General features: G+C 42.2%; 4 protein-coding genes and 1 long non-coding RNA gene across 28 annotated transcripts; 3 read left to right on the forward strand and 2 right to left on the reverse strand.

Annotated features, from left to right (window-relative positions):
• Positions 1–5,927: 5,927 nt before the first annotated feature.
• On the forward strand, positions 5,928–12,348 carry prss35 (serine protease 35). Its single transcript, XM_037072918.1, has 2 exons — positions 5,928–6,110; positions 9,768–12,348. Exon 2 carries the CDS (start codon positions 9,787–9,789, stop codon positions 11,059–11,061), a length of 1,275 nt encoding a protein of 424 aa, XP_036928813.1. The 5' UTR covers positions 5,928–6,110; positions 9,768–9,786; the 3' UTR covers positions 11,062–12,348.
• Positions 12,349–13,446: 1,098 nt separating this feature from the next.
• Positions 13,447–67,089, reverse strand: snap91a (synaptosome associated protein 91a). Of its 21 annotated transcripts, none has more exons than XM_037075135.1 (29): positions 65,433–67,089; positions 44,074–44,216; positions 42,013–42,088; positions 40,325–40,427; positions 39,719–39,812; positions 38,489–38,600; positions 37,884–37,990; positions 37,745–37,786; positions 33,190–33,251; positions 32,865–32,873; positions 31,770–31,782; positions 31,365–31,537; positions 31,143–31,237; positions 29,765–29,779; positions 29,296–29,511; positions 27,641–27,718; positions 25,501–25,749; positions 23,951–24,034; positions 23,589–23,657; positions 23,092–23,217; positions 21,314–21,388; positions 20,014–20,241; positions 17,669–17,866; positions 17,550–17,568; positions 17,257–17,347; positions 16,889–16,978; positions 16,585–16,719; positions 16,302–16,390; positions 13,447–15,574 (listed from the first exon to the last, which is right to left on the reverse strand). In XM_037075135.1, the coding sequence occupies exons 1-28, from the start codon at positions 65,560–65,562 to the stop codon at positions 16,310–16,312; spliced, it is 2,913 nt and encodes a 970-aa protein (XP_036931030.1). In that variant the 5' UTR covers positions 65,563–67,089; the 3' UTR covers positions 13,447–15,574; positions 16,302–16,309. The 21 variants fall into 21 exon arrangements, 18 of the variants coding, with proteins under 18 accessions (XP_036931030.1, XP_036931031.1, XP_036931035.1 ...); XM_037075136.1 differs by having other exon boundaries at positions 31,365–31,534; positions 65,433–65,562; XM_037075140.1 differs by having other exon boundaries at positions 27,641–27,697; positions 65,433–65,562.
• Positions 67,090–67,620: 531 nt separating this feature from the next.
• Positions 67,621–94,590, reverse strand: dop1a (DOP1 leucine zipper like protein A). 4 transcript variants are annotated; one of them, XM_037074074.1, is made up of 38 exons: positions 94,458–94,590; positions 92,737–92,934; positions 92,393–92,574; positions 92,136–92,306; positions 90,752–90,941; positions 89,954–90,052; positions 89,409–89,508; positions 88,318–88,427; positions 87,397–87,511; positions 87,196–87,316; positions 86,667–86,786; positions 86,168–86,285; positions 84,969–84,998; positions 82,577–82,843; positions 79,928–80,453; positions 79,501–79,784; positions 79,254–79,406; positions 79,046–79,146; positions 78,633–78,898; positions 76,375–78,496; positions 76,044–76,155; positions 75,086–75,268; positions 73,967–74,092; positions 73,582–73,716; positions 73,281–73,336; positions 73,035–73,139; positions 72,749–72,815; positions 72,352–72,496; positions 71,692–71,771; positions 70,991–71,100; positions 70,550–70,699; positions 70,181–70,242; positions 69,653–69,805; positions 69,292–69,428; positions 69,107–69,162; positions 68,847–69,011; positions 68,445–68,574; positions 67,940–68,248 (listed from the first exon to the last, which is right to left on the reverse strand). In XM_037074074.1, exons 2-38 carry the CDS (start codon positions 92,872–92,874, stop codon positions 67,940–67,942), a joined length of 7,494 nt encoding a protein of 2,497 aa, XP_036929969.1. In that variant the 5' UTR covers positions 92,875–92,934; positions 94,458–94,590. The 4 variants fall into 4 exon arrangements, with proteins under 4 accessions (XP_036929970.1, XP_036929969.1, XP_036929968.1 ...); XM_037074073.1 differs by having other exon boundaries at positions 94,229–94,478; XM_037074075.1 differs by lacking the exon at positions 94,458–94,590 and having other exon boundaries at positions 67,621–68,248; positions 92,737–92,874.
• LOC119005937 lies at positions 93,575–94,723 on the forward strand. Its single transcript, XR_005070622.1, has 2 exons — positions 93,575–93,971; positions 94,476–94,723. It is a non-coding gene; the product is annotated as an uncharacterized LOC119005937 (long non-coding RNA).
• A 711-nt stretch (positions 94,724–95,434) lies between these two features.
• Positions 95,435–119,992, forward strand: ube3d (ubiquitin protein ligase E3D). Its single transcript, XM_037075635.1, has 10 exons — positions 95,435–95,723; positions 99,116–99,327; positions 99,841–99,931; positions 101,841–102,060; positions 102,624–102,696; positions 102,779–102,857; positions 104,768–104,876; positions 105,829–105,995; positions 109,868–110,006; positions 119,489–119,992. The coding sequence occupies exons 1-10, from the start codon at positions 95,632–95,634 to the stop codon at positions 119,507–119,509; spliced, it is 1,203 nt and encodes a 400-aa protein (XP_036931530.1). The 5' UTR covers positions 95,435–95,631; the 3' UTR covers positions 119,510–119,992.
• Positions 119,993–144,179: the final 24,187 nt, after the last annotated feature.

The raw sequence follows: 144,179 nt of genomic DNA on the forward strand, positions 1-144,179 counted from the left end.
CAGTGAAACAAGATACAGAGGCGAGATCGAGCGGCTCGCACTCTACTGTCACGAATAACAACCTTATTACTGAGATGAAAGAGATGACGGAGCTTCAGTAAGGCCCACACAGCACCCTACCCTCCTCCTATCAACAGAGCCTGCATGGATCAAGCTGGGTGTGCAACCCCAGCTGGTCTAGCAACTGCACCAACACGACCAAGAAGACACAACAGCGTCTCTGATGCCTTCTGCCCCATCCATCCTGTCCACCCTTTGCAGAGGAACCATCTGGTCTAGGAATAACAATGACTCAGACAGACAAGTCCCTTTAGAGGAGAGTGAGTCCATTAATTGGACTTCTCTCCTGTAAATGGATGGCCATGACATTTTTTACAGTAAATACTGCACAAACAGGGCCTCCAGGATCATGAGACTCATCTCAGCCATCTCAAAGACTCTTCACCCTGCTGCTCTCTGGACAAAGATAGCGGAGCATCTGGGTAAGATCATCCAGAATCAACAACAGCTTCTTCCCTCAAGCTGTCAGACTCCTTAACTCATTGCGTAGCCAGGATTGGGTTGCAGTAGCAGCTAGTAAGGTAGCCCATTCATCGTTCTGACGCCAGCTTTTCCTCCGGGTTTGCGTCGAAGATACCATGCCATGCATATGCAGTCCTCTCAGGGAGTTTATGTCCCCATCATGGAGTCTGATACCCTCACAGGGGGTTTATAAGGCATCCAAATCAGAGGCAAGAACCAACTTATTCTAGTTAATGCAAATGTGGTTCATGCCAGATGTTTGAGGTCCTTGCCACTCGTATCATTGTTCTGCATCATTTCAGCACATTAGCCAAAGTTCAGGACCATAGTTGAGGGGTAGAACATAGATTGTGTGGTACACCCTCGAGTTCAGCCTCATCTTCACCATGACAGTCGGGTCCAACGTCCACATCACTGCTGATTCCGCACCAAGCTGCCTGTCACCCTCTTATCTCACCTTCACTCGTGAACCTTGAGATTCCTGAACTCCCTCACCTGGCACAGTGACTCACATCCACTGCACCGCAGCGTCATTTCAATTTCTTGTGCGTCAACAATTTAAAAAAGGGACGTTGTTTTCTAAGTTACGCTTCCTTTCTAATCTGATGGTGGTGCTGTGACATGCCTCCACAGGTCCGACGTTGCAGCGGCACTGCGGTTGCCTGTTCGTTTGCACATGGGATTCAAAAGCACACGTGTGACTTCAGCCAGCCTTTCATCACATACAGTCTGGTCTCTGAAGAAAGCTGGCATGCCGACCATTAACCCAAATATTTGCTGTTAGAAAGGTTATAAACTGTACGTGGATCTAAGCAAGATCTTTAACTAACTGTCCCTTTACTGTTTATATATATATTCACTATATATACTGTATTAATGTTTGTGTGTGTGAGAGAGAGAGAGGTAGTGAGGCAGAGAGCCCTATCATATCAATGGAGGTCTGTTTGGCGTGGAGCAGAGCTAAGAGGCCATTCAGTTGTCAAAATAAAGCCTGTGGAAGTGAGCTGTGGGTCACTGCAGCCCTCTGAGTTAGTTTATGAGTGTGGTCAGTGCAGAGGAGCAGGCAGCCTTTAATGTACAAACTGCTATATACAGCAGAAAGGCCACTGAGGTCCTCAGAGATAGTTTTGATAGGAAAAAAGATTTTTGCTGTCTTAAATTGTCCGGAACACAAATCAGGGAGCTCGGGGTTTCCTTTGAATAGTAAATCACATGAAAGAATTGAGAGTAAGAGCTAAGCAGTAGCATTTTGAGACTGTGACTCAGAGCAGAGGTTAGTCTCCTCAGCACCCGGTGTACTCCATTGAAGTCCGCACCCTTTTGCTGCTTTACCGCTGTGAAGGTGGTCAAGGTCTCATCCAGTACACCCAAACACAACTAATGAAATTCCTGAACCTTAGCCCCCACCAATAAGCATCCAGTCACCACGGCAGAGTGCAAAGGGAGCACTTCCCGTGCGGGTGTGACGCCCCGGCACAAAAGCGCCTCTATCCGCTCCTCAAGGCCCCGACCCCAACCAGAAATATCACTCACTGCTTTTCTATTTGGAAGCCGCGGGGCTGGGAGCAGAGGCGACTCTCTCTCACTCTTTCAATCTCTCGCTCTCTCTGCCGCCTCAAGTCCTCTTCTGTGACCTTTGACCTTGAACTTAACTGAAAACAGGAGCATTTAACTGCGTTTCTTTGTCCGCATCGGTGAGGGTTGTGATAACTGTGGTCACAGTTTGTTATGGTGTTGGGATGTTGAGTGGCCTCTGAGCGGACCGGAGCGAGTTGCCAAGGACGCAATAATAATACGCCGCGTTCTTCTGCTCATTAGTCGGCTCACTCATTTGGTCAGAAAAATGTGAGTCATTCCTGTGTCCGCAGCAGATCATTTGCACATGTCCCCACGGCCGACTCCAAGACGTGATTTGGATTCAGGGTCGTCATTCAAAAAGAAAGAAGGAAAGACTTACTGACTTGATATGAAACATGTAGTGATAATTAATGTAAAATGCGCCCATCTCCCTACACAAAACTGAGTGTGATTGCATAACAGTCAACCACCATGGCCAACTGATTAAGCTGAAACGCATAAAGCCAGACAGACACTGTACAGATTAGCCCTGATTCTTCTCAGAATTGGTCACCGCAGACTAATTTTAGAATTGGCTTGAATTTCTGACAGATTTGTTGTTCCTCCCTGGAGGATCAACAGTCTGGCTCTCAGGCCATCAGTTGAATGTCAGGCAGGTCTGAAGTTTTGGACAACTGCACTGTCTGCTCTCAAAAGAAATGTTATAAACTGCTGTTCGCTGGACAAAGATAGCTGATTGGTACTATTAATCCTCCGCAGATATATTGGTAGCGGTTTATAATGTTGCCCAACATGCGCTGATATGAAAGCTTTCTGTTTAGAGATTAGAATGCTGTAAAATATTCTTCTAACTCCCAGACACGTTTACTGTCACAGTGAACTGGTGTCGTTTTAGAAAATAAAGATTTAAGATGCCTGGTGTTCTTGCAAGTTCTCTTTATATTCTGTGTTCAGTGTCCGTCCCCATAACACATCTACAGTCGTCACTAACCAGCAGGATTGTTCTTCACTGGAGCTAAAGATGAAGGGTTCAGTGAGCTGAGAGGACTAGTTTATCTGCCAGTACTAAGTCGTATCTAAGGATTTCTGATTTACTGTTGTAGCTAACAACATTTTGATCAATCAAACCCCCAGATGTCGTCAGGGAAACTGAGTTACTGTTTTTTAAAAAACTTGGACCATGGTACAATGGGAGGCAACCGCTGGAAGATTCTGGCCTCCACAATGTCCATTAATCCTTAATAATGGCAGCTCATTTGGCATCATGCCTTACTTAGATCAGTGGAGTAGTGTGAAAGTATCAACAGGGATGTGGATCCTGTCACCTGTGTCCACATGTGTTACCCACTCATGTCAAACAGGCTCCACAGTTCAGTTTATTTTGTTCCACGACAGCTCAGGGTCTCAGAGGGGGCTTGTTTACTCAATGCAGAATTGTTTCATGCGATCACACGAGCTGTGGTGGCGTGTGTTCATCCGACCTCTGCCCCTCCCGGCTCACTGCCTAAATAATTTAGATACTGTGGCTTCAGTAATTTGACAAAGATGGCGGTGAGTGGTGAACCCAGCTTAAGCTTCAAAAAGTCTCTTCAGAGAGCCACGGCTGATGTCACATACACAATGTTTTTCCACAGTCTGTGTGGCCTTGTGCTTAACTTCATATGAGTGTGACTGTGCTAAAATCTCAGTCCTGTGCACCCGAGCTAATATTCTACCAGGGACCCGTGTGTGTTTACAGTCCCCACAGTATGTTTTCACTGACCAGTGGGTCAATGTCCCGTAATGTAAGTATGTTTCCATAACATGTTGGGCCTGAAGGAAGAGCCAGGACCACACCCAGAGAGAGGGTATGTGCGTGTGTGTGTGTGTGTGTGTCCTCTTCTAACTCATACTGCTCAGAAAACATGATGCTTTGTAGGTGTATGTGCTTGGTCCACACGCACACGTGTGTGATCACCACCCACATGGATGAGCATCCATCATGATCCTTAACACGGTGGTCAGGTGTGCAGGCCACCCAAGTCTTCTCTCTCTCTCTCTTTTACATACACAAACACACACACATGCACACACACACACACACACACACACACACACACACACACACACTCTCTCTGCTTGAGAAACAGGTGTCATTTACAATCCATTTATTGAAAAGCATACCGGTGAAGCCGGCTGCGAGTCAGAGTGACTGACAGATTACACAAAGATTAGTCTCTAATCTAACTGGCGTCCTGTACTCTTCATCTCCTCCTGAGCCAGATGTGTATAATCACACTCCCTCCCTCTGCCCCCCTTCTCTCTCTCTCTCTCTCTCTCTCTCTCTCTCTCTCTCTCTCTACCTCATTACACGCATATTTTCCGTGTCTTTTCTTGGCTCATTGAGACTTCCATTAGTTACCATGGCATTTTTCCTTTGTGGGCCGGAGGCCCTCACTTCTTCCTGTTGGTCCTGACCTTGCATAATACAAAAAGACTAAACACAGAAAATATTTGACTGGGTCTCACAGTCCATCACTTCTTGTTACTGTAAAGAAAAGAGGATGACGTGTGAGGCAACTTGCTGATGATGATATCTGCATGTTTGTCCTCTGGGCAGCTCTGTGATCATATGATACCTATATGACATCAGCTTGATTGGATTGAATGAACTACATCACATTTGGTAATTATATTAATGTGATATTGAGCCAGAAGTTGCTGAGTTTTTTCCTGCTACCCCTTAATAATGAAGCTGTGTCTTCATGATGCTGTATCACAGGCTGGGTATGTCTATGAGTTGTGCCAAAGCAGTGGTGGACAGTGCATTAATAAACCCACTGTAGCTAAATGCAATACAAATGTGAAACGCTATTACTCACTTTTGACTTGATACAGACTTGATACATCAAGTCTCAGGTAGTTTTCCTGCATGTCTGAAATAGTTGTATGAAGCTGCAGATGAAGCTGTGTGAAATCTGACAAATCAACTTATGTGATGTCACTTGAGTCAACGTCAGTTGGGTCTAAAGACTACAAGTTACAACAATTATGAGCATAATTTTGTGTTATGGATTTAAGGACTAAGCAGATTGCAACCAACTGAACACACCTCATCTTACCCCTCCCCCAATACGGCTGCTAAAAACATACAAAATAAACAAGGCAAAAGACCCTCTGAGGAACCAAGGTGTGGTTTGCTTATTCAGAGCTACTGTAGAAACCCTTGACAAATAAAAAGACTCATTCTAAGGTAACAAAAACACAACAGTTCTTGGTTTCAGGCAATTATAGACAAATGAAAACACAAGTTTGGATGATATATATATATGTAACTAAAAAAGTGAAGTTGTATGCGTGGTCATTGTTAGATGACATCAGATACATGTCAGGGAGCACAGGCTGAACTTGGGTGCATTCACTGCACACGGAGGTGCAGCTCAGTCCTCGGTGTTTACACTCCACTGGCCTGGAAAATCAAAGGGCTGCAGATGCTGAGACGGCAACGCCTAAGAACCCATTGTAGAGAGCAGTGGAACTAATTCCATCACAGTCAGCCCAGAGTCCCATTGACTGAGGCTGTCCTCCTCCTGCAGCCCGCCGTCCACCAGGCAGCACACCTCCTCCTCACCCAGTAGACCAATAGACCACTGACTTCACCCAATTCAGCCTTTAGTTAGGTCGCTCGGTCCGGTCCCACCCATATGTGAACAGCTTTTGTCACAAGTGAAAAAAAAAAGTCTTTGACTTTTTTTTTTCTCCCCTTCCTCCCTCCCTCTCCTCCCTCTCCTCCCTCCCTCCCTCCTCAGCATCAAGTGCAGCCTGAGCGCAGCGTCCCGGCTGCGACTTTTTCCTCTCAGCCTCTTTGAAGAAGCAATGAGGAGCAGGCAGCCGTCGCCCCGCTGACTCCAGGACTGGTCTGGGATGCAGTGACAGCCGTTTGTTTTCCGCTGGGATCATATTTGTATATTTCTCGGGAAAACAAACAATACGTTGCGGATTTGGCAGATCCATCAATCGGATGCAAGCAGGTAGGGGAGCCTTTGTCTCTGCGCACAGTAAGAACGATCTCCGATGGAGCCGCGGGGGGAACACTGCGCGTCTGCACTTGTTTTTATTTTAATGTTGCATCTAATATTTCTATATTTTTATTTTCCAAATCGATTTCTTTCAGTTTTGACTGTTGCTTCTTTTCTTTGAGGGGGAACTTTTTCTATGTTTTTAATTGAACTTTGCGTCCGAAGTTATGCAAAATATTCCACATTTATATCAACACTCTCGGAGCAGTTTGATCATTATTAATCGAATTATTCAATCAGTGCATCGTATTTTTTTTTCCTTAAGAGACAGTTTGCATTGCATTGGTTTCCTGGGTATTAACAGACGCTGGGTGCCTTCTCCTTTGCACACACAGTGGCTGTGCTTCTACAGATGTGCAATCACAGATGTTATAGTTCACATTTCTTTGGATAGCTATTTGAATTGGGCGTTTATTTTAGTTGCAGTGCTAATAGCCATGCTTTTATTTTGGAAAGACAAAGGACAGCTTGGACATCTACTTTTTTGAGAGAAGAAAATGTATCATAATTTTTTTTTTTTAATTACATTTTTTTTTTCTTTTTTTGTCTGTTTCCTTGGTTGCTCCATGTAACACAGGGAAATGTGGCTGAGTTGCAGAAGTTGTGATAAACTAGTCCAAATGAAATGAAATCACTCTTATTTTTTATTTTTTTTTAAACTTGGTGTTGAACTAGACAATAGGTGGTGACCCGTGCCTGCTGGGCTGCTGATGGACCCTTGCTCCATAGCGCCACCCTTTGGTCATCCTGTCTCCTGGGTGCCTCTAGCAGTTCCTGTGACTCCCTCTGCTGAGGGGCGCAGAGGGCACAGCCTCTCCGTTCGGCTGACTGCAGTGGAAAATAGTTCAAATGAGCCCCTTCTGCGACCGAGAGCCATCATGGCAGCATATCAGTTTCCACTCTATGCTGAATAATTGCAGGCTTTCTTCCGGATTTGTGTTATGTCTGAGTCTGGTGGTGGGAGTGTGAAGCTGAACAGAAACTGAGGGTCATTTTTGTATTCTCATTTATTGAGACTGTTTTACAGCTCTTGCGGGCGTGTATTTTATTACCGTCTGTTTCGGGGCTGGTTAGATGTTGGCCACTGGGTTTGTTTTATTGGACACTGTGCGGCAAGCTCAAGCCAAACAGTCCCTTTTTGCACTTTGACTCACGTCGATGACAGTGCACTCACTGGAACTTGGGAGTTTCGAGTCAAACGGGAGATGTGGCCGATGAAGCCTCGACATGGTCCACAGGTGATGCTGTACACTCTCCCTCTCAGCTGAGTCTCCCAAGAGTCACGCCACACTAACACCTAATTGAAATGGAATGTGTGTCTGTGGACCCCCTGGCCAATCTTGAGGGCTTGTCCTGATGTCAGCCTGTCTGTCACACATCATTTAGACCCCTCTCACAGCCAGAGTAGATGAAATCACTGTGGCTTTTCACCCTGGACTTCTGTTTGAGATTAAGTGTTGGATTCGCACTCCTGCAGCTATGCATCCAAACGATTTTCTCTCCCTGCGTGACTTCATCACCACAGCCATGCTGACGTAATAAAGCTCCCCACTCTGTAGTTAAGTGATGGTCTGCTGAATCTATTAAAACTAAATTGCTATTCCTTTATAGGGGTTATCAGGATTGTTGGCAACGCCACGCTCCTACAGTAGAGGTATGAACTAGCAGGCTGTCTGCAGCCTGCGTAGTCTCTGTGTTTGATGGCATTTGTGTGCATGGACAAGGACTGGAGTGGAGCTGGGGAAACCAGATATGGTCATTACTGAAGGAGAAGGTTAACCATTGTGGCAAACCTCCAAGCCACTGTCTCAGCCCATTCAGAGGATCAGGGTTCATCTTCTCCCTCCTCGCTGCCCGCAGCCTGCAGCAGGACTCAGAGGACATAAATCTCCTCTTAACCACACAGCTAATGTATCAACTCCAGAGACATGCTTTGAGATCTTGAGAAGATTTCATGCAGAGTGCTGTTTCGTTATGCAAACTTGAGCATTTTGAGGAATAGTGCTCCTTAAAAAAAAAAAAACTGGACTGTCTTGACTGTGTTGCGCTGCCCCAGTCTCAGCTCTGGGCCTGCTGGATGTCTCTGATGTTGTGGGCTGTACTGCCTCCTTGTGGCTTTTAATGGATCTTTGTTTATTTTTCATAGACTGAGAGGAGTCAACACTGGATAAAAGACCCTCTCAGTTCAGGGAGATCTGAGTTAAGATGTGCCCAAATCTGATTAAAGAGTCCAAACAAGATAATGTTTCTACAGTACAGCTCTGTATGTCCCCTCTGTTACATAGCAGTGGTGATTACTGAAGCAAATATCACAGATTAAGCCGAACCAAATCAGTAGAATTTTACACTTTGATGGTAATATAGTGGATAAGTGGTCGCTGATTCGATAATAAGGTCTTTTACAAAAACACAGGGAAACTCTTTAAGCTAGCAGCTGACTGAACTGAATTTAAAGGGCACAATGCAGTTTGGAGCCCAGAATCCAGCTGAGAAAGTTAGTATTAACAATAATAATGTAATAATACCAATTTAGAGATAGTTATTTGATTTATTTTCTATATAAGCCAGCAGCAGTCCACAAGAGGAATAAGGTCCTCAGGACACTGTTTGATGCTGGAAAGGTAGCTACTTAGAAGGATCCTGCTAACATTAGCAAAGTAAGAGACTTTTTTCTTCACTCAAAATTTCTCCCTCAAAACTACATAGTGCAGCTTTAAAAACTAAAGTGAAGACAGGAGCAGTAACATGATATTAAGGCAACATGAAAGTTGGGGCAATCACATTGCATTGCATCATTTATTTGAATGGTGCTGTTATTGCTTATCTTAAATAAACAGGGCTAAAGATCTGCTGCCATGCTGGCAGCTCTGTAACACTCCATTGTGGCACTGCAGCGCTTCGAGTTAAGTGCTAATGTCAGTATGCTAACACAATGACAACACTGACATGCTGATGTTTAGCAGGTATAGTGTTTCCCATGATCCTCTTAATTTAGCATGTTAGCATGCTGACAATTGATACTAAACACAGAGTAAAGGGAAAGTAAGTCATTTTTGCAGCTGTTGCAGCTAAGTACTGGACCAATTGAAATTTGTCCAGAAGATGGCACTAGATGTCAGGTCGGGGGAAGTTATTACATTTCATCCTGTGGAGGACATGAATGTGTTTACAAAATGTCACAGCAGTTCATTTATTAGACATGGAGACATTTGACTGGGCAAATGCAAACCTTGACCTGCTGGTGATGCTAGAGGAAAGGTCAGGAGTTTACTTAAGCAAATGTAATTCATCCTCTGGGGACCATGGTAATTGATATCAAATGTTTTGTTTCATAGTTGTCCAGATATCTCACTATAAAATGAAAGCGTAAACCTCATGTAGAAGTCAAAGGGAAAAGTCAAGGGATCATCATATATTAAAGGAGTCATCATCTGGAGAACATGAATGTTCAATACTTCATGGCAGCCATCATTTCATATTGGACCACAGCGGTCAACCACCTGACACTGCCATTCCTGGAGCCATTTGTAGCTATTAAGTCACACAGTCAATAACTATCAATCCTTGTAACGTTAAACCTCATATTCCTTTTTCCTTTTTAAATTTCAGAGCCAGGCCCAACTTCACAATGGGCCCATTACCCCTGTGTGTCCTGCTCCCGGTGACGGTGCTGGCTGTGGTGTTGGCTGTTACTGCCGAAGAGAACGCAGTCGAAGATGACTATACCTGGCCGCAGTGGAAGGTGCCTCTGGTAAGAAAAAGACGCACCGTGCCTCTCAGCAGCCCAAAATTCTCAGCCCGTCCTCAGACAGAGCTGAGTGGGACCTGTGGGATTAAGTGTCAGCTTCGCGTGCCTGCTTCGTCTCTGGAGGACCTGGAGCAATTCCTGTCCTACGAGACGGTTTATGAGAACGGTACACGCACGTATACCTCAGTTTCTGTGCAGGGCCTCAATGAGGTGACTGCCTGGTCCAGAAATGTCTCATCTAGCTCCCGCCACAAACGAGAGGTGTACGGCACAGACACCCGCTTCACCATCTCTGATAAGCAGTATTCCACCAAATATCCCTTCTCCACCTCGGTGAAGATCTCCACAGGATGCTCTGGGGTTCTTGTGTCACCTAAACATGTGCTGACCGCTGCCCACTGCATCCATGACGGCAAGGATTATCTCGACGGGGTGCAGAAGCTGCGTGTTGGTATTCTGAAGGAGAAGTCCAGACGAGGGAAAGGAGGCAAAGGGAGAGGAGGTCGAGGGAAGGGCAGGAGGAGAAAGGGAGACAAAGATAAAGAGGAAGTGCAGGAAAAGGAAGAGAATGATGGGAAAGTGGAGCGTAAAGGAAAAGGAAAAGGGAGGAAGAGCCGGAGTCGGAGAAGTGCGGAGCCAGACAAACCTTCATTCAGGTGGACAAGGGTCAAGCAGACCCAGGTGCCTAAGGGCTGGTTCAAAGGTGTGGGTGACAGGCTGGCTGCGGATTATGACTACGCTGTTCTGGAGCTGAAGAAAGCCCCAAAAGTCAAGCACATGGATCTGGGTGTTATCCCTTCACTCAAGAAGGTCCCTGCCGGGAGGATCCACTTCTCCGGCTTTGACGATGACCGGCCTGGCAACCTGGTGTACCGGTTCTGCTCCGTATCTGAGGAGTCCAATGATTTGTTGTACCAATACTGCGATGCCAAGCCCGGCTCCAGCGGCTCAGGGGTCTACATCCGCCTCAAAGAGCCTGGCAAGAAGAAGTGGAAGAGGAAGATTATCGGGATTTTCTCCGGTCACCAGTGGGTGGATGTAAATGGGGATGGGACGCAGCAGGATTACAACGTGGCAGTGAGGATAACGCCTCTCAAATATGCCCAGATCTGCTACTGGGTCCACGGGGACTCAAGCGAGTGCCACGTAGCCTAAGGCAGTACAGGATCCCCCCTTGACCACCTACCCTTGTCCTGTCCCTCCGACCCACCTCCATCCAATATGCGACACCCTACCTACTCTTACCAACAAGTGTCATGACCAACCAGGGGCCCGACGACTGCCTGTCATCTTGCCACCTCCCTGTTACCTCCTGTGCCTCCCAGTGACTCTCACTACACTGATCAATAAGCACACAGCCACACACACACCCACACACACACACACACACACAATCAACAAACAGCAATACAGACTCAGTGTTGACAACAAAAAGAACTCGTCAGCACATCAAGAGAACTGTTGCTCGTACGCTTTTCTAATTTATTTGCTTAAAAAAAAGAGAAAAAAAATGTGTTGTATGTATTAACAGATCATTCAGATCTACAGTTTTGCTTTCTAGTTTGACTTTTTTTTTTTTTTTTCAAAGAATTGACCTTTTCAAATACCATTTTGGAAAGCTTGTATATTCAAATATTTGGGAGCAAAGCCCTGGTACATTGATCTTACATCCCAGTCAGGCTTTGTATGGAGGAACCAGCATCTTCCCGAGTTCTCCACCACTGTAAAGAAGAGCGCGCGCATCGGCTTTGACAAAAGACCCAGGAGAGATTAATGTAACTTTTGTTTTACATATTATGATATTGAAGATAACTGTTTTTATAAACTTTTTAAGTGAGCGAACTGGTGTTTTGCATTGTGTATATCTAGAACTTCTTTGTTTGTTTGTTTGTTTTTGTTTGTTTTTTACAGCTTCCTTTCTAAAAGAAAAAAAAGAATATTTTCTGTCTAAATAGAGAAAGGGTCCTTATGGATCCTGGTTAGAAGACTTTTTCTGATTTGACTCTCACAATTTTTTCTCTGTTCTTGCAACACAGTGAATGTGGTTTCATTGTTGTGCACATAATTATATCGGTGCTTTTCCAGAAGACGTGGTGCTAATTTATGGAATTGTAAACTTTTTTTTTCTTTATATTCTTCTCAGAATATATTTTGATAGCCTAGTACTGTAACTATGTATTTAATGTGAGGCCACATATTTGGGGTGCGATAAGATGGGACCGAAACCATTTAACAATTTACTTGAGCTGTTGAGATTTCTCTAATTCTGTGGGTTAAATGAGATTACAAAAGCAATATTGTTATATAATAACAAACTGAAATCTGGGATGTGATATTTTCGTGTTGTTCACGTTGTTCCAAAAACTGTATACGAGAATCATTCTGAATACCAAATACCTGAAACTAATGATGCAGATTGAAGACTACCAACCATTAAACCAAGATCACTACTTGTGTGTGTGTGTTTGTGTTTGTGTGTGTGCACTGGTTTGCAGAAGATAATTAGACCCCTTCCAGCAACAGTCACTGCGCTATTAATTATTCTAAGTAACTTTTAACCTACTCACTGCACAGGAGATCTCCTTAGAGAATGAAGTGTTGTACCATCTGCTGGCTGTGCTCTGTAGCATCCGGACCTGAGGTATCGACTGGTGCATTTTTCTCTTCAACACACATTATCATGGTGGCTTTTGCCATTAAATCTGGTCTAGATTTTCTTGGTCACCAGATAATAATTTGGTATGACCTGGGCGAGAGCCCTGATTCTCTGCCGCCTTGTCATGAAGTTCTACCGTCATGCCTATAAAACTTGTATTATCAACCAATAATCTATTTTCCTAAATATTTCCTTTGTATTGTCATTTCTGAAGTTTCGAAAGTGTCCCTGTAACTTTTCCAGTGATGCCCCCATCAGATAAGAGATTTCATTTGTACACAGAGTGAAAAGATGAGGACCTGAAAATACACTCGAAACAGATTAGATAAAACCATATATACTTGTTGATGTTGCAGGAGTACAGTATTGGGAATTAATTGTTGACATTTTTAGAATTGTGAAACAAGACACTCAAATGTGAAGGTGGCTGGTTAGGAGCCACTTTCATGGTATGGCAGACAGGCAGTAACAGGGTCAGGTGACAAGATCACTGTCAGCAGCTGCTGGCCAGGTGAGCAGTGGTCGGCTGAAGTAGCTGCCAGCTCCTGGTGTTCCTCCAAGCAGCACATGCTGAGGAGATGCTACTCTCCTCCTCTTGGTCCAGGAACAGAAGGGGTTGTTATATAAGGTGCAGTAAAACGAAATTAAGCTATAATCCCTCACACCTTCAACCCTCAGGTTTGCTTTCACAGACTTTAATTAATCAAATGACCAAATACCAAATGGTGCTTTCTGGGCACCCAAGGGTCTGGGGCCTATACCATTTGTCCACTTTTAGTTGGTAATCTGGGTTTGTTTAACAGTGATGAACATACTGTTAGTGTGGTCGGACAAAAACCTTAAATACTCCACCAAAGTAAAGAAAGTAAAGAAAATCCATCGTGGGCAGTTCAATCCGTCATTGAATTTATTGCACCTCGGAGGGCTTACATGCACTGGGGAGGGTCATCGAAAAATAAAAGTAAATTTACAACTAAAGAAAAATACAATTCTCATGAAAAATGTTAATAATCTCCCATTGTTTTCTCCGAATCACATCAGATTCTCACAACCAAATTGCTTATTCAGTCCACTGACATGACAACACACAGAGTAAGCTTTACATTAGTCTGGTTTACAGCACAGGACAAGGACCTCTCGTACATACAGCTGTCCAGGTGTATATCAACATATGGATTCCATTGTAAGTCTGCGGGATCAGAGGAGCTTCATGTTAAGATGCTTCAGGGGAATGAGATCATGGCTGGACAGTCAGTGGCCTCTTGTGGACTTCCACACTGTACACATCCCTCCTATGTGGCCACTTACATTATGCATTGTTCAATTGACAATGTGCCAAGGTCAGCAGCAATCAAATGAACAACTTCCACAAAAATTATGTTCAGACAACAATCAAACGTGGACTTGTCGTCAGCATTTGTCTCTGCACCTTCAGGTTAACCGTCATTCATTTGCAGTAATTATAATATTGTAAAAGCAGCGGTGCAGAAACACACACTGTCACTTGAGCCAGCATCACTGGGTGCAACAGGTCGGTAACGTAAAGGTACCCTGTGGAGTTTTTGACTATGAAGCATTGTTGTGATGAGCTTTGCTTGTAAACAATATAGGTTTCAAAGTTTCCAATATAAATCTACTTTGAAAGCGATTTGGTAAATGCATTCGACACATCCGTTGACCTCAAGGGCACACACAGCGCCTGTCTGATGAGAGACAGTGAATGTAAACAGAACTTTTCAGAAAAAAACTCTACAGCGTACCCTTAATTAAAGAAAGCTTTTCTGCGGGATCACCACGTTGATGATCTGCTATTCCTCGAAATTTTGATCTCCATGTCAATCACATACCATCGTGACGAGATTTTTTTTGTTTTCATTTGATCCGTCTGAACATAGAGTTTGGTATGGCAAAAGGAATAAATGACTCTGAATACAAAAATAACCATACTGACCGTCATAGTTATAAAGAAAGCACAGGCAACATACGGGCAGTGTCGAGACTGCAGGTAGACACTGATCACTCACTGTAAGCATTTTTTTCTCTGGAAATAAGTTGTAAGATATGTACTTTAATAGCAATGCCAGCAAATATTAACACCGGTCTGGAGGATTATACGAAAAAAGAAAACAGAACATATAAATAACATTGGACAAAAAGACAACGAAAGAAACATAAGAATGAGCCATGAGTATAAAAAAAGAAAAAAAGAAATAAATAAACAGAAAGGGTCACTTCCTGCTCTGGTATGATTCAGAAACCCACAGAAGTTGTTCTATAATATACAGTATATTAATCATATAGCAGTATTCATATCGGTTTTCCAAATACTTTTCAAAAGATGACGGGAAATAGAAGGATACTCACACGACTTCTTACAATTTCATGTCAGATTCACATTTATATTTCTCTTCAACAGACATACAGAATAGAGACGGAATCCTCGCCAGAGAAATCTATGTACATCAAAGAGGACCTTTCTGTAAACAACACACAAAACGTTTCTCCGAAAAAATCTACTGGGGGGCTTCGTTTACCACTCCCATCTGATCAGAGAGGGACAAAGATGAGCTCCTCCCCCTTAACGAGGAGGCGGGGACACACACGGGGCTGTGGGTGGGGCTTAGGACACCAAAGCACATCCATCATTCAACTCAACACTAGAAAGAAATCTAAACACATACGCCCTCACTTTCTCTCACCTACTTTTGTGGACTTTTTTTGTCAGGGTTTTGAGTGATTTTGTTTAGACAAAAAGATTAGTACATCTACATAAGCACACGCTTGTATTTTTTTTTCTCATATGTATATATATATATATATATATAATCCGCTATGGTTCACTTTCACAGTTTGTGCTACGACATCACACAGGAGTAGGGCGGGGCGTTGATGGGCGGGGTGGAGAAAAGAGGGCTCTTATAAGGTTGAGTAGCTGAGCATCGCTGGCATCCTGAGATGTTTGACGGACACCAGGCAAAAGGTGAGAGGGCTCGGCTGCAGACGAAAAAGCAGCTGGAAGACAGGAAGCAGAAACAGGAAGCATTTCAACATGAGGGACGAGGTTCAAGTGAAAGTTCTCTTCTGAAAGCTGACAGACTGATTTCATTTTTGTCTTCTTTTTCCTGTAAACACAGATGTTTATTTTGTTTGAATTTGGTGATTTCAACAGTGATATGTAGTTAATGATCCATCCTTCTGAGACTATTCTTTCCAATATTCCTTTTCAGTTCAAATAGTTCATTAAGCCATCTTGATGCACCGGTTTCTTTATTTCACAACTAGGAATGGTTTGGAAAATGGACGTCACATTTTAAAAAAAAACTGGCACTTACACCATACAGATCAACAGTAGGAGAGCACTGTCAATGAAAACTGTTGGTAGATCAAACTCTTGCCAAAGCCAGTCGAGAGAAGGGAAAGAAGAAAAGCCTCACTGGGGGTCTTTGCTCCTCTTTCAAAGAAATATATTCTCCAGTATTCTAAAATATTTTGTGAGGAGCTTTGAATCCAATCAAGATTTATTTCTAAATGGGCATGTGGAAGTAGAGAGCTCATTCACTATTTGATGATATTTGAAAGAAGAACACAGATGGTAGATGGTCTCTGAGAGTAGAAAAAGCTGGAGACATGGATCACCAGCTCCATCTGCAGGTACTGTACTCCACTGCAGTTCCACAGCTGCACAACAGAAGATACATACTGAACTGTATATACTATGTGTGCTGTTGTGAGCTTCCACCTGGGGCGTTATAAGAAGTCCTTGAGGTCGAGATCTGCCAAAGGGTCCTTAGGCTTCTTGGGGCTCTGGCTTGCAGGTCCTGGAGAAAGCTGAGACAGCAGGAAACACAGGAGTCCATATGTTGACCAGACATGGAATGGTGGACATACATACTAAACACGCACGTTGTGTTTTAGGATACCATTAATCCTCTTGATATGGATCACATACAGGTTTGCTATATTTGTACACAAATTGGACTCATGTTGATTGCAGGCTCTACTATGTGTGTGTGGTTGGTTACCGGTGCTCCTGGTGCAGCGGCTCCGGGTGCAGCTCCAGCCACCCCAGTGAAGGGAGGTCTCATTAAGGGCTGTCCCATCATAGGCTGCCCCATCATGGGTTGCATCATGGGAGCTCCAGGCCCTCCTGCAGGAGGCTGGTAAGACAGCAAGGACAGGACAACAGATTGGGATTTCTAAAAGCTGTGCAGATTAATCATCACACACCTCCGAGATGATCTCATCATCTGTTACAACATGAGCTGTAGATCCAAAAAAGGCTCACAGCAAAAACAGGGAACTCACACTGAGTGATATTAAACTCACCATGCCAAAGCCAGGCTGCGCAGCCATCGGTGGCACCATGGCAGGCGGAGCTGCTCCTGGTGCTCCAGGTGCTCCAGGAGCTGCACCAGCCTAGAGAGACAGGAGGATCAGAGTTCACCAATGAAAACTGCATGTTCTTAAAATCACAGCTTGTGTGAACTGTACTTTTCAAATGTTTGGATTATGATTTTAATCATGAACAATCACACATTTAGGTTTTGCCATGTTTATGATGTCTGGAGAGAAAAAAAAATTCAGTTTGTGGCAAGAAGAACAGCTCTAAACTCAGTTTGCAGTAAAACTACTTTATGGATGAGGTGTGATCTCATGGTGGGGGGGGGGGGATGCAGTGTCCAAGCTGTTTTTACCATGGGGGCTCCTGGTGTACCCCAGCTTGTGGGTGCAACCTGTGGCATCCAGTTGGCACCTCCCGTCAGCTTCTTCTCACTCATTGGGTCCCTAATGTACATCAAACACAAGATACACCTCAGGTTTTCCTTTATCTCATATGATTAATTCTGTTGCAAAAGTCCAAATACATTTAAATTTTTGAAAGCAAGATGTTTAAACCTAAAGACCTTGATCAGCCTTGACAGTGTGGTGCAGTGCAGTGTTATATCATGCACATTTGTGAAATTCAGATCTTTAAACACACACTTACTTTTTCTTTACCCCAAGGTCTGAACAAAAGGAGGGAAAGAAGAACATGTTAGATTTCTATTGAAACATTTATTCTACACAGAAATGACTGATCTCCAGACAACAAATTCTGCAGTCTACCTCCAATCAGGTTGGCCAGCGAGGAGTCCAGGTCTCCTCCGATGGTTTTGGTCGGAGGTGGGGTGGCGGGGGGAGCGCCTGCGATGCCTCCTGCTGCGACAGGAGTCGCCATGCTTCCTCCTGTGCTTCCAGCAGTGCTGCCCCCTGTGCTCTGGGGCGTTACGGCGGGCATCAGCAAGTCGCCTAATCCATCAAACACTTGAGGAGAGGGTTGGGATGGTGGGACACCAGATAAACAACACGGATTACAAACCTGCAAATCCTTAATCTATCTTTAACATGGCCAGAAGGCAGAGTCAGAACAGACAGTACAGTGAAGGAGACAATCCAGTGGTTACAGCATCAGTAGTCAGCTGTGCATCGCATGCACAATGTAGGACAGTGCTGTGAATACATTTGAGCATTCAAAGGGGTGTTATTACACTTGGCTAGTAGCTCAACCAGTTCACATGACAACCCAGGAGCCTACAAACTGGTTGATTTTGGAATAAAGCACTGGTTTGGAACAAGGGGGTCATCAAGGCCAAAGAGTTTCCAGGTTTTCATTCCATTCTGAAAGTTGGCGATGGGTGTCCCCACAGTCCTGTCAGGTGAAATCAAGTAAGACTTTGTCCACCTTCCATGTTCTGATGAAGCTCAGCGTAAATTCCGTCAGGTAATGTTTATTCACTCAAAATCTTTTTGACCCTCCTCCACTCCCTTCTCCTCCACTTCATCATATCTAGTGGCCAGATCCAGCTCACCAGAGTCTTCCTCACTGCATCCAGATCTTCAGCCATCCTCTCCATCCCTTCACCACCACCAGTGTCTCGGCTCCATCAGGGGGGTTTCCAATACTGCTCACAGCTTCACCCTCTCACTTAGAATATAATGGAGGTCACAATGTGGGCCTAATCGCATTTCTCATCTGCTATGCACATTGCATTGCATATTGGTATATCCCAAAATTTTAATATGTCACAGGATACTTATTATAATGCTAGTGCAATGCCCCTGGGATTCTGCATTATTTTCAACTAACTACTTGAATTGCTCCACTTTAACTAACTTAACCAACATTATTTTAACCCCTTCTTTATTACTTTTAGCTTACCATTTTAATATGTCCCCAACTGTTAACTCCATATGTGAATTTTTCTTCTATTCAAACCTAATAAATGTATTTTTTGAAATAACTACTCTACAATAACTATCATCTGGAAAGTGCAAAATTCACCCTTGGATAGTACAAATGTTGGGAGCCATTGCGCTTAAAGATAATGTTCAAATTATCATATTTAAATGATTTGGGAGGTTTTTAGGCCTAATTAACAAGCTTTGACCATTACTACATTTTAAATAGACTGTAACTGTAGGCAGTGTAGCAGAATGTTCTGCCCTGCACAGTAAAGGGTTCATGAGCTATAACGACATTCAAATTGAATCTTTTATATTTCTAACCTCAAAGGTGAACAAAGAGTAAGTTCTTTCATTACAATGTGTTGCAGTTATTGAGCACCAATGAAGTGTGTTACAGTAGCACTCTTTTGTAAAGGTGTTACAAATAAGGTGTTGGAAATAAACCTGGAGACTCTACTACTCCGACCTTGATGACATGTTGTAAATAGGAGACACTGCTCCAAGAGTCCAAGGGCAAATATAGATTTACTGTACAAACATAAAAAAACAGTACAGTGACTCTTGTCTCATGCAGGAGACAATCCAGGGTTCTGTTGCAACATGCAAAGACGCAGAATGGGAGACTTATCCAAACTGCACATGCTGCAATGCACTGCGAGATTAAACTCACCAATTAAAGATTAGAAGAAGCAAGCAATGAGCCAGTGGAGTGGGAGGAGTGTGTGTCAGGAAAGAGGGAAATAAAGAGAGAAATTGTGTCGCAGAGAGAAAGAACCAAAGAAAAAAAAATAAGACAGGAAGAAGAACAGACAGATTGCAGAGAGGGGTGGGGTGAGCAGGAGGTGGAGAAAAGCACAGCATTTGTGAAAGTGTGGTAAGTACAAGAGAACTGACTGAGGAGAGCAAGAATCATTGCGAGAGAGGCAGCGGTGGTGAGGAGTTAAGCAGTCAGCAGAAATACAGAGAACAGTGAAAGCAGCAAATGTCAGTGTGTCATTCATGCAGAAGTCAAGCTCTCAGCAGGAAGCGATAACCAGGTTTCTATAGCTCAGTTTTAATGAACCGGAGCAGAATAATGTGCATCGAGCAGAACAACTGTGCAAATACAATCAAAATTCTTTTCGGAAGTCCTCTAACAACTCACAAGACATGACGAAGAGAAAGATTACTAGAATGAGACAAAGATGGAGAACAGATCTTTTTCCAACACGTCATGGTCCACTTACTTGAAGCGTCAAAGCCACCAGAGGGCGCCGGTGTGGTGGATACAGGTTCTAATGCAGCTGGTACTATTGGCGCTGCTGCCACTGCGGCAGGTACAGGCGGTGCCGGAGAGGAGAGGGAGCCCAGAGCATCGAAACCCGACTCCAGGAGGTCGCCCTGCACCGGAGCTGGAGCCAAGGCTGGGGCGAGAGCTGGGGCAGCGGTGGGAGCCAGGGTGGGGGACATCAGGCCTGAGGGGGTAACAGAAGGCACTGTAACTATGACGACATGCAGCACTGCCATCAGACCCACAGTAAAACCATGAGAAACACACACTGAATACGATCACTGTCACAACAGATGGCACATTAGACGTCTTAAAAAGCAGCATGGAATTTGAGTTACTTCGGTGGAGAAAGAGGATCATTGCAGCGGCAGTGCACCACACAGAGACACATGACTCAACTACTTACAACACAATACATGAATAATCTGTATGATATGCCAGATGTTCAATGGAATGCTAAGTATTGAAGAAATGAATGCTAACTGTTGTATATATTATAAAGATTATCTGAGTATAAAGGCTTTTATGAAGTAGCTGCGTGGGGGACAAACGATCCAACATTTAACGAAGGAGACAAGGTCAAAGAAAACAATGAATACTTTAGTGTGGGAGAGTGTTTTTGGGCCGCCTAAGGCTGGGGCATGACAAGGAGATGATAATCTTCGTCTTCAATTTACTATTGTCCATAAAACAGTGACAGAAATTAGATTAGTGAGAAATTGGCTATGACATCAGCAGGAAGTTGCAGTGGACAGACATTTTGCAGACATTTCCAAATGAGTCCAGAGCTACTTTGGAACTGCTGTGAATTAAGTGTGGCCAGTCCTGCCAAGTGTGTGTCATTATTAATTTGATAAATGCGTCTCCGTCATTACTGCGTAATTTCTTAATCAGCATGAAACATTTCTGTCAGTAATTTGCCAGCAAAAAACCTTTCAGCCAGACTGTAGAAAGATACATCAGACATTTGCTGGTCCTTTCTGTCTTTCTAATTTAACTGTAATTTATTTAAAAATACCTAAGTGCAGTGTTTGTAAATCCTCTTCCTGAGATGTTTCCCTGCCCAACACAACTGAATCACATGATGAGCTCGTCATCAAGCTCAGCTATAATCCTGATAGCGAGCAATTCATTTGAATCAGGTGTGCTGGGACAGGGAAACATCGATAAAATGCACGACGGGAGGGAGGGATAAGTGAAAAAAAACTGAAAAATGATTGAAAAACACTGCCTTCAGTGAGTCAGACAAGTCTCACCTCCCAGCAGGTCGTCTCCAGGCCCTCCAGGAGCAGAGATCTGCTGTGTCTCCTCCACAGCGCCGCCGAAGGAGTCTGCAGGACCGTCCAGTTATCCACAATGCAGCATGGAGGGCAGAAAGGGGTGAGAGGTCAGCCCTGGACCACACACTGGGACACAGTGGGGGGTAGGAGACAAGATCATCTTCATAAGGCAAAACTATGAGTGACAGAAAAATGTCTAGTGAAACTGAGGAAAAAAAGAAACTTTAGGGTGGACAGAAGAGGTTTCCAGGCATGACGAAGCTTCTATAGGAAGAATATTTATCTCAGAATATACTGCATGCTCAGTTCTATTTTCAAAACATAGAAAAATAACCTGAGACCATTTCATGTTTTTCTTGATGCTTTATTTATCCTGGAGTGGGAGTTGTTCAAAAATGTGCAGAAGTACACAGCAACAAGACTGAGAGTTTACAGTCTGGCTGCACGACCTCACAGAGCTGTACTTAAAGCTAAATGCTAATGTCAGCTTGCTAACATATTCACATGCTGATATTTTCGTGTTCGCCACATGAACAATCTTAGTTTAGCATGTCATCATGCTAATATTTTCTAATCAACACTAAACACAAAGTATGGCTCTGGCTGTCAGGGATAACATTATTCATCCAGGTATTTGATCATAAACCCAATTCCTACCTGATGTGATATCACATGGTGCAGTCATATTATGATTTACCGTGTTACAATGTTTGTCTGTAGCACAAACATGTATTTAAGTCTCACTGTAATCCAATGGTTTTATTGACTAAATTACAAATGTAAATCCGTTTAGCAAGAAAATCACATTGAAAAAGTTTTGCGAATCTACCATAGGGATCAGAACACAACAGGGGCAGCAACCTCTCACAAAATGGGAATGGCAAAGTTCATCCATCTGTCGCTGAAAATCCAACAATGTTGTTGAAATAAAATGAAAATAAATGGACTGTCCATGGAAGTCTGATGCCCATCTGATTATCAGGAATGATTGTGAAACCAATATGTCAACCTCATGAAGGACTCTTTCTCTGATAATCATGACAATTTGTTCCACCAATCCATCCAGCAGATGTTGAGATATTCAGATCTGGATCTGTAGTGGTCTGCTGGTGGGGTTGACAGACAGACCGACATTGCTGTGACAAACCACATCAACTTGGAAAGAACCCCACCATTCTAATCCAGAAGCTACAGGCGCTAGTTCCGCGGCACCAGCAGTCTGGAGCCCCACCCATTGGTTGGCCTACTACAGGTGTATCACAATCAGTGTATATGTTATCCAGTACTTGCCAGTATGAAAACTTTCTTTTGAGAGATTAGAATGCAGAAAAGGTGCTTGAGACAATTCAAAATGATTAAATTCTCAGTGCACTGGTGTGATCTTAGATAACAAAGTTTTTTGTTGAACTGTAAAATATCTGCGACATCCTCAAATAATAACCCAACACAGAGATCACTGCCAAAAAATGCACATTTCGGTCAATATATCAAAATCAGAATGTTGGCATTGGCTCCATAGAGTACTGGATCAGCTTCACTGCAGTCTATCGCCACATCTAGAAGAGATCAACCTCACTAGTGCGAACATTTACCCATGAACTTACTGCTGGGACAACTGAGGATGGCAACAAAACACCAAGAAGGCAGAAAAGTAGAATTATAGAATGCACAAACAGTTGTTAAAAGTCAAGAATTCACATGCAGCATATGCTGTTGTAATGAAAGTGTGCTTTTTGTGTTCTCAGGTACAGTACCCAGCAGGTCAATGACAGGTGCTGGCTCTGCTGCTTTGGGTGGAGAGGAGGCCTCTGGGATGGGAGCTGCAGCAGCAACAGTGACAGGAGCAGCCTCAGCGGCAGGGGCTGGAGATGCAAATGAGTCTAAACAGAGAGAAGGGCAGAGGCAGACGCAGAAGGCATTCAATTATTCTCAGATCTAAATGACTACGTTTATCAGTTGAAACTTCATGGCCAAGAGGAGAATGCACTTCACATGCAGTTATTCTGCTTGATCTAAAAGGCTCGCAGACATGCAGCGAAGGAGCAGGAGAAGAAAGCAGGCATCCCTGCATCTTAACTGTGTATCCGCATCCTTGAAGCGTGCACCCTTTGGTAGTGCAGCACTGGTGTGCATGTGCATGCAAACACCAGCATCATGCAAAGAAAATTCATAGTAAGTTGAGACTGGCTGCACTCTTCATGAAAGGAGGGGAAAAACAGTGATGCAGGAAAGATAAAGCAGCTTAACTCACCGGTCACGATGTCTCCAACCGGAGCCAGCTCGGGCAAAGGTGAGGGCCCGCGTGAAACAGCAGGAAGGTCTAATATACCAATGCAAGCGAGAGGCAGAGTACGAGAAAGAGGAAAACCGTGGAGGTTGGGGAGCAAAGAAAAGTATTAGCGTGGCAGGTAGAAAGACACGGCGGTAGACAGCAAGCAGCCACAAGGACAATCCAAGATTTGACGAGTGGGTACATGCACAGTTCTCATACCACTATGGGGGACAAACCAAGACGTGTGGGGAAAAAAAACAGTTGACAGAGGAGTGGAGGTATGGAAACCAGAAGAGATGAAGAGGTTCCACACACAGAGAAATGGATATCAACTCCTGTACCTGCACCAAAAAGGTCTACGCTAGGAGTGGTAGCAGCTTTGGATTCTGTGGTAGGGCTTTGCTCAGGCATAGAATCAAACATATCTAAGAACAAGGACACACAATCATATGACATTCAGATTTCAAGTCCAGTGCATACGGAATGATGAGTTAAGAAGAGAGATGAGGGAGAGCAGAGAGAGCAGACATTTTGATTATCAAATGGGTAAGCTGCTGTGTATCTGTTCAGTGCAATGCAAACAGTGCAAAAGTTAAAAAGGGTATATTACCAAACTTCAGCAGGAGGACTTTCATATTTGGATCAATCAATTTTGATTATAAGAAAAGAAATCACCAAAGTTTATCTGGTTTGTCCCAAATCAGTGAGGTGACATCACAGATGGGTCCACAGCAGTGCTATCAGCTCTGTGAGGCTGTACTCAGCCACAGTGGTGGTCTGAGCTAAATGTTAATCTTAATATTAGCATGCTAAAATGCTAAAATAAATATCCTGTCTAACGTTCTTATGTTTTGTTGGTAATATTTGCCAGATTCTTTCATGTTTAACCTGTTAGCATGCTAACATTTGCTAATTAGCACAAAGCAAAAGATATGTGCTCTAGTGAATGCCATTCCAGTTACAAAATATTTTGCCAATAATCCTTGTAGATGTCAGGTTATTTCACTGGTACCAGAGGAAAATTCAGCAGACCACTACAGTCGATAGGATTTCTCCTTTGGGACCACTAAAAAGTTCATGGCAATCAGTCTGATAGTTTTGGAGTGGTCGTTTAGTCTGGGACAAAGTGGTGGTCAAACATTTCTCGAGCCAAATCATGTCACAAGTTATGCAGAGTCAAAGGGGTCTGGATCCCATCCCAGCTCACATTTGGCTTTAAATGGGCAGTTTGGACCCAACAATTCGCCCAACCTTCATGTCGTTCTCACTGCGGGAGCAAACCAGAGCACTCTGCAGAAACCCACAGCATATACAAACTCTGACGTTGAGCAATATTCCCTTTTAACTCAAGTGCATAAGCTACAATACAGCATTCTCAGCTATCACTATCTAGGACATTGGTAACAAGCACAAGAAGAAAACAATTTTCTTCCCTCTATGTTTTGGCAGTCTGTTAGTATACGGTTAATAATCAAGACAAGTTGAGCCCCCTCTGTTAATAAGAAGAGATAGATTTTCATTTATGTCCCAGGAGATTAAATTTACACTGAGATTCTGGTCGCCAAACAATCTATAATGAATCCATTAACTATTAAAATAGCATGCACAAGTGGCTATTTCAGTCCTGCAGAGGAGGTCAAGCTGCTTGATTAACTTGATTAAATGATCTGTATCTGAGGGAAAGGCATTATGGAAAATAGAAAAACAAATCTGAGATGTAGGGACTGGGCAGGTTATCGTCATTGTCACTACTGTCATCATCATCATCATCATCATCATCACTAGCAAGAGCAACATAGTCATCATTATCACAGCCTACATCATCATCATCATCATCTTCGTCGTCATAATGCAGGGCAATGCAGTGTTAGGCAAAATGAGAGGACATTACCACCAAAGATATCTAGAGTCGGAGCAGCTGCAGACTCTGTGGTGGTGGTGTCGGTGGTGGTTGTGGTGGTAGTGGTAGTGGTGGAAGAAGGGGTGGGGGCAGCGGGGGCAGCGATGGGGGCGACGATGGTCGGCGCCTCACTAGAGGTGGGAGGGATGATGGCGGTGGGCGCCGTGTCGGTGGGCCTCATAGCGAACAGGTCCAGCTCAGGAGCAATGTCCCCACTCCCCTCCGTCGTAGCAAAGGGGTCTTCAGGAGAGGCAGCACGGGGATGGCGTTGAGAAGTTAGGGGGATTAATGATTAGAGAAGAAGGGAAGGGGTTGGTAGGTTGATGGGGAAGGGGAAGGGGGGATTGAGGGTTTGTTAAAGCAACAAACACTGTAAAAAGCATATATGTGAGGCAAGATACCTCTGAAGCTCCAAATCAGGGTTAGATATAAAGAAAAAAAGCCAAGCACATGTCACTCATTAACTTCAGAACTGCAACCACAAGCTACACTGACAAGAAGGACTAATTCTTTATTAGTTATTAATCACCTGACAAGAGTGTGAATAGTTTTTGATTAATTACTAATTAATAACTAATTAGCTGTGTGATAAAACCATGATGCTACAGTAATACATACCTAATATAGGTAATAAAAGAAACTGCTTAAGAGCTACTAGGCTCAACTAGCCAACCCACAGACCAATAGAAGTCTTAGATGAGACGAAAGATACTGCACAGCCCCCTCACTAATGTTAAGAGTGTTTATGTTACCCTCTCTTTATTTCAGTTATTCAAAGCACCACTCTCTCAGAGTGGCAGAGTGCACTCTGGAAACTCTGTAATATTCCTACAGTGGAACTATGGGTGAATTAATTTAATTCAACTGATAATTTCACACACATTCAGAGTGAAAAGTGAGCTTTCCGTGTATGCAACGCTAGCTAGTAGCCTGTGTTTCTACAACTTTCTTTCATAGGCATGTTGTTACAGTAGAGTCCCATCACCTCTTACATTGTCACACACTTAATTACCCAAGTTAAATTCACTGCCAAATATTTTTCATCCAAACAACGTGTTTTTGTCAAAAAAAAAAAACCAGACACAAGCAACTATTAATTATCTCTGAATAATTCATGTCAATAGAAAACAAGACCACTACTTGAGCTACAGCTAAAGTCAGCATGCTAACATGACCACAGTTACTTCTGGTTAAGCTAACATGCTGAAGTTTTCAGAATTCACCATCTTAGTTTGGCCTGTTAGCATTTTAGCCGAAACTGATGAATGTCTCATTGCAGGTACTTTCACAAAACTTCTAATTTTGACCTGATGTTGGGCCTACATGGAACATCAGGGGCACACCAACGCCTGTAGGATTCATCCTCTGGTGACCATGAATGTCTGTACATATGTGTTAGTCAGAGATTAGACAACAGTAATTTAAGAGACTATGCCTATTGTTATAACTGACGAGGTAAGCCAACCTATAGGAAGCATTTACAGATCCTGGTTTGTGCTTATTAAAGCACTGTGTATAGGAGGTCAAATGTGGGAGCAGAATAAAGTTAATGCCAAAACAAGTTAAATAAACTGCAACCATTTGCTTTGCTGCTATGGTTAGCATTCTGTGCACAAATTACATATACCAACAAGAAGTACTTTTTATTGACTTTAAAAAAAGTAAATTGGTAGTTATTTTTAGAAAAAGGAAAAAGGAAAATGCTCAACAATGATGAGTATAATCATCATCGTCATCATCATCACCACCAGGTAGTATCAGGGTTAGGGTATGAAAATAAATGGTATCCTTTCTCAACTGAAAGTATATTTAATAGCTCCGCTGCGCTTTTTACTGTAGTAACTGGGTGAATATTAGCGGGAGAAGAGTAGTCAAGATGAAGTAGGTGAGGGTCCATGACTGGGGCATTTAAGCAGGATTTGGGGTGAGACAGTAGGCCCTGGGGGCACACTTTGTTCTACTGTCTCCTATGGAAGCAGAAGCAGCTTTAATATAATAAAAGCAATCTCAGCTTCACATTCACACACACACACACACACACACACACACACACACACACACACACACACACACACACACACACACACACTTACAAACACTTGCAAAAACAAAAAGCTGTGTTGTCACCCACCAGATCCACCAAATGCATCAGCAGCGGGGCCCGCAGCCACGGCGGCAGGACCGTCTCCTGGGGAAGGTGCAAACGCATCTATGGTATTGCAGATGCAAACAGCCGGAACGCAAACACAAAACATAACACCCGGGGCCAACACACCGACAGACACATGACACATAACAAACAAAAGATGAGTTAACAAATGAAATGGACAGGAAAGAAAAATGAGAGGTCAGCATCAGGAAAAAGCAGAGAATACAAGAAGTATGCAGCCCAGTTACTGCTGATTGTACAATCAGGCCCTTTGGAGAGTTTTGATGGGCTGCATAATGCTGCATTCAGTGAGAGCACCACCTGTGCAGGCTCATGGAATGAGGCAAGTTGTCACAAGTTACTTGTACTCTGTGACAAGAGGGAAAATGTCAGGGATGGACGAGGCAGAGTCTTTCTTTGAACAAGGGAACTTGGTGCTCAACTGTTCTAGGACTTAGCTTAATGTTAAAAAGCCAAAATATATTCAAATAAAATCCAGTTACTCATCATCATGACATATTAATGAAACTGTTAGTAAGCCATTAGGGAGAGAATCATTAAGGATGATGAACAGAAACAGCAAAATCCCCAAAATACAAGTCAGAATAACTGAATAATTACACTGCAGTGGGTTTATTGAGGCAAACAAGATTATGAAAAAACACTTTGTTGAATGTCTGAAACATGTTAATGTCAAAACTCATTAGTGTTTTTGTTCCAGTTGTGGAGCTTTGAATAAACCCAGCGAAAAGCTAGTAATTCATTACACTGGCTTATATTTTTGGGATGTGCCACAAATGACAAATGCCAAACAGTGTGCTTGACATTATGTCAGCACGTTAGTGTACGAGCTGGATGTTAAAACATTAGAAAAAAGGTGACGATATAAAATCATCACATGTGACTCACACCACCAGGGATCAAATACAATATTCAAAATTAAATATCCAAAAAATCTTTGAAAAATCCAGAAGGTTTCTAACGCTTCTCAGTTCTGAATGGATTTCAAGAATCTTTTCAGCTTGCTCAACTGTTATAGGTATACTGTTATATACTGATGTGTTTCTTTTCTCCAGGGTTTAATATTGTCATACCAAATAATGTGCTATATATATATATATATATATATATATATATAAAAGCCATTATCAACTGTTTTTCATTCAGATTTTTCATCCTTTCAGATTTCTGTAAAATACTTTCAGAGCTGCAGTAAGTGTTGCTGAAAGACCCTCTGAGTTTTTCAAAGATTGCCGGGTGATTAATCTTCTGAAGAGTGAATGTGTGGCCCTGTGAATGTTAATACCTGAGAGGCACGAGGTGTCGTCGGCTTAATCAAGTGTCATAGTTTCTGGCAAGTTTATGAGTTTCTTTTAAATGTTGCTTACATCACATAATCGTGTCACCTGATGGTATTAAAGCATTAAGACTTGGATGGTTTTATGATCTGGCACTCTTTGTGAACATATCACTAGTTGCAACCAAAAGAGTGGTAATCAAATCCTAATCCCCTATATTGTAACTTTAAACTAAAGGGAAACTTATCAGTAAACGATGAAGGGGATTCGGTGGAGAGAAGCAGGTAGGCTGCCGTGTTGTGTTTCCTGGTCTACATCCTATCCTGGGACCAGACTGACCTCCGAAAAGGTCGATGTCTGTGGCTGAGGTGGCGGTGGGAGCTGAGACAGGCAGTGAGGTGGGTGCTGCAGCGGCCGCAGTGGCGGCGGGAGCGGCAACGACTGAGGGCGCAGAAGCTGCAGGGGCAGCAGCGGCCGCAGCATCAGCATCAGCTTCAGCAGAGTCTCCCTCAGCCAGGAGAGCTTCAGAGGCTTCCTCAGTGGCAGCCGGAGTTGCTATGCAGACAAACCCCGTAATCCAAATGCCACGACCCAGTCACAACCCCCCAAAAGAGTGAAATAGGAGAAAAGAGGAAAGAGGAGGAGGACAGAAGTGTCAAAGAGACAGAAAAATAAAAAAGACAGGTTTAGCAGAGGTGCTAAAGATAGAAAGACAATGAGAAATTTAGGTAGAAAGCCAAGTTGGGTAGTAAAAAGTGAAGTGCCTGCAGGCGTTTCTCATATTCAGTGCTGTCAACAGAGTACTCACCCTCAGCCAGGAGATCTACACAACAGACAGAGAGAGACACGGGTGAGAGGGATGAATGAGATCATGAACAGGAAAGCTGTGATTTTTCAGTGTTAAAATGATCTGATGAAATTTCGAAATCTTTCATTTTCAAGCTGCATTATGGAGGACAAGCCAGAGAAAAAATAGTCTTGGACTAGTGGTAAAGCAGAATAATGCTCAGAGCTCCTTGATGTGATTTAGGCTTCTCAAAGCCCACAGTTGGACTCGAGCCATCTTCAGGGTATCAGTGGAGATGTGGGGATAAACAAAGGGCATGCCACAGTGCAGCAGCCCATTTAACATGGAAATACCCTGTAATTCAAACTAGCATCCAATAAAAAAAAACATAAACCGGGGCCACATTGTTTTAACCTTCTTTAAGGAGTCCTCCAAAAGAAGACCACAGTTTGTTTCAGCTCACTGACTTCAACTCGTAGGCTATATACTTGCTATCACTGCTGACCATTTTCCAAAGCATATCATAGCTTTTTAAATTGATTTCCCTCTTCCTATCTCTTTCAAGCAGTAAGCGCTTTCCATTTATTTTACAGTGGTATTAAAAATCACTCTGCAAGGACCTCATCTCACTGTATGCTTTGGAAAATGGTTTGCAGTAATGCAAAGTTAAAGTGTTTGTAGTTAATGGGATGAAACATGCAAATATCAGCATGGTCCATTTGAAATGTATGTCATTTAAGTCTATTAAATATGCTCTGTCATTTACTGATATCGTTTGTCTAAACAAGTCTAATTTGAAATCTATCATTTATGTACGGGATGGTTGATTAACATCCCTTGGTTGTTCTGTTATGGCTTTGCAACTGTAGCTTTGGATTTCTACACATGCTAATGAGCTACAGCCTCCTAAGAGAGATACTGAACATCTAAGGAGTTTGGGATGGGTGACCCTCCTCAAAACCAAAAACACAAGAGAAAAAGTGTACACATTACACCTGGTTACAGTAGTAACAGCGGAATCAACTTATTGGGCTAATGTTAGCCTGACCTGGCCTGTGAGTTCCTGCTCAGCCCAAAGACTTTACAGTATGACAAACTGACCAGTTTCTTTAATCGCTTTTCTTACAAGAGGAAACTCTTACAAGAACAAAACAAGTAGTTTCCATGTGGAAATATCCTGTCCATAGTTTTACAGATGTGGTCTATGGGTAAAGTCCTTTTACGGCTGCAGAGGAAATTAACACTGCAATACCGCAAGTGACCACAAAGAAAAATTTGAAGTAAGGCTGAGTAGACCGGCCATATCCAGGGCTAAATAACACATTCTTTGTAGCAACAGTAGATAAATGAGGCCAACCTTTGCGAACAATCAACAACTAAAAGAGCAAAAAGTTCTCACCTCCCCATCCAGTCATGGAGGAAGCTGCAGCAGCGCCCCCTGCTGATGAGGAGGATATGGGGTCTAGATCCAACAAGAAGCCATCATCAAGAGCGCTAAACACAAAGAATGAAAGAGAGAGGGCGTGTTGACAGAGTTAATCCATTTCTGATGTCATTTCCTTCACTCGGAATGGATGTGGCTCAGTTCAAACACTTTTTAATATTGTTGAGTGACTCTTACTTGCTGGCAGCTTTAGCGGCGGCGGGGGCCAGTGCAGTTGGGGTGACCGAGGGGGGAGGAGGTTTGGCAGGCGGCCCAGGGCGAGCAGGGGGACCGCCAGCGGCAGCGGGAGGTGCAGGCTTGGCCGGTGGAGCAGCAGCAGCCGGTGAGCTGTTGTTGGCGGTAGCCTCCTGCTGCAGAGGACGTCAACATGGTGACCAACCCAGTTATGTAAAGTGATGTGAATCAACAGCTTTTGACACATGAATTCACAATGAATCACTACTTGTTGGCAGTGGAATGAAGAATTTGCGTTTTTTAGCTCATAGGCTGCTCACTAAAGATCTAAGTAACTGTGCTTATAATAAATAAACAAAGAGTACTTTTATTACCACCACATTATGACAATTAGCAAGCATAGCTTACCTTAGTAGGCGACCTGCAAAAACAACAATAGCACATAAGTTAAAGAGTTTATCGATGTACAAGCTGAAACACACGGCTGTTACTGGGAGGCAAAGTGACAGCTTAAGTATCACTTTGGTGTTTTCAAGCAGGCAGCATTTCAAGCCAATTCCATTTAGTAAACATCTGCAATTAATGGATCTACACTGAGCTGCTGAGTAATGGCATCTTGGCCTCAGCAACTCCTCAACAAAGCTTTTTCAACATCACAGACAAAAAGTAAGAGCTGAAGGTTTCTGACTGGCATGCTTCTAATGATGATTTGTAAAAGTCAGGCTGATGGACAGTAAGGTAAATATGTTAGTGATAACATCAGCTAAAAGGCAATACCTGTCATTGTACAGTATGTTAATTAGGGGTTGACCGATTATTTGTTTGGCTGATTATCAGGGCCTATAGTCACCTTTTTCATGATTACCTTTATCAGTATTTTCTGTGTCTGACTGCCATAAAAATAAAAAATAAGACAAATGCAGTACTTTGGCACTGATTCAGCACCCTTTCTCCGTTAGTGGTCACCACTCTGTGGTCTCAGTGTCCACAACACTACCTGATGTCAGACCAGTAATGAATAATCTGAATGTGCTTGCTAAAGTTATCAAATAAATGAAGTATGGTGAGAGTTTAAAGTAACAGGAAATGGATATACTAAAGCAAAGTACCTCCAAATAAGTACAGTACTTGAGTAAATTGTAGTTGGTTACATGACATCATTGGTAATTCTGTAAAAGGTTCCAGTTATATATACTTTTATGTTTCCTGGATTACTATTGATCCGTATGGGCCCTGAAAGAAACATATGAGTCAACCCCCAATGTCAATGACAGCAATTATGCAAATGATGTTAGTCACAAACATGAACGTAACACTCAGTGTGTGTTTTCTATAGAAATGCATCCTGAACAAAATAATAAGGACAACAACATTAATGACAGCTGCTTGTTCAGATGTTAGTTGTTTTTTTTTTCTATAGAATCACTGAAAGCAAATATATCAACACAAATGTTACATCTGGTGAGTGGTAAAATACTACTCCCATCGACAGAGAATACTTACTTATCCTCTCTGGGTTGAGGAAAGACAGAGGAAATGACACGTTAGAGAAGTAACAGAGAACAGTTGGGAGGTAGTGTTGATAGAGCAGTCACTGCTGTAGCACTCATCAAACAGACCAGAAAGAGCTGAGAGCACCAAGCAAACCCAGGTGCACGTTGGACTGCCAAGCTATCCTGATCCAAAATCACTACAAACTTCAATGGCTTTCGGCATGGCACGAAAACCATGAAACCGTATAATTACAGGATTATTGAAGCCTCAGCTCACTGTTGCTGCTGCTAATGATAAAAACCGAAACAGGTGGCAGATATATTGAACTACTCACGGCTTCTTCCCCTCCAGCGTGTTGAGGTGGGTCTCCAGGGACTCCAGAAGACTTTCTGGGGCCTGTGGAGTAATGAAGAGAGAGTGAACCAACGGAGACAAACGCATTATCAAGGGTTGGGTTTAGTCAGAGAGGCTGATAATGCTAATTATACTTATACTGACAGTAGAACACAGGGGACCACACAGTCAAACAAAAACACCGGGAAGTGGATTATTTTTATTATTTGAGTAGAGGGATTGTTTCTTTGCGTGTTCCGGTTGATGGTGGTAGGACATCTCCTTGGAAAAATATTGTAAGAAGTACCTGACATCCTTAAAGATGACGGATATCACCAAACTGAGGTAGGTGCCTTTACTTTGACTACCCTCACACTGTAGGCAGTGTGTGACACACACATTTTAAATGTTGCAGGTTGGCACACTTGAAAGGACACATATTTTGCTTTTTTACCTTTCCCTCAGTGTTTTATATATGTTCTTGTGCATGTAATAGGTCTTAAAAGTTAAAAAATACAAAGAAGCTCCTCTCTCCCACAGAAAACACTGCTCCTAAAACGCCTCCTCTGTGACATCACAGTATCCCACAGATTTACACATTAAGCATAGTGGCAGTGGGTCAGACCTGTGTGAGCTAACCAATTGGAGCAGACTTAGTTTTTGGGAGGGGCAGCCTTAAAGAGACAGGAGCCAAAACACTGCGTTTCAGACAGAGTGGGAATACAGTGCCGCGGCACTGGACAGTATGAGAAAACTGATGTGTCTTTTGAGCAATAAAGCATGTAAACCTATAGTAGTAATAACCTCAAATGAAATTATGAGCCAGAAAATGAACATAATATGTCTCCTTTAATGATATATCATAGGTCCCTCTCCTGGAGCACTCATAATCATCTTGCGTGTGCATTTTTTCAGAAGAAGCTTATCAACATCATGTTCCATTTCACTCTATCCTCAGATGTGTCAATCTCTGAACTTCAGTCTGTCACTGGGTTCAGGATGCATTGCTGTTTTTCAGTGAACTTGCTACCTCTTGGTCAGTCTATCTTTAATTATGATTTTGACTTCAACTGCTATCCAGATGGCATTCAAATTTACATCTAAATCGGCATCAACTGCTTGCAAATTTGATGCCCAATTGTCTTCAAAAGAAGAAAAATACTAGTGAATTGAATATTCAATACTAGCTTGGGACTCGTGAATTTCTCTCTTGAGCTGATTTGCATCACTTCACTGTAACTTTCTTGTCAAGCAATTTCTTGTATACTTCTGTGATGAATGGCAATTTAAATAAACCTTCAGAAGTCAGGACTAGGGCTGCTGAGCATCAATATTTTTTGAGTATCAACCAAAAAATGTGTGTGCAGCATCGAGTTTCCACAATTAACAAGGCCTGAAAGTTATTGTTTAAGTTTCATTTGCCAACAGCTTGGACAATGTCAATTCATTGTAGTTAGAAATAAAACACCAGATACAGTTATTATAAAACACTTGTCAACTATTTCATCATATAATTATATTCCATTGGATGTCTGGTTATACTTTGATCATTTGTAATCATTCGTATAATTCCATTTGGTACACAGGAAATGGATGACCAAGAGGTGGATAAAGCAGGATACAAAAAAAATAAATAAATCAGTTAACAATAAAACAGGAACAGAAGACAAAACAATATAAAGGTTTAATCAGCATGCTAACAGAGAAGAACAATGCTCCAGCCAGTCACGATGCAAAGCTGCATGCTCAAACGGGCTAAATGGGATATCATCACCTCCTGACATGCAGTGAAAAGGATAGTACAATATCCGGTGGGGATCATTATGTGAGGGCAAAGCTAATTCAGCCAGTGGAATAAGTCAATAATTCACTTTCCTTAATTCCCTGCTACATATCCTTGATCTAGCTGTTTAAAGCTGTCTGCTCTATTATCCCAAAAACTTTGAGAGACCAACAAGGCAGAGAGGCTGATCATTACTTTGTCTTTGCACTGTCAGGGATGAACAGACCATTAATCATCCAGAGACTTTAAAGTGTCTGTCCTCACCACTGAGGACAACGCCGGCTGTTCTGCAGACCATGGACAGACTTAACGGCTCTGTTGCTGAGATGCTCGAACAGCCAATATAAAAACGTCTGTACCATCTTCCTTTGGATGTGACAGCAGCAGGCCTCCGGGCATGAATATGATCTGCTCTGACTGCCATCATTCGCATTCGAGCGTTTCCTACATCCTGTCGCTGCTCAAAAAAATGGCACCCAAGCTTACATGAGTGATGACATAACAACTTGTCTATCCTGGAAGGGATGGGGACAGAAATTGGTGGCTGAGGGTGAGATGAATCTGTTATAGTTTCAGGGATCTGGGAGATTGATATAGTTCCTCTCCTGGACACATTAATCGAATTTTATCAGCCATACCGAATCTCATTTTAAGGACTGACACCTCTAGATTGGGCTGTGAGGATTAATCACGTTATCCTTCTAATTTATGGCCGAATGTGATACATTACACACACTTGTTGCACTACTTTCTATAAATTCTCCATGAAAACAACCCTTGAATGGTTGAGTCAGTTCATGTGTGAGATAAAGGACAATGCTGTGAACCCCAAACATCGTTTTAACCACGCTCAGCTTCATGCTAAAGTGCAGCCAGCATGTCAATAACATTCACATGCTTTCCTAGCTTGAGAGAACCTAATGGAACCATTTGCCCATCCACAGACAGTCAGAAACTGCTGCGAGACTGTGAGGGAAGAATACATTTTAGTATTTTGAACTGACATTTTTGGGGCTATAGTCTAAACTGAAATAAATTGATCACTAAGAATGCAGCGATAACAGTACTCTGCAGGCAGTGCATCAGAATGTACTGAACACTTTCGTTCAATGATGCTTTCAAGAACATTGCTGAAGAAGGGAATGATGTAGAAGTGGATTTACCACTCAAGCAAATTTCAAGACTCAAGTAGCTGTATAAAGCCACATAGGTTAATGGTTCAACATTTTGAAAAAAAAGGCCTTTTCACCTTTAGCTGAGAACTATACAAGAAGATCAACACCACTCTATCATCTGGACTGTAAACATCAAGCTACTGTAAGCAGGTGATTAGCTTAGCTTACCACTAAAGGGGCAGTTCACCCTAAAAATCAAAGCTACATATTTTTTCCTCTTGCATGTGGTGCTATTCATCCATCTACAGTTTTTTGGTGTGAGTTGCAGAGTTTTGAAGGTATTGGCCATCTACAATCCATTATATTAAAGGCGAGGCAGACATCTCTGGGGCAAATACGTCAAAACTCAGAGACTCATGGTAAGACACAGGTAAGAGAAAAAATATTAAATATGGAGTAAAGTTTATCTTAAGAACAGTTCAAACTAATGACATATAATGTGTTAATTAGTGAGCTTCAGACTGAGCTTCATATACAGCGAGTGGCCATGACAGCAGTATCAATCGTCTTATATAACTCTCACCAAAAGAGTAATTACAAATATTTCCTAAAATATCAAACAATACCTATTTTGGCCACAAATCCACCCCGCTAACATAATACAGGTGGCTAGCATTTAGTCAAGCTAATCTTGCTAGCATATCAGCAAAGCCTTGACAAGATCCAACACCCTCAAATATCCATACATATCACAATGTGTTTGATTCAGTGTGATGAGGACCTGTTTTATAGGCCTGCCATTAGCTCTTTGTGGTTTATGAAGCCTGAGTTTAATCAGGCAACATTACAGCATGCTTCTCATGCAAGTCATCCATACTGCCATGTCTGAATAGACAGAGAGTTTCCACGACACAACAGGACAATTAGGGTCTCTCATCTTTGGAATCATTTACATTAGTGATAAAACCAGAAATAATCTTTAAAGTGACTATGTAGATGTTATGGAAACTCTGCAGCGCCGCCAGCTGATAACAGTCTTCTCCGCCCTCATAGAGCTGTTGAACTAAAACTGTGTTTAGCTCAGATGTTCAGCAGCAGGAAACAGCCGCCCCGGTCAGCAGCATCGCTCAGCATGTCACAGCTTATCCATCGGCTTTTTCCAGTCACATCATCCCACTTCATCACAGCGCCTGATGTCTGTCTGCTGGGTGTGCACTCGCTGTGCAGTGTGCTTCAGTTCAGCGCACTCAAAGTTCAAGTGTCGACCTTTCCTATGCTCTCAAAGCTAGCTCTGTGCTCGCTACTCACACGCTCAGCCTGAATGATCAATCTGCATCTCTGGAAGTGAAAAGAGAAGGGTTGGGCACAGGGCCCGTCAAGAAGAAGAGAAGAGGGGTACAGTGCCTCCTTTCTTAACAACACAGTGTGGCTGTCTGTGAGTGGCTGGTTATTATCAAAGAGGAGCTATAATGGTGAACAACAGGAGAAAGGAACAGGTGGGAGCTTCAGACATTCACACAACATGCAGTACAGTTACAAAGAAAAAACACAATCCTGACATGCTCTGTTAGTATGTAGCCCTAAAAACCCTCACAGACCCAACAGTAACAATTTATTGAAGATCAATAAAAGGAAGGAAATGCCTGAGTCTGTCTTACCTGAGTGAGTTCGGGTATGTCATTTTTGTCTATTCCCACTTGCTGTAAAAAAGAAGGAAGTAAGGTTTAAGTGCCTCAGTTACCAAGCAGCACAACATTTAGCTGCTGCTCAGTGATATAATGCGTCTCTGCGGGCTACCTCTGCAATTTTGAAGAATTCTGAAACCCGAGTCATTCGTGTCAGGAATCTCTTGTAGATCTCCAGCCCGTCTTTACACTGGCTTCTCTTCATCTGGAAGAATTTTTCTGGGAACACAGAGATCATGACACATGAATTTTTACCCACTTGATATCATTTGTTTGTCTGCAGAGCCAAAGCCTTATATATCTTATGCTGCCTCTGTGCCACAGAGCTCCAGTGTTGTTTAAAAAAAACACAAATGTGAGACAAACCTTTCCGCTGGGAGACATGTTTCATCAGTACAATGAACCCCGGCACTGTAGTATATTTTGAGGTGATCCCACATACACTGTTCTGCTGCTGAAATTCTCACAAGAGCACCAAACCCCCACTAAATGCGTCATTTACTCTTGTTCGAGTAATCTTTGCTATAAAATAAAGTGCTCAGCTGCTTTATAAAATATGTTTACCATTTGAAAAATAGAACAATGTATCTGTGACACACTTTTTTTTTTTTATCAGTACCATAGGAACATGTTTTAATGCCAATTGTTAAAATAAAAAAAACTCATAGAACCCTCAGCATCATCCTTTCAGGGGACCTAAAGAGAGCTGCGCTTTACCTAGCAGGTTAATGATGCCATCATTGTAGCAGGCGTACAGCTTGATCAGGTCTTTGAAGAGCAGGAGAAAGCAGGCATTTATCACTGGATTGTCCAGATCCTTGGGATGCACCTACAGACAGAAATAAATAAATAAGCGGTACAACGGGATGAGGATTTTACAGACAAAGCAGACTGGTGACAAAGTAAGACAAGATAAGAGAAGAAATGAGAGAACGGAACTTTATCACTCTCAAAGGAAATTCTCAAAATTGCAGTAACTTAAGAACAAAGAAAACTAAAAATACAATAAGAGAGAAATAAGCATTGGTAATGACTTTGTGAAGAAGTCATAAAAAGTAATATTGCACATGATATTGAAGATATAGCACTGCAATTTGATTTAGCATTGACAAATGCAATGTGATTACAGTGATGTGTTGAAAAGTAACAAATTACTGTAATCACATTACACTTGCCAAACACAATAACAGACGATTTGGGAGAGTCCTCCTCATGAGGTGCAACTACTGTTTCAGTGATAAACACATCAAACTAGCTGGACTAGTCTACAAAGACGTGGTTTGATGAGCGAGCGACTCAAGTGAGTTGTTTTGAGTGGATGTGGCCCGTTAAATGCAGCTCATTTGCCATCTGAAGAAAGATCCTGTGTACTTCCTCCTCATTAGAATAAGGATATGTGCTGACATATTGGCATATGTGGTGTTTAACATTACACTATTAACTGGCAATTGCGCACTGTAGTGTTGCATTGTGTTGCAGAGGAACACAAAGGTCATGGGATGAGAAGTGTAGCAAATTACGTTCCACAGGGAGTAAATACATAAAGTAACGAGTAATGTGTTTTGAGTAATCTGTGCCCTGCTTTCCAGGGCAAACTTACAAGTAGAATGAAATGTTCCATTATGTTCCAGGATCATACTGATGTATTGTAATGTATGAGACCAGTTAGTCTCTGGAGTCTCAGTGGCGTATTGGATTCATAATCTTAGATTACACACTGAGTTGACATCTACACCACTGGTGCACATGTTGTGACATAATTAAATTCAACACTTGTCCCACGTGTTACAGGGGCTGTTACTGACATGTCTTCATACACGCTGCTTCAGCACTAAGCTTTATTAAACCCAGCTGGCAGCTTTTTTTTTTTCTCCACTCTGTTTATCCCTGAGCGAATTCAGTAACCTCACAAAGTGACTTTGTTCCCTGTTCGCGGGTGTCACTCACATCAAAATCCAGCAGCGCATCAATCTGGCTCTGCAGGGTGGGCATTCCTTTCAACAGCTTCTCTACCGTCATGGTCCTCATCACTCCCTCGGCTCTGACACGGAGGAAGAAACAGAGAACGTGAGCATTTAGCAGATTTCAGACGGAAAGATTCAGACCCACACGCCGTCCATCTGCTAACACAGAGAGCACCTGTCTGCACCTGTCAGGAATATAGTCTCAACCAACCAGTCTGATCTCTATTCTGCAGTCTGCATTTATTTTTCAGTGCCAGCTTAAGCAGCCAGGGGGACCTTGTGTCTGCCAGCAAAACAGAACCATCCACTCTGAGCCTGAGTAATAACCCTCTCTGTATTCAGCTCTGCACTCAGTACAGGCAGCGGAGCCATGCATTTGACCCATCGCCAGGCCGGAGGTAGCTGAGTCCATCCCACGCACCGACTAACCCGCTGTGGGATGTGCTTCATTCTGATGGATACAGAGGGCAAGTAAGAGGGGGGCACGCTGTGGTCCCAAATAAACTAACAGGGCACTGCAAAAGAATAAAAATCGATAACAATGCGGAAACCGCAGCAGAGCGGTGTCGTGACAAGCGAGAAACCGTACCCTTTCTTGACTCGGCCGAAGTCGAAAGCCATCTGTCTGTAGGCGAAAGCCTTCTCGTTGAGATAGCGGCTGTAGCGTCTGATGAACGTGGACATGTCGTAGCCTGAGGAAGACACACTCATACATAAACACATGCACAGTTTCCAGTGTCAACTCAGAGCAGCGTATTAATAGGCTACTAAACTGCTTACGGGAAAAACAACACTAAAATGTCTGAAATACAACTGTAAGGAGTAACATTTGATAAAGAAGGGTGAGGAAATTAGCGAGTCATTGACAACCTTAAAAAACAAAAAAGTTCAACATTTTGGAGAATGAAGCTATTTATATTCTGAGATGAAAAGGTTGAGATCACTCCCTTGTTAGTATGATAAGCATGATGCTGAAGCCACCTAGGCCACTTAGCTTAGCACAAAGACTAAGATTAGATTCTGGGAAAAACAGCTATTCTCTCATGCTAAGCTAAGCTAATCACCAGGCTGTTTTTTTTTATACTTTATACAACAGACTAATCAGTGTAATATCAATCTTACCTAACTTGCCTGAATGCTTCATGAAGCTCAAACCAAGAGATGATTAGCATAACTTAACGACACAGTTAGCCTGACTCTGTCAAAAGCTAAAAAAAAATGCACGCCTTTAAAAGTCACAAATTAACTGGTTTCATTGTATGTTTAAGGTGTATAAAATCAGCATAAAAAAATTAGTTGCGGAGTCATGCTAGTTGCGTCCCCCGCTTCGAGACTTCATGCTAAGCTAATCACCTGGCTAAAGCTTTATATTTAGCATACAGATATGCCAGTGGTAACAATCTTCATCTAACTCTCTTGTCTGGATGTGAACAAGTGAAGCTAGCGACACAAGACGATTAGCTTATCTTAAAGACTGGAAGGAGGGGACACAGCTAGCCTGACGCTGAGAAGGTAAAATATGTACCTACTAGCTTCTCTAAAGCTCACTAATTAAATTGTCATATCATTTTGTTGTACAACAAAAATATCTGAAAAAAACTTGTCAGGGTTGCAGAGCCAGGCTAGCTGTTTCCCCCTGCTTCCAGTCTAATGATAACCTAAGCTAGTTGCCTGCAGTTTCGTATTTAACCGACAAAGATGAGAGTGGTATCAGCTTTCATATAACTCTCTTGTATGTATGGGACATGTAAAACTAGAGCCAGAGAGAGGTTAGCTTAGCTTAAATAGGGTTAGGCTAACTGGAAGCAGGCTGAAACAACTAGCGTGACAGTTGTTTTTGTTTGTGGACCAAGAGACTACCAACTATTTAGGCTGTTGAAATCTCTCAAGCATGTACAATCTGGCTTTTCTAACCTCTGCAGATCCTTGACTCACCCTAGCAGACAACATGTCCATGACAACAGACTGTGAACCTGGTGTTTATCACCATGGGAGACTGTATTCATTTCCATGGAGATGGGTTTAATTGAGGGAAGCGGGCCTGGGAGAGCTGGAACTGGTCAGGCTGGTTGTAATATTGATGCTCGCTATACTGCTGTTCTACCGTAAAACGCTGAAAACAACCATTTAATGTAAGCATTAGAGGGAGAGTGGAACTAACGATAAAGGGATGGAAGAACTGGCACTAGAAGGATCAGCTTAATAAGGATGCATCTGGGTTTAACATGAGGGAGGGCCTGTCAGGCCAAAGATAGGAAGGAAAGCGGCACCACCCACCGTGGGAGCCGGTTTTGTCCAGGAAGTTGCTGAGGTTGAACAAGGTGTTTCTAGATGCCAGGAACTGCAGGAATCTCTGCAAGAAAAGGACGAAATACACAGTGTTTATTTCTCTGCCAGGCACCAAATGACAAATATGGTGAATTTGCCTGCAGTTTTTGGCTACAGCACATCAGTCAGCAACCTTGATGAAAACACAGTGAAACGTGTCCTTAAACTGAATGGATACGCGAGAACAACAATGTGTGTCTACTAATGGAGAAATAACCATAGGTTACACCTCCCAGTTATGAATAAACACATTATATACCACCAGTCATTCCTCGTTATAGTTTTATGATCCTTTTCAAACAGATGGCTCCGTCTCGAAGGGGCTGTTGAGCACTTTCAGCACTCTGCCCCAAACCTGTGAAACTGCCTGTAGCAGAAGTTGGCATCAATAAAAGAGGTGTGATTCTATACTTGTCTCTCTCTTGAGTGAATACAGTGGAGAGAAATTCAGCATTTGAAGGAGCAGTGCTGCAGCCTTTGTAATCAGGAGTGCGTGAATACCCATCAGACACATGGAGAGGACCAGGAAATAATAAAGACTAATACACTCCCTCTGCAGATCTGCAAGAAGAAACTCACTCCAGCGACACATACACACACACACACACACACACACACACACACACACACACACACACACTCACACACTCTTATTCAGTGCCTCCATTTATGTAAACACGAGGCACAATAACATGATAGGAAGGTTAAGAATGAAAAACTCCCCCTGGAGAAATGGCGAGCTACACATTACACCCCCCTCCTCCTTTTATTCTATTGCTCTTTATCTCTCTCTCTGTTGTCAGTACTCTCTCTACCACCATAAGGAAAAAAACAAAGGCAAAGCTAAAAACAAACAGGTCTCAGGAGGCGGGAGGTACACACTGCACATGTATATTGCCTCGTCAAACACCTTTCTGCACCCTTCACGCATTTTACGACACCTCTCCCTTTGAGTTTTCGGAGATTAGAACACAAGTATGGAAAAAATGAGCTTATCAGTGTGTGTGCAGAGGGGTCACAGTGCAACACAGCTTACCCTTCTCCTCCCACCCCGACACCTGCTGTAGCAACTACAAACGTTAATGCTATTATCTCCGTAGCATTAAATCTCCTCTGCTTTCCCATCGAATGCATGCTGGGAAAAGCAACCCATCACTCCATGATGCTGAAGAGGAAAAAGTAGGTATGGAAGTTAAACAAATGACTAAATGACTTGAGCTGATGACTGTCTTATATTCTCCATCAGCTGAAGTCATTTCTCTCTCATTATCTCCTCTCAAATCATTCGGAACACGTTTCTTTCTGACATTGTTGTTTCAACACATCTCTCCTTTGTGTCATTTGCAGTTCAGTGGCAGCTTGGCTACTTTGTGATAGGCTGTGAAGGAGCATCTGCTTATCTCCCTGAGCTGTCCCCTGTTGCACAGTTCAGAGCTATTGTCTTTCTTGAGCTGTCAGGACATAAACGGGGTCAGGGGGTCGGGACCGGGAAAGCAGAAGGCCAGTCGCTCTGCAAATTCAACAAAATTTACAACTTTGGGTCGAAACTAAAAACGTAACAGGGAATTCTAAGGCTGACTACTGACAAAAGTGTGGTACACAAAATGAAAGCAATGAGCTAAAACAAGCTAAAATGCTGCATAAAGCGAAGGGAAGTGCTAAATTTGGCAATCATGAAAAGCGATTTGTCCTCCTTCTACAGTGTGTTTTTTGAGTGGGTATTTGTGTGTCTACCTTGGGTCTCGTGTGGAAAGTCAACCGAGAATCAACGCCCTTGTCCAGCACTGCCCTACTTTACACCTGACTGCTTTCTCTTACAACTAATCCTCTACCAACTCCGAGATCACACCATGGTGGTCAGTGGATCAGGTGGGATAAAGTGCCTTGATCGACTGAAGATAAATGTTCGCTCACCTCTTCTGACTGCATTTGCCCAGACACTGAAAGCGGCTACGAACATCAGCATGTGATCAGGGTATGTGTGTGTGTGGACATTATGCCGTAACCCACCTCGTTGCCATGCACCATGAGGTGGTGCGTGGTGATCAGGGCTTTGAAAACCACCACCCAGCTGGCGTTGCCGGCCCTCTCCATCAGCGTGTCGGCCATCTGGGGGACGTTCACATTGGTTTCCTGGGTCGCCTGGATCAGGACTGCGAGGCATTTGGGAGAGGAGAGACAGGAGGTCAGGTGGTGGGTATCAGCAGGGGAGAGACTCAGCACAGGTACAGTGTGTCCTGAAAAACCTTTTATACAAAGTAACGACAGCACAAACCACTGTGGGGAGGGTGTAAGAAGAAGACTGATGGGTGTGAGATGACAAAGAGGAGAATGCTAGAGTAAACGTGGCGCTCTGGTTCCTGGCTCTGCTGCATTTCACAGCTGCACTCTCTTGCATATTAATTCTCATTTTAATACACCATATGCATGGCAAAGTGTTACTGAATGGCACTTCATTGGGAGGTGGCCTGAGTAAAAAGCACAGCCATTTGTATTAGGCTCTGTGTCTGTGACAGACCACCTAATCTGTCTAAGTGTGTGTTCATTCCTCTAATTTGGCCAGTCAGATGTCTGTTAAGCAAGTGGCCGATATATTTGCACAGAGAAGAGTTTTCATCAACAGAACAGCCTCTGGAAGCAGCCATTTTCCATCCAAATGAAATGTATTGAGTTGAGTGCTTCACATTATGCCACCACTGCCTGGTGTGAGTCACACTGGCTGCCGCTTTGTTCGTTTTCTGCAGCCAGTCATTAATACCAGCTCAGGCGGAGGGAGAGTGGAATATTCCATGGCAGAGAGCGAAACCGAAAAAAAAGGGAGAGAAAAAAAACGGGGATTGCAATGCGATTCAGCCTCCAAATCAGAGGCAGACAAACAGACAGCGCTAAAGCATCACACCAAGATTCTGACGGAGTTAAATGTAGTGGTGCAGAGATAAGATCTTATGTAATACAGCGCTGGTTACCTGTAGGTCATCGACTCCATACAACTTATTTAACACTCCTATTCTTACATGGTATGCCTAGAAATTCACTTCACAAGGAAAAGACTAGCTGTCTCCATGTCAGTGGAAGGATTACAGTATGGACCGTTTATGCTACAACACTGTGTTATCCTCTTCAGTAGTAAGGCAGCTGATACACACACATACGTGCGCATGCACGCACGCACGCACGCACACACACACACACACACACACACACACACACACACACACACACACACACACACCGACCCTGCGGAGAATTAGCACAGAACTCTGCAATCCCACTCAACATTAATACGTTTTACGACTTCAGCTTCACACTTCTGGTTAACTGCTCTCATCAGTCCTGTTACTAACTCAGGCAGGCGCCCTCTTATAAGCCCACTGTTCTAGTGATGCCTGTATTTGCCTGCGAAGTCATGCAAATCCATATGTTTGCATAAATCACTTGCCATCCACCTACCAGAATCACTTTCTCCGATTTAGCAACCCGCACCTGCAGGAACATGCCACTCCATCTCCGCCGGTCCCTCTGGGCTGTATCGACTTTTCCATTATGTCAAACAGTGCAAGCTTTCCCGGGGATTACTTTATTGTGTGCTGCATTGATGTTTTAGTGTTCTCTTTAACAATTTACTTCATGGTTAGAGAGATTGCTCCCAGAAGACTAATTCTAAGCATTTACATGCGCATAGTAATGGCACCACAACAAATATCATGGGACATCTAGGATGCAAAAATATTTTTTTTTTAAAAATTCTGCTCATTAACTTGACAGGACAGAGAAAACTCTCCAGAGATTACAGAAATACACTTTCAGCTTCTGAAATCAATATTTTTAAACAGCTTTGATGGAGCACAGGACGACAACGACTGCTTTTACTCAAAAACAATTTCACTGTATGAGCTTTAAATGCTTGGATGACCTTTTGGATGTGTGGAAGATTATTTTCCGATTCTTCAATTTTACGCCTGAAGTGCCCATGGATGTAACATAGAGACAGATATTTCTCTCAGAAGCTAGTGGAGACCAAACACGTGCTAATGTTGCTTTAATTTCAGAATGCACTAACATGCAAGCTACAACATGAAAACAACTTTCTTTTTCCATTTCTAAAACTACCTTCAAGCTTGAGTAATGCTAACTGGCCTTGTATAATGTATTGTTTATGTGATAAATACAGTAGATTCATAGAGCACTTCTACAGGTTCAATGTATCAAAAGCTCGGCATATCTTGACAGTAACCCACCAAATCTCCTGTTTTATTTTCCTTCCTCCTGTTTAACAGCATCAGATAACAGTAAAGTCTGTGTACAGAGGTTCTCCAGCAGAAAGGGAGAGCCATCTCGCTGGCAAACCCGAGGGCATGTCTTCAGAGAGCGCGTAAGGAATGCGACGAGAAGGTGTGCACGCACAGTTTGTACATGATGGACAGCGAGGGAGAGAAAACATGACCGGCATCATTTTAAAAGCTTTGATTCAGCAGAGCAGGGCGGACACAGAGCGACTACTATTGAGCCCTGTGATTCATTAATGGTGTCATATCCATGTCTGCTCATTGCCAGCCGACTGGGAGGCAGCTGAGAGGTGTCTATTGAATTTTCCCTCCCCGGCTCAAAATAGACCAAAATCCAGTCCATCTCGCACATGGAGCAGGCTGTCACTCATAATCACATGGAGTAACTGGGGAGTCTGGGCACAGAAGAGTTTCCCTTCACAGTAGGATATTGATTAAAATGAACGACTTTCTAATGACTCTTGGGAAATACTTTTTTGACAGCTTTTTAAAGAATTGACATTGCATTTTTTAAGGATACAAAACCTATAAAAGGTCTGTAATTGAAACAGATCTTATCATTTCAATCCATACACTACAGAAGGGCGAGGGGGGAATAAATGTTTGCAGTTTTACAGGAGTTAATGGTGAGACTTTTTCTTTCATGGCAGCAGTGAATGCCTATATTCTAACAGTCAGCTTTGTGCTGAAATTCTAAGTAAAGACTAGTGTGGTGGATAGATGTGCCATTTTCTGTGACTAAATGAAAAATGACTTTTTCGGTTAATAAAAAAGTCCAGTAGCCTGCAGTAGGTGTGACTGAGGAGTCGACTGTGTGAATAATCGCGCATAAAAAATGCATTCAAGGTCACTTTGCCTTGACTGTCATGCTACAAGTCTGCCAGCGTTTTCACTTCCTCTATCATACTTTCATCATGGCGTAATGATTGCTGTGTATGTCCTCTTCAGTAGTGAGGCAGCTCACACGCACATAAACACACACATGTGTGCACGCACGCAGTGAGAAAGGGATAAGCCCTACAGGGATGGTGAGTCAGCAGCCCGCATTGCTTTGCGGTCTCTATCTCAGTCTGTCTCTGCCTCTTCTCACTGTGAGGGTCAGTAAACTGTGCAAACCGCAGAGCCACAGTCACTAAATATACATAAAGTGCTGCACCAAATCTACTGTAAATGATGTCTTAACGAGAGCACAGCAAGAAAATTAACGTATGAAAGATTTCAGCTGTAATTCAAGGTATTATTTGTTGCCAGGCAGCCGCTGGTTCCGCGCCGCAGCTGACAAACCCAATCAAACAGCGGTTCGACGCCGCGACGTACCTTTTCTTCGTCTTCATTCAGCTATGGCAGCCACTGCTGCTTATGACAAACACAGCATGCATAAGGATGTTACGAACCACACTGAAAAAAAAAAACCTTATGAGCCCTAATGTGAGATGACATTAGTTTATTTGAAAAATGGGCAGGACAAATTTTTGCTAAATATTTTAAACGCGCAGCAGAACGGAACAGTGATCCTGCAGGAGGAGAAGCAGAGATTCTCTGGCCTGATTGAGATGCCGAACAACAATTCAGCAGGATCTCCTGACTCACCGTCTCCCGCACCTTCCCCCTCAATTATTCATACGTGCGAGTGTGAGTACGAAGGAGAGGGAGAGAGCGCAAGGCAGCTCGACGTGGGGCCCTTGTCGAGCGCCAGCACACACAGAGAGTCACGCTGACTAAGAATTACTTGCATGCTCGGAAACTCTGCATCCTGCGCGCCGCAACATACAGCAAACCGCAGATATTTGTATCAGCAAACTGTCACATGACGCACAGAAATTTCAGACTGTGCATCCTCAAAGGCAAATCATTTACAGAGCACTCCGGTGGCTTCGCATTGAATTTTCACCCACAGCAGGCAGAGCTTCAAAAACACTCCCATGATGCCCACATCCTTCAAACTCCAACACAGGCTTTCTGCTCGCAGTCTCCGAGCACAGACCGTGACAGTTCCTGATGGCGTGACACCACGGCTGCCGTCTCTTTTGTTTCTCCCGAGCCGCAGAGGATATTATGTAATTGTTTTCACAGGCTGAGCAGTCGTCTCTATGGATAGTACGCTGATCTTGGGGTACATTGGTGTAGCTCTAAATTAAAGGCAAGATGCTGCCCATTGAGTTTGTAGTTTGATGAACAAGTCAGGTGAGAGTCAAGTCCAGTCCAGGGTCCAAACCTCTACCGCTACCCTGCTGTTGGTAGCTACCTTTTAAAGCTGCACTCCTCAATTGATTAGGCGACAATCTTTAATGTGAAAGGGTTTACTGGTAGTGTATTCATTCACAGAAAATTGACAATTACCACATATTTCGCTTAATTCCTTTTGGTTATGGGCGAGTGCATGAGCGAGCCACAGGATGCCTAGCTAGTTAAAGCCTGATGCAGAATGTGGACTCAGCGAGGGCTGCCATGGAGAAGTGGTGGTACTGTACCACTGAGAGGTAATTACATGGTGAGTCTTTCCATCTGTAAGAGCGGTTATCCAGCAGCTGGTGATTAATGCGATTGTCATCTCTACACTTAAATCTACAGAATCACAGGTTTTCAACTGCATTCGAGTAGAGCCCCCTAGACTTCAGTGCCGCTTGAAGCAGCACACACACAGATGTTAGCCTAACTGCCGGCTAAAGGCCTGCGTGTTGCTGTAACATGAGAGTATTTTTCCTCATGAACAAACATCAGCGTTGTTTTTTATGGACCCTGAAAAGTTGCGATAGAGACAATTACTGTAAACAGATGAACAATCATTATTAAACGGCTTCAACTGGCCTCTACACTGCATTTTATTGAGGATGTCATATCTCACGCACCCCTGCCTTCATCAGCGGAGCTGAGGTGGAGCATCGGTGATGTTGGTGACGTGAGATGTCTCCACGGAGCACAGGGGACACTAAAAGACAACAACCACCTCAGCCACAGTCTGTTCACCTTGCTACTATCTGGTGAAAGTAAAAAAAAATGTTTGCGCTACTGTACCGCCAGACTACTGAGCAGCTTCACTCCTGTGACACAATTCATCGGCTACATGTCAATTTTTTTTTTTTTTGTTTCATTTTCTGTTTGTGATGTAGCTAAAAAGGTTGTTTGGTGTTGTTAAATGATAAAAAAATGAATCTATGAGCCTCGTATCTCACAGATATACATGGGCCCACGCATGTTTACAACAGGACGTGTTTACAAGACACGGAATATTACAGAACACATTCTGATTAAAACAGCAGAGGATGAGTCGCGCAGTCTCATGTACTGTCGTCCTCGTAACAAATTCCTGTCCCTCACTGACGGCGCATGTCCTTCATTCAAAGCCTGGGGATTTTTTTTTTTGCTGTTACACAAGGTTATTCATGACATGAGGATTACACGAGCCTCTAAACTATTCTACACATTTGTTACATTGCACACATGCACACACTCTAGCACACACACACACACACACACATCCTCCCCCGCTCTAAATTTACAAACACAGCACCTGAGCCGTCATTGTGCAGCACAGCGAGCAGAGGGAGGAGGACCAGCGGTCTGACATGTCCACATCCTCTACAGTGTGTTTGTGCTTTTGAAATAAGAGGGATGAGAGACGAGAGGGAAAAAACACGATGACGTTAACGGACATGCAGGCAAACATCCACACAAAGAGATGTTCACAACCGATGCTTCACAATACAACCAGATATGAATCAGCATTGTGCCTCGCAGAGGCAAAACATATGCACAAAATTTAGCTTCATCTGTAATGCATGAAATGTCCAGAGCAATTTTCCCAAACTGAAACCCTCCCATGATACGAGCGGAACCCTGGGGAGAATCACTGTCTCAAAAATGAATCAATCCTTGAAAGTATTTTCTGTGTAGCCACAGCTTGTTGTAGCTCACTCTTCCACACCAGAACACTGCAGAAAACACAAAGACTTGCATTCAAGTGACTTATTCATGAATATAAGCATAGCCAGTGGGGTTGATTCTGAAACTTTTTCCACCTCTTTGGAGCAGTTCTATGTCGGCAGATGTCACTGAGCATGCTCAGAGGTTTGGCTTCTTGTTAACAGTGCTTTTGTTTTTGCTTGGCTGTGAGAAATAACAGAGACTGGTTATGTTTGTTGTAATGGAGGTAGAGTAGATCTCACCCAGTACAATAATAATGGCTATTTAATGTGTTTTTAATCACTTTTAGATACATTTAAGTCTGGAGGTACAGCATTAGCAGCTCTCCTTAGTGGGATAGTTCCATCCTTGGTTTTGGTCTTTTCATGGGATTGAGCAATAATTGTAAGATAAAATGCTGCCAGCATTATCTGTTAACAATAACTCGCCCTTGCCTATGTATTATGTGTAAATACATTGCTAGCTTGCTAAATATTAAAGTTATCAAGCTACAAGCTATCTCTGTGATCACAGTGGTCCTTGTAGCCTACTGGGGATAGTGTGAGTGTCCACATCCACCTGTTAGACGTCACTTCATTGCATGTGGAGATTATGCACTGGCCAGTGGGGACACATTTTTGGCATGTATTGTCCAAAGAGACAAAGCCTTAGATTTGCTCATTAGCCTTTGCAATAGATGCCTATTGTTGTCCAAAAATGATCAACAAGCATCTACAGCCATGCTAGCAGCTCTGTGTGGCTATATTACAGCCAGGGAGCATGCCAACATGCAGATTTGTACCATGCTGACCATCTTAGCTTACTTTGTCACAATGCTTGCCTTTGCTATTCAGCACTAACACAAAGTACAGGGGATGCATGTCTGTGAAAAGAATGTCATCGCTGAAAAAAAAAAAAAAACACATAAATGAGCCACAACCCACTTGGATCCTTGGATAAATGTGGCCACTGCAGTTTATCTGAGTCAGTCCTTCAGATGTTGTTCACATCAGCAGAACTGCCAACAACAAATGCATTATTTATTCCTGTTTGATTTGATATTTGCTACAAACCACAAGTGTTTTAGGGAATTAGGGTCTATACTGTACATTTATAGACATATAGGGACCAAAGAGCTCGATGTGCCACGGACAAGGTAGGGAGGGAAATACTGATCGACCAATGCATTGTTAGTTTTGTCCATTTTTTGACAGGATCTCCGGACAAGAGTTATTCTGCAAAGGTGTCCCAAGCCGGAGGGCTAGCAGTATTGAATGATTTGCCGACTCTTTGGACTCCTGTGCTCTATTGACCCACACAGTGTCACATATCTGTCACTTAATACCACACCAGGACGCCCTGCAGCATGTACAGCATCACACAACTGGCGGCACTCAGATTTCACACAGCACCGTTTAATATATCAATAACTGTAAGCGATATCAAAGCTACTGTGTGTGAGTACAACTGAAGGCAGACTGCCAGGCACGCATGCACCACAGGACAGACACGAGCATCTACGCAAGCCTGCCTGCGTGTGACGCACGCATGCAACATCCTCCTCATATTTTTCAGAGATGGCTTTTTTACAAATGTAACTCTGAGCACGACAGGGGACGTCACAAGGTGGTTTCCTAGGCAACAGGCTCTCATGTTTGCGGTGGAATCGAGGATGCAGTAAGATTCCTTTGAATTGTCTTCATAGGTGCCAAGTGATGGGGGTCAAAGCCAGATGTACGTGAGTCACACCAGCCATTACACAGCGGAAAGATTCATCACTGAATTCTTATAAATAGTAATGCCACTCATATAACCTCTGTGCTCATTTGTGTTGTTTTCTATACTGTGAATATGCATATCTATATTTCATAGATCGATATTATCAATATGTGACTCAAGTACACGAGGACTGGTGTATTCAGTGAGCTCTCCATCTACGTAAGAGTGCAGAGTGCAATACAAGCCATGCTGCATGAGTGATTCCTTGTTGAGCTACACATGAACGGACCATGAAGGCACAGTGTTTATTTATAGCTTCTCTCACCCTCAAGCAACATACAGGGAGAGAGAGAGAGAGAGAGAGAGAGAGAAAATACACCCAGAATGCACTCTGTCCCAGCGCAGCATAGCACCAATGTGGCGTGGCAGCCAAACAAAGAGGAAGCCATTGGGATCCAGACACGGTGGAGGCTGGAAGTGACATCTGAGGCAAAAGCTGGCATCTCACACAATGCTGCCGCTGCTGCTGGTGGACGCAGATAGCAGCGCTGTCTTCGTATAGACATTTTTCGGTGACATTTCACTCAGAATTTGCTTGGTGTGGTGTGTTTTCTGTGATGCAACTCATGGGTAGAAAAAACCCACGCTCATTCAGTACCAGATGTCATAAGTTGTGTTGTGTTCATTGTTAAGTAAAAAACAACCAATTTCATAGCAAAGACAATGGATATCGAGGACATTACTTTCTTTTACTGGACTAACACATCAACAAACAGAGCTGCACTGCACAGCAGGAACTGCAATCATCATCGCACAACACTTCACTCAGTACAAGACACACGCAAACTGTGATTTATTGTCAGACAGATTTTCATATGTAACAGCAAGTACCAATGGAAACGGGCCACAGTGGATTTTATTGGAATTTAAGGGGTTCAACTAAATTCACATCAGTGTGTTCAGCTTGCAAGTAGCCTATCATACTTTATATTTGAATGTAATATTTGTGGCTGTATCCAGTAACAGATGTATTATACTGGCTTGAGCATGTATTATACTGGCTTGAGCTGCAAGTGTTTCATACTGTACCATTTTAGAAATTAAACAAATGGATGCCTGAAATTATTAAATAGACAACACAAAACCTAATGATATTTTACTGTATTCCAACTTTCTTGGATGGATGTTATCCTTTAAACTGACAAACATCATATATGTAATTCATGGCAAAACTCAAATGGGATCAAATGTGTATTTTGACAACTGTACAATTTTTTCTACTGGGAGGGGGCGGGACTTCGACACTCTATACACAAGCAGGTCTCATTCAAATTTCCCAGCATAGTGGCACTGTTAGCAAACTGACTATCTGTGAAATTGTGATCTGTTGCAAACTGGTACCTATCTCTAATATTAAGGGGGGTTGGTATAGCTAGTTTAAGTGAGACAGTAGTTGCTGGGGTCAGGCAGTAAGCTATACCTTAGGACACCATACCTTATGTAAAAGCCTGCTCTGTGTGACTGAGAAACATGCTCAGTGCAAGCAGCTAAAAGGTGTTCGCTAGCTTTGTGTTTATTTTATCATCCCAACAAAAGAAACAGAAGATGCTAATTATGTACATTTAAGCAGCAACTAGAAGCTGACAGATATTGGGCCGATACAAATACGCTCATGAACCTTTGACAGGCTAATTTACGTGCGCTACATGTATCATTAAGTGACCATGGAGCAGACAGATGTTTCCTCATCTGCAGATCAGTCTTTCTCTAATGACTCTGGCTGTCCTTCTTGCCCACAGTTCTAATGTCTGCCAAACTACAGATGCTCTCAGACATAAAAAAGGCAGCATATCTTCTTACTGAGCATCACCAGTCTACCATCTCTTCCTGCCTGCATTCATTTTGTCCTCCCTAGCTCCCTTCATCCCATAGCTGCTCGTCTCCCATGAGGCTTTGTGTCTTCCCTGTTTGAATAGAAAATCTCCGGCTTGTGCCTTGTGTATTTCTGCTCCTCCAAGAAAGGAGACAGAGACAGATTTCCACCTTGTATACTGAACCAAATAATGCAGCAGGACAATTTGTTTCATGTTACTTCTTTTTTCTGGCAGAGAAAAATCTATATCTGTGAGCTACTGTAGGTTTGTCCAGGGCTGAAGAAGAACGGGAAGGGAGGGTGGGAGGTGTGAAAGTAACAATGAAATTAAGGGCGAAAAAGAATCCGTCGATGCAGAACTATTAAAATGACTCATGCCCTCCTGATGAATGTTTGTACCGCATATTCCTGACACTGAATTTGGCCATATGCTTCTGAGATTGCAGTGGCATATATAGAAAAGGTCATTCTCTCCTTTATTTAGCTCAACCCACTGAAGGCAAAGTAGAGCTGTCCCACTGGTTCACATCCAAGCCTTCAAAAGAAATCCAAAAGAAATTCCTAGAGCTCCACACAAGGTGCACAGATGAAATAAGCTTGAGTTAACTCAAGCGGTGTCAAGTGTTTTGCATGAGTAAGTTCCATAATCAAATGATAATCTAGGAAGTCAGGAAACACTTAACTGTGCAGCAGGTCAACGTCTGGAGGTCTGCAGCAATCTTTCCTTGACAACAGACATGGTTCAGACTATCGCTGTGTCGGAAACACACAGATAAGTCGACTATGCATCTCAAGAGTGTCAGAGAGCACCTGCAGGCTTCTTGGAATATTTCAGATGCAGGAAATTAAAGGTACAAAAAAAAAAAAAAGATTCAGCTTAAAATCCAACTGACTGTTCACTAAATAATTCCCTCGAACAGCGATCTTAGTTTTGCAGCACACCAAGCCTGGCTTTTGATTTCTCATGTGCACATCATGTATAAAGAACAGTCATGGTTACAACTGAGACCTCAACCTCTAGGTTAGCATCTTCATCGATTGAATACTAGCAACACTTTTTATTCTTATTGCTTAGGCCATTAAGCAATAAGTATATAGTGTTGGTAGTCACAAATGCTTATAAAGCTTGAAAGTGCCATCCGTGCATCAGTTATTACGCTACTATCTCATGTATGCTAGGTCCACTGAGCACCAGAAGTAAACCCCTAATGGCCCAGTGACCTCTTCAGTGAACTCCCCAGGAAACTTGTGGATATCATAAAAACATCCAGTCTTCTACGCTGACGATCAACTGTTGTTTAATGATGTGCTGATTTGCCTGGGACACGCAGGTTTGACATCAGTCTTTTAGCATGATAGCGTGCATGTAGCCACCGAGTGCATACGTAACCTCTTGTACAAGATCTCCTTTTAATATGAGTCAGCAGGAAGCATTACAAACTCAGAGGGACACAGTGTTTTAAACTAACTAATGGAGCTGAATTAAGTTACCAGCTGGAGCGCTTCAAATCTGTTGGTAAATGTTGTAATTTCAGATGGAAAGATAAATCCCAGCTAGAATTGAAATCTAGCTGAAAAAATTGCAAGAGCGGAAAGCCTGACAGGCGCAGCGACAGTTACGGATAAGGGTGAGCCTTGAAGCAAATGTTCAGTTTCTAAATGTATCAATGACTAAATGACATACAGACCTCCAATGTAAATTTAAAGAAGTTGTTGAATAGCTTGTAAATAATTGATTGATTCTGCTGCTTGCATGGCACGTTGAAAGACAGATCCAAAGAGACTGATTAATCCATCTCAGACGGGCTGCCACACAGCTTTCTAAACTATTCCGAACTTTGTCAAAGCCATCTCAGTGTCCCCACAGGTTCTCTTTTATCCTGTGATTAAGTCAGCGGGGGGGACACTTTTATTGTGACACTGTTAATCACAAAGTCGGGTCCTGAGGCAGAACTCAGCACTCAGACAGAGTCATAAAACTGCAGGACACCCAAGCCTCTATGCATTATTGATATGCAGCCTGGGTATTGACATGGCCCTTTACTGTTTGAGCTGCTGGAGAGGCTGCTGCTGCTGCTTACCTGCACAAACGACTGTATACCTGCTTTCTGCTCAGGGTACTGCAGACCTCTGTGTGTGCCCTCTGCCCGTTTAAGTGCAATAAATCCCCCCCGACCGATACGACTGTGCTGTGATATTCATGTTTCTTTTTTATCCTCAGACTAGCAGGCTCAAGGGCACTGCAACCTCCGAAGAGCATCAGAAAGAGGCGCGGAAAGAGGTGGGTGGTACTGAGAAAGGAGAAAGCAAATCACTTTGAAATGGCTGCTCAGATTTAAAGAGGATAACGATAGCAGCTGTATGGGGGATCCTGGCCCCAGCTCATTAATCTGGACACACACTGTTGGCAGGACAGCCCAAACTCCCACGCATTGTTTGACATTAGAGAGGCGTTCTGGGGCTTGCGACGACACCTGCTGTGAGAGCAGCGCTGCAGTGCACGCTGGGATCTCTTACCAGCCTCCTTTCACATTCCTCTGCCGACTGCAACTCCCCATTAGACGAGCAGAGCGCAGAATCATTAAAGGAGGAAGAAGAGGAGGACAGAGTGGGAGAGGCAGAAAACGAGGACCCGTTGAAGGAGCAGAGAGGCCGTAGGATGCTCTTGAGTTTTTCCCCTCACATACAGGCATCTTTTATATTGACTGGATGCATGTATTGTTACAGCAGTTACTGGCAAGTTAAAAAAAAAAAAAAAATGAATAAAAAAAAAAATGTGAGAATCTAGTCCTCACACACAGGATTTTAACTGAAGCAGCGTGAAAAAATGACGAGCAGCGGTTCCGATGAAGGTATCCACCCTGACAGCGAGGGCTCAGTGAGTGGAGGTGCTTCAAAAAAATGGGTTTCTTCATTGCCTGAGTTTTGCCGTCATTTTTCATGTTGAGTCTTTCTGCCACAGTATTTCCAGACTGACAGTCCGTGGACACGACAACTTCAGCTACTGTTGCCAGGAGACATGGTATCCAATATGCGCATGTTGCCGGTTCATACCTGAGGCAAAATCATAATTCCAAAGCAAACCACTGACAGAAGAGACGCTGAGAACACTAGAGGTGCTCTATGTAACAATTTGAGGCAATTTACATGTATTAATCTCTTTTGTATGGGCCCCATGGGAACAGATTGTGTCGTGGCATGAAAAATGAGACCTTCCCCGTCCCTCTCGGCTGCATATACAAGCCTACGGACGATTTGTTTAGTTTGATTAATGCTGCTGGACTGCTGATGTCTTTGTGAGGGACTTGGGTCGGATCTTCTGTGACAGTCAAAGGGATGTGACTGTAGGCGCGTTCTCAATGCTACCAGAGAGCAGCAGTAGCTAACATCAGTTTAGAAATGTGGTCCGCTAAAGTACACTTACGACCGGTTCACCCGAGCCACTTTAATATTCCTAGATTGCTAAAGTGGGTGTCAATTGGTATTATACTGCAACTGTAAGGTGATAACTAGTTGGCCAGCCTGTGTGAAAACCACAGCTTGTTGTTTGAAACTTGATCACATGTTAATTACTGAGCTTTAGGGGGGCTGGTGGACATTATCTTATTTTTTTTTTAACCTCAAGACAGAGCCAGGCTAACCCCCCCCTCCCATTTCCAGTTGTTATGCTATGCTAAGCTAATAATCTGCTGGCTCCAACTTATTTATCGTACAGACATGATTGTGGTACCAATCGTCTCATTTAATTATCCGTGAGAAAACTAATGAGCCCAAAGTTTCTAACTTTTTCACTGAACTCTATATAAATTATAGAAATATAGCGAGGATTTGATGCAGCACTATAAAAAAAACCTTAAGGTACATCTTGCTTTAACTGGATTAGCTTGACAGATTTGGATGTGCCTGAAGTGCAGCCCGTGCAGCTGCCTGCTGTCGCAGTGTTTGTGAAAACAGAAATATGCAAACGACCTGAACATGTGTACATGGCATGTATATACTGGCACATGATTTACTGACAGAGCACCCGCCCCTCTTTCTCTCCTCCCCTCCCCCATTTCAGGGAGACAGTCTGCCTCTCAACTGTGGTAACACATTGATGGTGACTCATGTTGTGGTAACGGCACCTTAACAGCCAAAGGGAACTCAGCACGCTGTTTATGTCTCTCACCGCTCATCCTCCTGCTTTCTCCCCACCCTCTCCCAACACACACACACACACACACACACACACACACACACAGCAGGTCATGTATCCTGCATTTGCTCTGAGCAGAGCATAATCGCATTACTGTGTTAAAAAAACCTGTTAATTGGAGTGACTAGATTTAGAGCGGTGATAATTATTGCAGCAAACACAGACAGAATGTGAGCCGTGACGCCTAATCAGAATCAAGGTCATCGCGAAAACGCGATCTGGGTTAAAACGGTGTGTTTGGAAGGGAGAGAAGAGAGAGAGGAAACATTATGGGGCATACTTTGTCGAACACATAACTCGCAAGCTATAAACCTGTGCTAGCTCTCTTAACAATGGGAGCATTAGGAGGTCGGGGGAACATGAGTCGCCGTAGATAAAGATGGAGGCTGAGGAGCGGGAGTGGTGGGGCCTGTCTTTGAAAACAGAACCATCCTCATTTGGCAGACATCCAAACCCTGTTACACTCGTGCTCTAGCTGTCTCCCTCGGGCTGTAGATACCCTGCATGTCCTCTGATCTCTGCCCTGGGCCTTTAGATTCACACTGAGGAGCAGCATGGTTGTTATTTCCACCAATCAGATAAATGCTGCCTTTAAGAAGTCTTTGCCGGTCGCACATTCGGTTACTTCATGGTAGAAGTAGTGACAAAATGGGCCCTCTGACCAAACTAATTATTTGGCAGCTGCTGTTTAAGGTTTTTTTCTTTTTAAATCCAGCAGCAGACTGAAGTGGAAAAAGTGTGCAAGTGGGCAATTAATTGACAATTTAATTAATGCATTTGCCAGATGTTGTGTAACCCTGTCCAATCAATCCAAATCGACAGAATCACTGCAGTACCCTGAACACGGTCCTAATGGAGCGTGAGATGGGCAAAGAGGGCGAAGTCTAAAATATGGTGGCGTCACCAAGTCGTCGCCAGCGAACATGGCACGCGTGTGCGCCATTTTTCCATCTTGAACCCCTGAGTCGTGTGCCTGCCAGCGTGCCAGATGGTCACACTACTCCACCAAGAAGACAATTCGGAAGCCAAGTCTTGAGTCAGACTGAAACAAATTTATATGGTCTGTGTCATTCTTTCAAATATCAATTATCTTCCTGTAGCATCATTTGCTCCAACCAAGATAACAGTTTTCCTTGGCCACCTGCTGAGGATAATGGCTTCAAGTAGTACTATCTTTAGCTATCTTTAAACTATTAGTAAGAAGACTATCAGTCTGCACAAGGTGGAATCTGTTTTATTAAAGGTGGTCAAAGGTTGTTGTATGTTGACATTCAGCATTTCTGACCAAAATGCATAATGTACATCATTTTAGGTCCAACAAACATGTTGGATGCATTTCCTTACCAATAAAACATTAAGATCAAAGCAGATTTAAGAAATATGTTAAACCAAGATTTGTTAAACTCTATGTTTGCTACTTAGGTCTTTTTTCTTGCCTGCATACTCTCATGTTCACAAGTGCATCCTCCTCCTGCACGTTCAAGCACCAAAAAAAAAAAAAAAACATTGCTCCATTGCTTTGCACAGAGACTCGTCGGAACATGTGCCTCAGCCAAGCGGGTTTTTGCGTGCATCACCTGCTGACTTTTAATTTACATCTACTTTATGGCACAAAGAAGAAATAGGGTACTGTCGATATCAAGCCCCCAGCAGTGCACGGCTTTTAAGCCAATCTGACACAGTGGTCAAACCAAATATTAAATGTGCAGGGCCCAGAAAGACTTGTTTTCCCATTAAGCTTAGATCTTGAAAGAAGTGTCTGTAAAATTATGGATAAATGTTCTTTAGACTCACAAACGACTCATTTCGTTACAGTTTGAGTCATTTGGTCTAATACCATTCGGTCTAATCTTACACCAGGACGGTGAATTTAAGGAGTGATTGGGGCCCCGCCTCCGATGCTGTATCCATTTCCCATTATACATCCGTGGTTGTTATACACTAAGCTTTAAGACTGCCAGCCCTCTTCGCAAACGACTTCTTTGTTCACAGCAATTATCCTTACGCCACATAAACTCCAGCCCATTCATGCAGCTGACTCACAGCTGCACCTCCTCCAAGTCTGCACCACCCTGCTCCTTTCCAAAAGAAAAGACGCTCTATTGGATCCTCACTCAAAGTCCCTTTTTTTCCTTTTCTGGGATGTAACCAACAGCATGTGGCTTACGTGCAGCTCTCTGTGTGTATGTGAAGCAAGAGCCTTCTGTAAGACACACTCAGGCCATGTGGGGTGTCGGGCAATCTGTGCTGCTGCGGCTCTAATCTTTTAAGAGTTAGGAGGGTTCTGATCTACATCACAGTCATCCGTCAGGCTCTTCAAATAAATGGCAGTGTGTTGTGCCAAATGTCTGGGGACACGTATCTACCATTGTGCTATTAACGGGATTACTTTTTTCTGTTAGCCCTTCCTTGTCCTTACAGTCAGCAGTTTGTGATCTGAAGATACAAACTGTCTGCTCACAGTCTTGAATCTCAGGAGAACAACCTCTCAGCACTTTGTAGTTGTGGGTCAGTTTTAGGGTTTAAAACAAACTAAGAGTTGCCACCAATATGCAAATAGATGTAAGCCTTTAAAAAAACATGTCTGTTTATACCTGCATCCTAGAGTTTTCTACTGTTATCTATTTATGGTGCTTCTGATCCTTGAAGAAGCTGAAGGACCTCATTCAGTCTGAAAGCTCTCTGATTTTCTCCGTTTTTCTCTCTCTGGGGTTTTGGGGTCACAGCACGAGGAAGCTTACTGCCCTGCTGTTCTCTGGATGAACTGGATCAGCTGATCAGCGGACCAATACACATTTAACTGTCAGCGGAACAATCCATATGAGATTATTTTTAGACCATGGACACATATCTGTTCAGACCTGGATTTAGGATCGAGATAATACAACACATTAATCCTGCGATTGTTTGGATGTGCGGCACAGTGCCAGACAAAGGTTAATGCCAGTTTCATGCATGGTACTGTTTTGATAAGGCTGAGCAGATTGACTAGATTTAATGGAGGTCTCAATTGATGGGTTGAGCTCGCTCTGAGAGTGAGAAGTAAGTGAGATGAGAGGTGTCTTCATCTCATCATCTTAATTCATCTGGTACTGTCACATTTCAGACAGAAACCCAGAAATGAGAGAATAAAATGAGAGTTTAACATGTAAGAGGGCAATCAGTATCTTTTTAGCATCTTAATATAATTAAAATATGTAAATTACTTTTATAACAGTCAGAATGTCCAGGAGCCAAACACACAAAATCCATGTGAGGCTGATAAACTGCGTGTGCACACAGCAGAAATGACCCATATTCACGTCAGACCATGTCAGCATGATGGGAAGATCTCTGAAGTGAAGGAAAAGGAGGTTAATTATGAAGATGACTGATTATACGTCAGTTGATTGGGGAAGGATGTATCGGTCCAGATACTGCATAACACCAAAACAAACTTCAGAATAAAACTCATCCATGGTTAGTATGATGGCTGTGAGGAATTATAGTATAGTAATGGTATTTTTGGTCACGCTCCTCCATGTGAAGCTGTGGAGCCTCCTGACAATGTTCCATGGCCACTGCTTTCATAGATGATGCATGTGAATATTTCTTATAGCGGTTGAATAAGAAAGAACTGGATGTTTTCCAGTTGACACAGCGGCACATTGGGTAAATGTCAACGGGGGATGAAATTGGATTTAACGTCAGGCAATATCCCTGAGGCAGCTCCTCCAACGTGACATTAATTTACCTTTCACATATTTATCCAAGCCCTTTACTTATGAGCCAGTTCATTCCAGGCACCAAGCAGACCCGTGCCCTGTTTAAACTGAAGGATTTTCCATTTAAATTAACACAATATTTTCATTGATTTGTGGGCTTAAATATGCTCAGCTCATTTTGGCGAGACCAAGAATGTGCCCAAAATACGCAACTGGACAACAGTCCAAAGGAAGCGACTTTATCCACGTCCTCCGAGGGCCTCGTCTCAGTGCCTCCCTCAGCTCCGCTAACAGAGAGCAACAGTAGCTAATGTTAGTTTATAAATGGATTACACTAAAAGCTAAGAGAGCGTGTGAAACGTAGGAAACTCCCTGCTTGCAAGCTCCCAGCTGAAACTGCAGGGGCTGTGCTATCAGACCATCGCCTCTGGCCGGGACAGAGTGGTATCATGAGACAGCAGGGGCTAGCTGGTTAGCATGCTAACTCCAGTAGACATCTCTGCAACACAGTACGTAGACGTCTTTAACAAAACACTGCAGCTGCCATAAGCCACCCTAAACTGCCAGTCTTAACAGGCTGACTGGTAAAATTACTTCCTGTGTCTCCTCATGTCATGAGGTAAAGGAAAGATGTTAAAGTTCTTAGGAAACTGCGGTGCGGAGAGAATCAAACAGCACTTACACTGCTGCCCAAAGGAAACGCGGGACCATATTATCTCCTTCCCTTCCATTAAGGACGGCCCAATGTGAAAGGAGATAAGATACGAGACACTGAAGCACCTGTCCTCTGCATTTACAGAATCTGACCAAGAAGTCTTATCGTGACTGTTACTTTGATGCTTCGGGATTATGTCTCTCAGTTAAAGCTAAGCAAAAAAGACTATCCGACCGCAGCTCTAGCCAGGCTTCAGACATTTATTGTCCACAGGAAATGAGCAAGATAGTGTCTTTTTTTGCCAGAGGATTCAGCCTTTCATTAGAGAGAGTGAAATGGTGTCATACATCCATTCTTCCAGTGAAGGCTGGAATATTCTCACTTCGAGTGCAACGTAGGTGTGAAAGGCATTCAAAAGTTTAGTACAGCGAAACGTAAAATAATTTGATAATATAGCTTGATAAATTGTTGACAGTGGCTCAGTTGTGCAGTGGATGCTTGTCATCTCTAGAATAATTACTGTATAGGATATCTGAGTTGCTACTTGTGAGCATTTTTCCCTGTAGACAAGTGGGATAGCAATGTGCGGAGGGCAGCGCTCCCTCTGCATCCACCACAACAACAACAAAGTGCTGACACAAACTTTGGCATGTGGGCGAGCGCTCCACTTTATTGTGCTATGATTTAACAGTGCTCATCATTCACTTTGATTTTTAAGTCTGGACACGTACAGACGGGCTGATCTGATCTCTCCCACTGGGGTTTGAGTTCGCCAGCTTGCTATCGCCACCGTTTATTTAATGTTAAAGAAATGATGACTCTGCCTCGTCACGTGGAGCAGCAGTGCATGTCTGGCGAAACCGAGTCATCTGCAGAGAAACCTGCTGTAACGTAACGTCCGCCTAAAAGTTTTACTTTTACTATTTTATTACTGCCCTGACTACGAAGGCCTCCAAATGTAGAAGGTGTGCACTGTGTACCTGTATGGTTCAAGTTTAAAGGTTTCTTCACTTTTGTATCTTCTTCTATGGTCTCCCTTTGAGCCTCGTGAGCCTCGTTAATTTAAATACTTGTGTTTTCCATTATAACATAATGTTCGTTTTATCCTGTCCATATGTATATTTTAGCATATTGGCATGTTAGTATTGTTTTTTTTAAGAGCTAAATGTGTACATGTATGTCTTTCAAAATACAAATCAATATCAAATGAAGTGATAAGGTTGGTAAGGTCTTCTTTAATGGAGGGGTCAAACTTTACTAGACATAACTAACCTGTTATGAGAAATATATTGATGTTATGTCGTTATTGTAATATGAGACTATGTACTGTCTTAGATTTTGGATACTGTTATGTCGTGATATTGACATCAGTCCAGTCTCTTCCTGGCTTTAAAGGCTGAATTATAGTAAAGAAATGTAAGTCTATGAACTTACCAGACTGCCCTATGGGTACAAATACAGGCCTTTACACACTTAGTCATTATATCCACATTACTGATGATCATTAAAAATCTCATTGTATTAATATTTGTCAAAGTACCAAGAGTCATATCTATGGGATGCAGGTATAAATAGCCCTATTTCTAATATTGTTTCAATATATATTTAAGAATATATATATGAATATGAAATATACATTGGATATCATGAGACAGCCTAAACATTTTGCAAAATTTTCCCTATCACCCAGCTATATGTTCAGAGACAACAGAGGTATCATAAAGTCAAAACCCAGCATACAGGAGCACTTGCAGGTTGCAGTATCCAGCCACTGTAGAGGCCCCGTGTTCACCTTCCTTACAATTAAAAATCACATCATTATCTACTCACCCCCAAGCTGATGGAAACGTTCCTTTATCCACAACACATTTCTGGAGACGTTATTTACAACCTAGACGCGTGGTGGAGCTCATGCACCCACTTCAAACAGTGTGCCTGCTAACGGTTTTAGCTTAGCAAGACATAAATAACAGGTTGTTTTGTTTTTTCAAATCAATTTGGGATCTCCGGGCTTTTGCAGACTTGAATTACGCCAGACGTGTTGCTTGGAGCCCTTTTAATGTCTGACGTGTTTTGTGGGCTGTGACACTTCACCTGGCTTTCCATTGACAAGAGTAGATAATGACTACATTTTCATCTTTAGGCAAACCTATCCTTCAACACCACTTCCTCTATGTCCGTTAATAATAATTTGTGGGTTTTGTGCATCTGTCTTTACACATGTGAATCAACTTTATGTATGGATGATGGTGTTAATCACAGTGCATCTTTCTGTTTAGGGATGCTCTTATCTATGCTGCATTTCTATGCTTTATGTTTGCATCAAACTCTTTCCAATTGCTTTCTGGGCTTTCTTGGCATTGCATTTCAAGATTTGACACTGAATTATCACACTACCTCCATTTTTTTCCTCCCTTGTTTGTACCCAACAAATAAACAAATTGTAAAATAAATCAGCGACATGCTGGCCCTGGCACACCCCTTTTTGCTCTCCCATCATGGACAGTATCCCGGGCACAGGCCCGTGTGATTGGTAGGTAAAACAACACCATCAACCTTTTCAATTATGCATTGGAGGAGCTCTGGAGCGACATGGGGGGGGCGGCCTCCCTCCAGTCAGGAGGGCTTAAGTATCTGGTGTAGGGCTTTGTGGGATCCCTTCTGGTTCTACACTGATGCTCATCTGGCCAGCACGATGGGGGGAAGAAGCCCTGCTGTAGCTGGGTAATGGGTTCGGCTTGTTCAGTAAAAGTCTAAATTAAAGTAGCAGGTGCCTCCAGCACAATGTGTGTGTGTGTGTGTGTACAGTACATGTGTGAGCCCATAGTGTGGCTGAGCAACTCCTCCAAGCACATTAACACACACTGGAGGGAGGGATGGATGGGGGAGGCAACCATCATGGGTTTGGTGAGTGCATGGCCTAGATGTGCATGAGGAGGACGGATGGAGGGTGGAAAGGACACACTGGTACAGATAGATAGATAGATAGATAGATAGATAGATAGATAGATAGATAGATAGATAGGTTACTCACATTCCATGTGCTTTTTCTTTGGCGGTGTCTGTTCATGTGTGGTGGCTTTACACACCGCTCGGGACACGTCGGATCCCGTCAGGGTGTACTGCGCCGCGGCGATGCGGTCCGTCAGCGTCTGACCCGACATCTTCTCTCTCCGTGGAGCTCAACCTCAGCTATCAAGCGTCCAATACGGTCCTACCCCCCCACCCCGCCACACACACCGACGGGAACGAGCGGCCTCAGTAATCCCAGCTGCCCTCGAAGGCACCACAGCACCGGAGTACAACCAGCAGGATACTCTCTACTGAACTGCGGTTGAGTTGGAGGACAATGCTGGTGCTGGCTGGTTCCCACTCAATTGTGTTTCTAGAACAATCATGAACTGACTTTGTTCCCCTGAGGACCGGTATCCAGTAAAATAAAATAAAATAAAATAATAATAAGAGTCTATAAACCTGAAAAAAAAATCCAATTCCAATTTTAATTCGGAGCTTTTCCCTTAATTTCCCATTGATTGCTCCCAGTTATTTTGTCGGTCAGCCTCCCTGACAAAACGGTCCTCCCCGGATGATGCTCGCTGCTGCCTCCCCCTCCTCTCCCTGTCTTCCTTCCTCCAGCCTCCTGGTTAATCCTCACCACCAGCAGCACTCCGACGGTCCCTGTGTATCAGCGGGGCGTACAGGGGAACATCAGGCCCAGGCTGGCATCATCACCATCATCCCTCCACCATCCATCCAGTGCGGCGGCTGTTTTTTTTTCTCTCTCTCTCTCCTCCTGCTGCCCTGCTGGACGCGTCCTCTCAGCTGCGGCCCACTGTCAGCCTGCAAGCCCCGGCGACGCGCGCTTCAACCCCGGCTAGTCGGATGGCGGCGCAACTCAGCGGATACACATCCTCCTCTTTTTAATTATTAATTTATTGATATTCCTCACCACGCCCCGCCCCCTTCCTCTGAGTCAGGTGACGCAGCGTTGCCAACCCCGCTGCTGCCCCCTTTCATCGCGAGAGCTGGGAGGAGACGAGAGCTGGGGGGATGGAGGCGGTTGTGGATGCGTGGGGAAGGACGCGAGGGGTTAATAAAGCTGCTCTACAGCCAAGCTTGATTCCTGTCATGCCGCTGCCACACTATGAAGGTCATATGAAGCGTGCCGCCTCACTTAACACTGTGCTGTGGTCGTGGACGTACAGAGAGGGAATGTGCAGCCAGTCTGGGCATTTGTCCCTGTCCATGGTGCTGATGGGCTCTGCTGTGACATAATCTGGGTCCTCTCTGGTATGCTGATGGTGGAAATGCTCAGATCATTTGCTTGAGTAAAAAATATTGATACCACACTGTAAAAATACTGCGAATAGACAAAAGGCTGCACAGTTTATCAAAGTGTTACTGAAATCATAATAACCTATATTAAAATCACAGAAGAATGCAGCTTTTTTTAGATGAAGGTGAAATGTGTGACAACATGTAATCGAGTATTGTAGTGATGTCAGAAAACATGTTTGCTTGGTACAGATCCCAGAAAATGTCACATCTTCATGATTTTAGTTAAAATTGTGATTGTAAATATTTAGTCCCACTCATCATAAATGTAACAATAGCAATATATGGTTTGTCCACATCTATAATATAAAAGCAGTCAAAATGAAACTTAAATGAAAAAATATCATCATCCAAAATGTAAAATTCTGCAGAAAAATGCCCTGTGTGTGATATACCTGAGCTGTTAATTCACACCTTGATAAAACTAATACAAATCCTGTCTTCATAAAGGTTATAATATTTCTTTTTTGTTGAAAATGTTTTAGGTGTTCGATTCAACTGTATGATTTTGGAGGCAGAAGCTTGTGTCGCACATAAACTGCACTGCATCAGACGGAGAGGTGTTCGGTTATTTAACCTCTCCTCATTTATGTAATATGAAGTAATAAAGTTCGACAAAACAGAACCTCAAACTGCAGTCACACAGTACCTTCAGTCCCCAACATAGAAAGGTAAGTTTGTTTTGTTTCCCCCCGCGGCTGAATTAATTTGAGGTCTCAGCTCTGGATCATCTGATAATCAAACTGAAGTTCTCTCTTGTTTCACTCCATTTAAATTGCTGCACGAATAACTGATGTGAGAGGCAAAGTTGGAGGTCTGGAACTTGGTTTAGCTCAGGATATATTGTCCCAAGGACGTAGTGTAAATGCATTTTTGACATCATGACGACAGTGAGAGAGCACAGGTAACCCTCCCATTAAAAATCTTTATTAAGTCACATCGATATGGAATGGCACAGCATCTTCACTTTGTCCAAAAGGACTCACATGAAATGTTAAAAGTCAGTCATCAAAGCTGCTCCATATGTACAAATAATTAAAATTAAATACAATAGCTTTTGAAAAGTAAAATAATCATTATAAATACAAAAAATGTACAAACTATTTTCCCCATTTGTATTCCCTTGTTTTTGAATGTACAATATGAGGTTTTTCACTAGTGTTGATCAGTTATGTGTTAATCCCCCTCCTCCCCCTCGCTGTGTTCTCACGTCTTGATAAGGCCCTCGAGAAAGTCTTTTTCTACCATCTCCTCAATGTTTTGTCGGGCTCGACTCCAGAAAACCTTCTGGCTCTCCAGTTTGTGGCCCTCCTTGTGGCCGGGGAAGGAGGTCTCTCCGGGGTTGTGGGTGAAGGCGGGACCTGAGCGGCTGCTGGCCTTACTGTTGAAGACCTGGCTGAGCAGGTTAAAGAAAGGAAGCAGCTGCTCCATGCTGCGGATCACGTAGAGGGTCAGCATTAGGTGACCGGGCTCCCAGGACAGAGTTCGCGTGGAGCAGTCCTCCTCTGGGTTTTTCTATTGGGGAAATTGATAAAAACTTACTCAAGCAGAAAAAATTAAGTTCCTCCCTGCAGGTGAGGGAAAGTGCAGCAGGAAGGAAGAGAGCTACAATTTGCAAAAAGGGTCTTTTAATGAACGTCTCCCTGATGTAAGAGGGTCATTTGTCTCCATCATTTAATAACCTTGCGTAGATAGAAGGAAGATGAAATACCTTGGCTCGTTTCCTCAGCAGCTTGGCCAGTCGGACCACGTAAGGTTTAAACTCTCTCTGGTGAGTCCCCTGACGTCTCACTTCTAATCCTGAATCATCTGAAGCCTCTGGGATGAAGGCCCAGCGGTACCTGTGGTGAGGCAGGTCTCATTTAGAAATAACACTATTTTGATCCATTTAACAAGTCACCCAGAGCTTTTAAAGGTGTGATATCCACATATCTTATTTATGTCCACCCACACAGGCTACACAATTCTCGAAATTAAAAATGATCCCGGCTGTATCCATGCATTCCAAATACTGACAGGCACACATGCACAATTTCCTCTTTTAACAAACTCTGTCTATAAACAACTCAATCACATGCACAGTCTCTTATGACCCTGGTGTGTCTGTACTGACATCTGGAACTGAGGCAGGCTCTCAGGGGGCAGGGCCAAGGCCAAGTCCAGGAGCTTGCAGGCAGACAGATACAGGTTGAGCCAGCGCTGGCTATTGTAGGATGTGGAGAAGCCATTCCCACCAGAATAGGTTGTCTCCAACCCAGCCACAGACGGCCCTGACGTCCTAGAAGTATACAGGAGATAATACACCATCAACATAATCAAATACATTCTTATCTACAGCTGCAGCACAGCTTGTCATGTGAACAGATAATGTACCTTGATATGTCTTCATCTGCTGTTAGCTCCTGCTCCATCAAGAGGAACACCTGCACCTGCAGAGGAACAGTTGTAGAGTGTGTGAGAGTGTGTGTAAGGGAGTTTGTGTCAAAGACTGAAAGAAGGAAACACTTTACGGTACAGCGAGTGAAACTGAGACTGTGGTCGTAAAGTCTGGTTCTCACCAGTTCGGTGATCATGGTGGGCCACAGTGAGGTGAGGTGTTGAGGTGACATGCGCAGCAGCAGCACTCTGAAGAACAGGAACACCTGAGCATGGAGGATGGGCACCTGAGGCAGACGCAGGCTCTCCACCAGACGCTCTGAACACACAAACAAACCATTAAGTATCTGTCCACTGAAGATGTGGTAAACATTAATATACCTTAGCCTCTTTTCCTTACGTCTTAGATCCCTAATGGCCCCTTTTTGGGACGTTTACTTTCTACTGTTGCAGGAAATCGTCTCTCAGAGTGAGGCTGTTAACTTCTGCAGCATATATTATCACTGCGACATGTACAGTATACAGTATGTGCATATTATCTACCTTGTATGTCTGGTAGGTATTTCTGGTACTGGTCCACTTCACTGCTGTAGATGGTGAAAGCCAGGCGTTTGAGGAGCATGGCTCTCTGCTCCAGCTCAGCGTCTCTGTTAGTAAACAGACTCAGAGAGCTGCTCTGGGCTACGGCCACCCGTGCTGGAGGAAACACACACACAGTCATTATAAGTCTCTCTGCATCAGTCTTTAACTATGTGTTGGTATATCTGAATTTAGGGTTTATGGCATATGCAGTAAAGATTGTAATTTCAGATACTGGGCTCTATACATAAACTAGACTTGACTGTAACTATGTCACATTAGCATAGTCTTGTAGCGTCAATGGCTCGATATAATGGTGCTTGTTTTGAAGACACTTTGCTGGATGCAGCTTTAATTATATCGAAGATAAAGCTCAAAACACTGAGCGGCCTACAAATGTCACAAAGAAACAGATCATCTGCTACATAGTCAGTAACCACAAGTAGTGGTAAATAAGAGCCCTATTTAAATATAATGAGTCATAAAGCTTACTCATGAGGTCTCTGAATGTGGTTTTGTCATGAGTCATCAAGTGGTCAATGATGGCTCTCCAGCTGAAAAATTAGGAAAATGATGTTAATGTTCCAGAAACGTTCAGAAAAATTAAGATACATACATCGCGTTACATCTGGCAGTAACATGTACCGTTCTAAAGTTATGGTGCTAGAAGATTTTGGTGCAATGTACTGACTTTAAAACACATCTCTGGCATCCCTGAGTTCTTATTTTTCCTTTTTCAACCAGGGGCAGACAGTGCATCTTTAGTACATCTTGTATTCATGTGTACTCTCTCAAATGGGCTACATATTACACCAGCTGTAAAAGTCACCCACACACGGCTAAGTTTCCTCTCCTACTCACTGGCTGACGCAGGAGGAGTCCATCTGGAAGAAGGTGTGGTCCATGAAGAGGTCGAAGGCCTCTTTCTTCCAGGCGCGGCGTGTGTATTGATACCCGCTGAGGCTGCTCAACAGTTGGATGCAGGCCCGGTAGCTGGGGGCGTTGTGAGCACTGTCAGGAGCAACAGCAAACATACAAAGACATGCATATGATCAGCTATGACTCATTTTCACACTTGTGGGTTCACTGCACTTCAATCTTCCTTCCTCATATGAACACATCACTTTTATTTATCCACTTGACATTTCATGTGTTCAACCTTCATACTTTAATTTTTTTTCTAACGCAGGATGTGAGATGTGATGTAAGATGTGAACTTAATAGGTCAACTTCTTAACTTTTTTCTTTTTTAATTCAGAGGAAATCTGAGTGGCAACAAAGCAGCAAGCAGCTCATCCCCACCTGTGGTTGCGGAGGTAGGGCACTACATAGTGCATGATATTAACCAGCAGTGGGATCACCCTCTCCTTCTCATCGCTGTAGAACACCATGTCCAACAGATGAGCCAGCACCTGAAAAATACATTTAGTAATAATTCAGCTTTACACCACATGCTTTCACAAGGCATGGCATCATTGAATGAAAGCAGGATTTTATCTCTAAATGTTGAACGACTTTGATCCCTTGGCTGGAAAATGTTATATAAGGGGTACATAACTGCAGCACCAAACAGTATGACACACTGCACTGATGCATTAAGTTGATTTATTACCATGAATAAAACTTGAAACTACAAGCTGCAGACACCAGAGAAGCAAAATCTGCATTATTAGCTCCACATTGAGCTAAAACAGTCAGGAGATAGAGGGAGGTGGTCAGTCATTTCAATTGTCCAGCTCAGCTCATTCACAGCACCAAAAAAAAGACAAACAGATTGATTTACTGGTCCCCTAATAATACCTTAAGTAGAGGTGGGGAGGGGGTCGTAAATCAGTTCCGAGTAGCTCAGATGGAATGTGTTATTGTACTGCAGGCCTAAACATTGCTGGTAAATGTGAGTGAGAGCAGCTTGAGACATAATCAGGATGAACAATGGAAATAAGAGGCAGAGCCACTGACTGAGGAACAACAGTGGAGCTGAATCACTGAAGTGAGTGTTTTACCTCGGCCAACAGTGTGAGGGCGTGAACGCTGTACACTGATGGAGTGAAGCTGGAAGCCTCCATCACTGTGAGCATTAAATCTACAAAACACACATGGCACAAACATCAGCAGCAGCTACATAGTCGATCCATGTTAATACTGCCATGCACACTACCTGCACAATATGTTCACAATTCACATGCTCTTAGTGCTGCATATGAACAGGAGCGTCTAAATCCTCTGTTTTCATACCGTCACATGTAGTTCCAGTGTTTCACATTCAGATTATTTTTGACACTTGATTTAGCAGGATTACGTTAATCCCTGACATTATAATACATCTCGGGTATGAATACAAAATTATCTTTCCACTGCCAAAATACAAACAGCTCTCAAAATAAAAATAAACAGGTCAAGATTGAAGCTGTCTGCCTACCTTATTACTACTTCACAATCGAGTCAACTGGTGTGGATTAAGTCTTAAATTGACTAATGGTGGTCAGGAGACAGAACGCTTGGGCATCTCAGCAACAGTGTCACATTCACATTAGACATAGTGCTTTAAACATGAGTTCAGTTTTAGTACATTTCATGTGAAACTGGCTGTTATATAGTGAAGAAACATGCAATGATACAGATACAGACTACCCTGACAATTAGTGTTAGAATCAGCAGCACACCTTCTACATCAGCTTCCAGGTTGGCTCCATCCACAACTATCTGAGGAGACGCCTTCACCTCCAGGTTTCTCCTCAGCCATGTGGTCTGCTCCAGAGAGGAGCCTGCGATTGTTCCGATGGCCTCCACCACCTTATGGGTCACATCCTAAATGCACAAGTAAAACTCAGTTCCTTCCGTATAAAGTCATGTTTAATAATTTCATTTTGCCGTGGCTCGCTGTATAATCCTGTGTGACTACCAAGCAGGAAACAAAATGAAAATGTGTAATTATGCTACAAAAAAAATCATGTAAAAGCATGGCATGTTATTGAATAAAATGAGGAATGTAATGTAATTATAAGACATAATTGAAACCACTGAGAGTTGAGTAGGAGTCAAGGTGGTCACAGTAATTACCTGCAGCTCCCTCTGATCCTTCTTGCTCTCCAGATTTGGATTCTTCAAAATGAACTCATTCAGAACTCTAGAGTGAAAAGGAAGAGCATGTTGAATTAGGGAAAGAATATAATGTGGAAGTAACGGTGTAGTCTCTGCAGACTAATTCATTCAAATCCACACTGACTAACTCACAAACGGATGACTTTAAAGTAACTGTATAGTTCTACAAGTGATTCCCCAGATGCTGTAAAGATATACGGACACCTGTACGACAATTAAAAGGAGATAAGGCACAGAAACCAACCCTAGTATAAGAAACTGCCCAGGGGCAGGCAGGCCTAAAGGGACAGAGTCCTTCAGCAGGGCCAGCAGAGAGGGCCAGCTGTCAACTAAACTGGACACAGGGATCCTAAGACAAGAACAGGCAAAAATGATGGAAGGTTAGAAGGCTCCGGACAAAAAGAAATATTAAACTTAAAGCTTCAAAATGAAGAGTAATAAACATACATCATAAATACAGTACACTGCAGGTGTGAAGCAATGGACTCACCTCTGGACATAGGCATAGAAGAACTGCAGCATGCAGACTTCCAAAGACAGGTGCTTCTGTGGGAACAAGTGAAGACATAATGTTAATATAATGAATGATCATGGACATGGTGAAACTGAAAGACATGAGAAAAACATAAACCACGAATATGTGATATGGAGCCTAAATTTTCTCATTGTTACTAAAAATGACATAATGACATCATCATACACAGGTAGAAACTCTTACATGGGCTGACAGAAAAGCAGATGGGGGTGAAACCATTTGAGCTAATACAGTTTGGCAACACTTTAACACTGACCTTGTCTTTAGCGATGGCAGGCGGCTGCTTCAGGACCTCTTTGACTGTCTGCATCACTGTTTCAGTGCGCATGGCGCTCACCGAACGAACCAGCTCAACCAGCAGCAGCTGCTCCTCACTGGCTAAAGGAATCACCTGAAACATGCAGAAGATTAAATGTCCACTCAAACTGACACTACTGGAGTCTGGACATGTCTTCTGAGAACAATCCTAGTAAGAGGGTCGATAAGAGAAATGTGCTGCGCTCAAGTTTCACTTAAATAACTCAAATTAAACTTAAAATCTGACCACATCCTCCACATGCAGACTCCAGAATTTTACTTTTAAATGGTTTTCAATACAGACATCAAAACGTTGGGCATGCAGAGTATTTTATTACACCCACCTTATTTCTGACTGGAGTTTTGACCTGTTTTCTCTCATTCCAAACATAGGCTATGGCTGCCATGAAGTGAGCTCCATGGTTCATGGATATTGGACCGAGCAGCTCCAGGATTTGCTGCCGGAGATTCTGCAGAACAGACGTTGGCAAGAATTTTAGGTTACACCTAAAGAACCGATAACTTCCTATGCAATTAGTTTGAAGTTAGACTTCATAGTGTCACTAACAACATCCTGTAAACATCTTCTAGTTTATTGTGCAAGATGGAAAAATCAATCAAATACAGTGCTTTTTCTTCAGATATTTCATTTTCAGATAGATATCACATGCTACCTTCCACATGTATCATGTTAGCTAACACAAAATAAATTGGTAAGCATCATTATCTAAATCAAAGTTGAGCTGCTGTAAAATTCTGTTTACTCAGCCCAATTTAAGCTGATAAAATATGGGAGTCAGTTGAAGGAGCAAGTTAAGCAGTTAAGGCCCCTAATTATTCCTCCTGCGGCGACACAGGCCCTGTAATGATTACAAATCATCTTCTGAACAGGATGAAAAAACTATATTAACTCAGCGAAAATTACATTACCAGCCCACCTGCAGAAAAAAAACTAATAAAATCTGGACAGGGCTATTAACTACTTGCAGGACAATATAGAGCTGTATTTGCTGAAAAGAGAAGTCCTTCAGAGACAGAAATGAGGTGAGTGCTCTCACTGCTGAGACCAGTAATCTAAGTATTATGTGTGAAGTAATAATATGTTCCCTCTGGAAAATATTAGGGCAGACCTCCCACATGTTTAGATTTGCTCTGGGATGATACGGACTGCATAAAGTGCACACTGTTTTATACCTGACCTCTGACATAAAGTGAAATAACATGGTAATACATCCATCAAATCTGCCCTTTCATCTAGTTGAGGTGGAAAGAGGCATTGACAGTTTAGACAAATTATCTCAGAAACTTGCTCTCATTTCTTGGGTTGTTGAATCAAATGTTTCCATTATCCTGCAGTCAATACAGACATTTAATTATGACAAGACAAAGGATAGTTAAACTGGCCAAGTTATGTGAGCAAATATGTCACTGAGCCTTTGACTGAATACATGTTGCCGGCGTACCTTGGTGGAGCCCAGGTTGATATTGGAAGTGGAGGCAGCGGAGGCAGCAGCTGGCTTGTCGGAGTTATCAGCCTGGTGCAGGACGCTCCACAGCAGGGTGACAGAAGACATGATGGTGTGGAGAATGGACAGGATGCCTGAGCGAGCCTCAGCCAGATGCTTCTGGTCAACACTTACTTGTAGCTGAGATTCAGGATACACAACAAGACAGTCAGTACTTTTTATCTATCATGCCAAGAAATAGAAACTATTAATTATATAGTTATCAGCATTCCAACACCTTCATTACAATCAAATTCAGTGACTTTTCAATTACTTTCCAGGCCCAATTCCCTTAAATTCAAGATCCAACATGCAATATTTTGAAACATGAATGAAGTTTATCAGTGTTACAACACTTCTCTGTGATGATAACTAGCAGGCTATATAGAAGTTTAAAGACAAAAATTAAAAAGAAAGAGAGGCTTGAAACTTCTCAATCGCTTACTCATCGATGGTGGTCTTCTGTAACACAGCACAGCCTAACAATATATTGTGTGAGTTGAGTATTAGAAATAAAGACTTGTTTATGAGTTACTTAGCTAAGTAACTACTTGTTATTTCATTAGCACCAGCTTAACAACATAACTAAAATTCAAAACAAGAAGTACCTGAACCAATGATACACATGATCACTACCTTAACTAAGAAAAAATATATATATCAAAAGCACTTTCAATGAACCTTGTTTATTTATATCTATTCTCAAAAACTGTAAATGCCTTAATTCCCCCTGCTCCAGATTTCAAGGACCCAAGGAATCCCAGGTTAATATAAATCATACTTGTGAATGTATCAAATAGGAGGAAGCCTGTATTTAGAATCACTAAAGGTACACAAGCCTGTGCAGAAGTTGTCAACATTCACTGAGAAATGAAAGAGGAATTTTTAACAACTAGTTGAGGCATGGCGCCCTCACCTGGTGGTACTGGGAAGTGGGATCCAGCAGGCAGTAATGGATGATGGCTGTAATCCCTTCTAGGACTGTCAGAATCAGGTCAGGGGGGATGCAGAGAGCCATCCACTGAGGTCTGGAAGATAAAGGGAGAATATGCAGTTTAATAAATGCCTAGTTTTGAATTTATGTCTCTATTCAAGTATTTTCACTGTTGATCACAAATGGTAAACCAGACAGACGATGTAAGAGGGCAATTGCATTTTTTGGACAAGAGTGCCATCTGGTGACCAAACCCTTTCTAAGCCATTTTACTGGATTGCACTGCCTGTGTGAAACAGCTAAATGTGAATACCTGGTGTCTGTCATCCCGGTCTCATAGCGGTACTGATGGAGAAGATTATCCAGGTTCCTGCACAGCTGAAGCGTCACTGAGGCCACCACCCTCCTAAGCACCCTCCCCATGTATGGCAGGGTGGCTGTGATGAGTCCTATCCACTGAGGATGCATCTTACACGCGTGGTGCTGATGAAGCGCCCTGATCACCGCACACAGGAACATCCCCTGCGCTGTTATAGGCTGTCCGTGGAGGTACTGCAGTGATGTCATTGGCTGCTGGGGGTTGACGTGCTCTACTTCCCCACCAAGGATTTCAAACCCAGCCCCAGCACCACCTCCAGTCCCTGCACCTCCTGCTCCGCTTCCAACAGGTACTCCCTCTCCTCCTTCTTCAGCTGGCACCAGGACTCTGTGCTCCAGTACGACCAGGCTCTGCAGCAGCCTGAGCAGCTGAGACTGGACGGCGCTGCAGCTGTCTATCTGGTCCTCTGACAGGTTGATGACACTGTCCTCTGACAGACCTTCCTCCACTGTGGCCATGTTGACCCCTGCCACCCGCTGGTCATGCCACTTCTGGGCGCTGAATATGGAGGAGAGCAGGCAGTGGAGAACCACCTTCTGAACTTTGCACTTTGAGAGGACATCACTGATGAAACTAGCAAAACCTTTAGCCGAGCCACCTGTTGCTTTAGCTAGTTCGCTGAAGAGGAGAGTTAAGACCTCCACACTGGTCAGCTGCATTGCCCGATTCCCTGCCAAGTCCTGAGGGCCGGCTGCCACGTGGGCAGAGTAATAGCTTCTTAAGAAGTAGAGACAGAGTGAGATGATGATCTCCAGGTACATGGCGCTGCGGAATGAGTGGGAGTGGGAGTCCTGGGGGATGGGGCAGTAGAAGTCTTTGCCCATGACGGAGACCCTGTGCCGGGCTAGGAGGTTTTGCAGCAGAGAGAGCTGCGGCGTGTAGGTGTTGTTGATGCTGGTGGTGGAGATGGCACTTACAAACCCTGAGGGTGCGGCTCTCAGCATGGCTGCGACAGCTGACAAGGCGTGGAGGGAGCGGGACGAGTCATACAGCTGGAGGTAGAGCAGGACGTGCTGGTAGAGAGGATGAATATTAAAACGAGGTGGGGCCGCGGACGATCTCCGTCCTGTGACGCCGACACCCCCGACAGTCCCAACAGAGCCCCCGCTGGGTGAGCCAGTGTCACTCTCAATCTCTGACACCTCGCCTTCCCCACAGCTGTACCAGTTCTCCAGATCAAGGCTGTCCCCAAAGAATATACTGGGCGGCCGCAGTTTGTCAGCCTGATTTGCCATCTTTCTCTGCCTCTCCTCCTCTTTCCTCTTTGACTTCTTGATCTTCGGCTTGGCCCCTGGAGATTTGTCTGCCAACCTCTCCATGATCTTCCCTTTAAGGCTGAGCTGGGTGCTGCTATGGCTACGTTTACGGGCCTGAGGGTCGTCCACCCGCAGGTTGTGGTCCGGGGTGGCTGGTTCGGAGCCATCTGGCAACGTGACAATGGAAGGTGATGAACTGTGGCGAGTGATGCCCTCTCTGTGCTGCTCCTCTGTACATATGTCAGCCGATGTAACAGAGAGGAACTCCAGAGTCCCTTCAGCCAGCATCTCTGGCAGAGTCTGGTGGCCGGAGACAAGAGGAGGGCCAGAGTCAAGACGGAGACCAGTGGAGGTATCTGAAGAAGTGCTATCTGTGTCTGTCTGAGGCCAGTTTTCATGTGGAGGGCAGACTTCCAGAGATCCCTCTTCTACTAAACTCAAAACCCTGTCAATCAACTCTTTTATAACAGAGGACACAGCCTCTTCTATAGAATCCTCAGACGTGTCCTCTAAAGAACCAGCTTGCGGGTCTGAGCCATTGACTGCGCTGATGACACCCTCTGGTTCCTCAAAGCTGCCATTTTCGACTGTAGATGACTGAGAACCAGTGGAATCAGAGGTCTGTGGCTCCCCCTGCTGGTCGGCAGGCTGATATTCACCAGTTAGTTGCAAATTCTCGCTGCTCAGGCTCAGTAAGGATAAGCTGTCACTCAGCGGGTTGACGGTCAGACAGAACGGCTCCATGTCGCCTATCGCCAGGTTTCGGAGCTCCTCGTGTGCCAGCCGCTCACCGTGGAAGTCTGAGCGGGAAGAATGATGAAAAACAATTTTACACAAACAGGCATAGAAAATATAGAAATGGGGAAACAATTGGACACAGAAAGTGAAAATAAGTAACAGTAAAACTAAGAAGCAGAATTAATGGCCACTGCATACTGTCTGAGAAGCCAGAGTCCCTGGTGTAAATGTGTTCTGATGGCTCCTGTTCAGGCGGTTCAGGGAAGACCTGCACCCAGTGCCGCTGAGCCTGCACCCTCTGAATGGATACCCGATGGGTCTTAGGGTGGAGCAACAGTAGGAGGAGAGGCTCTAAAACTCGAGCGATGTCATGTCTCTGAAGAACTTGATTCAACCAAGCACGACCAACAGCACTCGTACACGGATCCCAATAACTCAGACTGTCGAGCATGATGAACAGAGACCTGAAAGACAAAGAGAAAAGATAGGGAGAGAAGAAGAAGAAACTGAGATGAGAGTGAGTCACAGGAAAGGCACTTGAAATAAAATAGAACTTTAATAATGGATTGTTCTCAATTAATTGAAACACTGTTTCCATGAGGATGACCCACCTGTCAAATGTGCGATTAAAAGGTGAAGACTTGGTCATGTTCAAATCTCGTGTCAGATGCCACAGCACAGAGAACTTCACATGGGCCTCTAGCCGAATTCTCTGAATGTAAAAAGATGCTTCAGCATTGATTTCAGTGACAGTTTGTGTGTGTCTGCAGACCGAGTGAGGTAGTGTGTGCTTTGTGTGTTTGTGTCTACTCTACCAACCTTATCTCTGTGCATGAGCTGCTGGCTGATGACGTCCTCACAGATGCTGGAGGAGGGCACCAGGTTATGGAGCTGGTAGAAGAGCTCCACACTGCGCTGATGGTGCTGAGGTGTTCCTTCATTCAACTGATCCCACAGGATAAGAGCCACACTCTGAGAAAAAAACGTGGAGATTAAACAGAGTCAAAACCATCCAAACAATTCAGACAAACAGTAAATACACTGTAACCATCAATGAGCTCTGTACCCTGAAGAAGTTGGTCTTGTCAGCGATGTACTTTAGGATTCCCTGAGTGAGTGGTGGCCTGATGACGACAGCTACGCGGCCCTGGCTGGGGCTCATGGGCTGGGCGGGCTCTGAGCTGACGGCAGATGCCACGCTCTCTGCGGTCACCATAGCAACAGACTGGGTAAGTCCCACGAGGTCCATGAGCAGGGAGATGGCCACGCCCTGCAGGCTGAAGTCACTGGCCAGGCAGCAGGCATCCATCAGTGTCTGAAGCCACACCGGCAAACGAACCTGCTCACTGTCTGTATTAAAGAACGGGGAATAGCAAATGTTCATAAATCAAACATTTAAAAAGAAGGAGAGAGCACTCTGTTACTCTCATCATTTATTCATGGTTGCCGTCACATCATCTCTATCTTCTTAACGGTTTCATTTTGGCACTTACCTAACTGCTCCTCCTGTGTGGGTGACGACTTGAGGTTGCCCTCTGCGATGTAGACAGGGAAACTGGAGCATTCAAGGAAGAGCTGGCAGGCAGCAGTGAAGGCAGCAACACACTCCCTCTGGAGCATCCCTGTTCCTAAGCATGACTCCATATGATCACTGTGCTGGGAGCTCTCTGAAACCAGAGGTCCAGACTGCATGACATCTCCTCTTTCACCCTCAGCTTTGTCCCCGTGCCCAGGGGTAATATACAAGCTAATAAGACGAGAGAGAAACTGCTGGAAGTGCTCCAGGCAACACTGCATGACAGGTTTGTCTAGAGGTTTGGTCTGAGATGGGCCTGAGGAACGACGGCCTGTTTTGACTGTTGGGTGAGGATGAGGGTTTCGCTCTGTCTCCTCAGGACCATCTCCCTGGTACTGGACAAAGTCTGTGAAGCCACTTTCTGAGGAGCGACTGCTGGGAGGGTTCTCCCCATCCTCAAACACTTCCCCATTGCCAGGCAGCTCCAGAGTAGCGGGCAAAGCCTGAAGGAGGACAGGGGAGAATAGGTGATGAAAACAAACATACAGAACACTGAAAATATAACGAGCTGGGTGAACTCAAAGTGCAGATTCCATACTATACTGTCTGGACATTTCTTTTGTAAACAATTTTACAAATGGGAGCTTATTTTCTTGTTTCTTTGTGTGTGCTGGATAAATGTCCCACACCCTTACAGGTGCTGTCAAAGACCCTGTCTTACCTCTAGAACGGTCGAATTTGTGGGGATCTATACTTGGCCTTATACGATGTCACCACTCAGTGGCCCATTTCCAAACTGATCTCTTGCTGCTGAAGAGTATCACTCAATTAAGAGGGATAGTATAAATTCACCAGCAAGCTCACTCTCCCTCAAGTTCAATGACAGAGACAGGAATGTAGACATAAAATGTACATGTTTTGACACATTCCTAATTATTTTCTCTCTATATGTATCATTATAGATATTATAAAACACATATTTACTTGGTTTTCTATTTTATTCCTTTAATTCTAATTTTAGGTTATTTTATTCATCTTACTGACTTTATTCTCTATCTATATATGTTTTTATATTTTCCCTGGGCCTTTACATTTCTGTTCTTGAACAAAGCAACTATGACAAGACCTAATTCTTCCCCTTGAGTCCATAAATATTACTGATTCTAATACCATATTAAGCTTGTGAGATGAAAATTATTAAATTGAATAAATAAAAACTCACTCCCACCCTTCTTTGTTTATTTTTTTTTTCTTCGTTAAACAGTTTTTTGTTTTGTTTCCTCCACCATGGACACAAAGAGGTGCAGACTGTGTTTGAGGGCTTTATTTTCACATGAGATTTCTAGAGCACTAAAAAAAATTTCCGGAGAACATGGAAATCACAACTGATATTGCAATGCTAAATTACAGATAAATAAAGTTATGGAAGACTTGATATCTCATACAACTACACTATACCTGTTAATTCTTTCATGTTATGTTATGTTTTCAGTAAGAGTTCAGTCCAAGTGTGCCTACAGTAATGATTAGTTTTACTAGTGGACGTCACAGAAGACATGTCAGCCTCATCACTGCACTACACTGTATAGTGAGGCTGTGCACACAGCTGTTGGGTTTGACCTGAGGGACTTGTGTACACTGAGCTGTACACCAGGCTGACAGACTGAAGTTCTTACAGTTTTGTCACAGGCAGCCCGTGGGAGCCTGAGGGCTTCCTGGGATGTATTTTGATCGAGGCAGCGTGCACATTCTGAGCCAGGACTCAGATGGCACGTTAGCCAGCACGTTCTATATATGCCCCTCAGGGCAGGGGGGTGGGGAAGTTATAGTAATCAGTGGATGTATGTGGAATGTTTTCCAGTCCGATGGATAAGGATCACCCAGGAGGCATCATAGGCCAGTCTACTCTTCTTCTTCTTCCTCAGAGAGAAGAGGCGAGCTGGGCTCAGCTGTTGACTAACCGTCTTCTGTCTTTCTACTTGTCCTCTCTCCTGCCCCTCATGCTTCTACCTCAATCTATCTATCCTCTATCCATCTCTGAACTTCTAATCATGCGTCACTGGGCTCTCGAACACGTTAAAAACCAGGTTGCTGGACAGGGACCAGGAGGACCAGGACAACAGAACGAAGCATTTGCTCTGAACAAATCTTCAAATGCCTTGTGTCAAGGGAGTGTGGGAGTGCAGGGTCATGGGGCCACCCAGCCAATTGCAGCACAGGGCAGGAGGCTGGCAGGAGCCAACAGGAGCCGGAAGGGACCATGTTCAGGGACCAGGGCACACCATCAGAGCCTAATCTGATGGCTTTTTGGGCAGTAACTTGTAGGGGAAGTGGGTCAAACAGGGATTTGGGGGCATCAACAGGGCCTATGCTTTTATCAAAACGTTCTGACAGGATCAAAGAAAGAACAGAATTATCAGCTGGCAATGTTTTTCGAAGTCAGAGATTGCTTGTGTATTACTTTTGTTTTAATGCTCGTGAACAATTTCAATTTCAAACTCACCACTATAGCAAAGAGATACTCTGATCTTATCCTGATTACAGTGAAGGAAAGAATATGATGTTTCTGATGTTAAAGCGCATTACCCTTTCATTTTTATGGAGTATTATTACAAGTTCTCCTCACCTGTTTGTCCTCCTTTTCTCCTCTCTTCTCCCTTGCTGAGTTTGAGGGGTTGCCAGTGGAGTTAGACAGGCCCTGAGCCCGGGGGCCTGAAGGCAGGGCCAGAGGGGAAACCAGCGGTGGCTGTACTTTGCTGAGGATCTTGGAGCCGAGGCGAAGGCAGTGGGTGAGCTCCCCGAGGCCCAAGGCCTGCAGGTGACACGTCAGCGCTGCCACCATGCGCAGCAGCAGCTGAGGAAGATGCTCTGTCTGGATCTCTATGTAGGTCTCCTGGACATGTTGGAAATACACAAGTCAAGTGAGAACTTAAGGTGCAATTACAGGGTACCGGGAGGGAGCTGAACCTGGTCTTGAATTAATATCATAATTGAATTAAGGCTGTTAAGTGAACTGAGGCTGATGCTGGAATAGTAGTTTTCAAAATGATTGATGTACTCCACTTGACTTGATCCAATGTCATTAATTACAGATTAACATCTAGAATGATTTTATTATACATACACAACACTATACTGGACCAGCTGCTATTATTCATACCACTGTCACTTTGTAATTTTGTTGTACTTGGAATTTTTGTGTTCTTTTCCCTACTCTTATTTTAGGTTCACACATCTGTTATTACCTCCACCAAGAAGGTTTTCACTCCCATACAAAAAAACTTCTGAACAGATTGCTAGACTAGACTCCAAAAACACTTGCGGCAGATCAAGATAAAGGGATGGACCCATGACTTTTTAAATTCATTAATTAAACATTATGAGATAGTGTTTTCATTTTTGTTCATTTCTCAGGGAAGAATAGATCTTGATGGAAAAAGTATGCATACAAAAAGGCACTGTTGGGCCTTGGTGAAGATATGCACTGTACTGAGTGCCATTCTAGTTACAGTGGAACCCCGGCTTACGAAGACCCTATTTAACGAAAAATTCAAGTTACGAAGGCGCTTAAAGGCAATATTTCTGCCTGTGGTACGGCAAAATGCCCGCGTAACGAAATCCCACAAATACAGGAAAATTCACGTTAATTTCAAAATTACCGCAACTGAAATTTAAAAAAAATTATATAATAGAAAATTAAAAAAAAAAATTAAAGTTTAAAAAAATGTTTTAAAAAATATCATTGCACAGTGTACGTACGTACATTAATTAACATAAATGTAAGTTTTAGTTTTAATGTTTAGAATTAAATTCCATAATGTTATGTACATGTACACTTAGTATGTATGCATGCATACGTATGCTTTCTTCAGCCTCCGCCAACTCCTCCTCCACCAAGAACTTCGTCTTCAGCCAACATCGCCTCACTCAAAAGGTACATACATAATTTATTTTATTGATATTTATTAATACATTTATCATTTATAAATTATTTTCTTCATTTCAGATTGTATTTTGGAATATTCTTAGTGTTTTTTTTTTCAAATATTAAGTCATATTTGTAGAAGAAATACACGACTGGTAGGGGGCCTGGAACGAATTACGCTATTTATAGGGGAAAAAGGTGCTTCGACTTACGAAAATTTTGACTTACGAAAGACCCTCTGGAACAAATTCACTTCGTAAGTCAGGGTTCCACTGTATTATCATTTTTATTGTTCATCTCAATTTGAGCTTGTTTATTTTCTACAACAACCAAATGCCCCCTTTGGGGATCAATGAGAATATATCTCATATATTTTTTCTCCAGCTATCAAATGGGTAATCTTAAATAATCCTTTATATCCCTGGTGTGATTATTATAATTAGTTGTGTTTTATACATAATGGTCATCCTGAAGCATTCCCATCCTCTATTTTGCTTTGTAAACAAAAGAAATTTGTCTTTTTTTCTCCTTGAAAAATAATTATAACTTTATCATTAAATATATTGGATATACTGTAGATTTTATTTGATTGCGTCTTGTACTTTAGAGTTACATCATTAGCGTGTTGAATGTCTCATGAACATATTTAAGTATTCTGCCTCCACAAATGAATCACATATTTCAAAAACAAAAAAAGAGCAAAAAAGAACAACAAAATCATAAAATGAGCATTAAACCATGAAGTAAATCAAAGTATTCATATTTCTTACAAATATGTGAGCACTGCAATAGCATATAACTGCATGCATGCTTAAAAGACAGCACATACACACTGGGCGGAGATTTCATTTTCACAAGATCCACACCAAACAGCCAGGGTAAGTTTGCACCACATGTAATGACTGTTACAATCCCACTTCTTCCTCTGGATCATTTTTGGCATTAAAATGTGACAGTCAGTCAGTCATTCTGAAATGATCACTCAAAGCGGGGCAGGATGGCCTGAGGGATGTTGGCAGGACGTTGCAGAAATGTTATCGTAGCCTCAGTGAAGCAGGGTGAGGTGAAAAAGCAGGAAAGAGCAGTACTTTACCTGGCAGATTACCCTCATGCTTCTAGTAGGCTTCAAGGAGAAAGAGCAGATAGTTTGAACAGACAGGAGCAAGCAGAGCACAGGCCACACAACACTTGGTTGGCAGAAACACACACACTAACCGTACGCTTCTCCATTCTCACTCGCAGACTCACAGAACACAGGGTTCTCTTTCTGTCACTCCTTCACTTGCAGACACACACACACACACACACACACACACACACACACACACACACACACACACACACACACACACACACACACACAAGCATTTAAACAGGGTAATAGAGGAGTGAGGGATTTCCAAACTATTCAGATTGGAAATACTGTAAAGACAAGCACATTTCTAAGAGGATGCAAACAATATTTTTGGGAGGGAAACTAAACACAGGTATTTTTTGAGCCTGTGTAGAGATGGCACACATACACACACAGAAATGGGAGAAAGACATGGTGCACACACACACTTCCTAGTGGTGGCCATAACATCCCAGAACTGGATTCAAAAATGGAATTGGACAACATATGCAGACCAAATTGCAAATGGATAGTGAGTGATGGAGAGTGCTTGTATGGGACATAATGGATTTAGAGAGGTGGTGTGTGAGCCAAGAGGGAGTGAGAAACAATGAAAGCCCAAGCAGGGGCAGGAGACAGTGGGCTGTTAAAGTGGGAAGAGAGAATGTGATGGAGTGACACAAAAAGAAGAGAAAACTATAAAAGATGGGAAATGGGAACATAAAAGGACTTGGAGAAAGACTGAATAATGACAGATGGAAAAGGACAGAAATGTAAAGCTGAGCAAACAGCAGTGAAACGACCAGCCTGAAAGTTTGCAAGGGAAAAGAATGACTTAAGGAAATAGGCAAAAGAGTTCAATAGTGAAATAAATTCCAAGTGGAGTAAAGGCAATGACAGAGTGACAGAAGGCAAATGGGAGACAGACATGAAAAAGAGAGAAGGAAAAGCCAGAAAGAAACACCGTAATACAGAAAGAATGAGAAAAAGACAGAAAGAGTGAGAGAAAGACCAAAAGACAGAAAAACCGAAAGACAGAAAGAAAGAAAGAAAGAAAGAAAGAAAGAAAGAAAGAAAGAAAGAAAGACAGAAAGACAGAAAGAAAGAAAGAAAGAAAGAAAGAAAGAAAGAAAGAAAGAAAGAAAGAAAGAAAGAAAGAAAGAAAAGTGGAATCTCACCAAGGAAACAATATCCAGCAGGAAATCAACCAGCTGACAGAACTCCACCAATGACAGCTCTGGAGGATCTGAGCTCCCAGCATGCCGTGGTGCACGTGTGCTGTTGATGACGGTCCTCCTGCAGAAGCACATTTCACATTACTTTGTGGAAGGTACTGATGGTTAGCAGTTAACTTTGGTGTTGATGATCTACTCTGTGCATAAACTCCGTTCAGGTGTGGGTGTATTGGCAGTGGGAAATGTATCCTGGCACACACTTGGCCCCCCTGGTACCAGCTGAGCCTTGTTCTACACAACAGCATACCACAACAAAAGTAGCAGACTGGTGGGCGGCATCTTTTTAACTCACTCTAAAGGCAAAAAACTTGAGAAGGTTCCTCTAGTATTGACACATTTAGACTTCAGTGTTTCTGATTCTAGCTAGGTGTGACTCATAAAGCAGTGACTATATACATATACATTATATACTGTATGTGCACACAAATCTTAACATACAAACCTGCAGCACTCCTCAAACCAACGAGCGATATAGTCCCACATGTAGTACGGCTCAAACGAGTTGAACAGGAGATTGGCGGTTTTAATCAGTTCTGCCGTCTTCTTGTTCTCTCGAAGTTTACTAACAAAGAAAGTAAAATTAGTACTCATAATTTGTATAGTGATTAATAAATGGTTCAAGTTATTTAGCAAATGTTTATCTCTATAAGCATTGACTGAGGGCAAATTGCTATTATGTAACTTATTTCAAACTGAACATCTTTTCATACCGCTGTCACAACTACACTTATCTTCCATCAGTGTTTTTTCAGTATGTTGCATCACTGATATTTTGCATGCTGTGGATATATTCTCAGTTCAAGTCAAAAAACAAAAAAAAGTTCTACTGTTGTAATTGTTAGATGCTTTAAATGACCACATTTCTCCAATTTTACCTCATTTTTTTCTAAATCAAGCAAAAAAACAAACTATGATCAGCGAGTATATTTAAGACTAATCATACGTAATGTCTGACGGTGGATTGGACTGACCTGCTGAGGTGTGTGTGGTCTTTACTGAACGGACTCTGGTTTTGGAGGTCCAGCTCTGCTCGGCATTGCGTGTGTAGGGTCCGAAACACCTCGATCAGAACATCCTCTAGGATAGCTGGGCCTGGGGAGACACAAATCAGTATTTACATATGCACAGCATTAATTGGACTGGCGGCGTCTACATATTGTTAGACTGGTTACCGAGCTCCGGTTTGTCCAACAGACTGATGAGGATGCGAAACGGCTTCAGGTCATGCATGAGGATGCTTTCCTCTTCTCCACCTCGGGCCTTTCCCTGCAAGATCCCCACCATCGCCTGAAAGCACGTACACAAGCAGAACATTAAAAAGAGACACTTTTGGCACAGTGGAGCACACATTAACTTGTTTTTATGCTTTTTTAAATCTTGCTTTGTATAACATTTGGCACAACCATTTATCATCCAAATCATATTTGCATTGAGCCCCCTGTCATTTTTTGAGTGTGTTTCACGCTTCGTCTGCTGCATAATGGGCTGAAGCAGGGAACAGACGGTCTCTGTAGTACCAACCTTCTCCCAATGGAGCAAGCTAGAATAACTATCTCAGAGCAGATGGCAGAAAAGCAAACAAAAAACAAAACAAAAACATAAAATAAATAAATAAATAAATAAAACATTAAAAAAACAAAACTTCCCCTCTAGGTCGCTCTGTGCGCCCCCTGTTCCAACCCCTGGAGTACCAGAGCTCAGCACATGCCAGGAGGGCAAACGCTGTTGAGCGTGACAGGACGGATTATAGAAGTGTGTGTGTTTGTGTGTGTGAAAGTCTTTGGGAGTACTGGGAGATGCCTTCAAAGGACAGGCTACTGGGAATAGAAGAAGAGAGCAGGACATGTATGCAAAACCCAGGGAGGATATGGGAGGTTTGGTAGAAGAAGGATTAAAAGGGATGTGAAACTGTGTGGCAGACAAAAGAGGGCCAGATCTGCCAAACTCAGGACAAACCCCAACTGACACACGCACTTCCCTTCCCCACACATGTACACGTTCCATCTCGGGAGACATTTTTGTTCTAGTTAATTTTAAACATAAACAAATACTTTTTTTTTGGTGACCCATTTGCACTTAGCTTGAAAGCTCACCTGAACTAGCATGTCTTTAGAGAAGGTGTTGAAGTAGTGGCTGGCGTGCTCCTCTGGGTTGCTCTGCCGAGTGCTGCGGGGTCCTATCATCACCCCATTGTTATCAAAGCCTTCAAAAAACAAAGACATGAAGTTTTAATTACATAAACCCTCACATGTACGTCCAGCACAGAATACTCTTTCCAGCAAATGGAGATTGCTGCATCCAGCTAATCTTTATTTTTGTAAAGTTCCTCTCACTGATGCCAACATCCCTAAGATTTCAGCAGATTTTAGCCATAGAGAAGTTAGGCAAGACTTGGATGAAATTCAGAGTAGTAAGCCTGTCAATCTTCATGATCATTGAACAGTTAAAAAAGCCCATCAAATAACTGGAGCTTGCAGTCCTGAGCTGACTCATATCACAAGATAAAACCTTTCAACAATTTCCACTTATTTTTTGTGCCTCGTTGTTTAAGGCGATCCAGAAATTTGACATTCATTTCAATAATTCAACAATTTGCTCTTAGAGAAGAGTGTAAAGCCTGATAGTCAGTTTCCATCCTTAGCCATGCAAGCACTTACCGACATATCCATCCACAGGAAGTTGCAAACAAGAGAAAATAAATTAAGACAATGACCTCAGCAACAAAGATACTGTTTGTTTTTGGGGTTTTTTGCCAGAACAGATCAAATAAAACGAGACAATAGAAAACTAGCACACATAAACAGAGCCCCTGCAAATCACAAAACAAAGGTGTATGTAAAGTATCATGTCAGGGACCTACCATGGTTCATATAAAACGTCCAGAACTCTTGTTGTTAACAAGTAAAAGTGGTTTCATGGCATACAAATATCAATGTTGGATTATGCAAAGGTTATGACATTTAAGTGTGTATGTGCTCAAGTTAATAAGTGTGTGAATATAAAGGACAGCAACACTTTTGGGTATATTCCTGCTGAGAATGACCCAGCATTCTTGGACTTCCTCTTATCTTCTGCTGGGGAGAAAGTGTCTCTCTAAATTCTACGATATATCAGAAGAGACATGATGAGTGGGAACCCGGGTACATCTATAAAGGTCAGTACTGTGTTTGTGTGTATTCCGTACCCAGCAGCCAGGCGTAGAGTCTGCGGTTGAGAGACATGTCTCTTCTCAAAACCACATGCAAGGCTGCTGACAGGATCCGGATCATGTCGGGGCGAGTCGCCTGAGCACAACAGAACACAACAGAGTGTTTGTGCTTGTTTCTCTCTCTCCTTTCACACATATGTATATGTACATACATATACATTTACATACAAGCAAACACACACACACACATACACTGCACATATTAGATAAGAGCTGTGTCCCAGCTCTGACATGTCCAGAAATGTTTGAGGTGAAGGATTTAACAAGCAGCCAGCATGAGTCACCACCGTGGCTGGCTGTCTGTCTGAGTGTCCTCATCATGATCACACATGTGCAATGCATTTAAAGAAACAGCCACACACACACACACACACACACACACACACACACACACACACACCTGAAACTTGACAACAATACGAATGCTAACACTAATACGTTCTGATACAGTACATTATTAGCATACTGCTGTAAAACACAGCCTGTAGTTTTAGCCTGACCTCCTCACACAGCTTTCCTACCTGGCTCATGTGGAAGGGAAAGCAAAAGAGAATCAGGTCCAGGGTGCTCCTCTGGACCAACACACTGGAGTCCTGGACTGACGTACTGACCGCCTCAACCTGGTGAGAAGAACATTAAAAAATTAGGAACATTATAAATCATTGCTCTGTTGACCCATTGAATGGAACAGTGATTCAAGTTACACTTTAGTGTGATGGCATTAAAGCCCCCCTCCAGTTTATTTTGGGGGTTTTTTGTGATATTTATATTTCATTTATTTCATTTATTCTTTTCCTGATAATGTTGATGAGCCAGAATGTTTGCCAAATGCTTTGCTGAAAAATAACATAATTTTGAATAAAAAGTCACAAAACTTAAGATGTTGCTAATATGGAATAATAACGTGTAAAAGGCAGAAGCTGGAAGTCACATGTAAACCTACAATAGGGGTTATAAAAGCAGCATGGCTCCTTTAAGAAACATGGCCGTGCATAGTGAGTGAGAGTTCAAGCAAAAAAAGGATGGTGGTTGCTTTTGGAGCAGACCGAAGTTAGCGACCAGAGCACAGAGGAAAATGTACATTATGTGCAAATCTGCCTGTTACTCTTTGAATTAAGGTTTAAATTTTGAACCTTCCACTCCAAATTTGCCTTTGGACACAGTGTAATAATGCACTGAAACATCTGCTGTACAAAACTGCAACTTTAGAGGAAGGAGGTGTTCAGCCAAGTTTTACTTTCAGCCTGTGGTCACACAAATCTGTCAGTAAGTGTTTTGTCACCAAGAATTTAGACAATGCATGTTAGTGTGAGGTGTACCATGAGCTCGATGTCACTGCCCATGACATAGAGCTGGTCCTCCATGGAGAGCTTGCGATTGAGGTGCAGCAGAACGAAGGTCACCCCGGGGAGACGCACAGCCGGGCTGGTGAGAATGCTGCCCCACAAGGCACTGTAGAAAGCCGACTGCTCCACCGCTGCAGCCACCTTCTCCAACAGCGTGTTGGTTCTATAGAAAGCACAGACAGGACACAGTAAACATGCATTCCCATTACAATGGGTTTAGCTGCACATGTTTTTTTCTGTTCCTTGCAAGTAATTGTTTTTTTTTTGCCTTTCTGACTCTCATAATGTAACAACATCTAACAACACACAGCACTCTCCTCTAATCGGTAAGGAAGCAAAAAATATCAAAAGTTAGTGAGAGAAAGATTCATAATCTCTGAGTTCTCACCCAGTGCTGTTCATGTGATCATTTGCATCTCACTGTGAGGCATTAATTAGCCATTTCTATAAACTGACTAGGTTTTCTTGCCAGAATCTAAATATAATCTTAATTACAACAGATGGGACACTATTGTGATTCATGCTGTTGCTGACTGTTTTTTTTTGTTTGTTTTTTTTGAACAATCCTTGCACAGCTTTAAGATTTAAAGACACTTAAATGCCCTGTGTGTGGAAATTAAATTACTAAAACAACATACAATAACAGAGAATTGTTAATAGTACAGATATGTACTGTAAATGTAAAAATAATGTGTCAGAAGTAAAGTATCTGACACACAAGTCCTAAAGCACATCAGAAAATGCACAGGTGTTACTACCAAGATAAATTACATCAGGGATCGCTTACTGGAACACCAAAATCTAATGGGGCAATCGTTCATTTCATCAGTCACCGGTGCTCTTCCTGCTGAAATGAGTTAAAGGGTGTACCATGAAAAGTCCTTCGATGCAGCCCCCCCCTCTATTTTGTGACAGTGGCTGAACCTATATCTGCAGCACCCTCTAGTGCATGTGACAGTAATTATGGTAGCATTGATGATATGAATAACTTCCAAGCTTTTGTCAACATATATGAAGAATAGGATAACAAAAGGAAAAAGCATTCGAAACGACAAAAATGACTGGAAATACGAGATGTCTCGAGACAGGTAATATGAACACAGTAGAGACAAATGTCTGCAAATAATTCCTGGCAGCAATGAACCTGGTTTAACAGTAATGGTGTGTCTAAGAGACAGAAAGTCTTGGGCTGTGTCTTGAGTTTGAAACAAGACTCAGATATCTCATGTATCATTCATACAATCTGAAATCAATTTCCTTCCACATTACACAATAAAACCCTCTTTCCTAATGCCTTGCTCAAATGCCCTCACGTATACAATCAAAGTGTTTTCCTTTCCATTCCTGCTCATCTTACCTGTCGTAATACTCGGAGCCCTCCTCCAGGCCTGGCAGGACCCCAGTCAGTAGCCCCTGTAGTCCTGGCTTTAGTGTCTTCCCCAAGGGCAGATAGTAGGTCTCATAGAGCCCCAGCAGCACAGGCTTCACAGACATAGCAGCGTTGGAGAGTAAAGGGAATAGCCCAGAGCTGCCGTGATGAAAAAGCAATGTCAAGATCTGATACTAGCTGCAGACTTCATTCAGTGGACACTGTAAGTAGTGTGACAGCATTACCTGTAAAGAAAGAGGTCTTTGGCCAGCCTCTTGGGTCCAATGATCTTGAAGATGATCTCGTAGGTCTCCAAGGCCTTCCGGTGGACCCCACTGGGCAGGGCGGGGTGGAGGCATTGGGCCAGCCGTTTGCCTATTGTCAGCTTCTTCGGAACCACCTGGTATTTTGCGTTGTTCTGCAAAACCTGGGATGTAAAGTATGTACAACGGTGGGTGAGGGAAGACAACAGCGTCGGTGTGCATGTTTTTTCTTATATATTCAACCCTCATGTTTATCTTTTTGCCCTCTCTATAACTTGTAAACTGCTGCTGTGTATGTCATGCTGGGTTCTGTCGACGATCATTACCTTGTTGAGTTTGCCCAGTGCTGAGATGAGGTCTGCCCACTCACTGGAGTACTCAAAGTTCTTGAGGGCCTTGTCCACTGCTGCCACATAGTTCCTGTACTTGGAGTCACTGAGCAGCTCCACTTCCTCTGCATTCATTCTCCTGGGTGGTTATTAAGCGCTAATGTAAAACACCAGGCACACATAGGTACATCACACCTGCGATGCAAGCACGGAATATAAAAAGAACAGATCAGTCAAGTCATCCTCTTGCTTGACAATGAAGACATCAGTCCGAGCCTATCAAACAGAATCTGTTGGAATATTTATCAGGGTGTAGCTGGAGCCATTTCAATAGACTGAGTCATACAATTATCAAGAGGAGCAAGTCCATTACAATCTTTGTTTAGTGAGTAAGTAAAACCACTGATGCAGTGAATCATCGATAGAACTCCCCCGAAAATCTGAGAAGTTTAGAGAATAAGAGAGGGCATCCACTTTCACCCAATGCTGCTTTCACTGATATAATGCAAGGATTTCTGCTGCTGGCGAACAGGGGAGGGAAGAGTCTGATGAGTCTGAGCATGCTACATAAACCAGCTTTGATTAAAAAGGCATAAACTCTGATAGAAAAGCTACATATGCTTCACTTTTATATGGAGTTTTTAAAAGTGTTGGCTGCCGTGAACGTGCCAAACAAGATGTGACCCAGTGACCTTTAGTCACAAGGAGTCCAAGGAGGGGTGTGAGAGGATCATGGGAGGAAGAGGAAAAGGCAAGGGACATTTTTGTAGTTTTTTCTATGAGGGACATTCTGATTGTCACAACAATAACAGGTGGAACTGACAAGATTAATGGTGACTCAATGTATGCGGTCATCCCAGGAAACCGTATCAGAGAGCCACCAAGCACAGTTCTATCCAGCCATGTCAGTAGTTACACCTGAGCCTGTCCCTGCTGTGACACGTCAAAATGTCTGCCGTGAAGCGTTGTCTTACAGCAGATAACGGAGTGAATGGACTCTTAAGAAGAAGTAACCCGCACACTCTCACATAAATACAAAAAAAAAAACAAGTGGCTGAGGCAGTGGTGTGCCTGAAAACTCAGGGAAATGTAAGGCTGACTGAGAGGCTAGCCTGTGCTAGCTCTGTTATGTTTGCTTCTCAAACAGACTCAAACGAATTTCAAGTCTGGCTGTGAAGTGTCAACAACCCAGTAACGGCGGAGCAGGTACGCACACCTGTCGTCCAAACATGGTGAGCGTTTTCACATGTAAACGTGCGGTGCTGAAAATTTCACAAAGGAAAAAAAAAATTACTACAAGCTTAACTTTAGCTGTGAAACACTCACTAAGTATTCTAGCTTCGGTAATAAGCGTGTTACTGCCGGGTGAGGGACTGTTACAGTAACGGTTCAGCTAACAGCTACCTAGTCACTAGCTAGGAAAGGTGATTTCCGCTAACATACACGCCACTGAGTATCGATTAAAATGTTAGCGCATATGAAAGCTTACCGTCAAAGGACACGGGCCAGCAACTGTCATTCAATCATGTGGCCGGTTCGCTCAGTAAAAACGGCTGACAGCGTCAATAATATGACTAGCGAGCTAGCTAGCGTTGGTAGCAGGGTGTTTAAATGATGGAGATGCAGGGCCCGGCTCCGATGTCACCCGTTCATATATACTGCAGGTCCCCTGACAGAAGACTTTGGAAGCAGACAATAGGTATCTATTTTCTACATACTCATGTTTCTCTTCGTAGTGTCCCGCAGCGTGTAAATAAACAGTGATGAGCGCATCGGCAGCTTCCAGTGCCAGAGATACAAAGCGAGACGATTGACAGCTCCCAGACTGCACTGCAGATCAGCTCTACGTCCAACCATAGCGTCCAACGGCTCAGGTCTTCCGCATGGACGTCTTCCGCCTCTCAGCTGAGTGAAGTCAACCGCACTTACTCCGAAAAAACCCGGAAATGATGTGCTGAGTCGAAATAAAAGCTTTCTAAATATTCTCCACTGACTTGACTTGAGTTATCCTGTATTTCCCCCATATTGACATGCATATTATTGTTCTTGGTATGTTAAATTACCCAGTGCTTTTTTTGTCAAAAATAATAACACCAATAAATAATTTAAACTCTGCAACATTCATTCATTTTATTCCAGTCTCTCCTGGATCTGGGCAAGGCTGGATGACCAGCTGGGTTGTGCAACCTCCCTGGGATCCCAAGGCAAACATTTTTAAATAATGTATTCTTAAACGGCATATTCCCAAATAAAAGAGTCCCAGAAGCAAATACTTGCACCTGTGAAACCAGTTCAATCAGACAGTGGGACAGAGTATTACAGCAGTGAAAGGCAAATACATATTTGGACGCACAAGTGGGATTAAACTTATAATAGCAAACACACAATTTAGTTGACCAGCATGATTCTAAAGGGGAATGTTTTGAAAAGTTATCTATTGTAAATACCCAAAACCATTGTTGGTAAAGTCTGTCTCATCATTGCTTTCTATCCACATGCTCAAACATGCAAGATACCTGCCTCCACTTAAAGACAGTGTAAGTCACATCCTTAACTAAAGTACTGTTTACCCTCTAAAACATACACATTAAAATAAAATATGTTAATACAGGTGGTCAAAGACAAATCACAATGCATTGGCGCTAAAAGCATTTCATATTATTTTGAAATATCTGACCGGATGTTCTTCTCCTTCTACGTTGTCTTTGACAGCACCGGTATTGTCACGCTGCAGACTAGTTCAGCCTCTTGTGTCTACCAAATGAGATAGACGTGCCTTATGGTTGTCTTATTTTGGATGTAATGTTACTATCTGCAGTCACCCAGTCATAGTTTTGATTATTGTGCTGTTCATTTCTTTTTTCCGTTCTGTCTGAATCCTGCGCTGCCTGAATGTCAGACTTGGAGATGCCAGCTAAAACACATGGAGTTGGAGTCTTCTTAGAGCTGAGGAAGAGACTCCAGACTGGACTTCTCATTGTTGGGTAATTGTTCTGAAAAATGAGCGCGATAACTTAATAGTTACAGTTATTACAGCCATTTAACATGTTTGGATTTGCTAGCAAGGCAAGCTAGCTAACTTAGCATAGATAGCTATCGTCAGCTATGCCGTTAAATGTGTCTCTGTTGTTTCAGTGAACCATTCAACGACATTTATAAAAACTCACATTTATTGTACAAGAATGTGTCAGGAAACAAGCTTGGGACTATCTTTCTCTGGACTAAATAAGGCACTGAGAAGACGCCTGTTATTCTTCTGTTTGTTGTCGGTCGTGTAACACACATAATTATTAATTTTTGACAAGTACCTTATCCTCAGAGATTCCTTTCATTACACTACACAAATAGTCCATTAGTAAAGACACTGTTGTGGAAGATCTGTCTCTACCTTCATTCTTAAAAACGGGCATTTTGAGTGATGCTGCAGTGTTTCACGAGCGTGTCACAAATGTAAAAGAAAGGCTACGTTACAAATACAACCTGGGCCTGGCTGTGATTGACTTTGCTTTTCAGAAAACGGGACAGTTTCTGTGCGCTTGACTCGAGTATTTCAAATTAGTTACCTCGTTCCCTTTATACGTAAGGAAAATATCTTTTACACTCTACTGTATTTATTCGACAGAGTTACTAGTCACTTTTCAGATTGGAGTTTAACAGCAAAGCATAAGATCATGTCACAACGTGTAAAATGATGATATAACATTGACAATATGGCATCTTTTATCTTTGACACATTAGGATGACCTACATTTTTTTTGCTGATACTTTGATAGTTTTAATTTTGAAATTTGCAGGCGTTGTACTTGTGTAATTCAAAAGTGCAATATAAGGATCGAGCGATATGACTTTTTCAGGGCAAATACCGATTAACTGAAATCAAGGAGACTGAAAACCGATAATCATTTGCAGTGAAAATGAAACTTGTGTCAAAATTTTGACCAACCAGTGATGGAATAAACCTAAGCACAGTTTACTCACATATTGTTCTTAAATGCAATTATTTAGGTACTTCACGTCAGTAGTTCCTTTCTCCTACTTAATACTTCCTCTCCACTGCATTTATTTGATGCACTTATCAACTAGCTACTTTGCAGTTTCACTGTATTTTAGTGTTTACAGGCTGTAAATTCTGTTGCTTTTACCAATCAGACATTGTTGTGAGCAGAGAGATAAAGTAGCACATTTTTAAAATGTGTTTATTTTATTGGCAATCTGGCAGAAAATTCACTGAATATCGGCAGCATGAACTCGTCTACCCCGAGTGTGATATTTCTTATTTCACCGCTGGGGTTTTTTGACTCTCTCTTGTTTGTCTCTGGGCATGTGGCTCAGTGGCGTGTTCCTGTTGTGTTGTGTCATGGGCAGGTGTTCTTGTTAGAAGGGCCTCATATACATTAGATACAGAAACAAAACAATATCATGTGATGGAGTGTGCCTAGTGTCTCTTGGCTTCACACAGACAGCAGAAGTGTAGCGTCTATATCATATTATTAAGGCATGTTTATCAAATTTAAGATTATACGAATATGTGATAAAACAAGAGGAGCTAATAGCATTTTAAGCATGTATATTTTTTGTTTTTCGGCTTGTAAAGCACTTTGAAAACTTGCATATGAAAAGAGATATATGAATAAATAATTGTTCATACTCTAATGACAAATTCATATTAAATAAATTGATAATATAAAGCAACATAGTGCAGGGCCAAACAGATTTGTCTTCTTAAACTGTCTTTGAATGCAGGCGCTACTGCCAGCTGAATTTGGATGTAATACACTTTAAACATCACTAGATGGGGTAAGTGAGATTTGACAGGAGGTGAAAATGAGCCCTGGTCCTGTCCTCTCCCCCAGAGCGCTGAATGTACAATGGAGAGGTGACTACACACCTAAGACAAACTTCAGAAATATTCACTAAGCTTAATTCTTATACCTACATGTTGCATGACAAATACAGGGTTGAAAGTTGTGTTCAGAGTAGAAGAGCGCAAGTTAGACATTTCTCATAAAAGGAGATGAAATGAAGAGGCACCGACCACTCAGACTGGGACTGTTCTCTGTCAGTATTTCCAAATGCAATGTAAGAGAAAAAGTCGATAAAAATGTGATTAAAACCCCCTGAATTATCCCAGAGGAGCTGCTCAGCCTGTTTGTTTCCAGTTAAAACAGCATTTCCTCTCAGTGGTTCTGATGGGTTAGTCATTCCTTTAGTTGAGACAGCAGCACCCAGCAGGAGGTAGAGTTGCTAGTTTGTAGTATTATTATTTCTATTTTCTTAACATAGCCCCAGTTCTGTAGAGAAAGTTATACTTCCCTCCAGAAAACATATTTTGTTCTGCTTAATAGACTATATATAAACACAGTATATGTTTATTCATTCTGTATCTCATTTTTCATACAGTCTTTTGTACTGAAGGCTGACACATTAATCACTGTATTGAGACCTTAACTAATTATAGAACCTACTGAATCTGTATTTGTATGATTTGATGTTGCCAAGTTACAACAGACCAGTATCTGACAGCTTGTTGTTCACTTAACAGGCGTAAGTGCCAAGAATGGAGACTATGAAATGATCTAGCCTCCTCAGTTGAGAGGTCATAATACATTGAGGCGTCATTAACACTAATGTGTCACTTTGCATAATGTTTTCTTAAGCGTTGAAAGCACATTCTGATGGGTTTTTTTCTGTGCGCTTTCATTCTGAGAGTTAGACAAGAATAAAAACAATACCTCTGTTTCTGTCTGTTCAGTATGAGGCTACAACTAGTAGCCGGGTCATCTCATTTTAGCATAAAGACTGGAAACAGAGAGATATTACTAGTCTGGCTTTGTTGAAAGATTGCAAATATCCACCTAACTTGTTTGTTTGATCTGTGGAAAAAAAGCAGTCGTGTTCCTTCAAGATGACATGCGGTGCATCTTCTTGGTAAGGAGCAGTGACCTCCTGGAGACTCTGTTAATTGTCTGTCAAACTCATGGTGACAGCAAGACTACAGGAGTCAGGCTAGGATTTCACACCTTTCATTCCTTATGCTCAGCTCAGCTAGTTTCCTATTTACCATACATAACAGGGAAAGATCGATTGTCACACTTATCTGTTTTAGACCGCAAAGTGACTACTAACTCCATTTTTCAAATAAATGTAGTGGAATGAAAGTATTAAGTGTCAGAAAACATTAATACTCGAATATTCTGTGTACTTCAAAACTGTATTTTGTAGGTAGATTTTGACACTAAGATTTTATTTTTACTACAGATGTTCCAAAATATTTGTCATCTGTCTTCTTGATGACTGATAATCTGTATCGGCCCCATTTTCAACATGTTTTCCCTTAAACCTGTGTGTAAAGCATCTTATTGCGTCTGTTTTCCAGGAAAGATGTAGCCAAGAGTCCTGCAGATGTAGCCGTGACAGGTGGAGAGTCTTCTCTCCACATTCGGACTCCCAGAGGCGAACTGAGCCTGACTTTGCCAACAGGAGTCACCTTGGAGCAAGGATCCTGCATTCCTACACCTGCAGGAGAATCCAGCGGAGAGGAGCTGCATTTCAGGCTGCGTATTAGCGTCACGAGAAGCCCAGATGAAGGTAGGGAAACACACTGAGACACGTGCAGCCTCCCTCTGCTTCGCTAGACTTCTCTGTGCCAAGGCCAGGACAAAGTCTTTTGGTTGCTATTTAGAGCTTGCTGTCTATTTTGAATTAATTGGACTGAGTCACTTGGTCATCTGAGACAGTGAAGGTGTAAATTTTGCTCTTGGGATCCTCAAAAGCTCACAGGCAGCTGATCATCAGAGTCTTGAGAATACCTTTCGATTTGATCTCACATCGTCAGAAGTGCACCCCAGAGTCATTGCATAATATCCACAGACCCCAGCTTTTGGCTTTCCTCCAATTTTTCATGACACTCCCAGCACATGAAGAAGTTACAGCAAAGGACAGTCATTGACAAATCCAATGAAAATCAGATTGATTGCCCACTCCCTAGCCAAGCCACCTTTGCCACCCAGTATTTTATCGATTTTTCTGCCCTGTAGTACAAGGTTACCACCCTTTCACCAAATCTGGCACATTTATTTCTTTGCCTTTGGCCCTCCACAGAGGCATCCGACAGCGTGATGGAGACACTCCGGGCAAAAGAGACTTATTGCTTCTACTGCCAGGGCTGCATGACCAGGCTGCTGGAGGACAGGTGAGGAGCAGATGGACGAGGAGGAGCATCAGTGGAAATGGGTTTTTATTTACACCCTCCTCCACAGGAAGAGAAGCGGGTGTTTATTGATGGTGCGACCCAGTGTTGGAAGTGATAGTCTGGGGAAGAAAAATAGATGGATGGAGCTGGAGCCCACAGTTGTCAACCTGACTGGGTTAGAGTTATAGAGTCTGTGTGACGTAAAGGTCTGTGCTACCTATTAAAAAACAATTGTGTTTCTTACCTTGAGGTGCTTCAGCTGGACAGCGGTATTGTTCTTATTGCCTTAAGCTTTTAGCTTTCTGTGGTCAGCAATGTGACACGCGGAAAATTGCAATCGCTGCATTACCCAGACCCTTGGCCTTCGGCTATGTTTCTCAGCAATAACCCACTAAAGGTTGCCAAATACTTATCTTTCTGCTTTCAACAGGAGCTGGGGAAAGTGAAAATGTCAGGAGAAGTGCTCAGAGCGGGGGAAGTTATAATTTCAACAAGATTATGGCTCATTATGCTCTGGAGCAATATGTTCCATTTGTAGCTGCTCAGAGGTGTTAATGCTGTCATTGACTGTAACCTTCACAAAGAACCCTCTGAAGTTTTCTTTGTATGGCATACCAAGTGCTGCTTTACTGGAATAAATGAATGAATAAAACAAGTATTGTATTAAAGCTGCACTGATCAGTCATTTTAAATTAACAGTGTATCAAATGGGTGCATGATGTGAAAGGGGTTGCTAGTAGTGATGATTCATCTGAAAATGATCACCCATCTCTGCAGTTGGCTTTGTTCTACTAAGTTTTTAAAGCTGCTTTAAGCACTGCAGTTGTTTTAGCTATCTTCCTGTCCATTTTGCTGTTGGCAGTCCCCCCCCACTTCATAATACGAACACAGAACGGTAATTGGCAGACATAGCAGTAAAAAAAAGGATGCTCTTCTTCATGTTCATGAGCAGACAGGACCGCGTCTTGATTGGATAAAGTCCGCAAAATTGATTGCTGTTGGATTTTAGAGCACAGAGCTGTTTTCATTTCAACAACTCAAATGTTAAACCTGCAGTACACTGTCTGCCCAACAACAAACAGACAAAGTTAGCAACTTGCTGGTGAACATAGTGCCACATCTGGGGACCAAATATTACTCTCAGAAGTAGGTGGAAACTTAAATGAGAGTGAATATTGAACTTTATTCTTGGTCCAGAGACAACACATTCAAGTAAATATTAAAGTTGCTTCATAATTCTGAACATAAGAAAATGAACCTTTGGCTTAAAAAACAAAAATAATAATAGATGTTGATTTAGATAAAATAAATACAATTATTAATAGGAGATCAGGAACCATCACAACATTAAAACAGATGAAATGCAAGATTAGATTAGAAGTTTTGGAATGTGCATACTTTCCTATTTTGGAAGAGTACACAGTTTGTACATGCAAAGATAAGCCTATATGATAATATGGTGGGGTCCTTTTTATTAGATATTGTAAATATTTGCCTGTTTTCCTGCTGTGGACATCATCCCAAGGAAACTTTGCTTGCTTCGCTTATTGAGAGATAACACCTGATGCAACTTCCAAATATTATTGTCCAACAATGGAAGTAATAAATAGAGCTGCAACAATTAATCGATTAGTTGTCAACTATTAAAGTAATCGTCAACTACTTTGATACCTGTGAATGTTTTCTTGACTGAATTTATTTGGTTTGTGGAAAAAAATGACATCTAAGGACATGTTCTTAGGTTTTGGGAAACACTAATTTGACAATTTTCATCATTTTATAGACTGAATAACTAATCGCTTAATTGAGGAAATAATCAAAAGATTAATTTACGGTGAAAGAAATTGTTAGTTGCAGCCCTAAGGAAAACCTCTAATTCCTTTTTTTTGTAATTTTCCCTCATCCTCAGAGTGTTCAAGCGAGTTCTTCCTCTTCCTAATGGCAACTGGAACGCCATCGTTGACGACTGGTGTTGCCACCCAGATCCGTTTGCCGGAAAGCTGCTGCCCCGAGCAGACGACTGTCTATTGGGCGACACCTTCTTCCTCTTGAACAGAGATGGCAGCTGTCAACATACTCTCACAGATGATGTGAGCCCAGTTGGCTCAGAGGACAGTCAAGATTCAAAGGTGAGCGACGTGCAAAGGAAAACAGCTAGTTTGCTTCTTTTATTCTTAGAAAGAAGACAAAGCCTTTAAACAAGCATGTCAGATTTTTTGAATTCCTAGAAAACCAAGGATTTTGAGTTTTTTTTAAGCTGTAGTGAGGAAGTGTTCGAAGCACTAAGTGGTCAATACCATTTCTTTAAACACACAAATTGGATTCATAGTTGTATCATACCGAAGACGCACCTACCCACACACACGCACTCCTCAGACGGCTGCATCATTGAAGTCAAACTGTAGCACTCTGTAGACGAGGATTGATCTCCCTCCTCTTCTATTAGTCATTCCCTGCACGAGTGGCACTCTTTGCATGACTGAAACTGAGAAAAAAATAGAAGGAGAGGCCGATAGAAGGAGCAGGAGAACAAATGACAATCAGTCTGCCATATATCTCTCCCAGTCTCTCCTCCTCTTCTGTCTTCCATCCTGGTTTAGTGGCAATCGATTGTGGTTTTATAACAGCCAAGTTGAAGCTGGGCGTGTGTTGCGGTGAACCATTTCCTGTTCTTTGCTTTGGTTGCACACAGAAAACCTGCCGCCGAGTGGCTCTGGTCTCCTGCAAGAGTTGTTCATCAGTACTGGGAGAGGCTGTCGCACCAGGTATACATCATTTTTAGCAGGTTTTCATAAATAGTCATAATTTCAACTGTGTTTATGATCCTTTCTCTGTTGAATCTCCCAGAGACCCTGAAACTGTACATCACACAGGTGGTTGTGGAGCCGGCTGTGGGAGACAGAGAGCCCGAAGCTTCACTTAACAGGCAGGTTTTTATCCAAGCAGAATGGTGACAGTTAGGAAACTGTTGAAGCACATAATGTCATATGAAAATGAATGAAAAATAGCTGTTACATGCAAAAGATGTAGGAGAAAAAATAAAAATCAGCCAGTCCTTCTGGATTAACTATTGCGATGGTTGTCATTAGGCCTGTAACAACGATTATTGTCACTGTCGATTTATCTGTCGGTTCTTTTTTCTCAGCTCTATAAATGTCAAATTGGTTAAAAAATATGTCGATCAGTGTTTCCCAAAGCCCAAGATGTCCTCAAATGTTGTGTTTATTCCGCAACCTGAAGATATTTGGTTTGCTATCATAGAGGAGTAAAGAAGCCAGACAATATTCACATTTAAGAGGCTGTAATGTTTTGGAAAACATTACAGATTTGTGGACAATGAAAATAGTTTGTGATAATTTTAATATCTGACAACTAATCGATTAATTGTCCCAGCTCTACTTGTCATATATAATTTCTTCCTTACAATAAAAGAAGTACGGTGACTGTAAGCCAGTTCATTTGTATGTCAGTCTTGTATATGACGCACCACTGATTGGATTATTCAAAAACCCTGGGGAATAACACATATCAGCACTGTGTTCAGGTTTTTTCGGTAATAACTACCAAGTAGGTCTGAATTAAACATTTTCATAAGTACATCTCCCACAGTGCAAAGTTTGAATAATTTCAAGACCACGCAAAATCATCAGTCATCGTCTCACTTTGATTGATTCATTTTTTTTTTTGCTTGTGCTTCATGATTGACTGCGTTATTAAACTTTTCAACATAGGTACGGGGTATTTGCATGACCCTAAAAACTTAACATAAACTTTTCTTGACGCCGTTGGTTGAGCAGGAAAAACACGAGAGCCACAGGCCAGGTGAATAAATCTGTGTAGTTTGTAAGCTCACAGACCGACAGAAATATGCTCACACATTCTTTTGGCAGATTTACAAAGCTGTATGTACGCCTACTTCTTTTTCATAAATCTCAATCATTGTGGAAAAAAGGTGCACATGCACAAGCTTTATTTCCACTCCCACAGTTATTCATAAATGAAAGTAGAGACACCCTTCAACATCCGTTTGCATATAGATACATGTGCCTGCTCCACTGTCTGTTGCATCTGGAGGAACAGAAAAAAGAAGCACAAATAAATTTAACTGATTGCTGTTTCATCAGCATCAGAAAAACTGCCATTATGTATGACCGCAACAAACACTGCTGGCTATTTATAGTGCCCACACACACACACACACACACACACACACACACACACACACACACACACACACACACACACACACACGTACCGTACCTGTGAACCATCTTTGTAGTAATGTCATAATTAAACGTCAGAAGCGTGATCAATGATTGATTTATAGAGCTCATAAAGAAATAGACTTCAAAAAAGTGCTTCGCAACTGAGGATCACATGAAAAGATCATTAACAGAAAGATGATTACCACAGTGTAAAGAAAAAGAAAATCATCAGTCATAAATAATTTAGAAATCTGCCTCCGAGTGATATTTTAATGAATGCTCTGTGGACTGTTAAATAATAACACAATCAAATTGGCAAACAACCTAAACAAACAATGTTTTAGGTAACATCTCTCGCCTTGCACTTCATGTCCTCCTCATCATTTTTACCCACACCTGTCTCCATAAAAGCATGCGTATGAATGGTCAGAGGTGTGAACATTCTGATCGCACCGTCTACCTTTATGATCAGGATTTTGTGCACACACATCTTTTATACACCTGACCCACTTCATCTTGCCAAAGCCATTGACACCATCATTCTGTTTTACTCGTGAGTTTAAATGACATTATGAAAATGAATATGCTCTATAAAGGCTAAATGTGTGTGAACATTGTCTCTCCGTGACAGATCTCTCTTTGTGGAGAGGACTTTAGCAGCCAGGCTGTTAGGGCTGTCCAGCTCAATGAGTACCTTCCACTTCTCTGTCCAGACTCCTGATGGAAAAGCAGTCTTATTGGTAAGAAGAAGAACACAATCACAGAAACCCATGACATTTTAGTAAAAAATAGAATACCCAATCACTTGATAAATGGGGAAGAGCGATGTAATAAGCTGACTGACTGTGATTTAAGAGTCGTTGAGCATACTGCCAGACTTTTAGCTGCTTAAAATCAGCTGCATTATTACAAGTGGCCCTTGTAAAAAAAAAAAAAAAAAAGTGGGACCTATTACTTCAATAAAAAGACATTGCAATTTTCTGTTTATTAATTTGGGCGTTATGCTGAGGTCCAGACTTTCCCATTTTACAATGTAATTGTAGGTATTAGAAGCATTTTTGCATGTACTTTACACTCAGTTAAAGTGCTTTAATGTTCGATTGATAGGTGTTTTTATTCCAATATTGATATTATCTATTTTTAACTGAAGCTGACATTTGATGTACACGCTGCACCTTTTGAATGAGGATGACAAATTGAACTTTGCTGAGAACTGTGGGACATTAAACCTCTTCACTGCAACTGACTGAAAAGGGATAGCAATTACAATATAATTAATCTTGTGTGATATTCAACCCTAATGGACCAAATCATTTCATGAATAGAAATTTCAATATGTGGCATGATATCAGAGGTAAATGTCATACTATCTAACTATTGTGTTTTCTTGACAGCCTTACTTACTTCTTTTTGAATATTTATTTTTGCTTTTGGCACTTCCCTCCATTGACGATTTCAGTTTCCATAGAATTAGGAAAAGCCATTAAGTATAAAAGTAATAAAACAATGTTAAGTATGTTTATTGAGCGACCCTGAACAAAATATGAGGGTCATTAAAAGCACATTATCGTCCCAAAGTATCACTCTAACCCCGGCCTGCATGAGTGGATTTGTGGAGTTTATGCGCTGGAGAGTGATTCCGTCACCCACGTGTATTTGAAGTGTTAAGTGACCTGTCTGCTCCTCCTGCAGCTGTGGCTGCTGAACAGCGACTCCATTACAGCAACGGTCCCAAAGACGTGTGTCGGGGGTGAGAGGTCTATCAGCTCCCTGGCTCTTCACAGTCCATCACCCAGAGCTGCCAGAGCCCTGAAACTCCTCTACACCAACTGCTCTCACACAGGAGCCGAGCAGAGAGAGTAAGCAAGGACACTTAATGCATCCTCCAACCCTCTAAATCCCCACCTTCAATCTTTGTTTTCCTCTTCTTAATCTTATCTGTTTTCATCTTTCTAATGCACCCTCTCAATCACCACCTGTCTCGGCTCACCGAGGGATGAAAGATTACATTGTCGGCGAACAGATTTCAGGTCTTCATAGAACGTTTTGCGCACACGGTCCCGCTGAGACATAATTGTCTATTATTTTGCGAATGAGGTTGACATCAAAGGCGTTTATCATCTCAACGTTGTCACTCAGGTGAGCCACGCTCACGTTTGTTGCACATACAGCTGGGGGTTGTCTTGATGGTTCGAGGCTCTGTACACCATGCCGTGAAGCATTGGAAAATGTGTAGGTGGATGTGGTGCATGTGGTTCTCCATGTTCAGTACAGCAGCGCCCCACTGGAGAAGCCTTCCACCCTCATTATTTTCAACTGATTCAGCACTCAACGTTTTTTTTCCCCTCCTCCCTCCCTGCAGCCTCCCAGAGTGAAGGCAGAACAGAGAAGTTTTGATGTTTCTAGCATTTTGACAAGCCCCAACCGACTGACTGACGGAGAAAGGGTAATTAGATGAAAAACTCACACGAAAGGAGAATGGCCTGTCTTCTCAGTCAAAGCAGTAAAAATGCATTTAAGTGACTCGATAAACTGTACAAGCTGAGTGATGTATGGGGAAGTGTTTAAGTAGGGGTGCATGCTGGGTACCAGGAAAGATGTCTTCCTAGTAGAACAAACCATGACAGCAAATTTGACTGGACTACTGCTGTATTTGTCAAGCACACATAAGAATTAACACCTTTCAGCTTTTCATATGATCACTACAGCATATAAATGGTTTCATGCTACAGACATTATTTTAACCTCTGCAGTTATTACATTTAAAAAACATCTGTTGTTCCACAGTCTAAATTTCAAACCTGTTTACTGATACAGGCTGACTTTCTAGAACAGGGGTGCCACAGCTTTTTCCTTTGGTGGTCCAAAAGTAAAACTTAATAGTGGGGTGCAGATCAAAAGCAAAAACCTACAGTATTACATTGGTAAATGCAAAATGGTACTGCAATCCCAAGTTCTCTTAATTGTAGGGCTGTGCAAGGCTCGAAATGTTATCAAAATGGCCAAGTGCAATATCCAAAACACAGAAGCTATAATATTTAGATGAAAGTAAAATGTGACAAAACACCATTATAGTGAAGTGCTGTGGTGCTGCATAGATGTCCTGTTATACAAATCTTGCTCTGTTTGATTGGTACAGACTCCAAGAAATGTCACATAATAGTATTTGTCATGATTTTTTTATTCTATGATTTCATAGAATTCCTTCTTACTAATTGTAATCAAATCATCAGTATGATGTGTCAGTCTGCCTGCCATTCTCAGGTTACGAAAAGTAATTCACAGTAAGGGATTCTACAGAATTACTGTCTCAAAAAAAAGGAAATTTCATAAACTGATTCTGTATTATTTCTTTCAAATTTAATTAGATTTTGGGGGTTTTTACAAACATTTAACACAAATTTAACCTTATACCGGGCCAACTTTGACAACTCTTTCTTTTTTCTTTTTTACAATAATACAAAAGTGATATTTCAGTGTTACAAAACTCCAACGAGATATCAACCAGATTCATGTCTTTACAGGAACAGAAAACAGGCGTAGACATTTTTCCTCAAGATCCCCAAAATGTGTTTAAATGTTTTCAAATCTCAAACATACCCCTGAGTTATTTATTATTCTGTCTTTAGTCTTTAAACCTAAATTGATCCCCAGCTCCTCATCAGTAACAAATCTGAGTGAGAGTCTCGGCTTAAAGGCACCTCACATTTGAGTAACTGCTTTTTAAGTTTATTTCTGACATTTCTCCAAAGTCTCGCAGAGCTAAGTGCTGGTGTTACTCACATTTCCATTTCCCCCTACATAATTTACCATTCATCCTTCATCACTCATCTCTGACATTTTTAAATTAAATGTTATGCCTGGGGAGCTGAACTCCCTGGATGATGGCCCTCTTATTCAGGATACAGTCGGTCACAGTCGACTGCAGCCAGAGGTTGCCATATGTGTTGTTAAAACTGCCAATAATTGGCTGGAGAATCAGTGAGCCAATGCCTACGTGGATTATGCTTGTCACTAATGGCGGTGACTTGATTATGAGTTGAGTGAAAGTCGCAGGCACCATCTACCATAGGAATCAGGACTAGATAGAGAAATTGAGACTGATGGAAATTGTATGGGCCACAGAATGTATTCTGATGTATGTGAGAAACCAGACCTTACTGTAGATAGAATAAATCACATTTCCATGTGCAAAGAATGATATGTGGACTGGTTTGGGTCAAAATGAGTACATCATAACTTGATTAGATTTTCTTTGCAAATCTAGCAAATCTAATGAAGTTAGTGCACGAGGTGTCGAGTGGCTAATAGCACATATACCATACATGTAACTAAAGCCTGATAGATTTTTGGGGCTGATATTGATATTCGGGAGTAAAGACGTCTGATATTGATGTCTCGGCCAATATGCGCACATTTTTTGCACCCATCAACGCAAATGTGGTTGTGAAACACTGGTGACAAAGACATGTAACAGGCAGAATATTTTACAGTTTAACAATAAACTTTTCATCATCTTTCAAGGATATTTTTCTGCATTGTAATCTCTAAAGAAAAGCTTTTGTATCGGCACATATCAGACAACATAAACACTGCTGTAGATGTATTTATGATGGCCAATATCAGCTGTTAATATAAGCTAACTGATATATTGGTTCTGATCTATATGTAACACAGCCATTAGGGCAGGGAGACATTGTCTTAAAATAATATTGCAGTAGTTTTAGGCTATATCACAATCCACTGTCTAACTGTTGATATTTCAGATCTCCTCAAAAGCACTTCAAAATCAAAAATCATGATACTGATGACCGAATACCTTGTTATCAATATTGCAACAATATTGTAGAGATGTCTATCAGTACTTTTGATCAGATTTTAACTCAATAAGATTTGATAAATAAAGATCAGTAATGTGAATATAATCACTAAGTGGGTAAAGGCAAGTATTTGTACACATAGAGCAGTCTGGGAAATTAAGAAATTTACATCACCTTTCTATAATGCAGCCTTTACAACCAGGAAAAGGTGACACCTAAACAACCCAAACTTTAGGTTTCCCACACATCAGGCTAATGTTGGCATGCGTATGTAACTTTAGTTTTTTCAATTCCTCACGTCGGCTGTAGTCTTCGTGGTGTGTTCAAGTGCAACGTGAGGCAGCGCAACATCCAGCCTTCATCACTGCTAGTTCTTTGGTGTCGGTTTGGTATGCCTGGGCCCTAAGACAATATATAGTCTCATATCACGATAACAATATGATATCAACATAATGCTGAACCATAATATCCATAGCAGTAGTGTTTCTTCAGTGTGATGTCTTCAGTAGAACTGCCAAAACTTTGAGAAGTCTTTTCCCTCTCAGGAACTGCGCAGATGGCTGAATGTCACCTAAACAAACTGGATCAGCACCACAGACTGACAGACCATCAATCCTTCTTCTCTCAATCAATCCTCCTCCTTTACTTTCGGTCCCCTCTTCTTTTCATCACACACATACACAAATTGATGCCACACACATAAAACATACACACATACACTCGCTATCAATCCACTTTTATGTATCTGTAGTTAACTTGTTCAGTTTACAGTTTAAAACTACTTAATTAAAATGTCAGAAAGATTGCGTACATGTGGAATTTACCGCAGCTATTCTGGGCATCATCCTGGTTGTATAATGCTGTGTCAGTCACTATAAATCACTCCTACTCTGCTCTGTGTGTGGTTTCAGCATTGTAACAAGTTGGGAGGTCAATGCCATAGGACATCCTGTGGTGCTGCCGCTGACGGTGTGCGAGGAGCTGCTGCAAGTGATGGATGACAGCAACGCCACGCTTCCTGCATCTATGCGTTGCATGAGGTCCTATGAGGTGAGACAGTTACTGTGTACTGAAATGGGCAACAGATGATGATTAGGCATGTCGAATTCTCTGCACAGCCGCATGTTTTTTGATATTTTTAAAATGCTCATGCTGATACTGCGCCAAATATGCATAGATGATGGAAGTCTTCTTATTTATCTTCATCTTTTTTTAAAAAAAAAAAAGCTGTTGTAGCAGCACAGCAGGGAGTCCTTTAGCTGACAGCAATCACTTATTTCACTTACTTCTTACTTACAGCACCTTGTTTATCCATTATTCAGTAGTGCTTGACAGTGTTTTTATCCCGCCTTAATTAATTTCATGATTCAGAGCTTTCAGTTAACAGCTTGGCTTTAGGGATTATGTGGGTCAGATGTAAGGTTTTACTTTTGTCAGCCTTATTCAAGCTTTTATACACCTGTAATTGTGCAAAATGTGTATATTTAGCCTGAGTTGCCGAGGAAAAACTCTTTGACTAGAAAATAGGAGGTGTTAACTTTGCTGACAACTCTTTTCTCCGAGCCATTTTAAACATAGTTACAGGGGTAATTAGCGCCATTATCCTCCACTTCCTGCTCAGAAAGTTAGGAAGTGACTCCCTCCACTTAAACAAGTTTTTCATCTGCTGAACAATACGAAAGCTGAAATAATGTATGATGAGCAAGTCTTTGAAAGGGAAATCTACTGCTGTATTTTCTTTTGTTGAAGCCTTGTCAGAGAGTGTTCACTTGAAGGCTTGGAGACTTTCTGAATGTAAAGATAATGGAGGGCTGCACTGAAGAAGAAATACTTCCTTGCAATGAAAAAATAGACAATAGAGTATAGGTTTTGTTTTGATGTTAAGATTTCAAGACTTCACTTTAAGAACTCATCCAGTTGTCAGTATGAAATAGACTTCCGTGGCCGCTACAGTCACAGATACAATAGTCGAGTGTTCAAGAGAAGGCATATTAAATACAGGAAGTGTGCGCTTGATTTTGGCTAAGGTATCAACCAAATTATTTTCATTTTCACTCCCACATGTCACAAACACCAACTAATACCTTACTGCAACTCCAAGAGGACACGCTACTTTTTAGTGCTCTTTGGTGGGGGTCTTTTAAATCATGATGTTGTAACAGTTCAGGGCGCAGAAGTTGATGACTGTCAGCCATCAACAACAGATGATGCCATCGTTCAAACTCACTGTCACTCATATAGTTGTAAACTAGTTTTATGTGTTGTGACAATGAAAAACTAAACCTAGGGTGGTGCAGGAATTAATGAACAGTGGTTAAGAACTGTAACTTAACACACTGTGTGGAAAATGCATATTATCACAGGTTAGCGTGTTACCATGTAGCTAAAGCATGCTATACCAGGCCTGTGAAGCAGTGCAGTCTGATTGTAATTGTTCTAACCATACAGCAAAAGAGAATCTGCTTGGGACTAAAGAAGAAAAGGTTTTGAGAAGCAGAGCAATGGCACTAATATTTCACCAGGTGTCTTGTTGGGATGACAATAAGCAAGGCTCAAATTCAGCAGTTTGTCGCCTCATAAGTGGAACTCGGAACAGAGGCTCACTTACACCAGATTGCTATTCTAATTATTTCACCTACACTCCTGTCTTGCCAAAACGTATTGTGCCTCACACCTTAAAATGCTTACTGTGTTTTTTGCTCTGGCACCTCAAGCCCTGAGGATGACAGAGTAATGAAAATTCAGAACCATTTTTCTTCTTTCTCTTACACACTGGGGTACAATGATGAGCAGTATTGTTGTTTGTGAGCTAACACCATGACAGTGATGGGTGGGAGGAGAAATTAGGCTCTGCTGTAATGGAGAGGCTACAGATAGAGCGACCCAGACATAGGACACAGTATCTGTCTGGTGGTGGAAGCGGTTATAGCAGTACAGAGAGTGGGATAAACCGATACACTTGAACACTTCCTGATTGAAGCTTGTGCTATAGGCGGCAGGTAATGTGATCATAGGACATCTAGAGTTACCAGAGATGTTCCGACTGTCTGAAAATCCCTGTTTAAAACACCATGCAGTGGGAAAGCAGTCTGGAAGCGTATAATGATCTGAAGAGTTCCATCTTCTGGAGATGATGAGATGAAGATGTGAGAGAGGAAAAGGGGTGGGTGTTCTGAGCCATGGTTTTCCCACTGTTGGCTTTTGAAGGTTCAAGTGAGCAAAAGCCTTCTTGAGAAGTGTGAGCGCAATCACTTCTGCCTCCTTCAAAGGAAAAATCTCACATTGTGTTCATCATACTATTGGACAGAATTGGACAAATTTAACGCAACAATTCAAAATCACTTACTTGGAAGAGGGATGTTAAAGGCCCAGTACACCCACAGAGGTGCCCTCATCTATTCTGCCTGAAAATCCATGCTCAGGTTGAAGTGGAACTTTGCTGAGAGTTATTTGAGGTCACCAAACTCCATATATATAAAAATATTTAAAAGAAAAACCCTTCATGGCAGATATTTTGATATTATTTAACCGCTAAAGCACAGGTTTACAACCCATATTTCATGCATCACATAAAACTGAACAGAAATTGTTTACAAATAACTCCAAAGACCTGATGCATTATTTGTTTTTGGATAAATACACTTTCTCTCTGAATTTTATGCCAGCAAGCTTACTCAAATGAGTCGGGTCAGGCCAGCAAAAGACTGAAGGTTGTGAAATTCTCCCAAAAAATCCTGTTTGGAACATTCCACAGGTTCATTGGTAACAGGTGATAGTATTATGAGTGGGTCATCCTCCAAAGGCTCAGTTGTACGCTAGCAAGGATAGGGGGAGGTTCACTATTATTTGAATAACTGTGTGGGCAGAGAGACCAAAAGTTTAAGAACAACCTTTTTCAATGCACACTTGTGACTCATATCATCAAAAGATTCAGAGAATACAACATTGAATGCCCAATACCTTTAATCCATAAAGAACAAAATGGTTGTATTCATGATATTACTGCATGGGCTGCATTTATAAATGCAAGCTGAAACTCTGCCAACTAAGCTGGAAGCCATATATCAACAATTTCCAGAAAATCCACAACTTCTGTGGACCTGAGCTCATCAGAGATGGACTGAAGCAAAGTGGAAAAGTATGCTGCGGTCTGACGAGTCCACATTTCAGATTGTCTTTGGAAATCCTGGACCCCCATGTCCTTTGGGCCAGAGCGTAAAGGGACCATCCAGATTGTGACCAATGCAAATTTCAAAGCCAGCATCTGTAAAGTTAAGGGTATGTGCCTATGGCAGTGGTAACCTGCACATCTGTGAAGGCACCGTTAATGCAGAAAAAGGTACATACAGGTTTTTGAGCAACATATGCTGCCATCCAGTTGACTCCCGTCTCAGGGACGTCACATCTTGTTACAGAAAGAGAATGCCCAGCCACATTCCGCACATGTTACAAAAGCATGGATTTGTAGCAGAAGAGTGCACTATATTAATAACAATCAAATTCCATTTAGATGAGCCAGTTCAAGAGCCTACGGGTTGTGCACACTTACACACTGGGACACTTAACGGTACTGAGCCATCATTAAAGACACTGTAAAGCCTCTACAGTTCACGCAATGACAAGAGAAAATGTCTGATATGAGGCCAATAGACCCTTTCCACCGCAGACATTTGGACTTGTCAAAGCAGGAAAAGCACAGGGGGAATTTATAACATTAAGGATGGCTGCATTCCATTTCAGTGAGTTAGTTCCAGGGCTCTGGTATTGTGCATGCTGACTCACTGACATGGCTCACTGGGAAACTTAATAGAATGGAGCCATTGTTAACGTCACTGGTCACACCACTGCTTTTCTTGCTTTGACAAGTCAAAGTGTCTGTCTTCAAAAGAGTCTCTTGGAAAAGGCAAGCCAGAGACATGTTAATCAAGCACATCTGTACACATGCATGAGGTCTAACCAGCCGAAAGTGAAAACACCTGTGTGTTTGGACCATGGCTGTGTGGGACCTTCAGAAATGATCACTAAACTTTCTCTAAATTTAGAATTCTAATTCTCAAAGCTACAGGTTCAATTGTGACTAAGTGTGTAAGCTTAAACTATAATGGTTCTTTCAAGCACATTTACCTTTTGTAGAGACTTCCGTTCATGTGGCTTACATAATTGGATTTAACTGTTGGCTGCACGTCTGACTGCTAATGTAAGGCCTTTTTCTCCCAGCAAGCATTTTGACTCATGTCAGGAAAAGCACAGGTGTTCCTAATAACACAGCGTTGGCCCAGTTTGATTTAAGTCTCTCAGTAGGTCATATTTCAGTGAGCCAGTATGCACAGTGGGCCTTTCCCACAGATAACATTTTAACATGTCACAGTCAGGAAAGCGCAGGTCTAACTAATGAGATTAACGATGGCTGAATTCCATTTAGCTGCTTCAGTTTCGGACTTGGGGCTCACTGCCACTCTGTCATGACTTACTGGGGCACTGGAACAGAACTGAGCCATTGTTATTGTTATTCATTTCACCTCTACTGTTTCTACAATGTGCCATAAAAAGGGGTTTCTATAAATGTTCTTGGACCGGCTCACCTAAATGGAATGCAGTCGTTAATATCACATATGATTACTTTAAAATAAATACGAACTGCACCTACAGGCTGATAGGATAATGTCAATGAAAGCAACTGCACTGTGACAAGACTAACTAAGAGTTTGCAGGTAACTCTTTGAATTGGGGTGTGTGTGTGTGTGTGTGTGTGTGGGTGTCTGCGTACGTGTGGTTGGCCCTGTGTGTAGATCAAAGCCCGCTCCATAACTCAGCCTGTTATTATGCTGCATGTGGAATGTCTACTGTTGTCTGGGCTGCTGTGTTCCCCGCCCTCCATCCCCGGGCCTGCCAGTGTAATGGGGTGTAAAGTGGCTCAAGCTTCGAGTGTCACTCTCTACCCCGGGAACAGACATCACCTCCCACCCACCCCCATCCCCCACCTCATTTATCTCCTCCTCACTCCCACAGAGACGGCATGTAGGTTAAACAGAAAACTGATGCAAAAACTGAGCCGACGTTTTACTGCATATAACCGAGGAGATGTATCGATCACACGTCGAGTCGGTCTTTCTGTAGTCCGCACGGCCTCCCAACAGGAGCGGCTTCACTTTGTCGAGATAAATTACTTCCCCCAAGATGCACACGTCTCGATTCATTGCGCGTGGCCCAATGGATGAGAAGAGGAATTTATCAACAGAGCGGATGGTCTGTGGCGCTGTGAACATCAGTGTTTACATCATCAGCAACGAGGCTGCAATTGAAAAATGTTGTAATGGTAATTTGGTGTTCTTGGAAATGATGCTGCTTATTGAACCAGGTCTCAAGTGTACGATAGATTAATACTGTATTGATTATATGTGGGCCTATGCCCTGAGCCTGAAGTTGTTGTGGCACATCCCTCACATCCCTGTGTGATGAACACCATGATGAACATGTTCCAGATGTGTGCATGTCAGTGGATTTACAATTTTATTTTTTTTTTTTAATCTGTTTAATCAACTGTATTGATACTATAAACACTTGGAGTGGCAGAAGTTGACTCTTTTCTCTCTTATCTAATTATTCAAACTGTTTCACTTTTAGCTATTTCCACTTTTTCCACATTACTGTCGATTATTTAGACTATTTTTTACCTTTAGCTTACTATTTCAACAGTTTGTCTATTACGTATGGTTGGTATTTAAACGTTATATATATTACTTATTCACCCTTTCCACTTACATTACCCTTGGCTATCAATTAAAACCATTTATCCTTCACTTTTAGCTTACTATTTCAACTCTTTACTGATTACTTGTAGCTAGTCTTCTATATAGATCAACAACTCATTTCTTATAGTTCATTGAACAAAACACTACTCTATATAATGTTTGTTTTATGTGAGTTTACTTCATCTCCTTGTTGTCGCTCTACACAACTTTCCATCTCAGCAATCAATACATTACAAAGTTTAATAAGAACTGTATTTGTTGTCAAGTTTTGATAGCCAACTTCATTTCCCCAGTATAGTTTCCTCATTTTATACTTGTCTTGCCTCCACCATAAACTTTTGTAATCTGGTCACCTTCTTTCATTCAGATTTATATTATCACAGATTACATCACAGGAGGGGTTCAGTGAACTTACTCTTCAAATAAACCACAGGAGAGGCTGATGTGCCTCTGAGGGGAAAATAAAGTTAATCTCTGTGATATTAACTTCCTCAAATAAGTTTTCAGTGGCAGACAATTAAAAGTTTGTCTCTTCTGTTGAATCTATGATTTACAATGCACTCCCTGTCCCACAAAGCAACTCTTACTTGTTGCACACTAACAGAACATGATTTTTCTTTGTTACAGTGTTGGTTTTGGTAAGTATATAGATACTCTTCCATTCTGTGAAACGTTGCATTTGAGCAGCAAAACTGAAAACTCCCTGTATGTAATAAGAAACTTGATTGGACAAAAATACATTTATTTGGGCCCATATTAAAATAAAATGTCTGTACAGCTTTGATGGATCTGCAGTAATCTGTTTTTGTTTTTTTGTTTTTTTAATCAACCTACCTCTCTGATGTTTAGAAAACTGAGCATCAGAAAGTGTGTTTGCTCGAAAGACTTACCCGCCTCTTTTCGTTGTCCCACTCATGTCATTGTCAAGAACCACTTAGACCCCTGTTTTGTAAAGTCCCCTCTTCATATAAGGAGCAGTTGTATACTGATGGAAAATAAACCCAAATGTTATATCCTGCTGCAGGTAGATGTGTCGCTCTTAAGGCTTTGCAGTGATGCTTTGAATTTCACTATGCTAACTCTCAAATGCATTTCAGTGAGATCAAAGAACTGTAACACCCTTAAGAATATTATCATCAAGGTTTCTGGGCAGACCTGCTGTCAACATCACTGCCTGTTTAAGCACTCTCTTCATGTAATCTTAATACTGTTAAATACTATCTGAGAAGCTTTTTTGTGTGGTTTCTCGTAAAATAAATAGTTAATTCCAACAACTTTGTATGTTCTGAGCAGGAGCTATTGGAAGGTAGGAAGTCTTCTGATTCCTTTGCTGGTTTCTATGATTCTTCAGTTCTAAGAGGCTCTCAGTCAGCTGGTAAACCTCTTGGACTTGACATTTCATGTTGCAGACAGGTACAGTGATGTTGAGGAACCACCGCTTGCGGTCCAACATTGGCTTTGCATCCACACATTTAACGAGAAAAGCCACAGGGCTCACGCAGACTGAATTTGAATATCTGCTGGATTTGCTTCTTTTCTTTGGACTGAACATCTGGTAGGGTCCTAATGATGCTGCTGATCTTTTTAAGGAAATTGTAAGGGGCTTTTGCGCTCTATTTTTCACTCCTAACATGGTAATGAGTTCACTATCTAAGAATGAATCACAGAAATATTTATTTCCTTGTAAATAAGCACATTGTGAGGTTTATTTTTAGCTAGTTCTTAGGCTTTGGCACACCCAAGCAGATATGAGAGACTTCATATCTTTTATTGATTGACCAGTCACTAGATGGCACCTTTAAATTTTTTCAGGAAAATGGAATTACTTTTTTTTGCCTATTTTGGGAGTAGTACAGACAAGCTGTAAGCACAGCATCAACATAGTACTGATCCAGCAACATTATCACAAATTTGACTCATGGTGAATGTGAGTCTAATATTTACCTACATTTGCCACTGATTTTGGTCTCCACCAATCCTGAGAGAGATGTCTGGCACTTAAGTAGCTAAATGCTAAATGCTCCACTGTGTTCAACAGCGGAGTGCTAACTTTTCCAGTCTGTTGCATGGTGCTGGAAAAGGTGTTGTTCAATGAGTTTTTTGAAGTTTTTTGTTTTGAAACCACTGCCTGCTAAAACCAAAATGGACTCGGGATGTGGATGTGAGCAGCCACATCCCAAGCCTCCTGATTGATCAGCAACCAAAAAGACAATAAACAGTAAAAATCCAGAGGGACAGGGCACCATTTAGCTTAGTTGGTAGATCAGGCATCCCACGTACAGAGACTTTGTCCTCGCTGCGGCGGTCCCGGGTTCGAGTCCTGGACTGGAGTCCTTTGTTGCATGTCACTCTCCCTCTCTGTCATCCTGTTTCCTGTCATCTCTATCTACTATCTCTCTACTATCAATAAAAGCCATTGAAAGGACAATAGAAATAATAAAAATCCAGAGGGACATTGGGTCACATTCCATGGTAAAATCACGGATTTGATAAGCCATTAGCTTTCATTTGACAAGAGCCAGCCTTAGGGTTCAGCTACTCCCTAGCAAACGTTAACTTTAATTGTGTTACAAGATACAATAGTAGAGTCACAAATTAATTCTAAAATATCAACACACGTCTTGTACAAATGTATTTAAGCCTGAAGGTTGAAAACACAGGATGTAATCGAATGGTAGCGGTTGAATGCTATTGTCAGCTAATGGGAAGTCAGATATGTTTTAACTTGAAATATAGCCTGATGTACCGCCAGATTTTCACTGTCCGACCCTTTAGTTGCTGATGTAAATATCTGTCAGATTCCCATACTTTCATATGACATGCAACCTGGAACAGTTCAGCATAACATTATCCCAGCAATCAAACTTACCCCATGTTGTCAGGAATGTGCAATTGCTATAGAGAAATCCTTTCCATTTAAGATAAGGTTTTCGGAGGCTTTAGGTAAAAACCCATTCAGTATTCTTGCATCTATCTACTCAAGTTTCATACATTAAAGTTTGGGGCAGTGTGGCCAGAGTTCCTGTGTTAGCCCCTACAGAGCTCCACAAAAGGAGTTTTGGGTTTTATGACTCCACAACTGCAACATGACAAGTGAAAGGTGCACAGCTTTCCCTTTCCTCAGCTTTCTTTTCCTCGCTTCAACATGGCAACCCTCCAATCTCAAGCCAGGTTCTTTCCTCTGTCTTCACTCCTGTAGTTCTGGTTCTCTTTCACATCTGTCTTCTTTCTCTGGGACTCAGAGTTGTGTAAGGAGCGGGTCACCTTTCGTTGACGTTTGTTATCATTTGTATGAATTACCATTAATGCGCTTGAGTGGTGTGCAGACATTGGCATGGGGATAGAGAAGACAGGGCCTTGAGTGAGGCAAATGCCCTCATCCATCATCCCAATATAGAGCTCTCAGTGGAGCGCAGCCATTGTCTGCAGCAGGCAAACACCCAGGAATAGCAGATGGAGGAAGAGAGAGAGAGAGACAGGCCTGATCTGATTTGTTTTCTGCGCTTTGTTTGTCTGCATGTGTGTTTTTGAAGTTGATTAAATCTCCACCACCTGTGTTTTTTTGTTGTTGTTTGATGGCAGTAATTGCAGATAATGGGTTGCTGTGCTGATCAGCAGATTGTTGAGATCCAGTACATCAGTGCTGGGAAACTCAAATTCTCATCTTAACAATACAAACTACGAAACAAACTACTATTAAGTCTATTTTCATTGTATTCTCATGTGTCAGTCATCCATATAGATTTTCACCTTTGCTAAACTTGCGCCTGTTGTTTTTAGGTGGGGTACCTGAGGCTGTGAGGTCAGAAGTCAGATGCCAGGAGGTCAAGGCTCAACTCATCACTCGTGGTAGAGAATTCAAGAAGACCTTTGTCAGCTGTGGGAAACATGTACTATCTACTGTACGTCTGTATATGTTAAGGTAACACTGCACAGGTTTCTAGTAAGTATCAGAATAAAGACTACTGCAGGGATGGCTTGTTTCAAGTCATGTTGTGGTTTCTGGTTGTTCTGTCAACATGTTTGGTAGTCTGTCATCTGCTGCCAACAGATTCCTGTTGAAACGGGTTGCTGCCAGGCTTCTGAATGTTATCCATTAAATACAAAAACTGGAGGATAACGACAACTTTAAAACTGTTTTATCACGAGGCTCAAATGTTTGAAAAGCATGTATATGTCCATTGTTTGTCCATTTCTAAACTTTATTTTGTATTTTGTGTTTGTTTTTTGTTTTTTTTACCATTCTAGACAGAAGCAGATTAAACTGTTTGGAAGTTTCACCTCTCCTTTTTGTGTTTTGTTCCCTCTCTGCTGGAGAGCTCTGCTGGTTGATATGTGGGACATTGTTCTTGAGTTGACTCTTGATGAAAGCTTATTATAGAGGCACTACAGCCCCAGGGTACAGCAGTGCATCCTCCACTTGAGTGTACTGTAATTACAGCTTGTGGAGCTAGGTGATTTTTGTCTAGTCGTGGGTTTATGTGCGAGTGTGTGTGTGTGTATATGTGTGTGTGAATGTGTATGTGTGTCAGTGATTGAAGGTATTTATGTAACATGCGTGGTCACGAGGATCATTGTGAAAATGTGTGGTTTAACTCTGAAAATGGGCCTTTTAATTTGAAACATTATACATTCTTCACCCTCGGATGCTCATCATTATATGGGCTGGTCAAGTAGCTCTCACAGACTGTCGGATTACTTTTAGCCGCATTAGCAGTGTGGATCCACGGGGAGGGATGTCGGTCTGTCATTTGGTCGGTCCAATACTTCGGTTCGGACTAAAATATCTCTGCATCTATTAGACGTACGGCTATTCAGTTTTCCACAGACTCATGGTCTCCAGATGATGAACCTTACTGATGTTAGTGATCCTCTGACTGTTCTTCTAGCGCCACCATATGGTTGAAGCTGGTGTTTTTCAGTGGGATGTCTTGAAAGCTGTTTGCTAGTTTGCCAATCAACTTTGCAGACAACAGTCATGTTCCCTTGTATGTGAATTCTAATTATTTGGGGGATTCTTTGATCTTGTGGGCCTCTCTCGAATCAGACCCCCCCTACTGCTTCTTCATCACAGTGTGCTCTGTTTTTCCATCACACTCACAGCTGAATGAAGCACCCTTCATTAAGATGTAGGGCAGCAGCAATCTTTGGGACAAACTTCCCTCCCTCAGAGGGAACTGATGTACCTTTATGTACCCATGGGTTTGGTATCAGCATCACACACAGTGACACAGTGTAGCACTTGATTACATGGAAAAGTCTCACGTTCAAAACCTCATTAAAATATAAGTATCATCTGCTGAATGTACTTTGACTAACAAAAGTAAAAGCATTAGTTCTGCAGTCAAATTGCCTCTGTGTGTGAAAGGCTTAGTGACAAACTTTGAATTCACAACAACAGCTGAATGGCAAACATGACAGTACTTATCTTATTTTTATTTTTTGCTTTGTTTACCCAGCAGTTACCCAGCCCAGGCTTCCTAAGAAGACCCTCGTCTTCATCAACTCCCCATGAACCTTAGAGCAACCAGGAAGGAACACGGGGAAAAAAAACTTGGGAAAGGCATTAAGGCTGTTTCATATGACAAATCCTCATAAGTATACAACAGAACAAATGCATGTTTTTGAGTGAGTCAGTTTCTGAATACAGATCTGGGCACCAGAAAAGTTTTCCTTTTTTCTTTTTTTTTTTTTCTTTTGGATCTGGCTCCCAAGAACTTCCAGCTGGGACTCTCTCTCTCTCTCTCCCCGGCTACTCCTGCTTCCTTTCTAGCAGAGTCTTCTTGAGGCCTTCTGTGGCCTGGAGGAGGGACGACTTGTCCTCCTGTCTCTCCATCTGATTACTCTGCAAATCTCCGGAGTTCTCAGTCTCCTGTCACAGCGGAGGCGCTCAGTCTCCAGCAGATCCTCCGCCTCTTTTCAGGGCAGATGCCATCTTCCCGGGTCTCTGCTTTGTGTTGCTTTATCTGGGAGCTGAGCTGTGATTTCAGACCCTTGTTCTCTGCCTTCATCTTGGCCAGTTTGACTTGAAGGTCCCTGTTGGTGGAGCTTTGCTTCTCGAGGTCAGTTTCATTTTCGCAGTGTCTCACAGAGAGCTGTGATTTCATGTCTTCGATCTCCTCCTATGAAGAGTTGACATCATCAGCGCTCTCTCACGGCTCAGCTGATGACACTTTAGATTTTCACTGTGCTTCAGCTCACACCTTATGTTTTTGTGGAAAGCAAACAAAGGTCTACCTTTTTGGAGTTTTCTTCCATGTCTTCCAGCTGTGTCCTCTGCTGGACCTTAGTGTTGTCTCTCCTCCGTCTTCTTTGGTTGCTCTTACTATGTATACCTTCCAGTACCACAGTGAAATGTATTTTATTCATTATTTAATCTGATATATATAAAAAAAGAATCTGAATTAAATTATATGAGTCGGATTGATTTACACATGAAGGTAATATATCTGTTTCTGGCTATGCAAGACTAATAATTAATATGATAATGGTAAGACAGAGTAAACTTTGTTTTAGTACTGTACTGACTCACCACACTACAAAGCAGCTTCTCTCCTCAGGAAGTGAGACTCCTCAGTTCATCCTCAGCACCCCGCTATGAAGAAGTTTGAATTTTATCACTCACCTGACCCGGATAAGTCAGATTCCAATCTGTTGGCACGAATTAAGTACATACACTACAGTATAATAATTATATGGGGATAGCCAAACTTCTTGCTGTTCATGTTTGCTTATGTAGGTCATAGTAAAACAGAGCAATAAGAAAACAATAAATACCACCATTTGGAACATTCACTTACTCTGTTTATTTCTCCCTAGATCTTCACTTCTGTGAGTAGGGGAGAATGAGGAAGAAGTAAAAAAAAGTGACAGAGCGCCTTTTAGTGGTGCACAGCTTTGCCCTTTACGGGTCATTGATTAGCGCATGTTTTTACCAGTTGGCTCTCGTAACGGGCTGCGTGGGTGCAGGTGTGAAAACAACCATGACCTGCACATCACCAGTTGGTAATTTCAAGGCATCAGTATTGAGTCGAGACCATTTCATAACCGGTTTAAAGTTCCTTGTAGTTGATAACTTATGCATGACAATATCAAACATTTATCTCAGTTTGGGCAGTTTTACTTTGCATGGGTAGATACACAGAACCTGCATGCAACGTCTTCGATGAGAAACACAACACGGCGTTGCACTGGAATTTATAGGGAGAGGGTTTGAGTAAGTCCCTTAATGTTTATGGCCAAAAACCTGCTAAACTAACGACATTCCCATCAGTCACAGTTGTACTTTTGTGTCTTGTGCCAATTAGCTAATGTAAGCATGCCAACACGCTATGCTAAGATGGCGATCACAGCAGACTTACCGTCCCATATCTCATGTTAGCATGATAGCATTTATCTCAAAGACCCACGGTTCAGCACAGCCTCAGAGCAGCTAGCATGGCTGTAGACTCCATGTCCTGTTTCCTTTTAGGATTAACAAACTATTTCTATACACATGACTGATGATGTGTGGATCGGTGTGACATTTGAAAGGTTTTGGCTTTTCCTGTAAATCAAGATGAGACCACTGTGACTGTGATAACCAGCACACCTGCCTGCGGAGCTCAGTCAGTTGAATAAAGCAAAAATTACTGATTACCGCTGGAGCCTGTGAAGCCCACACCTCTGCTTCATGGTTTGTGAACACGGCATCTGGTCTCCAAAGGTTATCTCTGACCACCAATGCAGCATAATTTGGGCCTGTGTGTCTATTTATACAAGCTCTTATTCGAAGCGGGGGGACTATTTTTCTCCGCTCCTGACTGCATGCCTGCATCGGCATTCAGCCGATGCAGGCAAGTGACAATTACTTTTAAAAATACAAAGAAGTATTGTGCCCACTGAGGCGGCAAAGCAGAGAGTGAATTGGCTAATTAAATACATCCAATGCTGAACCGTCAAGGGGTTCTCATTTCCTTTCTGCCCTTTCTCCACAAGTGCAAATGAAGTAGGCTCTAAATAACCCATTTGTTTCAAGCCCGCTGAGCAGAAGAAGCTACTCCACATTACTGGCTGCCGCTGCCGTTTTGAACACACCGATAGACACAGTCACCCAGAAGCCTTGAGGAGTCGAGGGCACTCTTTGTCTTTCTCCCCTTGATGATAGGCAATGGAAGTGTCAATTTAAAAGTTTTTTGGCCAGTACGCTGCCATGTGTTGACACCGTGCAGCTCATTAGCCTTTTCAGACGGTTCTCTCATGAAAAATATCAGTCTGAATAAAGGTCTACTCCATATTCAGCCTTAGTAATTACTTGCCCAAGGTTGGAGGACACTATTTGCCTGTTCTTCTTTTACGTGTGCTCAGTGGGTATGAAGAAAAAAGGGGAATTGTATCCAACTGTGGCCTTCCATAGACTTGTGCAGGGCCTCATCACTCAGGAGTCAGGTGGTGCTTTGGACAGGTACCTCTGTCATCATCACTGAACTTACAACCCTGATAATTATCCACATCCATGACAATCCATACGTACATAAACATTGCTTGACCAGCCCTTTCTTGATGATAAAAGTCCCACGGCATTGAATCAAGCTAAAGAATGACAACATTTTTTGGGCAGTTTAATAACTCAGCAACGCCTTGAGCTAAACGGTCAAGTGTGATAAGATGCTCACCATCTTAGTCTAGTTTCTTAGTATGTTCAAATATGCTAATTCCCATTAAACACAAAGGGCAGCTGAGCCTGATGAGAGTGTGATTGGTTTTGCAGGTCAAAAAACAATGAATGATGGCACTTGCACGTCTGCTCCTGGCCATGCTTGTGGTAGGCAGAGGCATGGCCAGATGTCAGCCAAGAGTGAACCAAATAATACGAAACTGGCCCGAGTCTGGGCCAGATCCGGCTCATCAGAATAGAATGAGCTGTGGCCTGGATCTGGACCAGTTCTGGTTTATTTGGTTTGCTCTTGGCTGACATCATGAGCGAAACTTAAAGCAGGAGCAGACCACCCAAGTGCCATCATTGCACATGGTATGTGGGCCTGATCTGGGCCTCAACAATTTTGCTATCTGGGAGGGATGTCACAATTTTCACATTTCAGTCAAAATGAGCTTTCAATTTCGATTATCAAAATCAAAATCACTATTGGCTATTGTGTCACAAATCAAGACTCAATAGTGTAACAATGGCATAGGCCTTGAAAGACAATCAAATTTGGAGAATTGTGACATTATTACATCAGTTCTCATGGGTTGGACCACACCCTTCTTTAAACTTCAATTTGATCTAAACTACACAACTGTAAAGTTTCTTGGCTGCATCTTGCACAGTTATAACACTTTTTTAGGGTTCCTAGCTGGTAAAAAGTTCATCCTGCGGAGCACACACAGTAAAAGCTTTGGAGTTTCAGGACAATCCACAGAGTATTTTTTAAGAAATTTCCCTCAAAACCACAAATGTTAACTTCATGGTGCTACTGGGGAAACAGTCACCAAAACAAAGTAGGACAAAGTTCATGGTAAATAAAGAAACACAAATGTAGAACTGTGAAGAAGTTCCTCACAATTTGTCATTTAGTTGGAGAAATTAAACTTATTGTGTTATATTTTACTTGGCCTGGCAGGGGTAAAATCTAAACCCTACAACTCTTTGCATCAGCAACATGATCTCTCTGCTTCCTCTTTGACTTCTCTCCCACTAAAGGTCCATTTAAGCAGTGTTTGACATCACATATGGAGTGATCAAGTCTCGGGGCACCACAGTATGAATTTCAAATTGGATTTTCCAGGCCTTTGCCTTCGCTAATGTGTTTGATATTATTTTCGGATTAAGCGAGACAGCGATGTGTGAGATTACAACGTGGCCACTGCAGAAAGAAAGAGATCCTTTTGGGAGAGGTCAAGCCATAAAGCTTGTCTCATCTCTGGGAGGAAATGAGGCATTAGATTGAGTTCCCGTTTTAGTCACCCAAGCCTAATGGGTCATCTATCCTGCGAATCTGAGTCGTTCTGTGAAAGGGGGATCGCAGAGTCTTTTCCTCTTTTTCTGTTAAGGTGAAAAGTGAAAACAAAAACGTGACTTTAAAGTCAACTTTGTTTTATCTGTAGTTTTCATAGAATTAGACAAACTTCATGATCTGTTCCTTCAATTGAAAATAGTTAATCATGACCCTAGCCTGTCTTCTGTATCATCCGGTTTGTCCATTTACTGTATTCATGTACTTGTTCATTACTGGGAAGCCAAACACCTCCAATAAAGGACTGAATTGAGTCTGAGTGTAAAAGTACGCCTTCTAAGACTTCCCTGCATGGCAAGTAAATAAATAAATACTGGTAGAAGCAGTATTACTGATTCAACTTGTTTACTCAGATATAAGTAAGAAGGTACATTTAGCAGACACTTTTGTCCAAAGTAATTCATATGTACATTGATACAATGATGGCGGTGGCTGCCATGCTGCCACATGCAGACTATGGGAACTGAACCAGCAACCCTCCGATAATGAGATGCTGGCTCTAGACCTGAGCCACAGCCACACCAGCCTTCAGTACAGGCTCTAAATATACTCAAGTTATGAAAGTAGAAAGGATCCCTCTGAAAGACATAACCAAAGCTAACTGAGCCTGAGCCTTTGTCACTACACTGTCTGTTTCCATCTTGTTATGTCTGACATGCATGACAGTCACTGGTTGAAATCTGTCTTGTGATGTTGGGAAGGTGATGCGCAATGACGAAGTGATAATTCCCCTCAAATAAACTAAAGTAACAACCCTGTTTTGAAAATGCAGAAAATACGGATATTTGTGTTCAATGAAGAAAGCAAAAGAACAAAATTGTCCGAAAAATGAATACTCAGGTGAACTACAGATACCTGAAAAATATACTTATATACAGAAAATAAGTATTCTTACATCATAACATCATAAGAAGTGAAACATTAAATATTTTGTCTTTAAGCTGTTTCAATGGATTATACATGTCAGAGAGTATTGGTACATTATCATTATCATTATTCTGTCTCAGTGTCCCAACTTTTTTGGAGCTGGGGCTGTCATGACAGTACCATCAGCTTTTGCTGTACCTTGTGTTAACTGCAAATTAGCAATTGTCTGCATGCTAGCACACAAGTTGCAACAGTGTTTGCATTCTCACTGTGAGCAGGTTAGTTGTGGTGCTAAAGTTAGCATTTAGCTCAAACAGTTCTGTCTTCCCCTCCAGCTTCACCTAATTACCCCGCAACTTGGACACCCCTCCCCCCCGCACCCATACCTCAGCCTCTCTCTCCCACTGCAACTCCCCCATCTTGGCTTTTCTAACAAGGCCATAGGGCATATCAGTGGGGCCTTCAGGGGCTCATTAGCTCATCCATTGGTTTTAAAACAAGCCTCAGTGGCAACCTTGGAGCGAATCCACGGCGAGCCTTGGAGCAGGCGCAGGCCACAGAGTCACCCAGCTCCTGGGGAAGAATGACACAGCTGCCTCAGCGAGCACGAGGCGAAAAAAAAAAAAAACCACACAGACATCCAGAAAGCACTTTTTGGAACTTATAATGCTTGTGACAGCGCAATGACAGACAGGAAAACTGCTTACTGTCATGAGTGGCGGGTCCAGTGTGAGAACACAGTGTGTGAGAATGAAACTTGTCAAATGCATCAGCATTATTTCTGTTGTTTAGGTTGCAGAATGCACATCAGCTTTTGATTTTTTCCAAACATGATGTAAAAAAAACCTCATTTCTAGCTTTGAAGGGGAAGTGTGGTGGTAGCCAGGCAGACAGACACGGACGGCGTTGAAAGCTCCAGTCTGACAAGCCGGAGACGTTTTGAGCTGACAGCTGACAGAGGAGATGGAAGCCCTGCTGTAAGTGGGGTGATAGGATGCTGTTTCTGCCGCTGCTGCAGCTTGATATCTCCTCCAGCCCGAGGGAAGATGAATCGGCTGCTGCTTTCTGAGTCTGGAGACGGAGGAGCTTTTGCCTCACTGTCGGGGGCCAAAATGCTTATCAGCAGTTATATTCGGCATGTATTATGGAAAAATAAGCAGTTAAGTTTCCTGCTTAGACGCTCCTGGGGGAGATGCGTAGTGTGTGGGCTTGCGTTCAGGAAAAAGCTGATTCAACATGAATGTAGTGTTTTGCAGGTAGGAGAAAAACAGAAAGATAAGTCAAAATTAATATGACTTAATAATTACTACAAAAAAAACATTGGTGGATATGGTAATGATATGGTAAACCACACCTGGTAGAGCCCAGACTTTTGTTCCAAAATTGAGATCTTCTAACTCAAGATAGATCATTTAGCTGTGTCCCATGAATGAGATGACAGCTATATGGACTGCCGCTTCAGGGAGGATCTAAATGAGGGATGAATAGAATTGGGAACAGGAAGAGACGGAGAGGGGGATGTTAACGACAGGGCAATCTGTCAGCACTCACAGTGAAGACAAATGGTCCAATCTACACAGACTCATGTCTCCTTCTCCTGCGTGCCTCATGGGTGTACCCACCATAGATGTGGTGTGGGTATTGCTTTTCTGGCCCTTCGGAAATCAAAAAAAAAAAAAAAAAACAGTATGCACATTATTCTGCAATAATTTGCGGATTTAACCTGGCATCCATGATTGTCCTGCTTTGTATGAGCGTTTTTTTATGAGACATTTTCTGCCAGAAAACCTTTTGGACAGTTAGATGGAAGGTACATGAGTTCATATAAAAGCAAGTTGTGCTCACTCAGTGGATCTTGCCCATGACTTTAATGCAGATGACCAGTCTTTGTTTCCCCTGTGAGTTTTTTGCTAATGCATTTTTACTTTTAGACTTTAAAATAATTCATTGTTACAGGTAATCTAATCAATCAATCATATTCAGTTTTTAGTCAAATTTAAGAGATTAGGCAGTGAATCAGTTTGGTTACATATAGGCAGGAAATCTACTTGGTTCAGTTAAGGCAAAAAAAAAAAACTACTTGGTTGGGTTGAGGCAATACAAATATTTGTTTAGGTAAAGCTAAAACTACTTAGTTAAGTGTGAGCATTAAAACTACTTGGTTATTGCTAAAATGAATGTTTCGTGTGTTTTCATGTTTTTCATCCTAGTTTAGCACATAAGCTAACATTTGCTGAACACAGTGTGCAACTAAGGCTATGCAATAGCTGACGTTCGGTTCCAGTTGTACAAATTACTCATTTCTTCTGATGATGGTTCATTTTTGAGGAACTGCGATTGTCCACACAAAGTTTAATGGCAATCTATTCAACAGACCTTTACTGCAGTCTTGGAGCCGTGCTGCCTGCGTCGCTTAAAACACCCGCAATGCACAATTTCTTCCCCCGAATGTATGAAGCTGTGGAAAAAATTCGAGCGTGCATCTTTACAGCATTTCGAGAACAAAAGAAAAAAACTGTGGCAAGGGAGAGAAAAGCTGCGAGGGCACGAAATTGCCGAGCACATTTCTTTCCTGTCCTTCCTCCTCCTTCTCCAGGAGTTTAGCTGATTGCACCTCGAGGATAAAGAGGCCCTCTGTTTGTGCAGCCGACCTGACCCCTGGAACACATGCTTCACCTGAACAACCCAAGTAAAAGTGGAAACCGCGAACAAAAGCGAATAACAGGCAGAGACATATTCCCACTGGCCATCCAGGAAGGTTTCCACGGTTTCTGTGTGCATGCACGCCAGTGTGTGTGTTGCCCATTGCCTCTTGCCAAAGAGAGGCCTTTTGTCCGTTCCAATATATTTCCATGAATCTATCTTTAGACGGGATTCATGGTGATGAGTCCGGTTTTCTGAATGGTTCCAGGACTGTGCACATTGTGAGCCTCCAGAGGCTTTTAATGTTTTGAGGTGCGAGAGTCCCCATTTCCTGGAGTCGCTTCCAAATGATAGTTCCCTCCGCAAGTCTTCCCTGGCAGCTTGTTCTGTGAGACGGGAGCCTTTATTCAGGGGAGGGTTAGTCGCTGAGTCAGAACAAAGACCCTTGGTATCCCACAGAGGCGACAGGTGGAGGGGAGGACGTCTTGACAAGTCGGGCACGTCATCATCTCATCTACTTTCTTGTCAAAGTGAACTTTCTCCTACCTATTTTTTAATATCCTCCTACAGCTCACGGAGGAAATAAATGACTGTAATCTTTTATCTTTACATGCATTTTCTTGTCTTCTTTCCATATTACTCACCTTAATTGTTCTGGGGTGGCGGGAGCAGTGACAGTGATGGATATTTCAGAAAGTTTAGCAAATCAAGCCAAAACTAATGAGGCAGCGAGAAACTATTGAGTAAGTGGGAAAACTTGTTTTCTTTTTTTTTTCTGGGGCTGTTTCATGATGTGGATGAGCTAACCCTTTTGGGAAGGCGTTATTAATGGCCAAGTACAGAAACTTCCAGCCATCAGAGATGATTTTTTTTTTTTTAACGATACCTTCCCCACAACAATTTTTATTTTTTCATTGCGCTATTTCTAGATGAGCCCTTCTAGATCAATTTTCCTTCAAGTAATGCACCATCATGTGCAAGGTGAATGTTTCTGCATTGTTTCAGGTGTCGGAAACCTTGAAAGTTGGACCCTTCTTCTCATCCACGACAGAGTCAGTCCTCACGACGCTCCCGGGCAACGCGTCGTGTCGACTTTAATAGCTCCTATAACAAAGTTAAGAAATGATTCACTCCAATTTGCTGAAGGCTACATGTGTTGTGTTGTGTTGTGTTGTGTTGTGTTGTGTTGTACTGTGCTGCACTGCGCTGCACTGTATGTAGAGAATGAATCATGGTCACGATATCCAGCTTTTAATGTAATTTTTGCAGAGGAAAGGGGGGAGGGAGAGACGGGCAGTATTTTCTCCTGCTCTAATTGCAGCGCATGTTATTATCTGCAGGAGTTAGCGGGGACGTTTTCACCAGCGATGTCTTTGTAATTACCATACGCTAATTTTAACTGTCACTCTTAGCGGTACCATACTGTGGCTTGTGCACATTTTTGTACAGTGATCATTTTATCACACTGTGACAGAAAGTGCCGTCCTCAGAGAGAGGGAGAGATGCGTTTGCCCACCCAGAAAGACTTTTATACTCAATGAGCGTATTAAAAGTTACATTTCCCCTCAAGTTATGAAACACGCGATATCAGAATCAGCTTTATTGGCCAAGTATGTGTGCACACGCGCGGAATCGGACTCAAGTTGCTCACAATGTACTTACACGCAGTACAGATACAGCGACGTACAGCTCAACACAAGGACAACAAAGCCAAGCAAAGACAGGTCCAACTAATCATAGAACTCTGACGTGAATACAACACCATAAAAAATGTTGTTTATATTAATATATTAAAGAAACTACAGTGACAAACAACATACAGAGGCCACATGTCATATTTTTCCTTATTTAATCTGTGCAAAAACCTTGCTCTTTTACCTACTCCTTAGCCTTAAAGGGGCACTCCACCAATTTTACAAGTCAAATTCAATTGACAAGTTATCGGAAGTGCTTAAGCTATAAACTATAAACTGAACAACCGTCTATTCCTGGTAGACAACTTAAGTTTGATTTGCATTGTGGTTCGATTTTTTATTTATTTACATCTGTCTGCCTTCGGAGGGTTTCTTGAGGTTTGTTTTATGGAGGCGCAACTAGCACAGTTTAAATGAATTATGTGAAGTGATTTGTGTTTTGGCATGTGTTGTATCTCAGACACATTGCCAGCCGCCATTTAGGATCAAGCGGTTTGCAACAACGAACTACAATGAACACAATATGAAGGAATAGTCAGTTGATGTTATGTTCACTGCCATCATTCTCTGCTGGGTTCTCCCCCATCCCAGGCTTGAAACCCTCCTCCTCCGGGTGCTCCAAAGCTCGTGTGCAAGGCAACCACAGCTACAGTTAGCAGCAATAAGTGGTTACAAACCTGGTGTTGATATGCTGCCTCCTATTTTTTTGGAGGCAAGAATTCAACATTAACGCATCGGATTCAGTGTGCAACATTTCTGCATTGTTTTTTCTTTTTTTAATCAGATGTCTGATTCAAATTTTGCACATGAATAAAAATGGTCCTGGTGTGCAAAGGCCCTCTGTGGCCCAACAAGTAACTAGATCTCCAAACTAATATCAGCAAGAGTGTTGATATTAGTGAGAAATAAAAGCATCAAACATGCATTTTAGGGGAATGAGATGTATACACTTTAAAATAACATGAAAAAAAAGATAATTACATTTTATGAAAGCTTGTGAACACACATGGATTTTGGCCCACGGCAGCAATTATGGGATAGCTTATTTTAATAGCTTTTATTTTAAGCACAAGTAGAGAAAAATCAAAAATAACCCAACTAGCTCAATGAGGTCTGTTATATAACAAGACAGAGGGGCAGCATATCACCACAGTAACCACTAACTGACGCTAACTGTAGCTGCCATTTGCTAATAAGCTCAGTTAGCGGTGCAACTAGTGGTCGTATTAGCCGACCCTGACCGGACTGGGAGCTCAGAGCACCAAAGAGTGTTGGTGTTGTTTACTGTCGGACTACCACCTAGCTAAGTGCTAGCTGGTTAGCATAGTGATGTCAACTGCTATCTCTGCGTCACTATACATAGTCTTTCCATAAGGTCAAAACTATTAAATCCTATTTCTTCACATTCTGTTGATAATTTTTGTACATTGTTGAATGTTTTTGAACTAGAATTCTTACATACTGGTGACACTACGTAATTTTTGAAAGACAGCCACAGACATTATCGGCCCTACAACTTTTAACTTAATTGAAGCAGTTTGTTCGAGCCAGTACATCCAAGGGTTCTGCTGCTACAGCCCTGCTCGGTCTGATGACCAGAAGTTTGTGCTGGCTGATGTTAGAAAAAAAAACTTAGACTTTGTTGTGTAACACACAGAATTGAGTTAGTTCGCTGATTTATGCGTTTTTCTCCGCTGGTCCTTAAAATGAACAGCCATCCCATAATTGCTACTTTGGGCCACAGCGGCGGCTGTTCAGCAGACCTCACAACGGGCCCCTTTATCACTGATCCGCGCATATTTCAAAGAAGAAAAAGTAAGTTTTACATGATTTTGTGTCTTCAGCGTCAGCTACTTTTAAGTTCGATTCCACGGAACACTTCAAAAGAGCGGGCGGAAATCAGGCGTAATGTGTAGCTTTTGTCTGTGAGCCATGCATCTCTCTGTTGTTTTCATACCGCTAAATGATGCCTCTCAGGGCTGTCGGCGTCTCGAGCAGGGGGTGTTATTACAGCAGCCCTTTTCCTCTGATCTTCCTCTGTCTCTGCTTGTTATCCAATAGCTCCTTTATCACTCGAACAGCTCCATCATCGCAGCACAGAGCCGCTGCAGAAGAGAGCGGCGGGCCATGCAGACTCCGCTTAGCGTGTCATAAGGTCGCGGTGCTTATAGGGCGCGGTATGTACACCACGTGAAAATGCAGCTCCGTCTAAGGGAGGGTGACTAACTGGCCAGCAGGGATGGTGATGTGATTACAGTGCTCGTGCATGCACAGCCGATCTGTTGTCATTAACATTTTACACTCCTCTTTGTAACATCAGTGTAGCACAGCATTATTGCCTTCGGCCTTGGCCTGCCTGCAACCCTGCCAGCCTTATTCAGGATCACCGCTGATGGGCGGGGGAGATGTTTGAAAACTCTGTTAATGGGCACAACGAGGAGGAAGCGTTTCATTTTTCCACAGCAGCTGTCTGCTTGACTGTGCGCGCGTGCGCATGCACACACATACGCACACACACATACACACACATATACACACACACACACACACCATAGTCTTTGCCACACTAATTAAAGTTTGAGTTTACCTGATGTCTATGAAAATAAATTAGCTCTCAATCTGCAGTACTCAGTTAAAAAAAAAAAATGTTTACAGAACATTTTTCAAAGCAAACCAAGTACATGGCTGCAGTGTGGAGACACCATCATTAATTATTATTCAGACTGACACACAAGACATCTAAATATATATTCACTCAGGTTTGACTGCACATTGAGACCTAAGAGTAGTTTTGCTGCAGTCACTTTAGGAAGAAGTTCACCCCACCCAAAAAATATTTTGTCATGACTCACCCCCATGCTGAAGTCGGGTGAAGTTCTGTAATCCACTAATCAGGTACAGAGCCTCACAGAAAAACTGCATCCCTCTGAACAACTGAAGTAGCTGGGGACTTGTTTTAAAACCTAAAACAACATGAAATGGCTCCATCCAGCTTGTTCTGCAATCCAAGCCTTTTAGAAGCCTCGAAATCAAATTTTGATTTGACGATGTTTTTTACATCATCAACACTCGGTCGAGCTTGTATATCCGTTACAGACCGGATGCACACTAACGCTTCTAGCATAATTTAAGCATCAAATAATTAGGCTATCAAGAAATATTTTGTAATGAACTTCATAAAATAAAATATTAACATTAAAGAACAGTGCTATAAAAGTTTCAACATCTCAAAATCACAATACATGACTAAATGATTGCTGTGATGATGTCACTATATAACAGTGATGGAAGAAGTATTCATATGCTTTACTTAAAAAGTAATATGTACAATATGTATATATTTTGGTTCAAAATGTTAAAAAATGAACACCAACACAATGTGAAGAAATAACAGTTTCGATGTTATTTTGATGACACCTATAAAGGGAGGTCTTGAGACACGTCACACTGTGGGTACAAACTGAAAGTTACCTGGAACAGATTTTGGTATAGAGTAGAAATTAACTTTCGCACAGAGCTCACCTCATTTCTTTCATCTACATATTCTCAATTAAACCAGAGATGATTTGTTGAGTAACAATGCCCCATAGACAGTCATTTCATAACTCTTTCTGCTTTGGCTGCAATCCAGGTATTTTTCATTTACAGGTATTCATTAGAAATAAATGAATCTTTGACAAAACGTGTCTCTGAGGGGAGACAAAAAATAGACCCAGAAAACACAAAGGCACAGAGAAATTATCAGGAGAAATTGCTCATTTTATCTTAATTAATGCATCCAATCTGGAAACTAGGAAAAGAAACAGTGACTTCACCACATACCTTTGTGCTTACTGACACTTATTTTGGCAGTCTACTCATGGAGCCCTAAACCACAGGGCCAGTTGTCAGATCAAATTTTCTGTCCATGTTTATCCCCACATTGTTAAAGGGATTTGTGAAAGAGCGTGATAGATTAATCCCTCTTGAGCTGCAACTCCTTTATACTCCAGTGCATTGCAAGAATTTGGTTTTATCAGGAGTAAGTGGATTTTCAACCCAAAATGCCAAATGGTGACAATGGACCAACAGAGAAGAGGACTTAACCTGGCGTTTGATCTTCCAAAATAAAAATATGGAATATGTGCGCCTGTGTGTAGAGTGGGCACCTCACAAAAGCTAATTGAGTTTTTATCCTCCTCATCTTGGATTGGCTCGTGTTCAGAGGCGTAACCTGAGAGATCCTAATTGCCCAAAGCGTTGGCTTGTGGACGGTAATAGAGGTAACGTCAAGTACTATCTGATATCTACATATGAAGCTCATGTTACACAGCACTTTAAGAATATTGCATTTCATCTGTCAGGAGGCTGTCTGAGCCTGTACTGTATCTGCAGCCTATTTCATTATCCTCCAGCACTGCTGCCAGACTGCTTTGCTGGCGCGGACTCGTCTCATTTCATACAGAGAATAGAAAATGACAAGATGGAACGCACAGGGGCGGAACGACGTACTTGACAACTGGGGGCCGAGATTGTAACTGGAGAAATGTGAATGTGAGTATTTTCACATTCAATGAGGCTTCCAGGAGACTGAGCTTCACTTGAGATATTGGATATTATACACACATATGGAAAGTTAAGAAGGTATAGAAAAATTAGCCAATCCAAAAATATAAGTGAACACACCAAAAACAATTTTAAAAAATATACAAAACATTTATCTATGTCCTATTGTAAAGAGATGGATGTGCCCATGATCAGGGCAACGACCTGTTAACCTTTAAGTTGACCTTTTCCATTAGCAACCCACTTAGGCAAACGCTTTATCAAGTTACGTATACCAACGGTGGTGGAGAGAAGACTTTAAATTGACTGAATCAGTTACTGAGACATAACTTAATTATAAATCAACTGGTATTAATTTAATACTTATGTAAAAGTACAAGGTATTCTTCTAAAACCTTACTCAGAGTATTAGTACTTTAATGATTAATGGATCATCAATAGCAGGCATTCAATCAGAGGGGTTCCTGTCCCATAATCTTCAGCTTAAATCACTCCCAAACCTAAATAATAAGAAATAAAAATACTCATAAAAGTATGCACACCAATGTAGTTCATCATGTATATACTGCATGGCATACTGCTGAAGCATCGCTGTATAAAGTCTTAAAACTCTAGCTAACATATTTTAACCTGCAAGCCAACATGTTAGCTAGCTTACACTACTTCGAGGTTAACTTTATCAGTCGTCATCAATCTTCAAAGATATGTGTGGTAAAATATGGTAAAGAAACTATCTAGAAAGTTCTGTCATTTGTTAGCTAACTTGTTGCTGTTGTAGCTTGCTGGCTAAAATGTTTTAGCTAACCTAGCCAGTTGAAATAGTCCACATTAGCCTACACAGTATACAGACTGTGTAGGAACACTGGGAATGCTGCTTAGCGGTAAAAAGGGAAATTCATGAAAGATTAAATGTTTCAAAAATTCAAATAATGGATAAAACCAGAAAGTAGAAAATTAAAAGCTAAATGAGCCTCTTTTACGGGCTAAATGGAAGGTGAAAACAAGCTTTTTATTCTTTTAACAGACTGATCGGAGGTTTAAGGGTGAAGCATACTGATTTGGCTATTTAACTTAAAGTGAACACATCATACCATACCAAGTTTCCTTCTGCAATTAATCAAGCCCCATGACAAGGCGGCGCTATCTTGTTTCATTAGTGATCCTTCTGAACCCCCCCTCGGATAGCATACTGCAATACAATGACAAATTATGCGTAAAATCAGCTGTAACATAGTAATAAAGAGGAGAAGACAAATATTGCGACTAAATGTAAAAACCAGGGAGCAGCAGGTTTTTCCATCGGACTACCTTGTGTAAAGAGCTGTGAAAAATCATTTTCGGCAACGTAACAAAGTCATTTTTTCCTCTGTGAGTGCTGCAGCCGGAGGCATTGAACCAGTGTCCACTGCAACACCTCTTGTGCTAACAGATTAATGGCGGGAACACAGCTTCCATATTCTGTGTGGGCCTTGTTACACCATTTCCTCAAGGCCTGCTGAGCATTCTAATTTGGCGGACAAAAACTACATGTTTATAAATCGGGGGGGTTTTGCGCCACATGACCTTGCAAAAGCATTTGCAGGATGCCGTGATCGAGCTCCTCCTGGCCGCCTCGGCTCCCACTGCCTTGCCGCTGCGCTGCCGAGGTCATTACTCACTGTGACACCCTCCGCGGTTTTACATCATATTACGAAGCGTTTAATGTTGTTCCCTGCTGACCGTATGGCCTCGCCAAAACAGCCGCCGACAGGAGAGCCAGGCTTGGACCAGATGCATCATCGCGGGCTGTTAAAGTGCTTCCCTCAGCAGATCCCTCGCAGCACTTTACAACTTTTAAGCGTTTGCTTTCAAACTTTGTTTGACATTCTGCTTGATTACTTATCGATCATCTCCTCTGAAGTACTTTGAGAAAATGCAAACTATGCGAAACCCTCTCATATTTTACCTCCTGAGACGTAAGGCGGCGAACAACACCTGCTGGGTTACTGTACACCCACTCTGTCGTCTTTTCCTTACACTTTAAATTACAAAGCTGGAAAGATGGTTCGAACAAAGAAGAGACGGCAAACCAAGAGGATTTTCCTTGCGTATTTCCTTGGGTATTTTCTCATTTCTTAGATTTGTTGCATTTCTCTCTTTGAGATTATATAAGAACCACTGTAGCTTTACCAGATGGCAAAACTCTGTCACTAAGCTGTCACGCTTTATTTGGACATGAGGGGGAAAGATTTAACACTTGCTCTCAGTGGTGGCTCCTTGGAAAGTGAAGAAGAAACTTACAGAAACACACACACACACACACACACACACACACACACACATGCACACACACCTCAAGCTGTGTTTAGGTTGGAGCGTGTCCACATGGAAAGCTTAACAGGTTGGAGTGAAAGTGCCTGTTGCTCAGAGGATTTACCAAACTATGGTGTCCCGCTCATTACATGTCTTTCTTTTGTACTTAACTTTTATTTTCAGCACATTAGCCCCCGGAGTCTACCTTAAGCATTAATACTACCGTGACATGAACAGTTTGGGGGACATGCATGCTAGATGATCAATACCATTATAGTATCCATGTTACATATAGCCTAGCTGGAGATACAAACTCTACTGGAACCACTAGAGCTATAAACCTTTGTTATACTGGCTATTTTGTGGAGCAGTACACTTAGTGTACACAATCCAAAATATTTTCAACAATGTTCAGTGGGTTCATTTGGTCACCTGTCATTATAGCTTACAGGGAAACATGCCATGATATGTTAGAGGTGAGGAGGGAGGGGTGGCTTCACCAAACGTAATTACGAATTAATTAGAATTTTAGAATTTTAGTTGAAAACATTCAAAGTGGATTAGAATTGTGATAAAGTGAAAATATGATTCTGACCTTACTGGGTATATATTCATCCTGTTAAGTAGATAGCAATGGAAGTAAGCATGCTAACCAGCTAGCCCCCACCTGTCTCTGTCCAAATCTCTGGTGTGCCAAGCCCATCATGCAGACTACTAACAGCAGTACTAGGTGCCCTATCTAGCTAACAGCTGCTACAGTTAACAGCTGTTAGAAGTTACTCTGGTGATAAGCTGCTCAAGGTGAGGTGGCTGTTCTTACATAGTACACCATTAATACATTATCTGTGAACATTTCTGCCTTTCAGATTTGTGTTTGTTTCACGATACAGACAAGGTTTCAAGGTATAGTGCAGTATGAAAACTGTAAATTAGCTCATCTACAGTATTGAAATCTGCAATTAATAGCACTAGTACCCCTGCCATGGACTTTATGTTTTCACCCATGTCCAGGTGTTGTTTGGTTTGTGAGCAGAATAACACAGAAACTACTGGAAGGATTTCTACTAAACTTGGATGGAGGATGGGTCGCAGCCCAGACTGGACCCCAGAATAAAGGATCGGAATTAAAGGGACAGATCCAAGATTTTTTTTCTCACCGTCTTTGACATTGCAAGATTTTTGTTCTGGTGTATTTCGAGGACTGTGATCTATGAGTGAGTTCAATTTGATGCAGGTCATAAAATTTAGATCTGTTGAATTTAAATGTTTTCAAAGAGGGTAGCCTTTTTAGGCCACTTAACGGTATCAAATAGGATATCAGATTAGACTTGACTGAATTAAAGGGGACTGCTGGACCTTGGTGGAGGTATGCATTCGTTGCCGTGCCAGTCTACTTAAAATATGTATATAGTTTGATGTCTGTCAGGACATAATATTCTGACAAATGGTAATAAAGCATTTTTTACGTTTCTTTCAATTTCTCTGAGGGTCATTGAAACAGATGTGGGTAATAGCCCATGCATAATTCCACATACTGTGATATTTTTTCATACTGTAAAAAAGTCCCTTTAATGAAAAACATGATGTGAAATAATCAAGAAAACAGCCTCTCCAAATCCATTTAGGAACCATTCTCAAGGTTTGCATCATGTGAAGCAAACTAAGTTAGCCAAGCTGTCGTAGGATAATGGATGTAGGGGGCTTTCTCATAGCAGAACAAGTTCTGGGCTTTAAAGATACAAAGCAATGACTAAATGGCCCTTATGGTAAGATTATTCTCTTGATGGCTATTTCCAAGGTCAAAACTGACCTTTCAACCCTTAAGCCAAATAATAATGACACTTAAAAAGTACAAAAGTAAGTGGTAGTTTGTTAAAAAGGCCTCAAAATATGAATAATGAAATATCAAACTTGGAAATTCAATGTCAAATCTATTTTAATCTTTACACAAGTGCACATGAAATAAACTGAATGTTACATTTTTCTTTAAAGACATCAGAGAAAGACTGATCAAAATAGCTTCCACTATGTTTAATTACATTTGTAAATACATTGTCAAACACTCAAACAGAAGCTTAAAAAATAGCAAATAAACCCACCACAGTAATAGTAGCAAATTAAATAAAATACATAGGCTAAACACTACCCTTATTCCCACAGTCTCATATATTTACATTCCTTTACATAGCTACTGTATGGATTATAAAAGACCTGTTACTCGCTAACATAGTTGCTCATGCAGCTGATTTAAAGGCTGTAGGCATCCTGGCCTCACACATCAAGTATAAAAGTGATTAAAGGTGAGTAATCTGTGTTCAGATACAGTAAATAGCTGTTCACTCGGAACTGAGCACATTTGATTTTAAGCCAGTAAAGACACAACGATGGCGTGACTGGGCAGTTAGAGTAACATGTTGCCGTGGGCTCGGGGTTATCTGGCACGGATCAGGTTTCCAGACACATCCCGATAGCGTCACTTAATCTAATCATTTTAATGTAACTTCCTTTCTTTTTTATTTTTTACCTTATTGCTGTCTCGGCACAAACAGTGCAGTGTTGTCATTAACTGGTCCAATTTCAAGGTCCAAGAAGTAGTTCATTAGCACTCCTCCTTAGGCATCACTATGTAAGGATGATCGACACCAGACACCCATCCTGAGAGTCTGCTGCTCTCTTATTTTGGTGTTACTGTATATTTGGACACAAACCACTGAGGCTAAAGACAATGCTGAGAGCTTTGTCGCGTTGCTATTTGTACCCCAAGAAGAGTGGCTGTAAAAGCTCAACGCCGGCAATCTCCTCAGCACGCTTGTCAGGCTATCAGCTCATTCAAGAAACAAATTAGTGTAAAAACACTTGAACGTCTTGCTCTCTGTTTAAGAGCAGACACAAGAGAGCACTTGATGGTTGAGCCCAGCATCAGGTGTACATGTCCACACATTAATCAGTCTCCAGTGGTTTTAAAATGCAACGGAAAGGTCACTCGTGTTCCTCTATGTTACTGACTAGATTACAAGACACAGGCTGTGTTGAAGTTCAGGTCCAGAGAAAAAAAATGTATTAAAGGGAAAACATCAACCCCTTCTGAGACCAGCCCATTGATCAGCTGTGCTATCGAGTGTTGAGAAATCAACACAGAAATCATCCATGAGAGCCTGCTAGATTGTTAGCTGCACTGCTCAGGTAACACACACTATGCCGAGTCAAGACTTACTTTAAGCAGCATTATGCAGAAATTAGCATTTTGTGCATCTGTGCAACACTACTGTCACAAACACAAATCCCAGGTCTGTAACAATTAGTCAGGCGTAATGTGGGTGCTAACTACAATCAAAACTCATCTCACTCTGAACTTACACTGTGCAGAAAAAGCAAGAGGGGGCAGAGCAGCTGAGACATTCACCCTATTACAAGACACTGCCATCAAAATGATTTTGAAGCTGTTATTTAGAAGGAGACCTATGATGCTTTTTTGTCTTTTTCCTTCCCTTCCCTTGTTGTGCATGTAAAATATCTGGAAAGCTAAAAAGGTCAAAGTCTGCACCAACTGAAGCTCCTGTCTCCCACAGAAAACACTGCTCCTGAAATGCCCACCAGTGGCCTTGCCTTTATTTCCATGACATCACACTAAGTCACTACGTCACACATTTGTGTCGTTTTTGGCAGCTAGTTTGGTACTTAAGAAGTGATTTAGCGGCTGTTCGGTTGTTGTGAGTGGTGCTGGCTCAGGCGTGTGTGAGCTGACCAATCAGAGCAGAGTGGGTGTTCAGGAGGGCGCCCTTAAAGAGACGGGAGCTAAAACAGAGCACTGGACAGTATCAGGCAACTGGTGTGTTTTCTGAGCATTACAGCTTATAAACCTATTCCAAGTAGTAACCTAAAATAAAATTATGAACTCTAGAAATGAGCATAATATGTCTCATTTAAGGTTGAAAAAAAAATAAATAAACAGCATATATTGCTATAAGACATGAAAGGTTTATCTGACCACTAGATTCCTTTAACTGATATGAGCAGGTTTATTTCTGGTGTGCAGTGAGTAATACACAGATAATGGCTGACTTTGTGATTTCACTGCAATATGTTCTCATTTTCACACTCTAAAGATGCCAGCTGCCTACTCACAACACAGAGCATGCACCTGAGCATGTGGTCTAACACAGTTGCACAGAAAGGTGCGTCTTGTTACAAAAAAAAAAGAAACGTTTCAAATTATTAAATCTATTCTCTTTAGTCTTCCAAGAGTAAAGGTCGCCCAGGAAAGGTCAGTATATTATTAACATTTTACATCCATAACCATCATGCAGTTACTTAACATCCTGTAAAAAACAAACTGGTAACCTTACCTGGCCCTCAGTGCAGGCAATTCCACACATAAAGGTCACTCTCAGCACGTATTTTGACATTTTACGTGCATCATGTTCCGTCTTGGTACAAATTGAGCAAGGGACGCCACCAGATATCCGGGCCCACATTCGCCTCCTGATCTTCCACCCATCTCCACATCTGTCCCTCAAGCACATGTTGGCAGATGCCGTGTGGCCACATCTCTCCGGGAGAGGCCGCCGCGCTGTCAGCTCAGATTCGTCTTCGTTTAGGAGGACGCTTGTTCATTAAGCCCAACATGGCTCAACAGGAGGCAAACACGCTCATGTACGGCATCATAAATCCACATTAGAGAAGCTGAGGCATCTCATGTGGAGGGAGGTTGCAGGGATGTTGGTTGATGGGGGTGGGGGGGTGGGTGGATGACAAGTAGTCCATGCCCAGCCATACAACAAGCTAAATGCTACGTCTAGGAGCAACAGTGACATATCAAAGAGACTGAGGGGATTTCTGTTGCTTTGTTGAAAACAAATCTTCATCATAATTTCATTTTACAAAGCGGGTCACATGTTACTGCGATTTACATGGCTGGATCTTTTCTTTTCTTTTTTTTTTTCCACAGGAAAGGTCAGCGGCTGAGGCAACTTGCCAGGTGTTTGTGAAGCAGCAGACCAGTGCGGCGCGGTGAATGTAATTATGGCTCTCTGGCAATCTGATAACCTGCCAGTCTGTCTCTCAACACTAGGAAAGTGCACTGGCATATTAAATGTGACTCAACAAACAAGGTTGTGAGCGGGAAACAGTGTCTGCGTGGGGAGTATTATGGGGTGGGGTGAGCGGTTGAGACAGCATTGAGAGAGCTGTTTTTCAGCCAGAAGCGTGACGAATTTAACCTGAACCGTTACAAATATTCTATTCAGCTATAAAGGGGTAGACAATTAAATCTCACCATTAAAAGACAGCTGAAAAAATCTGATCATCTAAATGTGATAGTCACTCACCAATATCTACATTTAAAGAATTATTAATTGCTTCGAGCGGTCTCTTTTGCAATCTGACTCAAAATTAAGAGACTACAGCTTCTCCTAATTGTTTGTGATGTCTATTTTTATAATGTGCTATTGTGTCGTACATGTCACTGCGCTTCTGTATTAAATATAGGGTTATTCAGTGCCAACTCACCCCATATACAGAACTTTTAATGTCATCGATTTCTACATTCCAGTATCTGCACTCACAAATATGTTGCTCTGCTCTAATTTTTGAAGTTTGACCCTCTGAACTACATTTCAGCCTCTTTTTATTCTTGCACATGTATTATAAATCTCAACAATTGCTCATTTTTCACTGGATTAGGATTAAATGTATCTCAAACATCCAAGAGACCTTCAGGAAACTTCATTCATTTAAATAGTTATTAATGATGGTTACAGTGATCAAATTAATAAAAAGGAAGTCATTTTTTACAAGAAGAAAAAAAGAAAAGATTAGTATTAATGCAGTTCTATCATACGTACAAGTTATTTGTTTCTGCATGAAAAACTTGAGTGCTACAGATCTGTAAATCCACTTTGGGGTTATCTTGACTGTAGATTATCCAAAGGATTATTAGTTCACTTGATACTTTAGTGTGTGCAAGTGTTGCATTCATATCAATATATTGCTCCTTAATTGTTTATACTTTATGGAAATTTGCTAATTTTTCCACTGGCTGTAATATCACATTTAGTGGTTTTATTTCATTGGGTGACATTTATATTGTGTTGACTTCATCTGTCTATTGGGCCTGTTGTTCATTTGGTCCTGGACATTTGCAGGCACAACTTAAATTAAATTTAGTTCACTCACTCAATACACACATATTTCACAATTTCAAACTCGGATTCATTTCTATCATTATAATAAACTCAGCCAAACTCAGCCCCTCTGTAAGTGGTCCTGTGACAATTGGCTTCTTCTTCAAGGATTTTCCAAGTGAGCAGAGCTCCACCATCCCAATATCGCTCCACCTGTGTAGAACCACTATTCATTTCAGGAGAAAAAAATCCATATTGTGCACTTCTAAAACAAAGCATTTCAAGGTGAAATTTGCTTTGCTTTCCAGAGCTC

This window comes from Acanthopagrus latus, chromosome 17 (assembly GCF_904848185.1).
Source record: "Acanthopagrus latus isolate v.2019 chromosome 17, fAcaLat1.1, whole genome shotgun sequence".
NCBI classification, from domain to species: domain Eukaryota; kingdom Metazoa; phylum Chordata; class Actinopteri; order Spariformes; family Sparidae; genus Acanthopagrus; species Acanthopagrus latus.

Excerpts from the sequence above, each read along its gene's own strand:
- ube3d (XM_037075635.1), top strand. The coding sequence starts at position 95,632 with ATGTCAGACTTGGAGATGCCAGCTAAAACACATGGAGTTGGAGTCTTC. Across the intron at positions 102,858-104,767 it reads CCCGAAGCTTCACTTAACAG|ATCTCTCTTTGTGGAGAGGA; the intron begins GCAGGTTTTTAT and ends TCTCCGTGACAG. Across the intron at positions 104,877-105,828 it reads ATGGAAAAGCAGTCTTATTG|CTGTGGCTGCTGAACAGCGA; the intron begins GTAAGAAGAAGA and ends CTCCTCCTGCAG.
- snap91a (XM_037075135.1), bottom strand. The coding sequence starts at position 65,562 with ATGTCGGGTCAGACGCTGACGGACCGCATCGCCGCGGCGCAGTACACC. Across the intron at positions 16,720-16,888 it reads CGCAGCCTGGCTTTGGCATG|CCTCCTGCAGGAGGGCCTGG; the intron begins GTGAGTTTAATA and ends CTGTCTTACCAG. Across the intron at positions 16,391-16,584 it reads CCGCTGCACCAGGAGCACCG|CTTTCTCCAGGACCTGCAAG; the intron begins GTAACCAACCAC and ends CTGCTGTCTCAG.
- prss35 (XM_037072918.1), top strand. The coding sequence starts at position 9,787 with ATGGGCCCATTACCCCTGTGTGTCCTGCTCCCGGTGACGGTGCTGGCT.
- dop1a (XM_037074075.1), bottom strand. The coding sequence starts at position 92,874 with ATGAATGCAGAGGAAGTGGAGCTGCTCAGTGACTCCAAGTACAGGAAC. Across the intron at positions 84,999-86,167 it reads TGCTGGATATTGTTTCCTTG|CCTACTAGAAGCATGAGGGT; the intron begins GTGAGATTCCAC and ends TTCTCCTTGAAG. Across the intron at positions 71,772-72,351 it reads CCTGGAAGCTGATGTAGAAG|ATTTAATGCTCACAGTGATG; the intron begins GTGTGCTGCTGA and ends TGTGTTTTGTAG.